Source organism: Dreissena polymorpha, chromosome 3 (genome assembly GCF_020536995.1).
Source record: "Dreissena polymorpha isolate Duluth1 chromosome 3, UMN_Dpol_1.0, whole genome shotgun sequence".
In the NCBI taxonomy this organism is placed as follows: Eukaryota; Metazoa; Mollusca; class Bivalvia; order Myida; family Dreissenidae; genus Dreissena; species Dreissena polymorpha.
In genome coordinates, this window is record NC_068357.1 from 143,178,047 (window position 1) to 143,322,225 (window position 144,179).

The window sequence follows — 144,179 nt, forward strand, 5'->3', positions numbered from 1 at the left end:
AAAATAAAATGAGTCGGGGGTATAAATAACAATAAAATCATGAAAAGTGAGCAGTCTACCAAAAAAACTAAAAAAAAATGTCTAAACCGATTTTTTTTTTGAAAATTTAAAATTAAGCTAATTTAACCTTATGTATACTTGCATTAACCTTTAAGTGTTTTAAATATCTTATTACGCTGTTGTAGAAGCTTTTTATAATAATAGTAAACATATTTTTACATATATGTATACGTAAAAGCACCTTTCGCATGTATTATACTATATTGCTTCATTAGAGACCATTAACCACGCCAGGTGTGTAGTGTATTATAGTGATCGTTAAACTTTTGTTGAATGTTAATCATATGTATGTTTATAACAAATATAGCATGCATTTGACTTAAATAAAAAAGAATTGAAAACTTTTTAAACTGTTTAATAGCTTTAAATAACAACCAACTTTGTAACTTTCATCCATGGGTGGAATATGCACACTAAAAAATACTATTTAATATACAACAGACTTGCTTTATATCATGATAATTTGTATCAATCATGAGAAAAAATGAGCCACATAACAGGACATTGGACCTTAGGGCGATTCCGACTATTTTGGCTCCAAAAGAGCAGTCTGAACAGGATCCAAACTGTTCAACATAATTGTCATCCAGTCAGTACTTCTAAAGATGTTAAGCGAACACTTTGGATCCTGATCAGACTGCGCTTGAATTGATCTTGATCCAACATTTGTGTAGTGAAAGTTCTAGCACATAAAATGTGAATATTTCATTTAAGAAACCGTGAGTTATAGACTTATAAAACATGTGCTGCATTTCATTTTATATTCAGAGAGAGTTATAGTGTTTATATATGTAAAGTGAACACAAGAGGCATGACTACAATATTTGGTGTGTAACATCGTTGTGTGGTTCTCTTTGAAGTTTGTTCAAATCATGCAGTAAATTTGCTCTCCCTAGGGGTTACTGTTTTGCTTATAAATATAAATAATATAATCATTCTCTGAAACCGCAAGGCCCTTTGGTTTGTTGCGTTGCATGCCAACCATATAGTGGTTCTTTGCTAAGTTTCCTCAAAGCATGTCTCCGTGCTCAAAACTGTTTGCGCTTCAGGGGTCAACTGATTTATATAGATTAATGTCTTTGATAATCCCTAACAATACAGACACCGCAAGGGTAAGGGGTTCAATATTTGGTGTGTAACATGTTAGGGTCTTCTTCTTCTAGGTGTGATCAAATCATACATTTGGAGTTGAAAATAACCCGTCCTTGTTTCACATGCTTAATATTTACTTATATAATAAAGAGTTAAACAACATTATTCTCTCAAAACGCATGGGTTAGGTGATAATTATTTTGTATGTGACATTGTATGGCGGTAATCTTCGTAGGTTTTGTATCATGTCCATTGACTTCACATTAACCCCAACAAAATATTGAGTTGAAAGACAGAATATACCTAGAAACCTAGATTTATTTCACTGAACATTTTCTTAAGTGAAAGCCGTATAAAGAATTACATAGCACATGTAGCAAGGATTTAAATTGTTCTAGTAGTAATTACTCTGCTGACTGTATATAACTTACTCGCAAGATTAATTATATATAGAACACAACTTTTGAACTATGTAATTGTATATTTTAAAATAGTATTTTATTTTAATAATTTCGTAAAAGACTCACAGTATTGTCAAAATAAAATGGTATAAACTTTTGCACATATTATTTTGTTCCTCTCTTATTCAAAGTTTAAGTTCAAATGAAAATTTCTATGGAATTTGTTGTCTGTATTATTTTAAGGAGAAACAGAAATAACATGTTTTGGATATATAATAAACAGAGAGAGCTGTATAAATGTGAAGATAATAATAACGCTTGGGACAAATACATAGAGCCGATTGAGCACATTTATCAACAGAGCATGAAGTGTGATAAATTTATTTGCATTCCTTGTAGTACAAATCTTGCAGTATGAAAACATTATTTACAGTTGACAGAACATCATATTTCGGCTAAATAATAACCAATTTTTGAAAATAAATAAATGTCAAGAAAAATAAATAAAACTTTCTTGTGACTTTGACAGACATACGAACATCGGGACCCAATGTTATTTTCTTCAGAAAATGTGTTGCATACTTTTTTTCAAAATAAAGAATATATATGGGTGGGTGGGGAATGGGATTATTGATGCAAGTACCTGTGGTTCAGTCCTAATGTTCATTATAAAGAAACGTAAAGTAGTACTTCTTGGACATTTTCGGGATGTTGATTTTTATCTATAAAAATATTAGAGGATACGCATTTTAATAAATACGCGTATTTATTAAACCTATCCAAAACTTTTTAACACACCGAAAGTTATCGATGGTGACACCTCTGCATCATCTGCAAAAACTCATTATTATTTTGAATTTCGTATCACATAATATGGGCATTATGTCAACAATGGTGATCTGAAGATTATCTTTTCTAATTGAAATTGTTTCTGCTCCGTTTTTAATTAATTTGATTTCAAAATATGCTACATTTGTCTCGTTGATGTCCGCCGATTTCAGAAATGAAAATCATTTGTTAAATACTCACCGATTGGCTAATAGCGTGCGGTATTGGCTGCAATAGCAAATGAAAATCGCTGACGCTTTACTAGTCGAATTGGCACAACGAAACAACCCGTATTATAAACAAATTTTGAACAACACTTTCGGCAATCTGCGCATTTTTTTTTATAGTTTTGGATAAAATACTAGGTATGAGGGTGAATTGTAAATAAAAAAAACGAAAGTGACTTTTATTATTATTTTTTGTATTTGTCGAAAAATAGGGTCGGTCGCTCCCGTAAAACAGATATTAAAAAAAATGCTGGCCTTATGAAGGGATGTATTTTTTTACCTTATATAAGCAATCCTCGTAGTTTCATATTTTTCAGGTTTTCAAATCGTCAAAAGATGAATATAATGGATATTTTAGAGCATGATAAATGTTCAGTATTACTATTTCCTTACAAATATCATAACTAAAACGAAAATTTGTGAATCTTATACAGCTTTTTTAATTTCGTCAATTTACCAAAACGTGAAAAGGCCCCTAAAGATAGCTTTCTTTTTTGTCAGGTTCTACGACACACTTCTAACCGTGGAATTTTAGTCCGCTAGTGTGTTTAATTGCACACCTTTATATTTTGGATCAGTTTTCAGACATTAATTTTTTTATAACATGAACAAAGACATATCTTTTAAAAGACAATCGGCGTTGTGGCTCTAAATATAAAAGTTTCGAACTGATCACAGGATTTCTAGAACCCCGTTGTATACACAACTACTTTACGCTGTGTATGTAATTAGTATTGCAAGTAGTGCGCTAGCTCATGCTCACTTAAATAAGCAAATACAATTAGATTTACACACATCGTTTTTTTTTCACCATGGTTTCAATGAATTGTCAAGTCCTTGTAATTAAATGGGCTTTTGTTTTGCGTTGGCATTGGTGCGAGAGAATGCGTTAAACAGGTTGTTTCCAGTCAATAACTTCAAATTACATAGACCAATCTTGATGCGACGACAATATTTCAAACTTGCATAGTGACCTTGCTAGGGATTGTAATAGGGGCATGTCGGGTAAAAGGTCAAGATTATTGTTACTCGTAGTTAAAAATAACAAGAGCTGACTCCATATAATGACATATGCCCCCGATAAACGCTTCGATAGAAGTTATGAGCATTTTTCGAAGCCTAAACGCGGACCCTAAGCTCAAGGTCAAGGTGAAAGGGGTCAAAATTTGTGTGCGTATGAAAAGGCCTTGTCCATACACACATGCATACCAAACATGAATGTTACATCTGAAGCGACATAGAAGTTATGAGCATTTTTCGAAACCTAAACGCAGAGTGTGACGGACAGACGGACAGTGCGATCACTATATGCCTTCCTTCGGAGGCATAAACATGACATACGCTCAACAATTTAACCTCTATCAGTTTAGATAGAGGTATTGCACTGAAATTGTGTTTGTTGGTAGCTTACACGAAGTCCTGGCTGGGGATGGCATTTTGGGCCTGTCAGGTTATGGTCAAAGTTACCTTTACTGACCACACAAAACCATAACACAAAAAGTGTCTCACTATTACGTGTATTTAATACATATGAGCTAAAAAAATCAACACATACAAATATCAATATATCGAATGTTATTACAAGTTTATCTTATCATACACAAATAATACTGATAAAGTTGTAAAACTGTAAGCAATAACACATATCGACGCATAACGCCTACATATTGTTTATCTAAATATAAATCGTGTGATTTTTGACGATGCTGTTAACAGCATCGTCTAAGGTATGATACCATAAAACAATTCTTCACAATGGCGACCTATGTAAAAGACAGAGCCAGTCCGATTGAGATAACTCAGTTTTTCTAATCGAAATACCTCGACCTCGTTGATTTTCATTGATAACATTCTCATAGCAGAGTTGTCGTTCGTGTTTCAACATTCAACAATGGCCGCCCCATGAGTGTCTCGTGTCAAAACTTTATTACAGCATAAATTGGCTTGTTTCGCTATTTAGAAGCTGTCATTTATGATATATGAGTTATTTATTCTCTAAATCTCCGCTATTGACAACAATGGATGGAATTCGAAAGATATATTCGATGTGAATGAATCACTTTCTACAACAATGGCTTTCCTTCAAAAGCTTAGTTCGCGAGGCTTCTCAGCATATTTTGTTTGAGGTACTTGCTCATATTCTCTATTTGTTTGTATACACATGTTCATCTATATCATAATCATATATTTTATAACAAATTCGTTTTTTAAATATATATGTGATCAAACAAATGATTTGTGCAAAAAGCAAAACCATTTAAAACCAGACATGGTATTCAAGTCATTCAAATTCATTGAATTATTTTGCTCAATTTTTCATCAAATAATTTTATGGTTGTAACTATGTACATAAATTTTCAATTAAAAAAAAAGATTTATTTTGTTGTTAGTATTAATGTGGTAAGTGTTATATGTATTTCCTTATAAATAGTATTTAAATGTTTTGCCTGCATATAATTTACTATCTATATTTTTTTCTTTTCAGGGAGGAGATGAAAGTATCTGAAAGCAGACTTGAAGTGATATCTTGATATAAAATGAACAGTTTACAGAAATAGAAAATGTTAAAAAGTGTCACGGAGTAATGTTCTTTTAACTCTTTTTAATGGACCAGCCTTGACAAACTTCATAACTGTTATGTGGAATTACATGATCGTTCAAGTATTGCAGTGAAAGAAAACAATAGCACGGCGTTGCGGGTGCAGACCGCTCATCTATTTTCTTTTTAAAGGTGAAGAGACTCTCATTTTCAATCACAAAAGAGGGAGGGGTGGAGTGAAGAGGGGTGTATAGTGTGGGGGTGTGGACATTTATTACATTATTTTCCAAAAATGCGAAAAAAATGCAAAAAAAAAAATCGGGGGGGGGGGGGGGGTGGGGGTGGGTGGGTGGGGGGTGATTCTTGGGTGCGATGGTTGGACGGTATTTCAAACATAAAATAATAAAAATAAATATTTGTGATTTTTAACCGTTTATAAAAAAAAGAAATTTGGGGGGGGGGGTGGGGTGGGGGGGGGGTGGGGGTATAGTGTGAGGGTGTGGTGGTCATTTGTGAGATGATCTTAAAAAAAATAGGGGGGGATTCGGGGGGGATTCGGGGGGGGGGAGGGGGGAGGGCACGGGGGATGGTTTGGGTGGAGTCTATTGTGGTATGTCAGGTAAGAGTAGTTTTGTCAAAGTATCAATAAAATCTAAACATAAATAAAGAAGTTATGGCAATTTTAGCAAAATTTAATAATTTGACCTTGAGAGTCAAGGTCATTCAAAGGTCAAGGTAAAATTCAACTTGCCAGGTACAGTAACCTCATGATAGCATGAAAGTATTTGAAGTTTGAAAGCAATAGCCTTGATACTTAAGAAGTAAAGTGGATCGAAACACAAAATTTAACCATATATTAAAAGTTACTAAGTCAAAAAAGGGCCATAATTCCGTAAAAATGACAACCAGAGTTATGCAACTTGTCCTTTTACTGTACCCTTATGATAGTTTGCGAGTGTTCCAAGTATGAAAGTAATATCTATGATACTTTAGGGGTAAAGTGGACCAAAACACAAAACTTAACCAAATTTTCAATTTTCCAAGTATAAAGGGCCCATAATTCCGTCCAAATGCCAGTCAGAGTTACATAAATTTGCCTGCACAGTCCCCTTATGATAGTTAATAAGTGTTGCAAGTATGAAAGCAATAGCTTTGATACTGTAGGAATAAAGTGGACCTAAACACAAAACTTAACCAAATTTTCAATTTTCTAAGTATAAAAAGGGCCCATAATTCTGTTAAAATGCCAATCAGAGTTACATTTCTTTGCCTGCACAGTCCCCTTATGATAGTTAGTAAGTGTTGCAAGTATGAAAGCAATAGTTTTGATACTTACGGAATAAAATGGACCTAAACACAAAACTTAACCAAAATTTTCAATTTTCTAAGTATAAAAAGGCACATAATTTTGTAAAAATGCACGCCAGAGTTATCTAACTTTGCCTGCACAGTCCCCTCATGATAGTAAGTAAGTGTACCAAGTTTGAATGCAATAGCATTGATACTTTCTGAGAAAAGTGGACCTAAACGCAAAACTTAACCAAAATTTTCAATTTTCTAAGTATAAAAAGGGCACATAATTCTGTCAAATTGCACGCCAGAGTTATCTAACTTTGCCTGCCCAGTCTTCTCATGATAGTAAGTAAATGTACCAAGTTTGAATGCAATAGCATTGATACTTTCTGAGAAAAGTGGACCTAAACGCAAAACTTAACCGGACGCCAACGCCGACGCCGACGCAGACGCCGACGCCAAGGTGATGACAATAGCTCATAATTTTTTTTCAAAAAATAGATGAGCTAAAAATCAAAGTAAAGATTGAATAAAAAAATAAAAATATCATCAAACATTTTGACAATTCAACAAATCGAACAACATTTCATGTTTATTACTTGGTGCAGTGGTAATAAGATCTTGCAGCCCCCTTTTATGACTGAGGCTTTTGAGTATTTTCATTAAGCATCTTTAAGTATTTTCAGATATTCAGGTTTCACATGAAATTTATTCATGTATTACCGGTAGTTCAATTTAACAAGAACCATAACCCTACACTTTCTTAAAGGGATCTTTTCACGCTTTGGTAAATTGACAAAATTGAAAAAAGTTGTTTCAGATTCGCAAATTTTCGTTTTAGTTATGATATTTGTGAGGAAACAGTAATACTAAACATTTACCATGGTCTAATATAGCCATTATATGCATCTTTTGACGATTTTAAAACCTAAAAATTATAAAGCGTTGCAACGCGAAACGATTGAATAATTTGGAGAGTTCAGTTTTTGTCGTTAAATTTTGTGAAACTACGAAGATTGCTTATATAACGTATAAAGTACGTCAAGTTAGTGTACTTGGCGGAATAGCTCAGTAGGCTAAAGCGTTTTTACTGCAGGACTCCAGGGGTCACTGGTTCGAAACCAGGGCCGGGCAATGTTCTTTCCCTTTTTTAAATTTTATTCTTGATTTTTTACTAGAGCTTTTACGATCCAATGTTTACATTTATCAATATAAAGCATTTAATGAATAAGTTAAAAAATGCCAAAATCTGTGAAAAGGCACCTTTAAATCAGAGTTGTTGTTTGTTTATGATGTAACTTTTCAGGACTCTATCTCAGATACTATAGAAGATTTCTACATGAAACTCCATGTTTTGTGAGGATTCTATCATACATTAAGGAATTTGCATCCACAAGGTGCCTGAACCACGTGACATTTTCGGCTATGTGTGGGACAATCGGATGTTATCATTGTTATCAACGTTTTTGTTGATCGAATTAAAAATATACCACACATAGCATTTCACTGCATGTGTTTTCAAGCACGCGGTTGCACTTTTTGGAAAAAATACTAAATTAATTTAGCGCAAACTTACCAAAGTTGTGTCTTTTGACAATGACCGGGCACTCGTCTTTGTTTTTTTTTTAAATGGTTTTGAAATAATGAAGAAATTATCAAAAACGTTACCTGAAGCGACGTTTTGTTTACATCCGATTGTCCCACATATAGCCGAAAAAGTCACGTGGTTCAGGCACCTTGATCCATATACAAATGTTTAATTGCGGGTGATACAAATTCAAAAACAATTCTTGTTTGTTATGAAACCACTGTTTTATTAACATGTTTGTTATGAAACCACTGTTTTATTAACATGCATTATCAGATTGCATATGTATCTCATCAATAACAGTAAAAACAAAGAAGCAAAAAACATAGATACATGTTTACTTTTATGTTAATACATACACTTTGTTTTGATTTTGCAAAAATAAATATAAAATGGTTTGTTAATATAGTACTTTGAGATAAAAAGCTTTCCATTAACACCAGAGTCCCTGTCTGTCACTGCGGTTGTAATATTTGACAGGCTGCATAACGACACCTTCCGTGATGTTTGATGGTGTTCATTTACTTCTTACAAAGCTTCGAACCTTATAGTCAGTAACAAATCGTTCGACTTATCCTTGTCAAGTCCGAAAACAACAAAAGAATAGCACATTTTATCTGGAGTGCAATACTTTTTTGTCGTTTATTACAAAAATTGTGTACAAATAACAAAGCAAAAATATGATTAATGATATTTAAAATTGTTCAATACTGAATAAGTGAATATGAAGTAAATATTATATTTTAACATAAAATATGTTTGTTAAAGAAGAAAATAGATAAAACTTCAACAGGTTGGTATATTTATACCTATGTTCAGTCAGGGACATATACAACAGATGTCCCTGGTTCAGTTCAAAATAAATTATTTTGAACAATGTACACTTAATTCAGTATTTCAACATGTAGTATTTGGTTAATTTTATATATTATCAGGTATACGTTCTAGAATCTTATAACCAGGTGTTCAGAAAAATTGCTGGATTTAGTACACACTTGCCTTGGACATTTATAACTTTCAGGCACACACAAAGTCTTGGTTAACAGGACCATCATGCTATTCGTCCATGACAATTGGCATATTTGAAGGATGCCCAAAATGGATTCTGAAACAAAACATTTGTGCATCAATCGTTGTCCTGAAATTTTAAACGAATAATGAAAATGTGTTATTTCACCCCCACCCACTACTGTACCACTGCAAAATCAAATTCGGCTGAAAATCCATCGAAAGACAATTACTTGAGTGCATATACACCAAATTCATCATAATTTAGGTAACATATCCTACATTATCTGACAAAAAATACATTTTGATACATACTGTATTCACCGAAGTTGATTATTTTCGTTATTGCGCAAGAATAATAAATGTTTACGTTTAACCGGAAGTCATCAGATGGTTATGCCGAAATGAATTATGGGTTACTGGAATAAAGCGAATGAGAGACTTTATAACACTCGTGTCAAAACTTTCTTACAGCTTAAATCGGCTTGTTTTGCTATTTAGTAATGCAATAATAAATGGAATTCGAAGGATATATTCGATGTGAATGAAGCACTTTCTGGATCTCGACAGCTTGACAAGGCAAAACTGGCATACTGATGATACTGGTATTTTTAGTTATCAATTTAAGTCACATTTTGCTTTATAAATTTTGTTCGAGTATTTTGCGACTTATTGAATGGCTATGATACCCGATATCAACATGTCATATGGGATTTGCATATCATCAAGCTGTCCTGAAATACAACATTGATAACAAACTCTTTACTCAAATTACTGGTTTGCATGAATTCTTTCTTCTTTCTATTTAAGTAGTTGATATCATTATAGTCCAAATAATAAGACGTAATATACCATTTAGTCCATGTATATCGACCTCATGTTTATAGATGATACTCGATGTTTATAGAGTAGATATCATGTTAAAGGGGCCTTTTCACAGATTTTGGCATGTTCTGAAGTTAGTTACTAATAGATAAATGTAAACATTGGATCTTAAAAGCTCCAGTTAAAAATCCAGAATAAAATTCTGAAAAAAGTAGCCCGCAGCAGGGCTCGAACCAGTGACCCCCTTAGTCCTGGAGTTAAAACGCATTAGCCTGCTCTACTATAATATTCTGCCAAGTATAAATGGTTGACGTATTTTATACCTAATATAAGCAATCTTCGTAGTTTCACAAAATTAAACGACAACAGAATTCTCCAAATTATTTAATCGTTTCGCGTTGCAACGCTTTATAATTTTAAATCCTTAAAAGATGCATATACTGGCTGTATTAGACCATGCCAAGTAAATGTTCAGTAATACTGTTTCCTCACATATAACATAACTAAAACGAAAATTTGCGAATCTGATACAACTTTTTTTCAATTTTGTCAATTTACCAAAACGTAAAACATATGTAATTGATGAAAAATAATTGCAAAAATAATATCTAGGGTATAATAAAGCATTTTTTATTTTATTTTAATAGGTTACTCTGAAAATTCTATTTTTCATGATTTTTTTTTTGAAACAAGGGATTATGAAATTTAAAAAATGTTATTGGATTTTTAGACCAAAACTATGATAATACTATAATGCACTTCACCAAAATATTTATGATTATATTGTTAATTCTTGAAAATGTATTTCCCCTATTCACAAAAAATAACACTTTTGATCAGAAAATTCATATATAATGATTGTTTACTTTTATTTTCAAGAAGCATAATGCTTCTTTTTATTTGTATTCAACCACAAGTTCTTGTCAGCCACTTAAGGGTTATATGTTGCCTTTCTTTTACTAAATGCAAAAATAATTCTACTCTTTGAGACATTTCATAAAATATTATGTCTTTACAACACCCAAAGGCTAATAAATTTTGATATCAAGTACTTCCATATTAACAGGACCATTCTAGGCGGGCAACCTAGCAACCTTGATTTGTTCATATCTTCCTATCAATCTGTTATACGTGTTATGAATCATTTGTTTGGAGAATATTTAATGTTTGTTATAACTTTTAAATAATTCAATGTTCAAAGTGATATTGGTATTGACCGATAAACCAACATACTGATTAAAAGGGAATGATTTATTAATTATTTGCATTTTATCTTACATGAGTAATATTTGCCTAAATCTTTTTCAAACTATAGAGAAATCTATATACAATTGATGACGTTTATAAAAAAAACACATTTATGAAATGGAACTTTAAATATTAAAATAAATAATAAGATAAATAAAGATCTCGACTTTATTCATTGGATGATTTCGGACTGTTTCATCCAATCAGAAAATAGATTTTAAACGTAATTTAGACCCATGTTAAGTGAAATAATTAAGTACCAGTTTTTATACACTGCCAAATTGTGACATAACGAGTTGCCTCCCTTGTTGGTTCATGCTACTGTATTATTATTCACCCCTTCGAAGAAGAGGGGGTATATTGTTTTGCACATGTCGGTCCGTATGTCCGTCCACCAGATGGTTTCCAGATGATAACTCAAGAATGCTTACACCGACGATCATGAAACTTCATAGGTACATTGATCATGACTCGCAAAAGACCCCTATTGATTTTCAGGTCACTAGGTCAAATGCTCAAGGTAACAGTGACCCGAAATAGTAAAATGGTTTCCGAATGATAACTCAAGAACGCTTATGCCTAGGATCATGAAACTACATAGGTACATTGATCATGACTCGCAGATGATCCCTATTGATTTTCAGGTCACTAGGTCAAAGGTCAACGTAACGGTGACCCAAAATAGTAAAATGGTCTCCGGATGATAACTCAAGAACACTTATGCCTAGGATCATTAAACTACATAGGTAAATTGATTATGACTCGCAGATGACCCCTATTGATTTTCAGGTCAAAGGTCAAGGTCACGGTGACCCGAAATAGTAAAATGGTTTCCGGATGATAACTCAAGAACGCTTATGCCTAAGATCATGACACTTCATAGGTACATTGATCATGACTTGCAGATGACCCTTATGGATTTTCAGGTCACTAGGTAAAAGGTCAAGGTCACGGTGACCCGAAATAGTAAAATGGTTTCCGGATGAAAACTCAAGAACGATTATGCCTAGGATCATGAAACTTCATAGATACATTGAACATGACTCGCAGATGACCCCTATTGATTTTCAGGTCACTAGATCAAAGGTCAAGGTCACAGTGACCCAAAATAGTTAATGGTTTCCGGATGATAACTCAAGAACGCTTACGCCTAGGATCATGAAACTTCATAGCTTCACTGATCATGACTCGCAGATGACCCCTATTGACTTTCAGGTCACTAGGTCAAAGGTCAAGGTCATGGAGACTTGACACAGTTAAATGGTTTCCGGATGATAACACAAGAAAGCTTATGCCTAGGATCATGAAACTTCATAGGTACATTGATCATGACTCACAGATGACCCCTATTGATTTTCAAGGTCACTAGGTCAAAGGTCAATGTCAAAGTGCCAAAAAACGTATTCACACAATTGCTGCCACTACAACTGACAGCCCATATGGGGGGGGGGGGGGGGGCATGCATGTTTTACAAACAGCCCTTGTTTCAAAAATGTTTTCATGTAATACACTTATTTTGATATTTACAAAATTGATGCATATGAATGATAGACTTTACTGAAATCATTTTAATGATACTGAAAACATGACATTGAATTAATACTGATAATAATTTAGTATATATATTTTTCTTGATACAATCATGTACATCTATATCAAATGAGATCATACTGTAACTTCAGTGATGAATTTCAGTGAATTGAATTAAATCCAAAATATAAGTAACTCCTATATCTCTCCCGCAGCCCGCATACCTAAACATCCTGCTGTGTGCCTATCCAGATCCAGATAAAAAAATATGATTCATAATTATGTATCATATTATTAAGAGGGGATGATTTTACCTCTGTTGTATCAATGTATTGTTTTACTTCTTTAATCAGTGTGTTTAAAGATAACTAAACATAGCTCCAGGGTCAGTGCTTCAGGCAATGAATATTTCATATCCTGATCTCTTTTTCTAATGGATATTTTAAAGGGATCTTTTCACGTTTTGGTAAATTGACAAAATAAAAAAAAATTGCTTCAGATTCGCAAATTTTCGTTTTAGGTATGATATTTGTGAGGAAACAGTAATACTGAACATTTACCATGGTCTAATATAGCCATTATATGCATCTTTTGACGATTTAAAAACCTGAAAATTATAAAGCGTTGAAACGCAAAGCGATTGAATAATTTGGAACGTTCTGTTGTTGTCGTTTTATTTTGTGAATTTACAAAGATTGCTTATATTAACTATAAAATACGTCTTTCATACATACTTGGCAGGATGGCCGATCGGTCTAATTGGTTTTTACTTCAGGACTCCGGGAATAACTGGTACGAGCCCTGCTGCGGGCTACTTTATTTATTTATTTTATTTTATTCTTGATGTTTTACTGGAGCTTTTTAGATCCAATGTTATCATTTATCAGTATAAAGCATTTAATGACAAACTTTAAAACATGCCAAAATCTGTTAAAAGGCCCCTTTAACTAGTTCCTACATTCAATACAGTCAAATATATGTTTAGTAGTATCTGTACACATTGGTAGGTTAAATTTGTACATCAAATATTATTTTTAGTGAACAAAGATATAATTCAAATGTTCATACTAGATTAATTTAGAACCTTAGTCATGTCACGTAGATCTAGAGTCCGTGGTCATGTGGTAATTAAACATTTTTAAATATAACCACTTTTATATGGAGCCCTGACCAGATCTCAAATGCATATCCCTTTTCTCTGTCACCCTGGTCATCTCCTATCAAAATGGCAAATTATATGCAGAAAAGTTTATTATACACAATGGTTGAATAAAGTACTTCAGAAAAAATGACATCCTTTTCACATGGAAATTTCACTTTACCAGTCATGGAAAACGAACCTGCACAAAACAGATCAAAAATACTTTTTATGCGTGGATCATCCCATATCTTGAACTCTATGTGCAAAAATACACGTATCTCAAGTCTTCATGAAATCAGGAAAAAAAAAAGTTTTTAAGTGCTAAATTGACCTGGCTATAGTAATCAGATTATTATAAGCTCAATTAGTCTATTTATATAATATGCTTTGTGTATTGTAAACATACACACAATATTGCAGGTACATGATAACAATAAATAATAACAAAGCCATCCATACTATAAAGGTCAATGGCAAAGCCTGTGAGAAAAATTTGAACACGTTGAGTGTAATCGCACAACGTGCATATGGTGAGCTTTTGTGATCGCTTTATGGCCGTCGTGAGCCGTCAACATTTGCCTTGTTAACTCTGTGGATGCGAGTTTATATTCCAATCGTCATAAAATTTGGCCAGAATATTAGTTTCATTGATGTCTTCGATCGGTTCGAAAATGGTTACAATTGGTTGAAAATAGAGCTGTAACGATTCGGTTCGATGAATTGAAAAACCGGTTCAACGCCGCCGATTCGATTTCGATACCAATACGGCCAATTTCGATTCGATTCACTGCAATCCCGATTGATCCGCATTTTAAACCTTACTTTTCAAAACCGTCGTCTTAACGTTCTTGTTATTTGTAATACGTATTGTGATTGGTCAATAGCCATATGGATCCAATGAATGCATAAATTTATAACATGCTGAACATTACATCAGCCGGTAAAATGGCTTCTTCAACCATGCCGAAAGACGCACCGTCAAAATTATAATTAAAAGTATTTCGAACATTTCGGGTTTTCGAAGTTTCTGATGCAAAGGCAACTTGCAAAACGTGTTTTGTTGACGTAAGTTACCATATGGTTTGTTTACTAAACTGTGTGCATTCTGTTAAGAAGTCAACTGGATGTTGTTTATATATTTACATTTTTGTTTGTTGTTGTTTTCTGTTATGTGCATTTTATGTTATTTCAGAATAAATCAACAGGAATTTGTGTTCAATAAATTTGTTACTCATAAAACAATGTTGCGTTTTAACTTTTCAAAAATTAAACACTTTAAATGCACAACATAATAAGTTAATAACAAATACCAAACATATTAATTCATGCTCTGGACAAACCAAACATGAAAAAGTTTGCAAAATAAGCAGCAAATAGTTTAATTTGAATCGAATCGAAAATAATCGAATCGGACCATTTGCTATCGAAATCTGATCGAATCGAATGATGGGTGAATCGTTACATCTGTAGTTAAAAACATGGCTGCTAGGGGGTGGGGCATTTTTCATTATATTGCTATAGTAAAACCTTGTTAACACTCGAGAGGCCACATTTATTTTCCGATCTTCATTAAATTTTGGTCACAATATTTGTCCCAATTATATCTTGTTATCTCAGGTGAACGACTCTGGGCCTTCCAGTCCCTCTTGTTTGTTCATCTTACAATTTGAAGAAAAGATATCATTGCACAGATGTCTTTTTCTTTTAGAATGTGTTATGCTGCATTTCTTATGTGGCTTGTTCGGGGAATATTGTTTAGCACACGTCGATCAGTCCGTCAGTCGGTCCGTCCACCAGATGGTTTCCGGATGATAACTCAAGAACGCTTAGGCCTAGGATCATGAAACTTCATAGGTACATTGATCATGACTGGCAGATGAACCCTATTGATTTTCAGGTCCTTAGGTAAAAGGGTAAGGTCACAGTGACTAGAATGCTAAGGCCTAGGATCATGAAACTACATAGGTACATTGATCATGACTGGCATATAACCCCTATTGATGTTCAGGTCATTAGGTCAAAGGTCAAAGTCACAGTGAGTCAAAACAGTTTAATGATTTCCGGATGATAACTCAAGAATGCTTACGTATAGGATCATGAAACTTCATAGGTACATTGATCATGACTGGCAGATTACCCCTATTAATTTTTAGGTCACTATGTCAAAGGTCAAGGTCAAAGTGACTCAAAACAGTAAAATGGTATCCGGATGATAACTCAAAAATAATACTTACGCCTAGGATCATGCAACTACATAGGTACATTGATCATGACTGGTATATAACCCTTATTTATTTTCAGATCACTTGGTCAAAGGTCAAGGCCACAGTGACTCATAACAGTAAAAAGGTTTCCTGATGATAACTCAATAATAGTTAGGCCTAGGATCATGAAACTTCATAGGTAAATTGACCATGACTGGCAGATGATCCCTATTGATTTTCAGGTCACTAGGTCAAAGATCAAGGTCACAAAAAATGTATTCACACAATGGCTACCACTACAACTGACAGCCCATATGGGGGCATGCATGTTTTACAAACAGCCCGTGTTTGTCTTATGTTGGTAAATGTTCATCTATGTCAATTCTAGGTTAAGTTTGAAAGTAGGTCATTTGTGATCCAAACTAGGTCAACAGACCAAATCATAAAAAAGTTTAGTGAACACTCCAGAGGTCACATTTTCTTCCAGATCTTCATGAAAATTGGACAGAAGGTTATCTCGATGAAATAAAGTTTCAGTTTGAAAGTTGGTATATTGTCAAAAAGTATGTCATTAGGTCAAATTATAGAAAACTTCCTTTACCTTTCTACAGGTCACATTATCTTCATGATTTTCATGAAAATTGCTTACAATGTCCATCTTAATCAAATCAAAAACTGAATTTGCAAGTTGGTCATGTGCAGGCTAAAGCTAGGTTACAACTTAGTCTAATCATACACAAGTTTTTCACACTATATAAGGAGTTTTGGGTGAGCGATACAGGGCTATCTTGTTTTAGAACAGCCTGTAGTAAGAAAGGGAAGGTATTGTATTTGTTTCAAAAGTAACATTTTACTGTTATTGGAAGTTACTTAGCAATTATATGATGTCATAGTTTAGGTTATTTTGCAAACTTGTTATGATGTGACAAGGTGAGCTTTTGTTACCACTCTTTGTCTGTTGTTTTTTATTCAAAGTTTATTGTGAACACATTAGATATCATTTTACAATGTTTAAATTTGGGTGTCACCTCTTTGCGAGATTCTTATGAAACGTAGTCACCTCTATGTTATTTTGGGTTTCATATTCTGTCAAAACTTAGGGCACTAGGTCAAATATAAGAAAAGGTCTGTTAATACTTTAGTGGTCACATTCTCTCGCTGATCCACTTGTAAATTGGTTAGAACATTATTTTAAATGATTTCAAAGCCAAGCTTGAAAGTAGCATATTCAAAGTTTAGGTCACAAGGTCTAGTCTCAGTGATTAACAGGTTACGTTCCAAAGAGGGTCATGTGCTTCCATGCATTTGGTCAATAACTAAAATCATAAAAATCTATGTTAACACTTACATTTTTTTACCTGATCTTCATGGCAGTTGATCAGAATGTTCAAATTAATAAAAGTAGGAACTCCGTTACAAGGCTCAACTAGATCGGATAGACGCAAATAGTTTGTTCATACTCACAACGCCATATTTTTTTCCAGATCTTCATGAAAATTTAGTTAACATCACTAGGAAACAATCAGTTTCAGGTGAGCCACATTGTGCTGTTAAAGCTATCTATGTATAGTATAGATTGTTTCAAAACCTTGTTTATCAATTAAAATAAATGAAAAAAATGGCTTTCTAAAAGTTGTAGTCTTGGATGACATATTCCTCAACTTATAATCTATGACAATATTTTGAGAAGAAAAACAAAATTTAACTATTATTATACCCCAACATACTGTGATTGGGGGCAAGCACAGGAATTCTCAATTATGTTCCTCGAAAAATTATGGGTTAGCATATTGTTGCTGTTTTATCCATTGGATGTCTGGACAATTACTCCCAAAAGAATTGTTAGTTCAAATATGAGACTTTTAGGTAAACAAATCTCATTGAAGGGAGTGCAGTGTCCAAGAACGAAAACTATTGCACCATAACCATTAACTGTTGACCTGCGGATAAATGACAAGCAATAACAATTACACAATTGCGGTGATGTAGATTAAATAAATGGATGCTTATTTATTTTATGCTTTCCGGTGATTTTGCAGAAATATCAGTGAAATAAACTGGTATTTCACTGTTTTAAACAGTGAAAAATAACAGTGAAAATATCGACATTGTTCGCTGTTTTTCTGGGAAAATCGATATTCCACCGAATCCAACAAATATCCTCTATATATCCATCCTTTTCAAAAGCATCGTCACACCAGTACTTTCAGTACTTTGATTCGTTCACGCAATCCAGTTTAAAATCGCCGGGACCCGGATGTTGTCTCCTATAAGAACAGAACTACCAGTCGCTGGGGGAGATGGTGAAGTGGTGATGGTCGAGATTAATGAGCTCGCGCTCGTTGCTGAACTTGCACGCCCTGAATGTTGCCCATGATGCCCCCAGTCCGTGTATTTTTTATCCAGCCCGTCACACCCAGCTTATTTGCTGCGTGTAACGCGTACTGAAATAGTGAAACACATGCGAGGACTAATAATTATTGTCAAATTTTAACTTTCTTATCAAATTACATAGTTCAGCTCGCAATTTACTTGTTCCTCTACGCATGCCCAATAAACACAACGAAGAGAGATTGTGGCGGGGAGGAAACTAACAGGGAGCAGTCGTATAGAACACGACGGTTCAAATTGTAAACGCTTTCCTATATCGCACGCGGCAAATCGTTTATTTTTAAATTGAAATACTTTTTGTAAAATATAAAATTAGTTTCACACAATAAATACCACTAATCCTCTTTGCTTGCATCAACATCCAAATCGTGCATTTAGAGGTCGCAGTGATGAAGTGGATATGGTGTCCGCCTAGCGATCGTGAGGGCACGGGTTCGATCCCCAATGTGGGAACGTTCTTTTGATTTCCCCCATAGACACCAAGTACTGGTTCTAGTCCCAGGAAGCGGACTCGAGAGCGTTTCAAACAAGCCGTAGGCTTTCTACGCAATCGAGCAAAAATTAATAGGTTTAAGCAAAACTAAATCGTGCATTAAATTAAATGTACAATGAGTACACAGAAGAAAGCGTTTCTATGTTATACTAGTATGATACCGAATATTGTCAATTTTTTTTTCAAAATCATTCGACAAATTTCAGATGTTGCAAATATGCACACTGACTACAATGCAAAAGATCAGATAATAAACATGTTGCTCGCCAACGCTTATGAATACCATCGCAAACATGTCATTAAACTGCTTGAGTGAAATATTTATATGAGTAATGTTCTGAGAAAACTGGGCATAATGCATGTGCGTGAAGTGTCGTCCCAGATTAGCCTGTGCAGTCCGCACAGGTTAATCAGGGACGACACTTTCCGCTTTATGACAGTTTTCGTTTAAATGAAGTCTCTTCTTAGCAAAAATTCAATTTAGTCGGAAAGTGTCGTCTCTGATTAGCCTGTGCGGACGGCACAGAATAATCAGGGACGACACTTTACGCACATGCATTACCGGTATTTCCAGTTGTTCTCAGAACGCAACTCATATAAACCGCGCTCTGGGATAACGCTGTCTAATGCATTTTCTTTTTTTTAGAAGATAATTTCTATTAACGAAAACTTCTATAAAAGCGGAAAGTTTCGTCCATGATTCGTTTGTGCGGACTGCGCACGCTCATCTGGGATGACACTTTACCCACATGCATTTAGCCCCGTTTTCACAGCGCGCGTGTCATATGTTTTTTCAATTAACTACACAAATAAATTGTACTTTATAGTATACACATTGTACTTTGTTGATGTTGACATTGACCCAGTTATGCCTAGCGTCTAGAAAAAAAGGACTTGTCAAACAGCGTAGACCCAGTTGAGACGCCGCATGATGCGGCGTCTCATCGGGGTCTGCGCTGTTTGCTTAAAGGAATTTATGTAAGAAATATTCTAAATATAGAAATAAATATACTAGACATCCCTAATTTTGGAAATAAATTGATCCAATTTAGAAGGGTGGGAGTGTTCACTTGACATAAATGGGTTAATACCAAAATATATTTTACCTTTCTGAAGAACACCCCTGAAATAAAATAAAACAGCGATAAACAAAGATATCTGTGTACCTTAAGTTTCTTAATGAGTATTCAATGGAAATCACGGTTAGATTGTGGTTTATTTCAACTAGATGCCGTGTCAGCAAGAATGGCATTCATATATTGCAATATTTTAAAATGGGTGTTACAATGACCTTTGAGGTTGGGACACATGTATTACGCGCAATATATTCTCTCTACAGCCGTGCCATGTAAGGCATGTCATTTTAGAAATGCTAATTGAATTGTGAAGCCCAAGACTGCAAAAGCTGTATTACGCACTTATTTTGAATATTGACATTGAAGTATGACCTTGACTATTGAGGTAGAGGCAAAGACCTTGCACGCAAGACGTCATTACCAAATGACACGCATCATGCGAAAATGGGTATTATGCCATATGAGGCCGACTTGCGCAGTCTGGCCAGGAGCTACCCTGTCCCCTATGAAGTCAAGAAAGGTTCCATGGTATCATTAACATGTTAATTTATTAGTTGTTTTCACATTTATCGTTATCCGCTCAAACGATCGTTATTTCCAAGACTTCATTCTTGATTATTGAACCACAGAATGTAATTTCATTGGTTCATTTGCTCGTCAAGAATATGTAAAAGAAATTTGGCCAGCCAGTTTCCGAACAGTATACTCTATTAAATACGGAATACGTACCACGGGTTCCACCGCCGCGACATTACCTGCCTTATATGCCAAAGCAGCAACATCAACCTATGTCTATATATATTTGCATACTTGGTTAAAAATGGTTTACTTGTTGATACGATTAAAATCAAATACCTTACCCTGAACGAGTCCAACTATTTCGAAATCGACCGATAGAAACATCGAATGATCCGTGTAGTTTGTAAAAGCCTTCATTTTTTGTTTACGTTTGTAACGTAATGTAACAAATCCTTCTTAATGAGGCAGACTAATTAATTACACATGCACGCTACTTGTTTGGCGTTAGCTTATAGGCTACATTGAAAGTAGTGTAGATCATATTGATCACTTCGCTATAGGAATTTGCGATATCGATCTCGATAACAAAAATCAATCAAACACGTAACAGCATATTGAACAATACATGCGGCTTAATACGCAAGAGCTTTTAAAACGATTCACTATTGTTCAAAGAACATACACGCACACGCGCGCCTTAACACACAAAAACGCACAACACACATACGCGCCCGCCGGCACACCCGCACACGCACACACACACACAGTTTCGTATATTTTAGAACTATAAGTACTTGTCTTAAATTGACGTCATACATCATCTTCAATACAAAACAACAAATGTTATCTTTCAACGAATCCACTGAGATCGAATTAAATCCAAATGCATTTCGGATTAAAATACGTGCACGGTAAAGCGAACGCTAAATTACGAGGGTTTAATTAATATAAAATACGTAACTATTTACTTACGTTACTTTTAAACTAAAACGCTGAAAAATATAGAGCTGTTGAGGAATCGGTATATCGTGCCTAACATTTCATCTACGGTATTGAAATAAAAAGTGATCATTAATGTTTGCGAGCAAGTAAATAGCGTACAGGTATCTACGCCTTACTAATGTTTATTATCATACCACCGCATTGATATCTGCCTGATATAACGTTGCCTGATATATTTTTTATATCATGGTCAACAGGAAGTTCTTATATCAGTCAATGTTCGGAGTTACGTGGGATTTGCAATAAAGTCAACAATTTCTATCAACAATAATCAGGTTCAACAAAACAAACAATTTGATACCAAGAACGCATATATTTTATTCTAGTTTAAAGTCATAAATCACAAAAACGTTTATTTTTTTTAAAATAACCACAGCCCGCACTACAAAGTTAAATGACGCCATCAATGGGCCAATAAGTCTAAAATATCGATATAGTCATAGCACTCGCAAGTGTTGCACAGAAAGTCAAGGCAAATGATAACTGTATGGTAATCTTCAACGTTTTAACAAACGAGTTAACACGCTTATGTAAATATTGACACCATCATCAAAATGTCAATTTCAATACACATCTCCAAAATGGCGTCTCCAAACTATTCGGTGAAGTGTGTTCTTCGATTAAATTTGTCGCTGCAGTCCATTCCTGAACTCCAATTCAAGACGTTTATAATTAAAGCGGGTGTACTCTTCTCATTCGTAGTGCAAACAACTTTTTTCTCTATACGATGTTTAAAATAAGCGATTATTCGTGTCGTCTTTTCGAACGCCGTTGCTACATTTATGTCAACGTGTAAAAGCCGGATCAGTAAAATCAGCGGGGATCAGTACATTTTAAATATAAAAAAATGGATTGTTTTACAGATTTTTAGAAACATGTGGTATGATAAACAGAAAAACAGGTTACTGTCCCATCGTTTTGTAATATATCAGGCTCGGCACGAATAAAATAATGGCTCGGCAAGCCTCGCCGTTATATTATTCTAAGCCTTGCCTGATATATTACAAAACGATGCGACAGTAACCTGTTATTCTCTATATATCTGGTTCTAACTCTGTATAATACTACTAGGTATATTCTTCCTGTTTTCTATACATGAAGCGTATTAAAAAAGGTACGTATATAGGGAAACTTAACGAGGGAACCAATTGACAAGCTTTACAAAACTTGAATCAGAACTGTTACTTGCAAGTGCATTTTTCGTTGTTTATCGCATTTGTTATTGTTATACAATGTACTAAAATACTACTAATAGTACTTTATGGACAAACTTAAATAAATATAGTAATAATACCGAAACAGCCAAATAAAATCGTCACGGGGATTCGAAAATGTACCATTGGGAGTAAAAGAGATCGAATTACCACTTGGCATTTAAGGATTTATAACTCATTATTTCAATTTATAAGTTTTCTTTGAATAAAAAACGCGCATCTTTCAAATTATCGATGAAAAGCATTAAACGCTTTATTTTTTTTTATTGAAATCGATTGATGTGTTGATGAAAGAAGAGACATGTTTAGCATTGCATTCGTCGTGAATGTAGTTTTACTTGTTTGAAAATTATAAAAGTACATATATATGTATATATATATATATATATATATATATATATTTATTTATAGGGAGAAAGGTGTGTGAACAACCAGATTTACAAACATTCAAACAGACATTCATATTCCCAGAAACTTCGGCGTGTGCGCACAGCTACGGTGCAGAACGAGACATACATACTAAGAAAGCCCCATCCCCAAAAATGGATGGTTCATTCACAGGTATATATCTCGCACTTACACCGCAACACATCTCGACGTGGGAACAATTTTTACTTACACAGAATGGACAATGTTACATACATAGACACTAATTTACAAACATAAAACCATAGTTGTATTAGGGCAAGATCCGATAAGGATTCTAAACTACCCTCACACTATGTTAGAGACACCGCGGAAATCCGCTGGATCAAGAAGATACAGTGAAATCATTAATATATTTGTGTATTAACAGGGAGATAATTATATTTCACAAACCGTCATTTCCTATTTCTGGGATCTATTAATAGATACTCGTTCACAGTCGATAATTTATATATAGGGAGAAATAAGCATTTAGGACACACGTTCCTCCCGTTCAATATCCTCGCGACTTTTCGCTATAATTCAATTAAAATTCCAATAGAAAGCTTTTATAGCTCTCTCTCATTCACTTGCCCATTCGCACCCTCGCTCATTTGTTAACAATCTACAGATATGATCAAGGATGTATTTAGCATAAAACTAGAAAACAACAAGGGCGAATAACATTTTACCAATTTAATATAACAAAAAATTGTCTACACGTAAATAAGTTTAAAAAATGAAATACATACATATATACAAGTAAAAAAGTTTAAACATATTTACATATAAACACATGTTTACATATAAACACATTGTTAAAAGCATCTTGTTTTTAGTATAAAATGGTTTCCATGGTTACCCATTATTTGAATGTTGGTATTTTATCCTCAAATAAACATTTTTCTGTTTTCAACATATGACATAACATTCGTCACATCAATCTTGATGAATAATTATGGGAAATGTTTACACAATTATTAGTATATGTGAAAATGCAAACAATTAAACAAATTAACTGAGTTGTTTTAATTATTGACATTCCAAAACCAATTAATGTAAACTGTAAGTACTTAATGTAAAATACTGTTATATAAAATCATTTCGCATACAAAGTACATTTCAATGCACAAAATCCACACACCCAGTCCACTGAAAGCTTTTATTAATTTGAAGCGAAAAACTGGTCGTTATGGTAACCATTTGTCTTTAACATTGTACAATATAAAAATGTGCCTTCAAATTTTATCCTGGTTCAACGTTGAAATTGTACCCCGTACTTACATTTATACATGAAAACTGGCAAAAACATCATTGCAAAGTCAATTTGCATGACTTTATATTGTTATATTTCATTTCATTTAAAATGCAATTAATACTGTTATCTCAATATGTAATCAAATTACATAGGTATATAAGTATGAACCGAATGAATAACTTATTCAAAGGTCGATACATCTGTAGTCGAGAAGACGCTGGACGACCTGTAAATAAATCTCAAATACACACACACATAACTTATGCATATAAAGAAGAGGTTCTAACAATATACTGGTTATTCAAGAATCTAACAAATTAGAAACAATAAAATGTATCACTATTGGATTATTTCCAAGGTGAACCTGGTTTTTAAATATTTTTTAATTAAATAGAGGATATTTGTTGGATTCGGTGGAATATTGATTTTAATTCACGAGTAATATTTAATAATATTTTCACGAGTGACGCAGCTAGAACTAGAACTCAACTAGGTATTAACTGTTTAACTTTCTTTTATTCGTAAATGCAATTATGCAAATATACTAATTCGCTAGACTAAGTAAAATACATGTTTCAGATGTCTGTGTCCTTCCCAAATGTCTTTAATGCATTAGACTTGCTTTGACCTGACTTGCGGTTATTTCTATAAATTATGTATGCCTGTTTCATAAAATTCAATTAAACATGGTTAAAGCGAAACAAAGGTGATAACTGGTTTGCACAATCTTACATCACGTAGCGGTAACAATACTGTTTAAAAAGTTAAGAGCCTTCTGGATTTAAACGCTTCTTTCGGCTAATACATTGCAACATATTTAGAAGTTGCCACATAGCCTTGTCAAGTAAATATGTTGCTGTCTTCTGTGTGAAATTAAAGTTTGCGACCTTCAATTATTATTACAAAGCATGTTTTTAACCAGCTATATCCGTAAGTATGATTCTAGCGTATGAACAGGAACGAAACCTCCATAGACGTAAATTCTTCTCATCGTATTGATGAAAAGAACTATAACATGTATATTCATTAGTTTTGTTATTAACATTGAATTATAATGCAGTTGAGTTAACGTTTACTAACAGTTATGTAATGTTGCAATTCACTGTGGCTAAGCGTCATTTGGACATGCCTATGACTTGGTTTGTAAATGCTTTCAGTGAACATAAATAAAGTTTCTGGAACTTTAAATTCCTAAATAGATTGCTATACAATCTTTGATTCTTTTGTAAAATTGGATTGCAAAAGCTTGAATACAATAATTATCTTCTTTTATTAAACAAGTTTCAAATGTTTCGGTAAGTTTTTTGTACCATCCATCACTTTAGCGTTTTGATTATTTACGATTGTAGTGATCATTGAATGGAGCTGAATGTAACTGTTTGTTCTTCTCCTATTGCCACTACTATTGCAGTCTTAAGCCAATGATACTATTGCAAAATAGTTGACAGTAAAGCGCTTCCAATACCTTCGAAATCTGAATAACCCGATGGAACATTTTTTTCCATCTAAATGGTAACTGGATTTTATAATATCATCAGCAAGTGTGATATTTATTCAAGCTCTCTTAATAAATTAACGAAATTTTGCACTTTGCTGATTGGGTGAGTTCTATTTGGTTAGATATGTCTAACTTGGAGTACATTATTTGAGTTTTTCATTAAAAAATAGTTCGATTGTCTATATGTTAATTAACGTTAATGTAAACTCACGTTCAGGTGACCTGATCAAAGGCACCGATCAAAGTATTAATTTCATAATTTAGTTCATGAAAGTTTGTCTAAAACTTCCTTTGAAGCAGTGCGTGTGTTGTCGCTGTGAAGTTCTTAACTAGACTTCCATATTATTAATTAACTTTATAATATTAGACGAGAATGTGTTCAATTTGTTCGCCCCATACAAATTGAGCCTCGCCAATAAAACTCGACTTATACGAGAAAAAGGCGGCCAATATTGAAAAACACGACCAATACGGAAAAAGGTCGACCAATACGAGATTCAGCCAATCAGAAACCAGGAAAAAATCGGCCTTGTATGAGAATCTAACATTTCGACAATTTTGGACGCCATTTGAAGTTGTATGCTTAGTTTTTGTTCAAAAGTTTAAATCTTTAAAAAGATTATATTGCAATGTACTTCAAGCACTCTGCCCCTAATATATTCAGCTCCCCTTTTCGACAAAAACAATAGTGCAGTGTCACCACAACAGTAAGGTTCAATATTTGAGCATATGTACAATCATTCTATACATAGATGGTGACGTCACTACGTTATTGTCACCTCTATACTTAGACGCATCACGCACCTCCATTTGGAGGCATTTATGACTACGACACAAAGAAGTCCGCGGATGAATGAAGAATTTGCTTTATAAGTAAACATTCATGTTATGATTTAAAAGTTAAGTATTATTTTGTTCAGTCTTACGGTCTTATGTTAGTATCAATTATAATTTTCGTTAGTTTTCAACAATTTCGCTCTTTATTCATTTTTTTTTAAACAGTACTTTCACTTTCGGTTGTATAACAACATGTATCCTTTATTGACGAAAGTTTGCAATGAAATAGCGTTTTCAAAACCGCTTAAAAAATTTCAGAGGGTGTGTCTGATGCATGTTTTGAAAAGACACAATGTCATAGCTATATTGCCGACTAGTATGGGAACAATTTGATATTTCAAGTGGCTCCATTTGCATTGCAAGAGAAGTTCAAATTGACTTGTTCAGTTTGTTAAATTTTGACAGCCTTATTATATATATTTGTTTATAAGTGCCTGATAGATTTCTTTCTTTAAATAATTGAAATCATTGAAAAATTTAGTAAAAGCACAGCATTGATGTTCTATGATGGTCATTTTTAGTGGAATAGTATGTTACAATAAAACAATTATAACTATTGTATTAATGAATTTAGATTAGGTGTCATTTTTAAATGGGGTAGTAATTCATTATATGAGATTAGCACATTATATAGTTGAAAAATAAATAACACTTTAATGACTTACAATAGTGAAAAAAAGTAGCATTGAATATGTTGCAGGTCATAAAATGTAAAACTGAAGTTCAAACTCAGAAGAAGCTTTACAAATATTTTACACTGACAATACTGTTGATTTTCCAAAAAAAATCCTTCCTATCTTCGTGCCCTAGTTTTTTGGGGAAAATTTAAATATTATTAATATCATTGAGTTAAATTATTAAAATATCAATATGTTTTGATTACATTAGCTAATTATAGTATTATATTATTAATAATGAAATACTTTGCAAGGAAAGTCCAATTCTGTTTTAATTAGTCTTAATTAGCTACTAGTAAAATTGAAAATATCAGTGACATCCAATAATTGGATTATATGCGTGTGAATGCACATGTTTTTTTGACAGTTACATAGTACCCTATTTAATTGTATAACAACAAATAACTATAGTTCCACAACCCAGCCCAAGTTTACACAAACTGAATTAAGTCATCAATTGTTCCTATTTAATTATATTAAAAACAACATGTGTAAGATTTTGAGAATATCCTGTGTATTCCTGTAGTATTCCTTTAGTACACCCAGGGTTGGCACGAATCGACCGCCCCAGGTTTTTACCGGCGGTTTTTACCGCTTAAAACCGCCCCAGTCAATACTCCCAAATTTGTCATTACTGGTCAATACTGGTCGATTGAACTTTACCCCCAATTTTGATTACTATTCCATGCTTAATTAACAATATTGATAATATAAATTAAACAGACATGTTGCCAATAATCTCTTAAGCTATTAATACCCACAATTTTATACATGTTCAATGCAAATAAGTCAAAGCTGGTCAACTGGATTTTTCTGGTTGATTGAATTTTATTTCAATTTTAATGAATCATGAATGCTCAGAAAATTATGTGCTTGATTCAACACAACCTGTCAATTACTGTGTATTAGTTGTTCCTCATGCCCCACTGTCCCCAGTCTTCTCACAGTCTTCTCACCTATACAGGTTAGGGCATCCAAAACTGATAATAGGGCCTTAAATGGCACCTTCTTGACACAACCCTTACTTGTCATGTATTCTTGCCTGGATTTCTTTAAGTACTTTTTAAACAAAATAGTGAAAAAATATTTTTACTTTCCATTGATATAAAAATAAAATAAAAACATAATTAGAAATAATTATTAAAAGAAAGTAGAGTAGACCCACAATTGGTAACAATATGTGTTGGCAAAATCAAGAACTTTGATTGCTTATTCATTTGAAGACCAATTGAACTTTAAAATATAAAAACCCTCTTAATACAGAAAGGAGACAAGTTAGAAGTAACTATTAAATTAATAGCAAGTTATCTCCTTTTGTGTGAGTGAAATGAAATAGCCCAGGGCCTTCAATCCATTTTAGGGGAAGCGGGTCGCTACCCATAGCAAGGGGAATTTTCGCGGCGTTGCCCTTTTGGCGGGATTTTTTACTTACTCTCTAATTATAACATTTGTACATGTTTGCACTATTTTCATTGCTTTTTTCATAATTTAGTATGTTTGACAAGATTAAATTAAAATAGAATTGAGATATAATAATCATGAGACACATCCATCTATAAAAAAAAAAAAAATTAGGGGGAATTTACCCCAAAAAAGGGAAAAAAGTACACTTTTCAGGGGGGGAATGCGGCCGAATTTCGGCTGTGGATTTGACAGATTGAGGGCCCTGTAGCCTAAGGGCAGATTTGCTTCATTGTCACTTTCAGAGACATAACTCTGCATGCATATTATTACCAATTAAGGCTTAGGGGCCAGATTTATGACCCTAGAAACCACACTAGTTCTGTTTGTCATTCTGCCTATCAAATAGATATATCAATAGATCAGTGAAATGATGAATTATGGTTGTTTTTAGGGAAGCCTCAAACAAATTTTACCAATTAAATAGATCTAATTAGAATTGTTTTTATAAGTACCTGAATTTTTTCTTTCATTTATTGAGATCCTTGAAAAATTGACTAAAAACACAGCTTTGATGTTCTATGATGGTCATTTAAAGTGGAATAGTTGTGATTTTTAATGAAGAATAATAACTATATCCAAGTTTTAACTGAAACACAAATTATTTTGACTAAATAAATATCATATGGCCATTGGGGATATTTATTTTGAGACAAGTAAATAAAATTGTTATGTAAAATTTAAATTATAATGTCCCAATACAGCTAGTATGAACATTTGACATTGATTTGTAGTACTCAGGTGTTACCTCTCAAAAATATTCTTTAAAAATTAAAGGAAACTCAACAATGAAAATATTTTCAAAACCAGGCAAATAATAGGAAAGTTATGTTTTCACTAATATTAAGTAACAACACACACCTACCATTGAACAATATATCAGGCACTTATGGTGCAATATACAAGCGTTAATTGGATTAGCAAGTGTATATAACAAGATAACAGCTATTGTATAAAGGGGTACTTATGGTGCAATATACAGGCCCATTAATCAGCATTGATGAGATTAGGTGACATCTTTGAAGGGGGATAGTCATTCATAAGATGAGATTAGCACATTATCATACAAAAACATTTTAATATAGTTTATCACTGTTTTAATTATTATTAATAAATTGCTTTGAATTTACCTTTTTTTAATTTATAAAGTTATTAATTTTTCCTTAAATTCCACAAATTCATTTAATAAAAACGGGTAATTGTGTTTTGTGTTTCTTATATCAATAAGTTTTTATTACATTTGCTAATAAATTATATTATTAATAATAAAATAATGTGCAAGGAAAGTTCAATTCTGTTTTAATTAGTCTAAATGAGTTAGTAAAAATAAAATATCAGTGACGTCCAATAATTTGATAATAAACATATGAATGCATGAAAAAAATGTTGACAGTTACAAAGTAAATATTTATTTATCATATTTAACTGTTACAAGCAAAACAGTTTCGAAATTAATTTAAATTTGATTTTAACATTTTTCTATTCACCAATTGACCATATTTATTTGGATAAAAAACAACAAACACTACAATTGCACAACCCTGCCAAGGTTCACTCAAACTGAAATAAGGTGTTAATTGTGTATTCAAAAAGGGTCTTGATTACACATTATTCTTGGTTGCATTTGTGTTGAGCAACATGTATAAGATACTCAGTAAGATTTTGAGGATATTCCATTTATTCCACTAGTACACCAACATGCACTTACTAATGATTTACATGCAATCATTACACAGTTAAACCCTCCAAAAAAAAATTCTAAGACCAAAAAACCATACAAGCTGCTTCATAGATATTAAAAGTTAATTAAAGACTTCATAAACAAAATAATAATTTTGATAATAAACAAAGATTATACTTCAACCGAACAATTATAAATTTATTGGGGGGGGGGAACATCTGCACTAAAACTAAAATGGGGGGGAAACGTCTGGGGAGGAAACGTCTTTGGGGGGAAACTTCTTGGGGAGGAAACGTCTTGGGGGGAAATGACCGGAAACCATTCCCAAAATGGTGAAAAAAAAGGCATATATATTAAATGGAAAACATTCAATATTATGTCAAGAAAAATACAGCTGTAAAAATCTCACCTGCTTGTCTTTGATGTTGCAATTAGCACATTCAGCATTTTCAGTATCTACTAAATAAATATATGAAAGTGCCAAATGTCCAAGATACCATGACGTCTTCCTCAAAATGTTAGATCCTTCGAACTCCATTTTATTTTATCCCTGACTAATCCTCTCACACATTAGGCCTAAATGTAAGATTCCTTGTAATGTTCACAGCGTTTATTTTAAATCGTTTACGTTCTCAAATTTCAGCAGGTATTTAATTATAAATATTTATTTATGATTTTGATTTATTTACTATTTCGAAGATACAGTCTTGTAGCATGTTTACTAAGGCAGTTTAGTTAGTCTAAGTTACGTGTTTAGTGATTCTTACAAACAATAGACTGACATGAAAAGTGGCTCCTTTTGAAGCACAAACTGCATCCAACTATATATTACAGCTGGCCCGGTTTGATGGGGCCTGTTTTTGATAATAATTAATTACCATTTTTCACTTCCGTGTTTATTATGTTTACCAACGCCATGATGGAAAAAAGTCCGTTTTCCACAATGCTTAGCGCGCATTCACACAGGTCAGTAAAGACCGGTGTGACACAATGTATGTACAATATCAACTTTGAATATATTCAAGCTACAATGAGCGCCGAAAGCAAAACTAATTCGAAATAATGTAGGATTTACACATTACAAATGCATTTCCTAATGGCAATAAGTAAGTTTTCAATCCTTATTGTCTTTCTGAGTTGTATTAAAAACAACGGTAGTGGATCTAGTGTGGCTGGAATGTTTTTCAGATAAATTTTGCATAATTACGCGACCTTTCAAATTGTGTTCCTGAACCATGTAATGTATTGAAAGCATCTTTCGTCATATACTTAGTTTAAATGCAATTGTCCATTTGCTTTATCAGTAATATCGCCTTCAACAAACAATATTAATGAAATAATAATTATTCTTCTGAAATTAAATGCATGGAAAATTTGTTTCCTTTTGCAACAATATTCAAATTTCGTTTTTAATTAACATGGTATCTCTTAAAAGGTATTTTGGCGTACATCACATTTTCAAAGCATTTTGCATGGAAATATAAACAGGGAAAAAGTTGTATAGAACAGAAATGTTGCTTTTTTTTCAAAACTTCATACTTCATTTAATAGCAAAAACCTGAAAAGGGTGATTTCAAAAATAATAAAGCCTAAATGATTTTTTTTTTTCTCAAATTTGAGATGTTAAGTTATGGCAACAGTTTTGTTTGTATTGCGTAGGGAAAGGGTTTATGTTTTATAAATGAGTAGGGCTGTTCTGTCAGTTGTAATCATATTTTCACAACAAAAGATGTTAACCAAATGTTTTGAAAATTGTGTTGATAAATGTACATGTTTTTTGCAGTAAATAAAATCATATTAAAACATGTTATCAATAACGTTTGTGTTTTGTCAACATGAAGTATGTTCTTAAGAAAAATTTAAATACAAAATCAGAAGTGTTCTTCAAAACGTTTTTGAAAAATTGAAATTTTCATGTTTTTTAACACATCTTTTTCAAAACTATACTCCTAAAAGTTTTTTCCTGGCCACAAAGCAGTGCATCTTAAAGTAAAAACTCAGAATTATCAAAATTTAGGATGGCCTTCAAATATATGTGCAGTTTCTTTTTTATTATATAAAAAATCTGCAGAAACTAGCTTTTGCCAAAACTGTATACATTTTTCAAACATTTGTACACTTGGGATACTTGCATGTATACAAGTAAAATAAGCAATTCATTCAACAAATACAAATACTTTTAAAGTTTTTATTACATTTGACTATAAAAAATAATTTTTCCCCTAATATTTTTATGTGCTAGAAGGTCCATTTGATGATTTAAGGTTGTCATTTAGAGATTTAAGGTTTTGTGTACTTGACAACTTTATTTTTCATTTATTCTAAGAAATACCCAAACAGTCAGTAATATGGAATACACATTAAATTGTCATTCCGTATTTTTATTATGACCGTATAAAGATAAAATTGAGAGAACTTGAATAGTTTGCTGAAAGGATTTAGCATGATTTTAGGCCAAATCGGTACACTTGGGACATTTTCAAAATGGATGAAAATCTGAAGAAAAATAGCATAACTTTTATATGTTATAATGAAATACATTATGAAGTATTTTTGTGGCCCTTAGTATGTTTATAACTGATGGGAAATCATTTGGCATAAGGAATCTCCATGCAGTTTGTCATAGATCTGTATTTCCCATAAAACCCTCATATTTTTCTCAAATTTTATATCATTTGACCTGGTTTTCAATATATTTCACATAGTTGTATATGTTTTACCTTGGTTTCATAATTTACCTTGTTCTATATAATAAAGATCTATTTGACATATCCCTCTATATGCTGGAGATCTATATGTTGGGCATTGTTCTCTATACAAATGGATATCAGACCTTGTTCTCTAAATATCGAATGATGTTCTCTACATATTAAACATTGTCCTCTATGGCATTGACCTTGATCTTTAAATATAAGAAATTATGCCTCTTTTATATGTTGGAATTTGATTTCTATATATTAGACATTGCTCTCTTTACTTGAAGTTGATCTAACATTGTGTTCTCTATATATCAATCGGACCTTGTTCACGAGAAATAATTTAGATTTATTGGACGCTTTTCTCTAAATATTGAATAATTGAACATTGTACTTTATACAAAATACGTGTTTATATTTTTCAGTATGTTTGACCTCGTTCTCTATAATATAATTCACTGTTCTATATTTAGACCTTTATATAATTTAATATATATATATATATATATATATATATATATATATATTTATATATTTATATATATATATATATATATATATATATATATATATATATATATATATATATATATATATATATATAACAAAGTCTTTTTTAGCCTTGTTGTATTTAAACAAAAACGCTACACCGACGGACATTTCATGGACGATTTCCAAATAATGCGACTCGAAAAACTCAGCGGGTCGGACGAGTACCGCAAAACCATGGAGCAATTGTGGAAGTCAAAACTAAGGACATACCGACCATATGGCATCAACGTGCAAAAATAAACGTTAATAAAAGGGCGCGTAAACAACGTTGACGCCGGAAATGCACGACGTCATTTCCGTTCATAATAAAACACATGAAAATAAAAAATTGCCGCTGATGAAGACCGTGAGGTCGAAAGCTTCGGCAAAAAACAAATACAGCGTTTTTGTTATATATATATATACCTATATTAATAATATATTAAACATTATATTCTCTATATATTGGATCTTGTTCTTTATAAATTAGACCTTGTTCTTTTTATACTTTATACATAACACCATGTCCTTACTGGACCTTCCTCTGTAACACACTATATCCTCTATATATTTTGGTAAGGTGTCATTACTAAAATGAAATAATAATAAGTGCTGTACCGTTGTTCACCGTAGGTTTATCGTAGGTTTTAACGTGGTTTGGAGTTCAGATGCGTAGGAATTGTACCATGGGGGTGACAGCCTGCGTGGTTTAATTATAAGTGTCTGAAAGACTTTGTCATCAATCATATTTGACATTTGACCACGTTCAACTTTTATTTTAGCTTTTTTCTTCAGTTTTGCTTTTGAATGCTTTCTTGAATCGAAATTTAATCATTTATTCTGCTATTATGTAAGTTTGTTTTCACTTTCTGGAGGTTTTTAAGAAAAACGTTCATTTTGTGTCCCAAGTGTACAACATTTAATAACCAACTTCAGGTTAACATTAAAGATTATTGGAGAAAGATTTTGTTTAGTTTAAACATATTTATTTTCCAACAATGCACTTTTGTTTACATATGATTACAACAATGTTTATAATACGTACATGTTCGAATAGGATAGGAACGAAAGACAAAGTCTTATAGAGTTCTTCTCCCTATGTTTAAAATTTACATTAATTTGAGAACAGGAAATGTTTTTTGTTAAAATCTTATGGTAAAGTCAAATATTCTTCCTAGGAAGTTCCTCGGATAATCATTAATATCCTTATATTTTCCTTCTGAACACAAAACATGGAGACATACCCATATAATAAGAGTATTTCACCCCCAGAGTGAAGAAACCACATTTTCTTGGAGATTACACCCTTCTGTGTACTTCTTTCCATAAAATTAGTGCCTTTGTGTGTTTTTTTTAAAAGATTACACCTGTCCATCAAACATGATACAAATTTCGTACACTTGGGTCAACACGATATTTGTCTTGAAAAAAAGTTCACAAGGTTTTGTCATCAAATTTTCACAACATCTTGTGATAAGCATTAATGGTTTGAAGGAAATGATTTAAAACCTTGACAATACTATGTTATGAAAATTTTTAAAGAACTTTCTTACAAGATGTACACTTGGGACAAATTCTGACCACATTAAGTATTCAGCGGTTCAAATGTTACATGAGCAAATAATTGTATAAATACCTGTACACATGTGAAGAATAAGCATGTGACAGGTTAATAGGACACTTTTTGCCTATAAATGTTGAAGCACTTTTTGATGCCACCTCTTAATATGTGAAGAGAGGTGAAAATTGTTGCAAACAATTGCCAAGAACATCATTGCTTTGAACACTTGCTACAAGAGATATCAACCTAAGCAAGAAGCAATGTTCTATTTTTCTGAAAGTATATACATTTTTCTATTCATTAAATGATGGCAATACCTAATATTTCTTTAAGTTTGATTGAAGTATAGAATTGAAAATTGCATTTTACTTAAAATGTCACGCAAAACCAGTACACTTGCGACAATTTTAAGGATGTTTTTTTAAGATATTATGTTAATAAAGCAAGTTATCGGGAAGATTTTTCACATTTAAGTTAATCACATGGAAACGCTTCTGTACGATAGAAATAGAACTCAAACATGCTTACTGGTAAGAAAATAAACGCATGTTTCATTTAGGCTTCATTATGTTTGAAATCACCCTAATTCGAAAGTGAAATTCAAGCTTTTCTTGCTGTATAATATTATAAAGTTAATTAATAAAATTGTCATTAATTAGTTTAATTCAAATTGGCTTTGTTATTGAGCTTCAGACAGCCGTATTGTCCTTCGGCCTGCGGCCTGAGGCCAATACGGCTGTCTTCAGCTCAATAACAAAGCCAATATGAATTCAACTAATAAACAACATTATATTATTAGTAGTCAGATTAGTTTATATGAAGTTAGTTTATCTGAAATTATTAGTTAAATTAAAATGGTAGCTGAAAGGGACACCTATATCCTGCGTTCAGTGCGCTAACCTCTTGGTTTTGCGCGGTCTTTATATACTACGGATATATGCGTCTTTGTCATTTGCGATACCATTTCATACATCATCAACATACACAAATGAATCACTCAGGAAACGCCTCGACGAATAATGATTTCGGAAATCGGATTGAAACAATGTACTCTGTATTATTTTTCCTTTGGATACTGATTGTTGCGTCGTCGACATTCGGCAATACGCTAATAATAGTAGTTGTTGCGAAGACCAAAACAACTACAACAAGTGTTTTGTTTGGAATACTTGCAGGCATAGATTTATTTGTGACAATCCGTTGACCATACCTTCAAATACTTCTATTGTGGAGCTCCGTTGTACGAGAATTTCTGTTTGGTATTCCGTACGTGATGATTCCGCTCGAGTTCATATGGCAAGCATCAATTAGCCTATCGATTTGTACTCAGGTTGTTATAACAATAGAGCGATTCTTAAGTATAACAATGCCTTTGAAGGTGAAGCAAGTTATTACTCTTCGCGTGGTTGTTATAGCAGAGGGCATAACAGCGTTAGCTGTTTTTGTTATTCAATATCTACGACACTTCATCGCACTCAAAGTCGTCAATGATCGGGGGATGCTGATGTTTCGTCCGATAAGCACTGCGTGGGAGACTATGTTTTTTTTTTCTGACTGGATTTGTTTTCTAACTATACCATATTTCATCATAATTGCAGCTAGTATAGTTATTTATGTAAAGCTTCGGACATCATTTGGCGGAAAACACGCAAAGTCCAGCAGGGTGCGTTCTGTGACAATGAATTTGTTGGTCGCCAATTTAACATTCCTTATAACCAACATCCCTTTTAGATTAATGAATCTTTTGCTTCATAAATATGGACATGGTTTTACGTTAGATTTGTTTGAGGAGATACTAATTATGGAAACATGTACGACTATTTCGAATCTTAATCACGCACTTAATTTTTACGTGTATATACTTAGTGGACGGAAATTCCGAGAAGACGTGAAGAAGCTGTTTTCAAGGATTAAATTACGTTAAACAGTATCATTTATTCACTCTACGTCATACGTAAATAAGCGTCCGGTCATTGGTATGTCCTTTTTATGAATTATTTTTATCAAATGCCTCAAATATGTTTCAGTGTGCTGTGATATTAAGAAATACTCGCTTATAAATATTCGGAACTTTTTTTTAAAACTTGTATCACAGCGGTCAAGTGAAAAACTTTCAGGACATTTAAACAGTAAGCAATATTTCTGATCCAAACTGTCATTTTTATCAGAACTAGAAACATTTTTATAACATTTTTAAAAATAATAATTACTATTTAAATAATGTATTTATTAATTCATATTAATCTATCACTCTAAGTCTATAGTCTGGCTTATTTTGACACGACTCAGCTTAATTTTTAGCGAGGCTGTTTTCGGAGAAAACCCGAGCTATTGTCATAGCCAGCTCGTCGTCCGCCGTCCGCCGAAGGCGTCGTGCTAAAACCTTAACATTGGTCATAACTTTTTAAATATTGAAGATAGCACCTTGATATTTGGCATGCATTAGTATCTCATGGAGCTGCACATTTTGAGAGGTAAAATTTCAAGGTGAACATCATCCTTCAAGGTCTAGGGTCGAAAAAACAAAGTCAAGGGAAGTAATAAGCTTTAAATGAACATAGTTATGTGACCTGCCCACGTATATGTTTTTGTTACATTAATCATAGCGGCGCAGTAGGCGGCATTGTGTTTCTGACAAAGACATTGTAGTAAAAGGTCAAGGTCAAGGTCATCCTTTACGGTCTATGGTAAAAAATACAGATTTAAGGGAAGTAATAAGCTTTAAAAAGGGAGAAAATTATTCAATATTAAACATAGCCACTTTATATATTTGGTATGCATGTGTATCTCATGGAGCTGCACATTTTGAGTGGTGAATCTACAGTCACAGTAGTGGCTTTTAACTATTTGCTACTAAAAATAGAGATTTGTTACAATTATTTTCAATGGAAGTAATTTATATAATTATAAATCTCATATTATATATTTCCTTACCAATAATTGAAATTCTTTTCACAGTAACTGTACAATTTTTTTATTTTGATTATTTATAACCCAAATGATTGATTTGTCAAAGTTTTTTTTTAATGATATAATTATAATTTCTTTGATGTTCATTACATACCTGTGGACTTTTGTCCATAGATATGTCCATGATTTTATGAAAAAGAAAAAGAAAAAAACTCTGGTTATGATCTCTTTTAAAGTCTCTATAACACTCAAAATCAACGAAAAGTTCATTAAGTATTTCGTAATATAAAGTTAACACCTTAACAATCAGTGTTCCTTTTAGCAATAGCCAAAATTTCAACGCTAGATGTGGTATGATTGCATAGATTTTTTGAAGATACAAAATGCTCGTTTTTATTTATTTGTGCCCACAAAATATTCCCGCGAATATATCTATTCATACGACACACGAACACCATTTTAGTGTTCATGTGTCGTATGAATAGATATGCAAAACAATGATTAAAACGAGCATTTTGAATCTACAAAAATCTATTTTACCAGACCACATCTGACGTTGAAATTTCGGCAATTGCCATAAGGAACACTGATTTTTAATTGGTTAAGTTTATTTAACGAACAATTGTACGAAATTTTCATTGATTTTGAATAGTAAAGTTACTTTAAACCACAGGCCTTGGTTGTCAGTGATGTCTGACATGGTCATAATTGACTGTGAGACCCTCCCCACCCCCACCCCCGGTTGTATTGGACACAATTCAAGGGAATTAATAACCATTAAATGGGGATGATTTCTATACCTGCCAAATGATAAATAGAAATTTTATTTCAATTCGGCGCAGTAGGGGGCATTGTGTTTCTGACAAACACCTCTCTTGTTGGGTCACTAGGTCAAAGGTCAAGGTCAATGTGACCTCTAAAATAATAAATTCTGACAAGCATTCGCAGCCGAGCGTGGCACCCGTGATGCGGTGCTCTTGTTATATGTATTATGAATGAAGTAATCAATATTAGACTTTATTTTGCCGCAGTTGATGGCGTTGAGTATTCCATTCAATACCCAGGCCATACTATCAAATAACATAGAGATATAATATAGACTTTTAGATTTAAATGAGGTACGACTGAATACTATTCGTATTTAAAAAGTACGTAGATGAGATTTTAATATACACTGTGTCAAACAAGTGTGAACCAGCAAAATACACTGTGTGTATTAAATGTAAACCAGCAATTTACACCATATGCAGTCTGTGCAAAACATCTATATATACGATCGCCGTGGCCTAGTGGATAGGGCGTCCGCCTCAGGATCGGGAGGTCGATGGTTCGAGCCCCATGGGGAGCGTTTTGACGAAGGATGGATGTTTGTCATGGGACTTGTTCCGATATGGCCGGCTCGTGAACCGCGAGCGATAAACATGAATGGTTACCGACTTCTATCCGCCTGGCGCCTGGCATAGTGATAGATTGGGAGGTACATGGTATACACGCAACCTGGCTGGCCCTTTCAATAGGGGTGACACTATCATAAAAAGACCTTTTATACGATGTTTTGTAAGTAAGTGTTAACCAGCAAATACAATGTATATTATTGTAACAAAACGGATTTTGTGTATCGTCTAGGATGATTTAAATCTAGCGAATAGTTGTTTATGTTAATTATGAATTCAACCAAAAAGCTCCGATTATGAAATCGATGATTTTCATAATCGAAGCTTTTTCGTTGAATTCATAATTTATATAAACATGTTATCGCTAGACCAATTTCATACTCGGAGCTTTTTTGTTGAATTCATAATTCATATAAACACTTCATCCCAGTAGATACACAAAACCCCTTCGAAAATCATATCGTTGTATCACGATTTAAAATTATTTTCGATTCTCGTTGGTCTCATTTCAAATTTCATGTTTTGTGTTATAAAATGTCCTAATATGATGCTCATCGAAGGCATAATCATAATTATATTTTTTTTAAATAATTGCTAAAAGATTATTATCATAAAATAAATAAAAAATAAATAAAAATATAAATAAATAATAAAATTAAAAAAAATCATCATTGTATCATGATTTAAGATATTTGTCTTTTGTCGTTTGTCTCATCTCAACTGTCATGGTTTGTATTTAATAATTTCCAAGTCATTGGTATCATCTCACCTATCATGTTTTGTATTTTATTATGTCCAAATATGATGCTCGTCAATGTTAAAAAAAACTCATCATTAAATTATTGTATCATTGTTTCAAGATTAGTATCATCAAAATCAAAAAATGAAATAAAAATACAAATAATTCGTAAAATAAAAAATCATCATTGTATCATGGTTTAAGATTAAATAAATGTATAAATGTATATAAAATAATTTAAAAAAATATATTAAAAAAATATAAAAAATTAAAATCATCATAGCATTGTATAATGTTTTGCATTTAATGATGTCTAAGTACGACGCTCATCGATGTCACAATCATCATCAAATTATTTTATAATTGTTTCAAGATAATTATCATCAAAATAATATTTTTAATAAAATTATATTTTTTTAATAAAATATATTTTAAAAATAATCATTTAATTGTATCATGATTTAACATTGTTATTTATTGTCGTTGGCCGCATCTGGAAATGTCCTAATTTAATGGTTATCATATGTCAAGATAATTGTCTGTGTAGCTCTCAAGCTATGCTATTGTGTATTTGGGAATGATGTTCAAGTATTGGGCAAGTATGATTGACTGTTTTATAGTTTTCATGTGGACTTATTTAAGATTTTTAAATCATAAAATATGAATATCTATTTTGATGAAAAAAAGATGTATGTTACATAAAGGGTTTTGTGTATCGACTAAGATAATTAAATCTAGCGATAAAGTGTTAATATAAAATATGATTCAACCAAACTACTTTGACTATGAAATTAACCGCTTTCATAACAATGTATTTTATATATTATGCATTAAGTGTTATATATTAAATCTGTTGATGATGTGTTGTGAATTCATCTAAAAAGCTTCGAATATGAAATTGACCGATTTCATAAAAACGTATTATATCTATCATGCATATACGTTATATTAAATATATTCATGGAGTGTGGGGACCACCAGACACTCATACATGCACACATAAATGTTGTCGATTGTATTTTTTTAACTTTTGACTTTTTACTAAAAACCGACTACTTTTGTGTAATAGCATAACGAGGATAAATAGAACAGAACAGAACAAATATTTTATTCACTTAAGCATATTACAGCTCATCGTGATCAATATAAAACATTCATACATGCGTGAAAAAAAATTGTAATAAAGATAATAATAAATTACTCGTGAGAGTGTTGTGTGTATATGTACACACTGAATTGAGTATTCATACCCAACTATATATAAACAAAAAACATGAAATTAACCGACAATATATTTATACAACTTTTGACTTCAAACAAAATGCCGACTATAATGTGTACTTTTATAATAAAAAAACAATAAACATATTTTTTATAAAAGTGACTGACAATCGATGTTTGTAGAGACAAAACTATAGGCATCCATTTTAATATAAAAAGCGGGATGTGTATTTAGAAAAACAGCTCAGCTCATTTTGAAAATTAGCTTGTAGGAGAACATTTAGACGTATTGAAACTGAAATTTGTTTTTTTATGAATTAGAAATTATAATATTTGGAAACTTTGTATAAAAAATCAATTACATCACGTTATTATTATTTTTTTAAGAATAAAAGTGGAATTAACTTTATGTGCTTAAATATTAAGAAAAATGTCAATTTATAATATTTGGAACTTATCTTTTAAACTTGTATCATAGAATGAAGCGGTGAAATGAAAAACTTACGTGGCATTTAAACAGTAAGCAATATGTCTTATCCAAACTCTATTTTTTTTATCAGAGCTAAAAAAAAATTACAACTTGATTTTGCTTCTTTTTAAAAAATATTTGCTTATTAATAAATGTATTCATTAATTAATATTAATTTAACACTCTAAAGCTATAGTCTGCCTATTTTGATACGACTCAGCTTAATTTGGATACGTATTATTCATGAAGTAATTAATATTTGACTTAATTTTGCAGCAGTTGATGGCTTTGAGTATTCCATTTAAAATCCAGGTCATTCTAGCTAATAACATAATTATATAATATAGTCTTTTAAATTTAAAGGACGTTCGACTGAATACTTTTCGTATTTACAAGGCAAATAGTTGAAATTTTAATATACACTGTATGAAACAGAGTAAGCTAGCAATATACACTGTATATAATAAATGAAAACCAGAAATTCGCACCGTGCGCAGTATTGCAAAACAGCCATAAGATGTTTTGTATGAATTTAATCAAAAAGCTCGGATTATGAAATTGATCGATTTAAATTGGATGGTTTAATTCATAATTATATAAACACTTGATCGCTAGATTTAAATATCCCAGTCAATATAAAAAAACGTTACAAATCATATCATTGTATCATGATTTAAAATTATTTTCAATTGTCGTTAGTTGCCTCCAACTTTCATGTTTTGTATTTTAAAATGTCCAAATATGATGCTCATCAATGTCAAAAATATCATCATAATTTTATTTATAATTGTCTGAAGATTATTATTTATAAAAAAAATTAATAAAGAATACAATAAAAAAATTCATCATGTTATCATTAATATTATATCATTGTCTATTGTCGTTGGTCTCATCTCAACTGTCATGTTTTGTATTTTATAATGTCAAAATATTATGTTCATAAGTGTCAAAAACATCATTATTTTATTACTTTATAATTGTTTCAAGATTATTATCATCAAACTAAAAAATAAAATAAAAATATAAAAAAAATCATAAAATAAAAATGTAATTATTGTATCATGATTTAAGATTAAAGATATGTGTCAATGTAGAAATAATTTGTAAAATAAAATATGAAAAAAGTCAAAAAAATCATCATAGTATTGTATCATGTTTTGTATTTTATAATGTCTAAATATGATGCACATCGAGGTCAAAACATCATCATATTATTTATAGTTGTTTCAAGATTACTATCGTCAAAATTATAACTTTTAATAAAAAGTATAAATAAATATAATTTATCCAATATATTTTTTTAAATCATCATTTAATTATATCTTGATTTAACATTATTGTTTATTGTCGTTGGTGGCATCTCGAAATGTCCAAATATTATGGTCATCAAGCGACACATTTGTTCATAATTGGAATGAGTGACTTTAAACTTCTACTAGGGCATATTTTTATAAACAAATCGCTGTTTCGATTTCAACCGTACCTTAATATATGTCATGTTAAAAAGTTTCGTGTAAGTTTATCAAAATTACGCATGTCATCACAAGATTAAATATTGAAACTGGCAGATGGGCTAGACTTACATCTATCCCGTTAGATCAAAGGAAGTGCAGTGTTTGTAATAAACTCGAAGATGAATTTCATTTCATTCTTGAATGGACGTTATATACGGAACAAAGATCAAAATATATTCATTTGTATAACAGGCAATGACCAAATATGTACAAATTTATCGAACTAATAACATCGCATAATGAACTTTTACAGAAACATTTGAGCTGTTACATTTATCATATATTTCAGATTCGATTGCAAAATACCTTTGAATCATCCATTATTATACATGTATTATGATGTATTTCGTACTTTACGAATTGTAATGCTTTGAATCATAGCTTTTATGTAAGACTTATCAAATGTACTCATAAATACTATTTTTATATAGTATACGACATGACTTTTGGACCAGGTATGTGTTAATTTCGTTGGTGGTCTGTATAAGATATATACAATGATATTAAATATTAATTAATATCCAACAGCGTCTTTACGATACATTTTGTTGTGTTTGTTTGTTGAGATATTTGAACCGATTTATAACATCCATTTAACAATGTTTATTGTTTCCAGAGCCTTTGGGTTGCCTATATTTACGTTTCGTATAGGTAGCCTGCAAGGGCTGACGTTTATGCTATTATTACATGCATGTGTTTTAATTGACTTATTTTAGAACATCTAACTGTCAACAAGTCTTTTATAAGCCTGTTATTATCACAAACTGTTCTACTACTTTAAATATATGATGTATATATACATGTACTAGTATCATAAGAATATTCATCATTAAACCAATTCTGTTTATCCGGGTTAGTACAAAGTATTTTTATAGTACGTTTAGCTAATGGAGACCTAATAGATGTAAATTACAGTATATTTGGTGTATTGCATTAATTTAAGTTAATTAGCCTCATACACTCTGACGAAATTAGGACATATTTAATTACATGGGTACTTTCGATAATTATTTACGTTCTAGTGTAATATATAATAATACATTTATGCATCGTTGTAACTAAACGTTTTTATTTCTTTGTATAACTTTATTTTGTATAATCATAAACTTTGTTTTTTGTAAACACTGTATGCTTGCTTTGTCCACTTGGGCTTTTTTAATCTATTCATGGAGTCTGGGAACCACCAGAAACTCCTACATTTACACATAAAAGTTATCGATTGTATTTACATAACTTTTGACTTTTTACTAAAAACCGACTATTTTAATGTAATAGCATAATAAGGATAAATAAATTATAGTATTGGTCATGAAATTTACCGACACTTTATTTATAAATTTTTTGACTTCAAACAAAATGCCGACTATAACGTGTACTTTTATAATAAGAAAACAATAAATAGATATATTTGTTTAATATAAAAGTGTCTGTCAATGTATGTTTGTAGAGACACAACTAAATGCACCCATTCCACTTTAATAAGCAGGATGATTCATAAGAACATTTCAGCTTATATTGAAAATAAGCTTGTAGCAGAACATTAAGACGCATTGCTGATTTCATAAAAATTAAACCCGACAGTTGTTGTTTTGGACTTTGAAATTATATTATTTGGAAACTGTGTATACAAATGCATAACATCAAATAATAAATATGATCTGAAAAATAAATAAATTGGAATTAACTTTATAAAAGACTTTGTGCTGAATTGTATTCTTTTGTCTTCGTTTTGAATTTTTGTGTCGTGGTTACGAGTTACGTTGAGTAAACGTCAACAATGCAGCGTTAGCCAGTACATGCAGAAACAAATACAAACCCATTATTATCACAACATCTGCGAAATATATCTGCGAAGACAACATAACTGTCGCTTTATTTCCGTTTATGTATAGTATTCTCATTGCATGCGTGATGTAGCCTGATTATTTTGTGCTTTAATTTCAATAATTACATTTTATCCCACTTTTACAGCGAATTCGGCTGATTAAAGCCCCGTTGATTAAATTTCTGCTATACGCCACGGCACGAAATGACGTCATAATTTCGACAAAATGACGTCAGAAATCCAGCGAAATTATCCAGTTAAACTAATTTTGTTTAAATAAAAAGGTTTTCTAAATAAAAAGTGGGATAAATAGAATAATCGCCAAGGCTCGTGCTTTTTGTTTTCTAAGCCTCGCATGATAAACCTGATCTATAATCAACTTTAGTCTCTATATAATACGTACACAATTATGATTCACCGAAACTAAAATCCATACGTCGTTTGAACAGTTGATTTATTTTTCCACAAATGCGCACGGGCGTACGACGTCACCGTTTTTACCGCTTTTTTGTTAATTACGGAAGGCTATTAACACCTTATTCATGATAAAAGCAAAAATTTTAGGAGAAATACTTTATTCATCAAACGAATATATATCAATTTTCACTGTTTTACTATACTATGCTTTTTTATCCTGAACAATAAAACTATTTTTAGCAAAGCTTAAGAGATACATTTACTTATATGTACGTACCTACTATATATATATATATATAATTGACATATGATGATCACTCTATACAATTAAAGCATGTCGTAAATACTAAAAGCATGCTTCAACAGTGATGTGTGTCTTCTAATTAGTTCAACTAACTAATATAGGGTGTGCATGTAATTCATTTTACTCAAGAGCACACACTCTTCAAATAAGGCAAAAACAATGTCTTCCATTTTTCACAAATATTGGTGTAAGTAATCATAGCATGACGTTTGCATATTGGGAACTTCTATGCATGGAATATTGAAGCAAAATTACGGTCGGTTTGCTTTTTTAAGATATGTTTCATTATTAACATTGATCCAATTGTATAAAGTACATATTTCATCAAGTTATGATAAAGCCATCACGACATAAAATTCCAAACAAAGCTACAATTAAGGATAGATAAACTAGATACCATTATAACAGCTGTAATCATGATTATAAAAATCCTTCGTTTTTCTTGTCTAAAAATTCTAAATTTTAAAACTAGTGTTATTAAAATATTATATTATATGACAATCTTCATTTTAAAACATATAAATGTTTTTTTTTAGAATTCTTATGTACATCCACGACATGCAATATGCATTTAGTATTCAAGATTTGTGGAAAACCTTGGCATAAAAATGTCTATTTATTTAGTCTCATATTCGAAAACTGTTTTTGACTTCTAAAAATGGTTTCAAGAGTAATAATACTTACTCATTGAGCCTATTCAAATTGTATCAACCGTTTTCTTTCTTTAGATATTTTTTAGATTAATGTTTTGTATTATTTATGTATTGTTAACGTATGTAACCCCAATAGATATATATCTGAGGACTATTCACTAAAGCTTCCTTGCCGAAACTTTTATATAACCCCACTTTCATGGGTATTCTTATAAATAAGCATGTCCTACCCCCAATCCTTCGTTCCATCACGACGTTCATTTGATGTTTTTCTTTATTTCATAAGAAACTCAAAACACATCGCTTATAAAGTGATGACACTATACAATATATTAGCCAACATCTCTATATTTTAATTAAGATAATTTCTTCTTTTAAGCAGAATAATAGATGTTGTTTTGCATGTAACCGAAATACATTTGGAAGAGGCCCGCGCGTGCCACAAACCCACTGCTGGGTTACTTGATAAAGTTTCATCCACCCATTGCCAGCATGTCTCCGAAGTCTCCGTCCATCGGTACCACAGATAAAACGTCATCTGCCAATAATAACGACCGGACCCAATCGTCCATCTTTTAGGGACACACGGGCAAAGCGACGTTTTGTGAAGGTGCCTTCATATACCTTGCTGATCCTATTAAACGCATCGTAATCTCCAACTCAAACCTCTCATTAAAACTACGAGCACTTCTTTTTAAAGGATACCAAAAAAGAAGACACATGTAAATGTATATAATAGTGACCTCTCTACGCAAAATATGCTGAAAATTAACTCCCTGTATGTTTGTGGCTTGAAAAACAAGATCCCATTTTCCGAATTTTATAAAACTTGTTAAAATGTTTGATAGTGTATATGTCCAAGAAACAAAGTTGACCAATATGATTTTTTTTCCTTACCCGATTATTCATTTTGTCAAAACCAAGACAAGAGAAATACAAATGAAAGTCAGGTGTTGTATTTTCTTTTTTTAAACGATCTGAAGAAAATATTTAATTTGACTACTCTAGAATCTAATTGTGGATAAATGCACTGGTAAAATATAGGTGCAGGGGTTGACTATTATGTTATTGATAACATTAATATTACTACAGAAAGAAACAACATTTCCATAATGATGACGAAGTATACTCGCTTGAAATAGAAGTAACCTTCAAATGTCTACAATATTATAAACTCTTTCCAACTGGCGATACTAATGGCAATACATTAATCTTGCCTGATAACACCATATCAGACGATTTTCTATTCAAACATTTTCATCTTACAGAAGATTCATTATCCCCCTGTAACTTTTTGGACTTATCTTCTACTATGTCCTTTCTTTCAAGCCCAAAACATTATATACTGCAGTACATCCCCGGTAAATACCGGGTACATCCATTGTCATCCAATTTGTAGATCTGATGTGTGCCAGCAGCCCTTGGGTATTTCAAAAATAAGCAAAACGTATGAAAACAATAATAACGTTTGTCAAGCGTTAATTATGATGTTCTACCTCTGGTATTATAAACCAACACCACATGACCTTTCACGACGATCACTGATATTTAATTATAATTTTACCAATTTAAGCTTCAATATATTGTCGCTGTATTGAATCTATACATATCTAATTATCTATAATAGTATCATATTGGTTAAATACTGTTTATCGCATTTTCGTTGTTCTGGTCACCAACTTATGATAAAAAAAAGGTCGTCATATCGGTATTGACAAGGAATATAGATTATATCCATTGTATCTACAAATGTATAAAGTATTGAAAATGAGTATCACTTTTTTATTTGCCTGTCCTTTTTTCATGGATAACTGGTTGGAATGTACCGTATCAAACATTTATTTGTGCTCAATACGTCTGACACTAGGCAACAAGCTATTTTTGCATTGGGTTGATATCTTGACGTTGCATATAAGTTACGGGCGAGATTACAGTAACTGAAGTCAGACTTGCTTACTGTGTATATTTTGTGCGATATTTTTTCATTTGTAAATGTTCTGCTAAATCAATTAAAACCACCCGCCTCCGATTTTTGTTCAAATACATTTAGCAAACGGCTTAATGTTTAATTATATATCTAAAAGCATTTTTCTTTTATTTCACTAAACACGTCTCACTATTACTTTTGTTAATAGTGTATACAATGTCACTAAATATGATTGCTACATATATGTTTGTATTCTGGGCCGGTAGCCTTTCAGTACTACAAATAAAGCTGTTGTGTTATTGTCATTTTGCGAGCAATGTCAAGTCAACGAATGAAATATTCATACATCAAATATTTCCCATTTTTACTTGTACCGATTTATGATTCTTCAAGAAATAATAATCATGCACTTACCATCGCAGGGCAAATCATGGTAAATTTCATTATTTAATCCAGTGCAGAATTGTAAACATGGTGCGAGCGTTCAAATCTTGCACACGAAACGCAATGCCAAATGTTCTCATTCAAAACAATCCAGTCACACTTTCAATGAAATTCTTCACTCAGAGGGGATAGTCACGTGAACAAACAGAAGGCGACCTTTCTGCCGAAATAGGTATTTTTCGCCGTTTTATACCCTGTATTTATTTTATTTATTGTTAAAATGGCGCTCACTTTCCAGCCATATCGGCAGGAAAGTTATAAGCGTTTGTATCGTATTAATATTCTCTCTTTGTCTCTACTTTACTCGCTGCGAAATTTCTTAGCGGGTCACAAAATTGCAGCTCCAATTGGTTCCAAAACTTGAAACTTATTTCAAGAAAAGTATGACAAAGACAGAAGCAAGCAAAGAAAATTGTGTAACATGAAATTGTACCTTGCTTATTGTTACTTCTGCAAATAATAAACAAACGACCAACAAGTGTGTCAATATATGAATTATACTTCAAATGTAATCGGTGCTTTGAAAAAAATGTACTCCAATTAATTATTACATTACAGGGCTATATCCAACCTTCTCGCAGAGATTTGACTGAAGCCAGCATATATGGATCAAATCCCTGCCTTCATTACCAACCACTTGATGATAGTCGAGCCGGTCGGTACAATACTTTTCCCGTTGTTATTTTTCGTTTTTTTTTAGTTGACGTAATTAAATTTTTATGATGAACCTAAACTTATTCGCTATAATCAAAATATAAAAGAAGACGATACTGCTTTTCATTAAATAATACTTAAACAAAAATAGAGCATATAGCTTCCACTTTGCGTGGCGATTGTGGTATATCTACGACTTATTGGCTATTTTAATTACGAAAACTCATTATCGATACTGAAGTTGATAAATGAGGATAATGATTGTTTTCATGTATGCATATTTGTCTTGTATAGTATCTCTATTCTCAAGTACACCTGTTTGTAGTAAGTTTTCAAAAAGAGCACTTCTTGTTTTTGATAATGGTTGTATCGCACACAAAATGTGTATATGAATTATTTTTTTTGAATATTTTTTCTTTCCAAAAATATGATATATTTATTTTATATACAAAGATACATATATACTGTTTTCATCAGATTCTCATTTATTTACTGCCAAACTTATCAATTAACACTATAAATGCTGAAATAGGCTTGTTGTTTAAGTGAGAAACAAAATTAACAACAATGTTGACCCATGATTATTATTCATAACAAATCGCCTAAATGTCAAAAAGTATCAAATTGCGTGTTTTATGGGTCACTAATGTTATATTAAAACTGAAACATATGCCTTCAGATATTAGTGTAATGATGGACTACAGTAGACTCTCTGTAAACCGGACGGTCTCGGGACCGGCCTAATCGTCCGGTTTTCAGAGAGTTCCGGTTTACCAAGAGTTTTCATATTGCCGAAATATACACGGTATTCATTGTGTACATAATCAGATAAAAATAAAACAAATCGTATACATTTACATGTACCATGTGATAACTGTACGCAGGTACTGATGATGTTAATTGCATTCTTAAAAAATGTGTTTTTAATCGATTAAAGGCAAATACTGATGGATGGATATTTAACAGTCATATTTCTAACAGTTTATCTGACAAACAAACAAACAACCATTTCAGCGTTAAAAACATGGCTATAAGATCTTTTAAAATACCCGAGAAGATCTCAAGAAAGTGATCGTCGCAACGGCATGCATTAATTTCTTAATTTAGTTGTTTATCATAGGCGATAATAAATAATTAATAAAACGATCGAGTCAATCACTTTTTGGTGTTACCGCACGTCTATTATAGACATTCACAGTTTGTTTACATTACTTAATCGGAATCCCATAGCGCGGTAATGACTTTACACCTTTATGGTTTGTTTAATCCGATTATCGATAATTGCGCGAGCAAAATGTGACACCGCACTCGGTTTGCCGACTAGGTATTGTTATTTTCACGCCTCGGGCATCTTGAGAATTTAGACCGTCCGGTATACTCAATGTATTTTACGTTGAAAATGACAAAATTTACGGAGATACCCGTCCGGTTTCCGGTTTTCAGAGAGTTCGGTTTATTCAACATTTTTTAATAAAGAAATAGAAGGAGAAAATACGGGACTGGCCCGACCGTCCGGAATCGGAAGAGTTCCGGTATTCCGAGAGTCCGGTATTGGCAGAGTCTACTGTATTTGATTAGTTTAAATTATGAAGATTTGTTATGGAAAAAGACATTACTACTTAAAAGGAGCAGTAGGAATGACAATCACAATTAAATAACAACCCATTGCTGTTAACTTAATGAATATCCAAATAACCGTCCATGTAAGAAGCAAGTTCACTTTTTGAGAAGCAAATGTACCCCGTCCATGAAATGCACAGACATTGCATTTTGGAATAACATGAATTCCCAGGTCACCAAGGGTTGCGCTTTTGGTTTTGCGTTTTATGGTAAGCCTTTGCTAATACCAGCAATGTTATATAATTTTCTAGTTTATAAGATCATATTGAGTACAACTGTTACTTCTACCTCCTTATTTTGTTTCTAATATACACTTCTAAAGCCTCGTCCAATGGGATCATTTGAAAATATGACAGGAAAGCACGACTGATAACAATGTTAACAAACTGTTGACAACAAACCGCACGCACGCCCCCAGGAACAACACATTTTCATAAATCTTTGAATCGATATTTTTTCTCTTTCGTATTGCGCAAGTCATCACTTATTAATTACAGGGATGCATACTTGTTTCATAACCTAATCATACACAGTTCACAAATAGCGAATAACAATATCCTATTAGCGCGTAAATGCTTACCGGTAATGAGCTATGTGATCGTGATGTCATTAGTTTGAAATAGATTAAAGGGACTCGTTCATAGTTGGGAGTATTGGCGATAAACATGGATTTGAAAAATAATGTTCACATTAAATTCGAACAAGCAAAAAAAATATGAATAAAAAATGTTCAAAATATTTGTTCACTTATCGATTACCATCAATCGAAAGCGATAACATATTAATTTATGTAATTTTCGTCTTTTATTTTGAAATTCGTGAACTGCTAACAGAGCGCTCAAACACGCCTTTAAACCCTTACGCCTGAATCGATAAGTGCTTAAGCGGTATGTTTTGCTTTCTGAAGTAAAAGATAAATAACATTGCATGTAACGTCTTTGTGGCTTTGGGCATTCAGGATACAGAAATGAACATAATTGCAGTTAAAAAAAAGACATCCGGATTTAACCGCAGCTTATACATAATAAACATTGTCGACTAATACATAACTTGGTTTAACACATGCCAAATTGGGGTTTTAATCATATCCTTATTGGCAGATGTATGTGAAAATTGGAATTTAAAAGGAAACGTTAAGTTTTTATAACATGAAACAAGTCAGATTATTGATATCATACACAATTACAATACGACAAAAACCTGTGTTATTTCATTTGATAACACTAAATACATCAAAGCTAATCAAACAACAGCATACTTTATGTCTGCAACGTTAATCTATCGTAAATCACAAGATCAATATTTTATTCAACGGGTACATTTAAGTATGCATGTACAAACGGGATTGGCTTCGGGCAGCGTCGACGCACGACTTAGACCACATGAGCTGCACGCAGCAAATCTCGCGTTCGCTCGTGAATGATCTGATATGGTCGCGGGAAATTCACATGGAATATATTGTCACGCAAAAACTTGAAACGAGTATAATTTATCTCGTTAAATTTATACTCCCAGACCACACCAAGCGTTGAACAGGTTCAGACGAAAGTTACCATACCGTCATAACTTATAATATTCAAAAGTCATACGTATTCATGGCAGTAGAAATTGCCAAGACAACTTACAATTGACAATTTCAGGGTAAGATGCAATTTAGAAACATTATTGCCTTTCACTAACTTTGAAATCTAAACTTCAGTAATAATGTTAACTTCCTTTTATTTCCATGCACTTTATTTGACAGTATGATAATAGTTAAAAAAATCAGTTGTATTTTTTTAAGTATGCCACAATCGTTCTCATAAATAGAAATGCAATAGTTAAATTAGGTAGGAACTGTGTTTCCAATATACAAAATTGAATATATAACTGTTATTTTAGCACTTTTGACACATTTGAAAAAAATAATCAACGGTATATTAAGAAGTGAATAGAAAACACGCTGAAATCTTCACATGTTTCAAAAGGGAAATCACATTTAGCAATCAGATGCAATTTAATGTATGAAGTCTGAACGAAAGATCAAGAAAAGGGCAGTAAAACTGTCGAAATTTACTTCAGTCTCCTATAAATGCATAGATACGTATGATAAGAGCAAAGGCATGCACGTGATCGCATGAATGATCGAGCTTGTTGACAGTGTCATCTTATATTAAGATTGTTGCAAGTTTTTCTCGTGATAAAACAAATATGCATAGGATTAAAAAAGTTTAGAACTATTACAATGTTTTGTCATGAGACATTTCAATCACGTGAAAGACTGTGAATAAGTCGCTTTTGATAAAATGCCATGAATTGATTATGTCTCAGACTGGTATTGAAACAACGACATATAATGCTTTGTATCTTAGTCTTTCTCATTTGTATAATAGTCTTAAAATAATACGTTGAATTGAACTATCATCTATGTATTTAAAAGGTAACCTCAAAATATAAGTCATGTGACTTTTACTCTTTCATCACCACCAAATGCAACATGCACATAAAACTGAGCCTTTATTTTGTTTACATCGACTACCGTATCCTCAATATTTCTTAAGGTAACAGACAGAGAAAAAAAAAGAATTTATAGACACTTTATTTATCACAGAGCTTTGATATTCACATATATTACAACGAATTATATATAACAAGTCTAAATATGTCTGATTTCTCATCGTCAGCTGAGCGATAAGAGAAGCGTCAACGGCGTCTTCAACGGCAGTACCCCTTTACAGACCACCGTCGCCATCGTCCCAGATGTCATCCAAGGCCGCGTAGATCGCATCGGTGATGGCTCTGTTTTCCGCGGTGTTCTTTTCTACACCGACGGCCCCTGATCGATGATTATTGTCCAGTTGAGCAAGGAGTGAGTCGACGTAATTCGCCTTGCGCTCAGCGTCTGATGTGTGATCCTCATAGTCGCTGTCCGAGTCCGTATCCGACCATACGCGCCCGTTAAATGCGAGTTCCTCAGGCGTGGGGGGTTCGGCGGCTACAAAACCGGAACTTGTACCCGGCTGAACGTTTTGCCAACCCGGGTCCTTTGTCCAGTCGTAGTCTGTTCTTGGTTCCAATGCGTCAACGGCTTCGTCGATACCGTTTCTACCGCTGGACGTCTTGGATCTTGCTATTGTTTTGCGGAAAACTCTTTTCCACCACTTCATTTTTTTCTCTGGTCCTTTAAATTCATTTACGTCTATTTCTTGGTGAATGGTTACTTCAGTCGTACTTGGAGCCTTAATTTCTGTCTGAACAAGGTCATTGTTTTGCAATAATGCTTCATCATCTTTTTGTAACACATTATTCGCCCGATCAGACACTTTACTCTCACTCCCGTTGAGTGATACAGCTTTTCGGAAAGGCATACTTTTCCGAAGCATATGTTTTAGCTTTTTACCAAAGCTCTTCTTTGCAGTGTTCTCCTTTTGGCTAAACTGTTTCGTTTTCTTCAACTTCTTTTCGTTTGTCTTGTCTGTTGTAATGTCCGTTTTCTTGGCAGTTTTTATGTCCGTTGTCTTCGACTTTTTCATTTTCTCAACTTTCTTCTGCTTTGGTTTTTGTGTCTCTGTATTATCTGTTTTTGTTTCATTGTCCGCACTGTCTATTTTCTCAGGTGGCGTAGTACAACTACGACTGTCGTTCGACAGCATGATACTTTCGTTTGGTTTAGGTTTTGTATTCTTGAGATAATACTGAATCCAGGCGTCGTATTGCTCCCGCTTTGGCTTTAAACAAATCGCCGACAAAGAATTGTATATATAACTGAAATCACTCGCCATTGGATTCTGCAGCTCAGGTCTGCAGTTGTTGGAGGTCGAACAATAACCGTCTTCCAAGTCTTCCACGACGATATCATTCTCGTTTAAACACACTTGCGTGGTGCGTCTGCATTTGCGCGTGTTCAACTGAGGGAAATTCATTCTCATCCATTTGAAAACGTTGTCTGGATGGCTTGTTGTTTCAGTAAACGCCGCTCGGCTCTCAGGATGTGACGCCAGGCCTTGAGTGGCTTCGATCATTTTCAGAAAAAGGACTCGATTTGATCCAACCTTTGTTGAATATCGCATTCGGAACCAAGTCAGAAGCTTCAACCACATGCTTGTGATGTCCTTATTGTCCTCGTCAAAATAGCGCTCATAATGGTTCAACAGCTGGTTTCTGACTGACTTTTCCATGTTCTCAAATTCTTTTAAAACAGCCTTTCTGTAACTGTCCCTCCACTTCCTCAATGCATTGAAGGCATGTTTCTTTCCCTCGTGCGCATTCTGTTTCTCCGATAAAAAAGGTTTGTCGATGTTATCCAAAATGTAATCGTCAACCAAATCCTGAACATCCTCAACTTGTTGTGACATACGTTTCAAAATGCCATAAATGTTGGGCAAGAAAGTCAAGCGGATTTGAGAAATTTCCGTCATACATTTTCTATTTAGCAGATCCATTCGCTTTAAAGCTGCAATATCGTTGTGATATTTATTAGAAATCGCTTCATACATACTTGATAACACGCTTTCTACATATTTATCAAACGCATTAAATATTTCCTCTTTCTTGTTCGTATAGCATTCTTTTAAATATTGTAGATCTGTGTACTTGGATTTCTCGAAAAATGTTGGACACACTGTTTCAATCTGTTTGTACAGTATTGTACTTCTAATTAAATTGTTTTCAAGTTCATATTTGACATTTGCTACTTTGGCTCTTAATCGACGTTCAATAGAGAGGTACATGTGATGAAACTTTATCAAATTCTTGTCATATTGTTTCACAATTCTGTTCAAATCCACGTGTTTTGTTTTCAAACAAAACTTTCGATCCTTTTCTTCGTTTTCCATGCACCGTTCTATCCTCTGTTTCAGTAAGCAGACCCGTCTAGACGTTTGCATTATGACTTGCTCAAATGCAATATCAATTTCATCATCTTTAAGAAGTAATTGTTTTTCTTTGCTAAGCATTTTCCGCTCAAAGCCAGCAAGTTTGCTGGTTTGTTCATGCGGCATATACCTTCTGTTAAAAAGATAACGATATTCGCGCATATGCAAAGTCTTGAATTGTGTCCTTACGCGCAAACCCGACATTTGTTTCATCATCCTTTTTCTTTCCGATACAAAATGTATCGTTGATGAATACTGTGTCAATGATGATTGGTTTGAATGTCCTTCAATGCGTTTTAACAACTGATCAGTTAAAACGTTCCGTTCGCGCAGCGATTTTTCGATCTTTTCTTGCAGTTCAAGCCATGCGTCTACTTTCCGATATACTTGATGTTTCATATTTCCCAACGCTTCCCCAATTCCACATGCACGTTTGGAACTTGTATAATTCGTAACGCATTCAACAGCTCCATCTTTAACTGTTGTCATGGTAGTTAACAGTTTATTGTCCGATTTACCTGTACTTTTAAAGCCACTTTTTGTTTTCTGTTCCCGTTTGAACGCACTCTCTTCCCTTTTATACTCTTTCATATCGTTTTTATGCATCCGCTGCAATGCCTGCAATTCTTTTTTCTGGGAAAGATGTATTACTGTTAGGAAATTTAATAATCTTATGTACTTTGGATCGTTCGGATTAAACACGTCTGTGGCAGCGTTTGTTGTTAAAAGATGATTGCACGATTTACCTGTACTTTCTGAGCCACTTGTTTTCTGTTCCTTTTTAAACATTTTCTCTTCCCATTTATACTCTTTCATATGCTGCTTGTGTATCCATTTCATGAACTGCAACTCTTGTTTCTGTACATGATGTTTTGTTGTAAAGAAATTTAATAATCTTTTGTACTCTGGGTCGTTTGGATTAAACACGTCTGTGGTGGCGTCTGTTGTTGAAGAATGCTTGCTCGATTTAACTCTACTATTTAAGCCATGTTTGGTTTCCTGATCCCTTTTAAACTCTTTCTCTTCCCTCTTATACTCTTTGATATGCTTTTTGTGCATCCATTGCATTAACTGCAATTCTTGTTTCTCGGAACGTTGTATTATTGTTAAGAAATTTAATAACCTTCTGTATCTTGGGTCATTTGGATTAAACACGTCTTTCGTGGTTTCTTTTATTAAACAATGCTTGTCCGATATATTTGTACTTATCAAGTCATTTGGGCATGCATTTAAGCCACTCTGGCACGTGTCTTTCTTCATTCTCAATCGATTAAGAAGTTTCGTTATTGTTGCTTTTGCGATTTTCGATTGCCTCAGCTCTTTGTTTTCCTCACTCTTTTGATGTTCTTGGAGAGTCGGGCTACTTTCGTTCTTCATTTGTTGTATGCATTCATTTTGAGAATCCTTCTTTGATTTTCCCTTGTCTGATATCCGTTTTTTGAATATTTTGTTTACTTTGTTTCTTCGTTTTTCAGTTGCCTTCCTGTTCCTTTTCATATTAGCAGTGATTTTCTTGGGCCTACGTTCAAGTATGGTTCCGACTTCTTTAAACATTTTCTTTACTTCCTTCTCTTCTAAACGATTCTTTTGAATAGCCTCTTTATTTTTTGCAATTTCCTTTACATGTTTAGAATATTCCTTCATAAATTTTTTCTCATCCCTTGTGTACTCTTTCATCTCTTTTTTATGTGCCCGTTTCATTGACAGCAATTCTTGTTTTTGGCATCGATGTATTATTGTTAAGAAATTTAATAATCTTTTGTATTGAGGGTCCTTAAGATTAAACCTGTCTTTCGGTGTTTCTGTAATCAAATTCTTGCCAGATTTATTTGTACTGTTAAGGCCTCTCTGGCATGCATTGAAGCCACTTTGGCATGCGTCTAATCCACTCTGGGAAGATGGATCTTTTTTTCTTTTCAATCGATTAAGGAGTTTTGTTATCGTTACATTTGCGCTTTTCGCCGCTTGTTTTTTCTCTCTTCTTAAAGCATTCTTTTGATATATTCTTTGAAGAGCCGGGCTTCCTTTGTTCTTCATTCGTTGGACAAATTTATTTTTAGAATCTTTATTTGATTTTTCATTGCTTGATTTATGCTCTTCAGACAGTTTGGTGTTGGATATCGTATTTGCCTTTTCGTTCTTTTTCTTTTTAAGAACATCAATGGACTTTAGCTTACTTTTAAGTATGTTGCAACCTTTGATAAGCTTTTCCATCTTGTTTGTTATCCTGTTTTTCATCTTGGTTTTCGCTTGTTTTAAAAGGTCCTTCAACAGGTTTTTCATTTTGGTAATAGCCTGTCTTCGTTTTGAATTTTTCTTTTTTAACATTTTCTGTTCCAATTCATAGGCGTTCTCTTCCCTTTTATACTCATGCATATGCTTTTTATGCATTCGTTTCATTGACTGCAATTCTTGTTTCTGTAAACGATGTAACATTATTAAGGAGTCTAATAATCTTTTGTACTCTGGGTCGTTTGGATTGAACTTATCTGTGGCGGCGTTTATTTGTTTAGTTCCTTCTCTTTGAGTACTTATATTCTCATATGTGGATTTTGCCTTGTATAGTAGGGTAGAGCTCTCTTTCGCTTGTCCCCAGTCTTTGTTCATAACAGTGTTAATTGCGTGGGCACTCTCTTGAGCTGTTCCCCAATATTCACTGCTTCCTTTCTTTATCAATGGAACACGGGTTGATCTCCTTTCAAGCGAGTGTGGCCCGTTTACTTCAGAACGTGGTTTCATGTATTTAACGTTTGGTCCAATATGACGCCAACTCGAAATGGGTCCGGGTATTTGCGTTGTGTATACACACTTAGGTTTCTCGTCCAAATCTGATAAAAGGCATTCATCTTTTTCCAAATCAATGTCATCGTCTTCATTTGGAGATGAGGTGCTATAGAACATTTCATTTTTTTCGTCATCGTCTTCATTTGGAGATGAGGTGCTATAGCACATTTCATTTTTTTCGTCACCAATCACTTCTCGTTTCGATGACAAAGGAACGGTCATGCACTTTTCCTTCGGCTTGTTTATGACAGTAGCTCCCGTCGATTGATCGCAAACAGGCGTATGCAACAGATTCATCCATTCTTTGAATCTTCTCTGTCTGGTTTCATCATCTCTGTATCTCATTTCTTTAGCAGCCTTTCGGTTATTTAGTTTCTTGTTCATGAGCTCTCGAGTGTTATCATCGCATCGGAAAATATCCATAAACAACTCAACGTTAGTTCTTGTTTTTAACCCCATACATTCGTCCAAAACAATGTGGGCTTCCTCATTTACAACGAATAGTTTTTCAAACTGCTTTTTAGTTTCAGTTTCTTCATTAACCAATGCCTTTTTAATTTTGCACGCAGTTTCAACGATCTCTAGTGTGCCATGTAACAATTCAATTGAGACTATTATGTTCCTTAATAATTGTCTCAAAAGTTCACCATCATCGCTAGGATGTTGTCTCGACTCTTCGTTTTGCAGTTGACTCTTCAATGATGAAACTACTGTGTATAACCCATAGGCCGAGCAGCCATCGATATGGTTTGTAATCCACAAATCATAATTGTTGCAATATCTGTTCACAAGGCGCCTAGCTCGCGTGAAGGCGGTGATTTGTCTCTGAACAACATTCAACATTCGTTGATACATTCCTTTATATAGAATCTCAAAGTTTTCCATCTGAAGAAAATCGTCTTTGGCGTTCTCAAACGCCTCTAGCAAATGACCCCGAAACACTCGAATATCTTCTGTCATTGCCAAGAGATCTGCAGTGAATGCTTTATTGTGGATTTTGTCACACTTGTCTTTTGCAATCGCATCGATGGCTTTCTTCTGATAAAGAACATGTTCGGGTTTGGGCTCAACATTGATAAAAAGTGTTCGGCCAACCTTTTCAGCCTTTAATTCTCTTTCGACAGTTGGGGCCCCATTCGCGAATGGTTTCACTTCAATCAGAGTTGGCTTTTTGCGCAACAGAATCGTTGTGTCGGTTGATGAGGCGTCTGCTTCCATTTTTGCTGCTTCCGGGTTTGAAGTTCTGTCAAGCTCTGCTGTCTCATTTCGCAACTTTGGAAGAGGTCGAGAAACAACACCGGTTGTCTGAGCTTTATTTGGTTGGATGGAGTTTGTTTTCAGCTCTTCAGTCGGTATTGGTATCGGTGGCAGAGGTCTTGGTACAAAGGTACTTTTCTTACTTTTAGCGATTTTCGTTGAATTTACCTTTGCCTCTTCGTTCTTGTTTTCTTTCTTTAGAGCTGTGAGAATGTCTATTTTCTCAAACTCATTTCCGATCGTTTCCCGTTTATGTGTGTCTGCTCTTAGAAGCGCAGCAGCTTTTGTGTTATCTGATTTCGTTTCCGCTTCCAGCTGCACAACTTCTGTCTTAATACTCTCTATTTTTCTTTCCATCTTGCTGTGCTGAAGCTCTTCTTCAACTTGTTGTAGCTTATTGAGCAAAGCCTCACGTGTTGTTTGCTGTCGTCTCTCTTTAAGATATTTACAAAGACGTACCACATACTGACTATGTTTATCTTTGACAACAAGGTCTTTCTCATGGTCCACCGAAAATGGACGAAATCTCGTGAACCAACTGAAAGCAAGATTGTGTTTCTGATCCGCTTCTCCAAGAGCGAGAGAAAACATGTATCGCGCATAATGACGCCATTCTTTTCTCAGTTGTGCCTCCTTCTGTTCAGGTGTTAGCAAGCTATGCACGTGTGTCACCGCAAGAGGGATACACCCTTCCTCGAATACGGCTGTTGGGGTCACGTTTCTGAGTTCGGACTTTGTGAGCTTCACTTTAAGCGTTCTGCCGTCGGGAAGGGTTTCGAGTCCGTATCGAAATGGAAATGGACGGCATGTCACGATACACTTCTTACTTTTGGGAACTAATATACCACCTACAATATTTTTCATAATACTGCGAATTATAGCTAGTTTACACTAAAACCAAAAACAAAAGTGTTAATACTACATCTTAATACATCTTAATATACACTTTTCTAAAGGGAACGTCATGCCAACAAATCACACCAAATAAAAAATGTAACCAAAGAACGAAATGCACGTTAGATTATTTAAATAAATTATAACTGTCTGTAGCAGAAATACTCCGATCTAGTTTCATGCTGTTCTTTCAATTGCAATAACCCATCGTTATTTAGAGGTACATTTTCGTTTTATTCTGTAAATAATATTGAAATCAATAGAGTATGCAATAACATGTGCACCATTATAAATTAAAAAAACTCATGCACTAAGTATTTTGATTTCCATTGAATTTCTCGCCTAATAATATTCAATTAACAGTCATATGACATTAAAAAAGGATAGTTTGTCAACGAAACAATGAAACTACACCAGTTAAAAAATATGCACGACCATAATTGTGCCTGGGACTCAAGTCCAGGTCCATCTTAGGTACCATTGGTGCATTAGGTGTGTATATATTGTAGCGAAATGGTATTATTACTGTTTAATATAATTACGACAATGTTTGCATACATGTATTATTGTTTAAAAAGGGACAAACATTTAGCATTAACATATGTATTCAAACGTTTATAACTTTAGACTTAATTTAAAGATAAATCCGCGGTTTCGTGAATAAAGAATCATATTCAGAGGCGTATTTAGGTGGGGGCTAGGGGGCTAAAGCCCCTCCAGCTGGCTGGCTAGATACGATTTAAAAAATGAGCCCCTTACAGTTTCAATCCTCTTGTGTATTTCCTGTCATCTGTCATATGCCCCTAATTAAGCCATAAACAGCTGTCGATTTGTGTGATTAGCCCCCAGGCATGTGTACAGACGATCTAACGTTCGCCAGCTAAACTGCACGCTTCATTGACTGTTAGTGATGAACTGCGCTGATGGAGATACATTCAACTAATGAAATTCATCGATACATTTAGCTATAGTTAAATGTTTACAAATGCCTGCCACATGGGACTTGTGAAAAACAATATTTCAATTTGTAGCAAGTAAAGAGTTTAGACAAACGCAACGGACATTCATAATTAATTTTTCGGTAAGTTTCTTTGATGAATTTAAATAGGTAAATGTTTACAAATGGCTTCCGCATTGGACTTGTGAAAAACAATATTTCAATTTGTAGAAATTAAAGAGTTAAGACGAATGCAATTTACAATCATCATTAATTGTTCGGTAAGTTTCTTTGATGAATTTAATTGGTATTAGCTCCCGAGAGTGATGATCCTTTTGAGTAACAAGTTATTGAAAGTGAAATTCAACAGCACACTTAATAAATGGCAATTAATTTGTTTGTTTTTTTTTACAAATTGGGCTAACTGCTTTGATGTTCATCCATAGTTGTTATGCCCCCGGTAGGGTGGCATATAGCAGTTGAACTGTCAGTCCGTCTGTCTGGCAGTCTGTGCTTCCGTCCGAAAACATTAACATTGGCCATAACTTTTGTAATATTGAAGATTGCAACTTGATATTTGGCGTGCATGTGTATCTCATGGAGCTGCACATTTTGAGTGGTGAAAGGTCAATGTCATCCTTCAAGGTCAAAGGTCAAAAAACTAAATCCAAGGGAAGTAACAAACCTTAAAGGGAGATAATTTCTATTTTATATCATTTGGCAGGTACAGATCATTTTCACATGGGAAGTTATATTTTTAAAGGGATATAATACAAAAAAATTATTCAAAGCGGCGCAGTAGGAGGCATTGTGTGATTCTCACAAACACATCTCTTGTTGAAATTAAAAAGGACTAAAAAATGAAGAATTACTTGGCTAGTATGAAACTAAATCATTTTCAAAATGAAACGCCAACAGGCAATAATTGAATCCATTAGGAACAAGAAACAAAAAACTAATGAACCAACTGAAAATTAGTCTGTTGCTTCTATCAGGTACTTTAAAAAAATGTGATTGTGTTCAAAGTGTACTTTTTAATTTAATGAAAAGAAAATTCATTGAAAACTTTGAAGTCATTACTTATCTTTGATTACTTTATCTATTTTCAGCTCTCCGGCACCTCCGGCACCCTCTTTAGTGGTTTGGGAGACATTTTATTTACCCCAGTGTGTCTGTCTGTCTGTGTGTGTGTAACACTTGATGTCTGAACTCAAGTTCTTTTTTGTTTTACATTTACTTTAATCATGCAAAATGCTGATTAGATAGCAGGAAATTGCATCATTTCAAGGTGCCATTTAAAAAAAAAAATTGTCGACGGTAGGGGGCACCCCTTCCGCATCTCCCCAGGCAGTTGAGCCCCCCCTCTGAAAAATTTCTGGATACGCCTCTGATATTAGAGGCCACTAACTACCAGGATAAAGAAAAAACTACATAAAGTAATGATCACCTAACTAATTGATCATGTGAATAACTTTCACATTTTAAAATCACTGAATTTATATAATCAATTATATCTTAGTATTTTGTTTCGGAAATAGGAACACATTTTTTGTGTTGAAAATTTAGCGTTAAATGTGATTGTTAAATATATAAAAAAAAATCATATAATATATTTAACATGTAATAAACCGTATGTACGCCATCTAATAAGTGCAATATCATACAAATAATAAAACTTTAAAAAAAACTTATTTTTTATTTGAATGCAAAAGCATGTAAGCAGACACGATTTTCATGCCTGTAACATGTTTTTAATTTCATTTACTGGTGCAAACTTCAACATTAATAAGTTCTTGAAAACAAGATGCATGTAGGCAGAATCTCGAGCCTTTGTTAATATGGCTTGTAAGTAGTTAACTATCTGCACGATGCACATGTTTTAAGTATGACCTTGACCTTTGATGAAGGATGACGGTTGGTATGCATGGAATGCAGTCTCCACATGGGGAACATTAGTGGTATATTATATTAAAATTGCATATTCAATGATGAAGTAACAGTCCGGACAAGTTGTTTTATGGTCACATTTTCCATTTGACCTTTAAGTGTTGCCTTGAACTTTAAGGTATTGAGACGGTTGTTAAACATGACGCGCAGTCTCCGAATGCTGTAATGTGTGGGCCTCTATGTAACAACAGCATTATTAATGATGACGTAACATCACTGACAAGCTGCAATTTGAAGAAATTCACCCGTTGATCGCTAAGTTTGACCATGACCTTTGTGTTAGGGAGACGGATTTTGCGCCCCACACAATGTATTCATATAGTGGTAATTTGCGGAAGTTATTTTAAATTGCAAGATGTGTGGTGGACATACAGTCTGGAAAAGCTGTTGTGTGAAATTGTTTGACCTTTTGCCTCTTTTTTTTTTTTGACTAGTGTGGCCTAGAACTCGGATGTGTTACAAGCGACGTTCTTTGATGGTAAACACGTGTATTAAGATATTTAAAATTACACGATGAATGAAAAAGTAACAGTTCGGATGCACGTACGCACGCACATACAATCGGACATTGTGACTGCTTTATCGAGCTTGAAAAAAATGTGACAGCAGCTAATGTTAAAAATGGACATGAAGAGCAATAGGAGTGACAAAAATTGGTTATGGGTGTCCGCTTAAGGGCTTTATTTAATTACGGACGAATGAAATGAAGAATTTATAATATCACGGTGAATGACGAATGTTCTTAGACCCGATGACAGTGATTGAGTATACACAAGAGATTGTTGGGGAAAGACGATGTTATGTCAGGGCAGCATTGAAGAATCATGGTGAAGATCGGATAAGTGCATACAATTTGATAGGCGATTGAACTAGTGAAGTAATGCAATAATAAATAAACCTCGTGGAGTAAATAAATAAATAAATAAAATTAAGGCGTATAAGTGAGGATGGTTTAGAAAAAGTTTCAATGCATGAGTACTCACCGAGCTTGAATCGGAACACCGGAATATCATCGACGATGTCTGCCATGAGATCTCTGTCAGGGTTCAAAAACTCAATCATCCTCTGACGGTTGAACTCAAACATCTGAAAAGTAGAGGTCCATCAGGTCAATTATAGAACATGTGTGTTATTGTATGTATATGATTGCAATGTATATACTACGTGTTATTTTATGTCATTTTACATACATGCCTTATTTCACAAACCATTTTTTTCCCTTTAAATTCGACAAATCCTTAGAATTTTATCTGGGAATAAACATAAAACATACATATTACATGTAATAAAAATCAAATCGAGATATCTCTTATAAGGCATTACGCTCTTTCAAACTCAACGTTCCCAATACGTAATTCAAAAAGGTAAAAAAACATGTTTTATTGTATGGAATTCATCGCTATGTGATTGGTTACTAGCATTTTATGGCAAATAAAATAAATGAAATAATTATATCATAAGCCATGTGTCGTTAGTTTCCTTCAGTGCAATTAGCGACATCGACATCTTTTTTACCATTTTCAGGCGAAAGTTAATACCGATATGGAGTTCGCTTAGAATATACTGAAAATCAATCAATAAAAATATTTACCGTGGTAATTGTCATCTCCGGAGGAGGCATGTAAAACCTCGAGGGCCGGATATCCGAGGCACCACAGATCAGTTCCAGATTCCGCTCACACAGCTCTTTGCGGAATTTTGCAATCTTAGACAAGTAAGATTTGTCTATATCTGCTTGATAAATTGTTGGCCGCTTTTCCCACATTTGGTGATTGATGTAATACGAAGTTTTTCGTTTGCCCAAACGGTTGTATTGGTCTTTTACGCGACCTGTGACCGTCTCCAGGTCGAAATGTTTGGAAGGCGGTGCGCGCAAGGCTGACATTTTTATAGCCAATTTGGAAACGCGCTCGTCTCTGTCTTCAGTAGACATTTTATGTGAATATTTCACAATGCATTTTAAGATTGTGATAGCTCGGTAAAAATCACTTTCTTTCGCTAGCGAATTCGCTTTAACAATGACGTTGTAGTGAACGTTGTTGCTATTATGTCACACGCATGCGCGAACGTTACATAACGTCACATGGAGAACGTCAAGTAGCCGTTCGCGATTTTAATTAGCATTCTTATATGTAAGTGTTTTGTGAAAAGACAAACTTTTAACCGTTTGAATTTTAGTCCACAACAAGATAGTATAAATATTTTCATGCACACATTTCTCACACGTTCAGTTTCGGAAATCGCGCAAAGCCAATGACGTCACTTTTAACATGACGTTGTCGCTATTGTTTGGCACGCGCCAACGACGTCAAATGACTTCATATGACGAACTTCAACTAGCCGTGCGCGATTTCAAATAGCTTTCTTTTTAGTAGTGTTTTTTATAAGACAAACTTCTAACCGTTTAAATTTTTGTCCGTCAACAAGATAGTATGAATATTATCATGCACATGTTTCCCACACGTTTAGTTTTGGAAATCGAGCGAAAACAATGACATCACTATTGACATGACGTCATGTGACGTTTGCAATTACACTAAATACGATATCGATATCGGTGGTATACTACTAGTATCCTTTATTTCATGCGGTACATACCGGCGAAAGTCGTGTCATTAGAATGGCAGAATAATTGACCCACGGAATTTAACACAAATTTACAGAATTGCGAATCGTGTTCAATTCTAGGAGACATCGGTATACAACTGTAGCAAGAAACAGCAACTGAATATCCATAAAAAAACACACACAAAGCAGTTGGACATATTATATATCGAAAGAAATGTGTCATAGTGACAAATAGGCCCCATATAGTAAAATGTAGCATTTTGTAATCGCATGTAGCAATATGTAGCATACTGTAACCGCATTTTGTAATATGTAACCTTTGATCAGTCATATACTGTAACTATGAAACTTTAAGTTCCTCTGCAGTTTTGAACCCATGTGCATTTTTGCACAAATTTTCTTAAGAACAACAATACAATGTTACATACAAAATATTAAATGTAGGGGCCTAGGGCAAAATATCAATGTTACCTTTTATTTACATTAACGGAGGCTGCTGGACCGTGCATTTTATTCTTAAAGAGTAACATACATAAAACACAAGACGTGCAACTGTGTCTGAATATTGAAATCAGACACAATTATCATCGACAACACATCAACATTTTAATATTGAGACTGAAAATATATCTACAAAATGTAACATAATCGCCGAGCTCTAACAGTATTAAACGGGTCATTTTACGGTCAGTTACACGCATGGCTTTGATCTAATTTACTTACGTCAGGTACAAGATCCGTATGTATATAAACTCTGAAACAATATTTTTGTTCAGATAATAAGAAGACTGACAAAAACTGAGTGACATCGTATATTTATTTTGTTATTACCCAAACAAACATGAGCGTTCTTAAGGGTCGACAATTTACAAGGTAGCAAAGGTCTTGCTAACATGTTCGCAGCACAGAAAAAAACATGCCGAAACAAATCGAACAAACAAAGCGGCAAAAAGGCATAAATAAATCCTCTCCGGAAAATTGTTGAAACACAATTACATTCGTTTACTCATATTGCATTCCATTAATGGAATAAGGACACATAATTTTCTTATCATAATGCATGCATATTGCTTGCATAGCCACCTAGAAAACATATGCAATTTCTTGAGAACAAATTCATGTAGGGTCATGCACAAGCGTTATATTACAATGCACAATTTACAAGAATGTACCTCAAATTGTATGTTTGTCAAAACATAACAAATCATTTGAGCCTTGTTCTGAGAAAACTGGGCTTAATGCATGTGGGTAAAGTGTCGTCCCAGATTAGCCTGTGTTGTCCCTGGGATGGCACTTTACGCACATGCATTTTGCCCAGTTTTCTTAGAACACCACTCATTTGATTATGTATCAGTTGGTTACAGGAAAGTACTGCATTTTCGGTCTAACTTGTAACCCACCATGCCCTCTACACCAGTCTCCAGATCTCATTGGGCGTTATTCGGTTTTCTCATCCATAGCTTAGTCATTACCATTAGGATTTTCATTGAGTGACCGAGATATATGTACCTCTGTATTTCAACTTTCAATAAGAAGACCTCCAGTCCTTTTCTTCAGCCATTGACATCAACAATTAAAACGACATTCCTCACATACTGTCCTAGAAATTTTATTTTCTGTTAAGCACTTTGGGGCTGACTTCTATGATTGTTTAAAAATTGTTTAAATTGGTTGAATCAAATCTATTTCCATGGTAAAAAACACTCTTTTAATTACAATATTGCGCCCAAATGGGCTTTATCAAGTTTTACAAATATGAATTCACTACATCTTTTTTACTGTCTTGTACATCAATAAAGTAAATGTTTTTCAACGTCAAAAATGACAGGAAATTACGTCATGACGTCATACATTACCATGTGACATACAATTGCGCCAAAATAAATAAATAACATATACCGATGACAATTTGTTTTATGGTTAAATCCATTCCAACAATGTGTCCTTACAATAGAAATGCCCAGCATTTTTGTTGTTACATCAAAATTAGACCACATATTTATTTGTACGAATATAACAACAGAACGTTAACTTACATTTTATGGTAAGCACAGAGTACATGATTTCTATCATAAACCATTTCATAAAAAGTTAAACAAAAACGTGGCTGTATATTGTTACGTACATATCTAAAGCACAACAGCACCTTTTCAATTGTACATCACACTCAATTCATACTCTGTCAAGAGTTCTTTCGTTTTCTTCATTGACATGGAAGTGCCCACACACATTCAGGGAACACAAAGCACTTCAGACATCCGCTTAGTATTACCAGTTCCCTAATGTTGAGTTTCATCTCAATCTCAAGAGTTCAAGAGTTTCATACTCAATCCCATCATTCCCATCTCAGGGTCTCACAAGTTAAACAGCTTATTAAAAATGTCAACTGTTTCTCTTTTTCAGTTTCATTCTTAATACCACCATTTTCATCCCAGGGTATCAAGAGTTAAGCAGCTGACTGTACGTGGGCCTCTGTGCGTGTTTTACCTGCTGCTGCTTCTGAATGGCGTCGTCGTACGACTTCACCTGGAGCCCGACGCGCGGTCCCGTGTGCCACTTGGCGCCTGCCGTGTCCAAGATGGCTGCCTGGATGGTAACCGCGTGCAGGCCTAGGACGGGAAAGCGGAGAATGAAGCTGAGCGTGAAGTAGTCGTTGTGAGGCTCCACTGCTTGCTCCAGGGTGTTACCTGTGGACTCTGTCAGCTGAAACATCAACAGTATTATGGATAATAGAAGTTTAATGATGGATCAAGACAATTAATGAATCAAGATACTTGGTATGAAATGACTTAAGATGAGCAAATAGAGAATACTAGGTAAATTATGAATCAAGATAAGCTAATGGATTAAATTTTTTACAAGTTTTAATCATAAACATAATACATAAAATTATAACCTAATATTAAATTAAAATAATAATTAAACATAAATAAAATCATTTATGATTTTATAATAAATTAATTAATATAAACTAAAATTCATTTGAATTGACAAACTATGTATTAAACAGGCTACCTTCTGATCTGAGTTTGTGAGAGTGCGGGAAATGATGTTGGAGACGACACTGACACTGATGGCCTTGACCTTCCTGAAGCGGCCTGGTCTGGCGCCGTGCTGAATGATGCCCTCCACCGTCAGGGCGAGGTACGTGTCATTCTGGACCAGCACTGGCTCTGTACCGGTCTGCTGGGGAGATATAGCCAGCTGAAAGACATGGAGAGATATAGCCAACTGAAAGACATGGGGGGATATAGCCAGCTGAAAGACATTGGGAGATATAACCAGCTGAAAGACATGGGGAGATAAAGCCAGCTAAAAGACATGGGGAGATATAGCCAGCTGAAAGACATGGAAAGATATAGCCAACTGAAAGAAATGAGGAGATATAGCCAGCTGAAAGACATGGAGAGATATAGCCAGCTGAAAGACATGAGGTGATATAGCCAGCTGAAAGCCATGGGGAGATATAGCCAGCTGAAAGACATGGGGAGATATAGCCAGCTAAAAGACATGGGGAAATATAGCCAGCTGAAAGACATGGGGAAATATAGCCAGCTGAAAGAAATGAGGAGATATAGCCAGCTAAAAGACATGGGGATATATAGCCAGCTGAAAGACATGGAGAGATATAGCCAGCTGAAAGACATGGGGAGATATAGCCAGCTGAAAGACATGGGGAGATATAGCCAGCTGAAAGACATGGAGAGATATAGCCAGCTGAAAGACATGGAGAGATATAGCCAGCTGAAAGACATGAGGAGATTTAGCCAGCTGAAAGACATGGGGAGATATAGCCAGCTGAAAGACATGGGGAGATATAGCCAGCTGAAAGACATGGAGAGATATAGCCAGCTGAAAGACATGGGGAGATATAGAGCTGAAAGACATGGGGAGATATAGCCAGCTGAAAGACATGGGGAGATATAGCCAGCTGAAAGACATGGAGAGATATAGCCAGCTGAAAGACACGGGGAGATATAGCCAGCTGAAAGACATGAGGAGATATAGCCAGCTGAAAGACATGGGGAGATATAGCCAGCTGAAAGACATGTGGAGATATAGCCAGCTGAAAGACATGGGGAGATATAGCCAGCTGAAAGACATGGGGTGATATAGCCAGCTGAAAGGCATGGGGGGAGATATAGCCAGCTGAAAGACGTGGGGAAATATAGCCAGCTGAAAGACATGGGGAGATATAGCCAGCTGAAAGACATGGGGATATATAGCCAGCTGAAAGACATGGGGAGATATAGCCAGTTGAAAGACATGGGGAGATATAGCCAGCTGAAAGACATGTGGAGATATAGCCAGCTGAAAGACATGGGGAGATATAGCCAGCTGAAAGACATGGGGTGATATAGCCAGCTGAAAGACATGGGGAGATATAGCCAGCTGAAAGACGTGGGGAAATATAGCCAGCTGAAAGACATGGGGAGATATAGCCAGCTGAAAGAAATGGGATATATAGCCAGCTAAAATACATGGGAAGATATAGTCAGATGAAAGACATGGGGAGATATAGCCAGCTGAAAGACATGGGGAGATATAGCCAGCTGAAAGACCTGGGGAGATAAAGCCAGCTGAAAGACATGGGGAGATATAGCAAGCTGAAAGACATGGGGAGATATAGCCAGTTTAAAGAAATGAGGCAATATAGCCAGCTGAAAGACATAGGGAGATACAGCCAGCTTAAAGAAATGAGGCAATATAGCCAGCTAAAAGACATGGGGAGATATAGCCAGCTGAAAAAAATGGAGAGATATAGCCAGCTAAAAGACGTATGATGACTTAGAGTAAAATTACAGCATGTTAAGATGGAGTACGAGTTTAGTTTTCAGTAAATTAGTGTATTTAATAATACCTTGCAAAGCTTACTAAAATTGTTTACCTTCTTTGAGGATTTATATACTACAATATCTTTCCTCACTATATGCATCTGAATGCCATCTTGATATTGCAATATTGTACCTTGAGGGCTGTTTGCTGCAGACTCTGGAAGAAGTACCTCGGGAAACAGCAGGGAGATGTAGCCAACTTGTGGGCAGAACTAGTTAAGAATGACATGTGCTGGAAATACAGGCGGCATCATATGTGAAAACAAGAGCACCGCATAACGGGTGCCACGCTCGGCTGCGAAAGCTTGTCAGAATTTTTTTTAATTTTTTTTAGAGGTCACAGTGACCTTTGACCTAGTGACCCAAAATGGGTGTTGCGTGTAGAACTCATCAAGGTGCATCTACATATGAAGTTTCAAAGTTGTAGGTGGAAGCACTTTGATTTTAGAGCAAATGTTAAGGTTTATGTTAAAGTTTTATATTAGAGGTCACAGTGACCTTGACCTTTGACCTAGTGACCCAAAAATGGGTGTGACGTGTATAACTCATCAAGGTGCATCTACATATGAAGTTTCAAAATTGTAGGTGGAAGCACTTTGATTTTAGAGCCTATGTCAGGGTTCGACATTAACTTTTTACAGCAAGACCGTCGGACAAGCTCCTCTTAAAATGTACTAGCCCGAACCTGCTGTCTACTAGACCATAAATGACATAGCAAATGAACATAATTGTGTCATGTAACTGTTTAATCAGGATTTATCAGTAAATAATCAGTGAACACCAGATTTTTTATGCATATAGTAAAACAATAAAATAACCCTTTTTTTTGCTTTTCTTCGTCAAATTCAAGCCATGGGAACTGACTCGATTTTCCATCTAGGATAAAATTGACCTGTTCGTGTTTCTTCATATTTACGTTTCGTGTCAGTTAAGCGTCGGATTCTTTTTTTAACTGATTTGTCGGACAAAAATCCGAACTTGAACACAGCCATTCTTAAAATTACATTATCTTGTCTGCTACGCAAAAATGTTTAAATTGACGATACTGATTTTCGATAGAAATCGTAAAATCATGCTTTACAGTTTTACGTCACTGCAGAAATTAATTAATATTCATGACAACTTGACCAATTGAAACAAGCAATTTCTGCAGGAAGCTCTCCTTTGCATTTAAAAATAGCGATGAATCATGTGAATGCTCCGTGTTTATTTAAATATACTAGTTTTGTTTTAATGTAAATAACGGATACAAGAGTAATTTTACACATTAAAAGTAAAGGTTTTCACAGCAGTTATTTATAGTTATATGAATCAGTATAGATTTTTTTTTATTTATGTACGACCAGTCGGACAAGCTAGCCCGCAGTTTTACTAGCCCGACCACCGATCTTACTAGACAATGTCTGTCGGACGTGCCTTAGTGTCGAACCCTGTATGTTAAAGTTTGATATTAGAGGTCACAGTGACCTTGACCTTTGACCTAGTGGCCCAAAAATGGGTGTGGCGTGTAGAACTCATCAAGGTGCATGTACATATGAAGTTTCAAAGTTGTAGGTGGAAGCACTTTGATTTTAGAGCCAATGTTAAGGTTTTAGCACGACGCCTACGGCGGACGAGCTGGCTATGACAATAGCTCGGGTTTTCTCCAAAAACAGCCTCGCTAATAAAGAGTTTAATGCATATGAATCAATTATTATCGAGACTGAGCCTGTGAAGTCCACAGCTGCTACCCAAAGACGACCCATTTTGTAAAATATCCATCCAAAACATAATTTTGCTACATTCTTATTCTTACTGGATCACACAAACACAAACTTTGAGTAAGTAATGATTTCTGATATTTGGTGTTCAAGTTACAGTGATTTACAAAATGACTTTAATCATGAAAATCATCAGTTAAACTTGTAAGGTCAAGTGTGGTCTTCACCTTGTATGTGATCACTTGTGTGCCTTCAGTGTTGATAAGGGATGTTAACTCTGCATTGATTGTGTTCAACAGCTGCTTGTATTTGTCACCAGTTACCTCCCCTAGACCTAGCACCATTTTATCAGCAGGCAAAGTTTGGCTGAAAACAAAGCATATCATTTTGAATAAATGACATATATAAACACAATTTAGCATGTAGTTTGAGTTGTATTTTATGTCATGATCAGTATTTCTAATGAAATTAAGACACACGTGGGAAATTTTGATGTTCAGAAAATACTTTGTGTCTATTAAATATGGAAAATGATTGATTTATACTTTACCTAGCCAAGAAATTCCATAACAGGTGCCGGAGTACAAATAATGTTTACAAGTATACTCAATGTTTTCTGAATAACACTTCCATAATAAATACTTTTGTCTAAACAAGAGAACACTGTGTCAATTACAATTTGAGCATCATGATTGGCAACATATTCAACTGACCTATCAAATCATTTTGGTCATGTTAACTTGTTACAAATGATTTTTTTTTCATGTTTATGTATAAGACCAGAATTAAAACGGAACGTGTATACTTTACCCGTCATTGCCTGTCTGCGCTATGGAGGTGATTGCCAATTTCATCAATTCACAGCTTGTCTGTAACCTGGCATTTAGTCAAGGATCTAGTATATGAAACTTAAGATTTCAGGCAAAAGACATACTTCATGGGTAAAGTGTATTCCAAATAAAGACAGCGATATTATATTCTTGCTGTATTCAGAGTCCAAGTATTGCTGTCCAGTCCAAGACCTCCAATCTGCCCTTAATGTCCTCCAATCTGCCCTTAATGTCCTCTATTATGCCCTTAATGTCCTCCAATCTGCCCTTTATGTCCTCTAATCTGCCCTAAATGTCCTCTAATATGCCCTTAATGTACTCCAATCTGCCCTTAATGTCCTCTAATCTGCCATGAATGTCCTCCAAGATGCCCTTAATGTCATCTAATCTGCCCTTAATGTCCTCCAATCTGCCCTTAATGTCCTCCAATCTGCTCTAAATGTCCTCTAATCTGCCCTTAATGTTCTCCAATCTGCCCTTAATGTCCTCTTATCTGCCCTTAATGTCCTCTAATCTGCCCTTTATGTCCTCCAATCTGCCCTTAATGTCCTCTTATATGCCCTTAATGTCCTCCAATCTGACCGTAATGTCCTCTAATCTGCCCTAAACGTCCTCCAATCTGTCCTTAATTTCCTCTAATATGCCCTCAATGTCCTCCAATCTGCCCTTAATGTCCTCTACTCTGCCATTAATCTCCTCCAATCTGCCCTAAATGTCCTCTAATATGCCCTTAATGTCCCTCAATCTGCCATTAATGTCCCCCAATCTGCCCTTAATGTCCTCTAATCTGCCCTAAATGTACTCTAATCTGCCCTTAATGTCCTCCAATCTGCCCTTAATGTCCTCCAATCTGCCCTTAATGTCCTCCAATCTGCCCTTAATGTCCTCCAATCTGCCCTTAATGTCCTTTAATCTGCCCTTAATGTCCTACAATCTGCCCTTAATGTCCTCTAATATGCCCTAAATCTCCTCGAATCTGCCCTTAATGTCCTCTAATCTGCCCTTAATGTCCTCCAATCTGCCTTTAATGTCCTCCAATCTGCCCTTAATGTCCTCCAATCTGCCCTTAATGTCCTCTAATATGCCCTGAATGTCCTCTAATATGCCCCGAATGTCCTCTTATCTGCCCTTAATGTCCTCCAATCTGCCCTTAATGTCCTCCAATCTGCCCTTAATGTCCACCAATCTGCCCTTAATGTCCTCCAATCTGCCCTTAATGTCCTCCAACCTGCCCTTAATGTCCTCCAATCTGCCCTTAATGTCCTCTCATCTGCCATTAATGTCCTCCAATCTGCTCTTAATGTCCTCCAATCTGTCTTTAATCTCCTCCAATCTGCATTTATTTCCACTGGTTGTCATTAAAGGGGCCTTTTCACAGATTTTGGCATGTTTTGAAGATTGTCATTAAATGCTTTATATTGATAAATGTAAACATTGGATCTAAAAAGCTCCAGTAAAAAATCAAGCATGAAATTAAGAAGTAGACCGCATCAGAACTCAAACCAGTGACTCGGAGTAAAAACCAATTAGACCACTCAGCCATCCTGCCATGTATATATGAAGACATATTTTATACTTAATATAAGCAAATTTGTAGTTTCACAAAATCAAACGACAACAACAGAACTCTCCAAATTATTCAATCGTTTCGCGTTGCAACGCTTTATAATTTTCAGGTTTTTAAATCGTCAAAAGATGCATATAATGGCTTTATTAGACCATGGTAAATGTTTAGTATTACTGTTTCCTCACAAATATCATAACTAAAATGAAAATTTGCGAATCTGAAACAACTTTTTTCAATTTTGTCAATTTACCAAAACGTGAAAAAATCCCTTTAAAATCTACACAAGTGCTATACCCAGGTGCACAAATTGACATGCTCGATAAATAAATGCTGATATGTTTCAATAAAGTTTCTTCATTACAGTATTAAACTGTTTGAGTTACAATAACCATTAACCATACAACAGACTGAGTGTTCCAAGCCTGGCATTTATATGCCCCCTGTTGTCAAGGATACAGCTGCAGATGTATGAGAGAGTCAGGGTCAGCATCAAAGGACTGCTGATACAAAGTGGCCAGCATCTCACTGAGGCGAGAGTACTCTGCCCCTGTCTTGCCCAGCTGAAACATCCCACACAGAGTAGGAACATCTGTCATCATGTTCACTAACACAGAGTGGGCACATCTGTTAGAGCTGCGCTCTGGGAAAACGGGGCTTAATGCATGTTGGTAAAGTGTCATCCAAGACAAGCACATTCTGCTTTTAAGTAATTTTTTGTTTACATAAGGTCTTTTCTAAACAAAAATCCAGTTAAGGCGAAAAGTGTCGTCCTAGTCAGTGCTGAGTACAGCTAATCTAGGACAACACTTTACGCACATGCATTAAGCCTAGTATTCCAAGAACAAGGCTCTGCCATAATGTTCACTAACTAAATCTTAGCTAAATCTCATGGAAGACAAACTGCTTCATTAAGCAAGCAACATGTTAAATATAAAACAACATTTGACACGCTATCAAAAATGAAGTTTTATAGACATTCTTTTTCATTATTTCTTCTATTGAATGCTTTGAGCTTTAAAACAACTTTCAAAAGGTTATGACAGAAGAACGCACAGACAGACAGACATACGGAAGGTCAATAACTCTCCGTAAAATCAATAGACCGCAAGTGCCTGACAACAAGGCCAGGTCAAACCTACAGGGATGCTACATATCAAGTTTAATAATATTCAGATCATTTAAGTCTGAGATCTCGTGTGAAAACTAAAAGTGACATGATAATAATCAAGAGCAATAGCACCCTGAAAAATCATTTGACCCGAATACATGTAGACTGACTATGATATGCAAGTCCACCTTATGAGGATGCTGTATACAAAGTTTCATACCAGTCGAATTATTAGTGTCAGATATCTCGTGTGAAAATTTAAAGTGTGATGGATTAAAAGATAGGGAAAGAAATCGAGGAAAATGAAAAAAATTATCAGGGACACTTGTTTCAGATCCATGCCAATTCATCAAAATAAGAATTCAGATGGACGGACAATGCGGTTACTATATGCTACACTCTCTCAGCATAAATAAAAACTCACATAAACTCAAATCACCTGTGATACAATGTGTTCATATTTGGTGATCTCTAGCCCCTTGGCCTGTGCTTTATGTGTTGCTATTGCTGGTGGAGGGCATGTCTTGAAGGTGTTGCACGTCCTTAACAGTTGGGTGTGGGATTCCAGCAGACTGGCTCTCAGCTGAATGTACTCACACTGGAACTGCAGGGGAAAGCTGAGAACCACCGCAGCCTAAACAGGAAAATGCCAGCTGAGATGTTGCACACATTTTCAAAATTGAATATCTGCAACTAAGTAATTTGCTAAATTAAGCATTTAATATGGGTAGAACATAAACAATAATTGTTCAAGCCTTTAGGAATTTCTTAGTTCTCAAACTGCATTGTCCATTATTACAATGAGGACCAAAGTCATGAGTAACCATCTTGCCTTTATAGAGGTCAGTCCTTTATGTTCATGGCCCCGAACCTATATAATAACTCCTATCAGTTCAACAAATTGCTGAAGCTTCCTATGACTTCTACAGTAGACTCTGTAAACCAGACGGTCTGGGGACAGACCTGATCGTCCGGTTTTCAGAGAGTTCCGGTTTACTAAGAGTAGACATATTGCCGAAATATGAACAAACCATATACATGTACCATGTGATAACTGTACTCATGTAATGTTCATGTTTAAAGTATTCTTCAACATAGTGTTTTATTCGATCTAAAGCAATAAACATTTCATACCGACTTGTTTTGAGTAATCCCAAAGTGAGCGTGGTGCTTTATACATGTACTTACATGTACATGCGTACGTGATATTTGTCATATAGGTGAGTGAGTCTTGTTCGAGTTCGCTTTAAATAGCTCTGAATTAATAAAGTTGTTTTCATAACAAATAGGAAGCGCCAAACGTCAAAGACAATTTTGACGAACTACGACACAAATACGATTGTTGTGGACATGCGATTTATTATTCAAGACATAACACATTTCACAAAACATACACCCACACACACGAAAAAAAAACAGCGTCATATTTTCAAGACATTCATAATCTCAGCAAGTCATGTCAAAACCTACACATGCGCGAAGTTCACGATTTCTTGAAAAAGTCCGAGATCACTCTCTGCTTCAGTGCACATTTCTGAAGAAGATTACAAGAAAGTGATTGTCGCAACGGCATGCATTAATTTTGTAATTAAATTGTTTATCATAAGCTTAATAACACGATCACGTCAATCACTTTTTGGTGTTACTGCACGTCTATAATAGACATGCACAGTTTGTTTTACATTATTTAATCGAACTTTAATAGCGCGGTAATGACCTTGATGGTTTGTTTAATCTGATTATCGATAATTGCGCGAGCAGAATGTGTGACACCACAGGCGCCGTGCTGACTAGGTATTGTAATTTACATGCCTCGGGCGTCTTGAGAATTTGGACCGTCCGGTGTACTCAATGTATTTTACGTTGAGAATGACAAAATTCAAGGAGATATCTGTTCGGTTTCCGGTTTTGACAGAGTTCGGTTTATTCAACATTTTTCAATAAAGAAATAGAAGGGGAAAATACCGGACTAGCCCGACCGTTCGGATTCGGGAGATTTCCGGTATTCGGAGAGTCCGGTATTGGCAGAGTCTACTGTATAAGCCGTGTCATAGGTGTTATTCCAAATGCAGCCAGTGTAGCTACAGACCAGTCTAAGCAATTGTGTAGTCTGGTGAGGAGCTATACTACCAAATGCTTAGTCACACATGGTTTGGTAGTCTTTGTTACAGACAGGGTACCTCCTGATCAGACTGCACAGTTGCACAGGCTGGTCTGGAGCTATGCTGGCCACATATGGCTTCCGCCCAATTTTCACATGACATGGCTAATATGTCATGCCAACCTTGGTGACATCAATGAAACTAACTTGCCTTAAGAGAGGTCAGACCCCTATGGTACCAGGCCAAAGCTTCTTGTATGACTCCTATAGGGGTGCCAGGTTTCTGCAGCTCACTTTCAGCCTTGCAGATATCTCGAAGTCCATTCAGCCAGAAATGGAAATGCTCTGAGGCCACCTGTGAAATAATGGAGAACATATATGGACACGGATTATTAACACATGTTTTATCATATCATCACAGCCCCATTTACAAACATACACAAGAGATGTCTGTGTCAGAAACACAATGCCCCCTTTTGCCCCGCTTTGAAATAAAATTTCAATATATCATTTGGCAGGTATAGAAATTATCTCCCTTTTAAAGCTTATTACTTCCCTTGGATTGTATTTTTTGACTTTTGACCTTGAATGATGACCTTGACCTTTCACCACTCAAAATGTGCAGCTCCATGAGATACACATGCATGCCAAAAATATCAAGTTGCCATCTTCAATATTCAAAAAGTCAGAGCTCCAGATAAGGTTTTGTGAAATTCTTAACGTTACTACCAGATTTTCAAAAATATTTCTTAACTCTCAAATTTTATTCTTAACGTTACTACTAAGTTTTGGAAAATAATTCTTATTTTTTCTAAATGACCTAAAAATAAATAATAATGGTTATTTTCATGCAAAAAATCAAAATAAACATACTAGCAACTTAATTTAAACTAGTTCAACAGTGTCTATTCAGTATTATACAATTTTATTTTTCAAATACCTTCATATGCCCAAACTGTGCTTAGATTGCATGCCTTCGATGAATTTTTACATATTTCAAAATTAAAACGCTTGGCCACGTGAATTGTCCCTTCCACTCATTCAATGTTTTTATTTTTAAGTTTGGACCCGTCGTGTCGCGTTTTTTTTAGCTTTTCCGACTGTTCCGGCAACTGAACATACAACATCGTATAAGATCTTTTCTATAATGTCTTTCTTAACATTCAACTTCGGCTCACTTTGCGTACAATTTGTTAAAAGCGTGTTTTTGCAGCTTTGCAGTATTTAAGAACGCTTTCTGGGCGCCGCCATTGTTTTTGGATAGATAAGACTGTACACGCCGCTTTTATTGGAAAAAATGCGCTTGTTAAACAAACCCGATAACAATTTTATATAAGCACCGAAAAGATCTTTAATAAGCGAAAAGAACTCAATAAAAATCGATACGAACCGATGTAAAAATAATATTAGTAACTTGATTTTGTAATTCTTAATGGTACGACAAGATTTTAAAATAAATACTAATGGACTTGAAAATAATTCATAATTACGAAAATAAGACCCTTATCTGGAGTTCTGAAAAGTTATGACCAAACTTAAACGAATGGTAAAGTTTTAGGAAAGAAAAATACAATTATATTTGACCTTTGCCTTGAAGGATGACCTTGACTTTTCACCACTCAAAATGTGCAGCTCCATGAGATACATATGCATGCTAAATATGAAGTTGCTATCTTCAATACATGTATTGCAAAAGTTATTAATTTTTTACCAAGGTTAAAGTTTTGGGACAGAATGACAGACAGACAGGCAAAAAACAATATACCCCCGATCATTAGATCTGGGGGCATACAAAAATATACTTATTTAGTGTTAATTAAAGGTAACTATATTTGCCCGACACAAAAACACAAAGCATTTGACAAGGCTCCTAGTTCAGGTTTTCAAAACCTTGCTTAATAAACAACATCCCTTTAGTCTAGTAGATGTCAAACCCTGATTTTTGTGTTGACCTGGATTAATAGCATGCATTAAATGTTTTCAAACAAGAGAAAAATCAAAATTAAAAGCTATAGTGTGGATCTTCCAAAAAGTTGCAGAGCTAATCAATTATGTCTTTACCTCAAGTGCAAGAGATGACAATATTTTGTGGGCTACTCCACTCTGCCCATATCTCATTCCAGCGCGAGACAGTTTGTACCCCAGCCAAGGGTCTGCCTCAAAGAAGCAGGCAGTGATCGTGTCCTCAATGTGCACAGGCAATGGCTTCCCTTCTGCCACTTGGAAAAGCACTGTGCAGAGGTACACCTACAACAGAAATAGACATGCAAATAAGTTAGAATTTATTCTATAGCTATGGATAGGAAGCTTAAGGTGTTTTCTTTACGTGCTTGACATGTCATCCTTGCTCTACATGCCAATTTCATTCTAAAATTACAGCCCACAGTTAGATCCAGATAATTTTATATGTTTTTGCTATTATTTTTAACAATTAAAGACATATATTTTGATTGTATCAGCAAACAAAATGTTTTAAATTGTAGGATAAATAGAATACTATGTTATTGTCCTTGTCGGATTGTGTGCTTGAATTTATCCTACACGTCTCCAAAAGGCCTAGATGGCAGCTTTGCAAGCCTCGCCATGTATATCTTTCTTCAACTTGTCAGATAAATTTAAGTACACAATGATACTAACATAGTATTATATATATTAGTGACTTTAGATGCAAAATAATAAATGTTTATTTTCTTGTATTTTTTGCATATTGGACCTTGGGTAATGTGTTCATAGTTTACAAAACTGCAGGCATTATATTCTGTGTTTTAAACAGAATGTTCATATTTACACACAATATATCCTACATTTTACAAAACATACAATTTACATGCAGATACACATTGCAGGACAACTATTAAAACTTCTGGTTTATAAAGAATTTGACCTCAATAAAGGCCTCATAACATGTTGTAGTGTGTACCTGCATCTGGTGGGTGTGTCTGTGGGAGGGGCCTTCAAGCAATGGAAGTATCTGGGGGACCACAGACTGGGGCATCATGGTCTGGTGCAGGGAACCAATGGCTGCAAGACTCTCACTAAGGATAGAGTTCACAGGCTCTGAAAGTATGCATAGTAAAGACAGATAAAAATGGGCCATGCTCTGTGAAAATGGGGTTTAATGCTAGTGTGTAAAGTGTTGTCCCTGATTAGCCTGTGCAGTCTGCATAGGCTATTGCCTAATCAGGGATGACACTTTCTGAAAAAACTTGATTTTTGCAAAGAAGCAACTTTCTTGAAACGAAAAATATCATTTGAGCGGAAAGTGTTGTTCCTGATTAGCCTGTGATGACTGCACAGGCTAATCTGGAAAGACACTTTATGCACACGCATTAAACCCCTTTTCCACAAATAAAATGTATTATGTTAAGATCATTCTTTTGACGTTTCATAAAGACATAATTAAATTAGTAAGGTAATAAATGTATAGTAGTCACTAATGAGTGTAGACAAAGAATAATTGCTAGTGTGTTTTTTTTTAAAAGGTGGTCTACAGATTGGACATTAAAATGGTACAGCCAAAGATTGTTATTTTGAAGTTGCTCAGCTCGAAGTTATGAGAACGTCAATCGTTTCCTGTATGTATGTAAAATATATGTGTTAATCTAAAAGTTAAACTTTAACTACTGGTATCTGTAATTCTGACGTAGCAGTCTGTTCTTACTAATGCCTTCACACTCATCGATTTCTGTTTCAGTTTCAATACTGATGCCACTGGCAGTATAAACAAAGTTAAGATCTCAGCGAATAACACATTCTATACATTTTAAGACCTATTTTGTTAAATCCATTGTTTAAAATATGTATTTTATTAAATATCTAATAACAAGTTTTCAGGTTATGATTTATTTTTTATGACAATTGATAAAAAGTATATTTAGACTATTCAATTAAAAAGTAAATATTTGGATTCGTCTAACTACGGATTTATCAAAGTATTTTGCAAACTATCAGCAACTTTCAGATAGCTTAATAAAGCTGTACTATGCGCACACAATGGATACCATATGAACATGAACATTTTGAATTATCCAATGTCTTTCAATACAAGAACCACAAGTTCATATCTTGAACTCTGTAAATATTAATCTGTTATACAATACAAATGAAAGCCCCAAGGGATTGATTTATCTGTCTGTTTATGCATCATGACAGCTGTCCAAGAAACAATAAACCATTACAAAGAAAAGTTCATTATTATAAGATATGTGAGCAGCGTCATGCGAAAATGGGTGTCATGCTACGATATATAAGGCCATTGTAGCTTCAGAGAAGCCTGCGCATTCCCACGGTCTGATCAGGAACTATGCTGACTGTAAGTCCTCTGAACCTTGCATGACTTTATAGAGGACATGGTAGCTCCCAAACAAAAAACACAATTATGCATGCTGGTCTGTAGCTACGCTAGTGGCATATGACATAAGACTCATTCTTGCACGAAGCAGCTCATATGACAAAGTAAACCAAACCTTGGACATCTGGTAACAAGTCAGCAATGCAAGTGGCAAAAGAATCGGCAGTCTTTGGATGGGATTTCACCATATCTACTGCACACTTCAAACAAAGCTGAAACCAAGTGAAAATCCATTACTGGTATTAATTGAATAACAAATCACTTTTATTTAAAGTTACACATGGATAATTATTATGGAATGTAAAGTTTATTTTGACATGCACCCCCTTGAATATGACCATGGGCTGAGAAATTTTAAACATAAATAAAAAGATGCATTCATTTTTCATTTATAATATTTCTTTTTGTAATTGACAGTAAGAAATACTAAGAGGAAAACTTATCTTGTAATAGTCTAGTTAAACATTATTATTTTAGCTTGATTGAATCAAAAGCCTTAGGCTTACTAAGGCACTTTATTGTACCTTTCCTTTGTAGAACCAATCCTTATGTCCCACAAGATGATCTTGAGGAGGATATCAGAGTTCCGACAAAACCTGTTAGCTCCTGATCATAAAGGTGGAAACAATACCACTTTGCCACTGTCATTTATATTTTTATAGTGGTTATAAACAAACATTTTGCTGATTTGCTCCCACATGAAAATGCTTATCCTAAGTGACAAAATTTATAATACTCCAAAGTTACATAAAATAATTTCCTCTCTTATAAGACTTCAAGCGGATACCTTGAGATTCTTGGTGTCGCTGGCCTCGGAGGCCATGATGAGAATCTGTGTCTGTATGGCAGTCACTGCTCCCTCGACGAGGTTCTGACCAGACCAGTACTCTAGGGTCTCTATGGAAACAGGATATAATGGGCAGTTTTAACAATATGTTTAAGAGCCCCGCTATGTGAAAAAGGTGCTCCATGCATGTGCGTTAAGTGTGGTCTCAGATTATTTGTGTGCAGTTGGCAAAGGCTAATCAAGGATGACACTTTCCACATAAGCTGGAATTTGGCTAAGAAGGGACTTCTTTTAATGAAATATACCATTACAGTGATAAGTTACGCCCCTGATTCTGGGACGGCTCTTTACAAACATGCATTAAGCCCTGTTTTCCCATAGCGAGGCGCTCTCCATTAACATTAAAAACTGATTGTTTCTTTCGTGACATTGATAATGTTCAGTACTTTGTTAAATACTAATAATTATCCCCACGCTTTTTGAAAGCGTGGGGATATTGTGGTTATCTCTGCTGTCCATCTGTCCGTCTGTTCCTCCTGGCAACTATCTCCTCCTACACTATTAGAACTAGAACCTTGAAACTTACACACATGGTAGCTATGAGCATATGTGCGACCCTGCACTATTTGGAATTTTGATCTGACCCCTGGGTCAAAAGTTATGGGGGTTGGGGTGGGGCCGGGTCAGAGATTTTCACTCATTTCTTTAGGTTATTTTACATTAACTTCTTTATTTCTACACTGATTTACTTCAAATTGATACTGAACCTCTCTTATGACAATACAGTCAATCTCAACTATGCATGGCCCCATTACCAACCCTGGGGCGCCCCGCCCACATAGACCACACCCACCCAAAATTGCCTTTTACTATAATTTCTTCATTTCTACACCAATTCACTTCAAATTGATACTGAACCTCTCTTATGAGAATACGGTTAATCTCAACTATGCATGGCCCCATTACCAACCCTGAGGCGCCCCCGCCCACAAGACCACACCTACCCAAAATTGCCTTTTACTATAATTTCTTCATTTCTACACGGATTCACTTAAAATTGATACTGAACCTCTCTTATGACAATACGGTCAATCTCAACTATGCATGGCCCAATTACCAATCTTGGGGCGCCCCGCCCACATAGACCACACCCACTGAAAAATTGCCTTTTATTATAATTTCTTCATTTCTACACTAATTCACTTCAAATTGATACTGAACCTCTTTTATGACAATACGGTCAATCTCAACTATGAATGGCCCCTTTACCAACCCTGGGGCGCCCCGCCCACATAGGCCACACCCACCCAAAATTGCCTTTTACTATAACTTCTTCATTTCTACAACGATTCACTTCTAATTGATACTGAACTACTCTTTTGACAATACGGTAAATCTCAACTATAAATGGCCCCATTACCAACCCTGGGGCGCCCTGACCACATAGATCACACCCACCCAAAATTGCCTTTTACTATAACTTCTTCATTTCTCCACCAATTCACTTCTAATTGATATTGAACTTCTCTTATGACAATATGGTCAATCTCAACTATGCATAGCCCCATTACCAACCCTGGGGCGCCCCTGGGTCAAACATGCAGCGTGGGGATATGCGTCGGCCTCTCACGCGCCATTTCTAGTTAAAGCTTTCATTTGTATGGTCTATCTAGACCTTACGCCTTCAAATTTGTACTTTAACAGAGGCTTTATTGAGACTTTAACTTATTTCAAGTTAATAGAACACATATCTTTTAACTCAGAATTTTGGTTGTTTTATATTTTACTTGGATTTAATGTTTCAGACTCTGAAAAATACCATAAATATTATAAACAAAAGGCAGAACAGCATACTGAAAACTAGTTTTTTGTTTACTTCAGTAGATAATCAATTGTTTCATCCAGTTATTGTGGTAGAAAAATATATTTATTCACTGATAACTTGTGAATTAAAATCGATAATGTACCAAAACCTACACATATTGTCCATGTAAGCCTTTCTTGAGAGAATGTTTAGCATAAATAATATGTAATTTATTATAAAACAACACTAACCGTCTGTTCTCAAAACTCACTTGATTTGCAGTAGGCAATGACTATGTGTGTGTAGAACTCAATCACTCTCGCAGCCAGAGCGTAACTGGGTGAAGCGTAACAATGGTTGCAAACTGACAGAAACACGTCGTGGAAATCTGAAATTGCATGCAGTGGATTGATGGAAAATTCCTTTCTAATTTGCTTTAAGCAATTCCACCTGTGTGCAAGGTGGGATGAAAAACTAAGCTTGCATGTTGCACAATCTCCATTTGGAAGTTCTTCATCTTAAGAAAGGGTTACAATTTTTGTGTTTCTTCACCTATCTGGTCCATCAAGGAAATAATTACACATTTAATGGTAAAACACAAATTTGAAAGTTTGGTCAAGAAAAAGTGAAGTCACCATTGCGACCATCTTGAGAATTGCAGACAACAGACTGATTATTCACAACGCAGGAAAGGTCCCCTATACCAATAGCTTACCAAAATCAAATACTTGTAAAAAGAAATAGTAAACAACGTACATTCATTTCTTTAAAATTTGATTTCTAACCTCACATCCAGCAACTTTGAAATTATTGCAGTTAAATTGTTATAATAGCATTCACATAATGCTAAGTTTAGAGCTAGCTCCCACCTACCCGACTTAGTGAAGATCAGGTTGAAGGTGACAGACTTGGACAGCTGGGCAAGGATATTCATGCTGAGCAGCTTGGATGAGTGGCTGTCCCTCTTAAGGAAGTACTCACAGAGGCGCTGTCAAGTATTCAGTATACAATACTATATGGATTGTTCTGTTGAAAACTTAACCCTTTGCATGCTGGGAAATTTGTCGTCTGCTAAAATGTCGTCTGCTGAATTTCTCAAATTAGCATTTTCTTCGATTTTTTTTGCAAAGAATACTGTCTGAATAGCAAACAGTTTGGATCCAAACTGTTTGCAAAGGCCTTCAAAATTCGGTTCCAGCACTGAAAGAGTTAAACAATACTCAGTAAGCAGGGATCATATTTTTTTCGGTTTTGTCGGTCCTAGACCGATTGGGGTCATGAAAGACCGATTGAAAATCCCAAACAGTCGGTCCGATTATGTTTGCTATTAAAATTCCCATGTCATGAAATCGATTACACAGTGTACATGCTAACACACCCTAATGACATTCTTATCTCGATTAGGTGTGATAAACCATTCGCTATAGTCTATTGCACGTCAGACCAAGAATAAAAAACTTGTGAACAGCGGATTAAAGACGCATCCGAAAAGACGAGTCTGATTGCACGTGCTGTAACTAAACAAAACATGCCGATACATTTTCTACCAGCGTAATAATCCGGTAATATAATTATGAATGAAAGTCGCGGATCTGATCGACAGAACAGCCGAAAGTTATTTTGATGGGCGGAACTTCACATAAAATAGAACACAAGAAAAATAATATACATTGAATAAATCTTTAGTAAAACCGTGTAAGAATCGAAAAAATTCGTGTACTTTATACTTTGTCGTTGAATAACTCACAACCCCAAAATTAGATGCATGGTTTCAAATGCTTCGCTCTCGTGATTAAATCCCTAAGCATCTAAACTATCAGCCGTGCCGTGGGTTATTGACAACAAATTATTTATTAAATATTTAGTTGTTGTTGTCAGTAGCCAACCTACGCACAGACATTTGCTTGGTTCAGTGCATGTTTGTAAGCTATTATCGAGTCGGCAACAATTTAAAACATCGGTATAGACTTACACAGATTAATAATATTGACAACGATGAAAAAAGTCTGATAAAACAGCACACGAAACAACAATGAAATACCAAATGATAAAACCAGTTGAGAAAACTCGTTCCGTTAAAAAAAAATGCCTAAGGGAATTTTGCTTGTACATGTATTATACCACCTTCATGAATGGCAAAATCAATGGTATATATATATTTTAACATAATTTGTCATGATTTCGGATATACATTTTCGGATACTTTTCCCCATTTACATCCGGACCGATTGATGTTGCGGGAAAATATGATCCCTGTCAGTAAGCATGAGCAACTCAATATTCCCACTTAACTTTCTTAAGTATCTTCTTTTATATGAGCCTTGTTCTTGGAAAACTGGGCTTATTGCATGTGTGTTAATTCATGTCCCAGATTAGCCTGTGCAGTCAGCACTGGCTTATTGGGGACAATACTTTCTGCCTTAACTATATTTGCATTCAGAAGAGACTGCCTTTTAAACAATAAATTCCAGAAATGCAGAAATAGTTCTCCCTTAGACATTAATTCTTGTACATATTTGGGTGTTCTTCACCCACCAATTCAAATGTTCTGCATAAGTCTTATGTCCAAAGAATTAGCAATGCCAGACTTAAGTAGGGCAACCAGTCTTGAAATGTCGGTGTGTAAAATCCCTTGATTCGCATTTTATACTGACCATGATATGATTATACGTCCACAGGTGAGGGGTCTTCAATGCAAGCGTGTGCAGTTCCTGCAGACACACGATGCCTACATGACTGCGAGGGTCGGTGCAAACGTGTTCCAATAGCAGATCTATCTGTAAGGCCATGAACAATTTAAATAACAAAACAAGGTTTAAAGAAACTACATTTTTCAGACCCCACATCTATCATAAGATAAATTAAGCACTTGTTTTTCATTTCCTATGTACTAGTATCTTTCATTTAACAATTTATTCCAGCAACAGTATCTTTTACTTCCCTTTTATTTGAGGAACAATATCTATCACTTGCCAAAGTATTTAAGGAATGATATCTTTCACTTGCCTATTTATTATAGGAACGCAATCTTTCACTTGCCAATGTATTTAAGGAACTATATCTTTCACTTGCCTTTTAATTTCAGGAACATATTGGACATTGATGTGTATTCATTGTGAAATACAAATTCAGTCAAAAATCGAAATGTAAACAATTGATTATTAGCTCAGTTGAATTATCCGAAGGGATATTAAAAAATTATAACTCTCTGATTATACTCCTTTAATTGACGTTTCGGCATAATGCCTTTATCAAAACATTGGAAATTATATGTTAACTACATTTTTACGTCTTTTGACTGCACAATTTAAATAACAAAGAAAAATGTTTTTAAACGTCAAATGACGTTGTACATGATGACGTCATAAATGGCGTTATATAAAATGGTGCCAAAAAAATGTAAAAATTCGCCAAAAATGAAATGACGTTAAACACTTACATATTGTATCTTAATCCTATGTTAAATGTGTGCTTTATATATTTAATAAATTGATATTTTACAATAAAATAATCATCATCATATGTAATTATAATCTACCTTAACTTATTATCATAAATTAAATAGGGTAAACTTATTTAATGACTCATATTATTTCAATCCATATCTATGTATAATATTCTAATGATATTTGATTAAATAATCATATATACTTGCTATTCTATATATCATATACACATTATGGACAAGATAAATTGCATAAAGTACTATTATTTTTACATTCATTTATGTTGATGATTAATATAAAATGTTTTTCACATATATTTTTCACAAGATAGTTTCCCGTAGCAGGACATCAAGTTGATTTTTTGTATTTAGTCCATTTGGTGATTGCGTTTGAAACTTCTTTATAAATTCCAATTCTTTAATAAGTCTGTAATAATGGGAACTGTCTCTTATTTGTGTTAACACTGATACACCCATATCCTGCACTCTGTGTATATGATATATAGAATAGCAAGTATATATGATTATTTAATCAAATATCATTAGAATATTATACATAGATATGGATTGAAATAATATGAGTCATTAAATAAGTTTACCCTATTTAATTTATGATAATAAGTTAAGGTAGATTATAATTACATATGATGATGATTATTTTATTGTAAAATATCAATTTATTAAATATATAAAGCACACATTTAACATAGGATTAAGATACAATATGTAAGTGTTTAACGTCATTTCATTTTTGGCGAATTTTTACATTTTTTTGGCGCCATTTTATATAACGCCATTTATGACGTCATCATGTACAACGTCATTTGACGTTTAAAAACATTTTTCTTTGTTATTTAAATTGTGCAGTCAAAAGACGTAAAAATGTAGTTAACATATAATTTCCAATGTTTTGATAAAAACATTATGCCGAAACGTCAATTAAAGGAGTATAATCAGACAATTGATTATTGTTATCACTTTCACTGGGTCTGTTAGTATTTTAAACAGGTAAAGATTGCAATGTGTTTATCATTATAATTGGAGTAATTTAGACATATAACTATCAAAATATAAATAAATCGAATGCATCCAAAATTTGTCATAAAATGATCTTAGATAAGATAGGGCCCAGTACCTGTGCTGGTATATCAATGAGGGAGAGAGCGGGCCCAGTACCTGTGCTGGCATATCAATGAGGGAGAGAGCGGGACCAGTACCTGTGCTGGTATATCAATGAGGGAGAGAGCGGGCCCAGTACCTGTGCTGGTATATCAATGAGGGAGAGAGAGGCCAGGTGGGACATCACACTCAGTGTCTGAACCTTGAACTTCTCTGCCGGGTAGCTGTCAAGTAACTTCAGGCACACGTTGCGAGCCTGAAATGGGTGTGCACGATGTCAGCATGCACTTAGTAACTGGGATTTGACAGCATTGCAAGCATTACAGGAGTCGTCTACCAGTGGAAAACCTTAGCAATTAAAGATTTGCATATTCTTCAAATTGCAATTGTTTTTTAATATTAATGTCCACTTGTCACAATCACATTCAATCATAGCCATTTTCTGTTATAAGTTATTCAACAAGAGATGTTTTTGAAACAAAATCTCCCATACTGCACTTTGAAGCTGCACAGCAGCTTTTTCAGATAAAATTGTTTAGTCCAAGGCCCTTAACTTTGTCAAAAAATCAAAAGAACAGATCGAAACTCCAACTTGATCTATGAGTCATGTAGATGGACTTACCTAGGATAAGTAAGGTCAATATATGCCAGCGTTTAGATTTTCCCCCCAGAAAACTGTTATTCTAGAGGATATTTTTAAGTCACTTTACTTTAGCCAAACAAAATCAATTGAACATGAAACTTGAACTTGATCTGTAAGTCATGATAGTAGACTCAAACACCAAACTCAGGTCAATATCTTAAAACGTTTAAGAAGAAAGTCTGGTAAACTGTTATTCTGGAGATAGTGTCTACGTCCTAGGCCTGTGATTTTGCCAACAATCAATTGAACATAACAAAACTCGAACTTGATCAGTGTTGACTCACATCCCAAAAATATGGTAATATCTGAAAGGGTTTAGAAAAAAACCTAGACACATAATGCCGAACAGACAGACAGACAGATGGACAGACAGACTGATGGACAGTGCGACTGCTATATGCTCTCCTACAAGATGAAAAAAATTGACCAAACATTTGACCTTTGGTGAAAGTTACAAATTAAACTGGCATTGCACTCTATGTGTAAAATGACTTCAATGATAATGTTTTTTAGCTTTTTCGGCGTAAGCTGTATTAAGCCAGCTTTTCACCCTGAATGGACCTTTGCAAGTGTCCAATAATATTCAAATAAAATTTCCCGCGGCTAGGTACGAATGAATACACTTCATTTATTCCATTGGCTGATTTGAGTATAACACCAGAACATTGGAAACATATCCGCGTCTTTGTAACACTGTTTTACTGCATGAAACAATTTTATCTCTAAGGAAAAGGCTCAATAGATAGAACAGTTTTACAATCAATTTTCGACATAAATACAGTTTGTGCGTTCACTTTTTATTTTCAGAGAATTACCAGCGCAAAAGCGTTTATACTGAAAGCTATATTCTCATATTTAGTACTTACTTGCATTGCATTTCAACCCACGAGGGTCAGTGTGTGAAAGTCAGAGTTTATATACAGTTCATCACCGGAGTTCGCAGAAGGGGTTGCGATCATTTCATTGAAGGAAAAAATTGGAATCTATGCTATTTTTGTCTGATGGAGTAAATAGTTCGTTTAGTTGCTTTGTCGATATATCAATATTTTAGGCACAGCTGTTGCCTTGGTCGTGTACAGTTGGCGTAAACAAGCCGTCGTTTCAGCAGCAGAATTGTTACCTAACTTTAATGCATCGCATTCCAATCCACAAGGTATCAAGGTCAGTTTGCGGTCAGTTGCAGAAATCTTTATATAAACGCCGTCTCATAAACTTTGTGCACTTGAAGTCTGTTTTGATCAGAAAGATACTAAATAAAGATATTCGGCGATATTATTGTGGTATGTCAATCATCGATTTTTAATATGTTTTCAACATTTGCATGATAAGGACCAATTTTGATAAAATTTATTAGAAATATTTATCCATTTAGACCAGTTTATTAAGCATGAGCACAATAATTCACTATACTATAATTATGCAATTAAATAAGATTCGAGTATTGCCGGCTGACCTATATGCACTCGTTTATTTTCATGTTTCTTGTGTTTTTCTATTCTGTAAATATAGATATCTGAGTAATAATATCACTTAAAGCAAAATAAGCCACGAAATCTGGCGCAACACCCCGTAATTGATTTGCTTGTGATGTAGCTAAGAACTGCGCAGAAAAAAGGCATCCGCTACTTTTTATCTCATAGAGATAACTTTTGATCGTTCATAAACATCGACCACAATCAACGCCGTATATCTTTATTAAAGATATTTCTTGTTAAATTATTGTATGATTCATATTTCCACGGATATATGAACTTTGCCCATACAACCACCCACCTTCGTTGCCATGGAAACATCATGGTGCATGAACTGTAGGACGGGAATAAGGGACAGCTTCAGATCCACAGGCGTCGCCACGCTATGGATCATCTCCGATATCTTGTCACAGATGTTCGCCGCAAACACCCTGAATTGTTAAAATGTACACTGGTGTAAACAAGAATATCAGTGAAACTGATGGATGCTCCCAGATGATGTTCTTTGTCAATCTATGTGTTAATAAACACCTAAAAACAAGAGGGCCATGGTGGCCCTGTATCGCTCCACTGTTTTTATGCGTAAAAAGCGTGCAATACGCATGGGTTGATATGTACTCAAGCATGTGACTTTCTCTTTCTATCCCTCGTCCCACTGGGCGCTTAAAGTTGGGAGGGTTAGCATTTTTTATATATGGAAAACGTTACTACGGTGTTAACTAAACAGACTAAAAAGTCCGGGAATTGTCGCACAGATCCTTTGCTTATAACATAGGTACATTTATCTCTCCAAAAGATATTGTCGTTTTTTCTATTTCACATATTTTTAGATGCTGAAGATCAAATCTATGCATGTTCTACAAGATTAATCCTTCATTCAATCATGAATCTTTCCAAAATTCCAAAAAGTGTTTGTAGGTTTCAAAGTTTCTGTTACTTATATAGTTCATGACATATGCAAAATACCTAATGACGTAGATCATCTGAACTTTACTTCATTCTTCAGGCATTAGTGAGTGTAGCAGGATTGTTAACATGGTGAAGAAATAGTTTATTGTACAAAGAAGATATTTGCCTGAGGAAACATAAAGTTACAAGTTTTTCAGGTTCATGAGGTGCCGAAAGGCAATAGGAATGATAACTTTGTGGAGGTTGTTTGTTAAACAAAGTTAATGTTTACGAGACAAAAAAATTGAATTATAATTCATCAAGATGTTGCGATCATGGCAACGCTACTTGCATATGGCGTGAGGTTTAAAGAGATATCATGACAAACAATTAGCTTGACCTAACTTTCCTTTACTTTTTCCATCTGACATTAGACCTGTCATGTTTGTTTTTAAAATAAATACTAGGATTGCCATATATTGAAATAAGGTATCTGACCTATTCTCTGATAGGTTGCTAGTAATAGACTTAGTGGCAGTCATGTTATAAACAAGGGGATTGTTCACGGCATTGGTAGAATATACTTTTAATAGATACATCTTGTTTAAGTTGGATTCTCCTTACTTTTTTGCTACTGAATATTAAAATCACTTAATTACATTGTAACAATTTGTTGTCAAGTTTATCTTGAACAAATATTTTTTGCAATCTGTTTATAAATCATAAAATGATGTCATTCAATTTTTTTTTTGATAAATAGGGCCTATAATAAAACAAGAATTTGGAAAATGTTAATATAAAAGAATAATACTAACCATTTGGTGAAAACAAACAAAACAATACATTTTTTTATATAAAATGTTATATACAAACAAGGTTAATGGACTAAATATAAACAACCACACTTGAGTGTTCTTCTTGTGTTAATGATGTATTAAACTGAGTTAAATTAATATATATAATTTGTTTACCTTTCAATATCTTGCATTTCACATCTTCAGTTCAATGCTATTTCAATTAACTAAACAGTGTGACAAACATAATAAAGCAGAATATGCATACAAATCTGATTATACACAGATCCACTAACATATAAATCGAATCATGTTTGTCTATTTCCATTTTCGAAAGATCCTCTTCTAAATTGTTTTACTTCGCGAGTGGACTGAACTCCCAATTTGCAAACAGAAACACTGGTTTTTGTGAAACAAATTCACTGTGCACATTTCTAAACATAATATGTGTTTCTTGTATCTAAAACGTAGTCTTTTTCGTTGACAAACACATTTCATTTTTCCTATGTAACTATTTGATGTCAGTCGCTAATTTGATTGATATTTGTCATTTCAATAATCTTAATTTTCGCTTCACAACGGCGCCATTTGGATACGAAATACCAAACACATTTTATAAAACCGATTTTAATTGGAAGATTGGAAAACGACAGCCAATTATATCACTCGTTTTAACAAGAGGGCCATGATGGCCCTGTATCGCTCCACTGCTGAAAAAAGGCTGAAACAAATATTCTCTGCATGTGCAAATACTTAAATATAGGCCCTATTTAAGCACATGTACACTTTTGTGACCCCCTGGGCTTGGTCAAATTTAACCCCAGGGGCATTATTTGAGCAAACTTTGTAGAGGACTACTATATCTCACTACATGTACATACAAAATATGGTAGCCCTAGGTCCTAGAGTTAAGGACAAGAATATTTTTAAAGTTTTCACAAAATAAGCAAGATATAAGCGTATATAATGTTCAATTTTGTGACCCGCGGGTCAGGGTCAAATTTGACCCAAACGGCATAATTTAAACAAACTTGTTAGAGGACTATAAGATGTTACTGCATACCAAATTTGGAAACCATAGTTGGAATTGTTTTCGACAGATTTTAAAGATTTCACAAAATAGGTAATTATTCAATTTTGTGACCCCCCAGGGCAGGGTCAAAGTTGACCCCAGAGGCATTATTTGAACAAATTTGGTAGAGGTTTATTTGATGTCACTACATACCAAATTTGGTAGTCCTAGGCCCAACAGTTATGGATAAAAATATTTTTAAAGTCTTACAAAATAGCCACACTGTTGAAGGCACAGACCCGGGAAGGGTCAAATTTGACCCAAGGGGCATAATTTGAACAAACTTGGTAGAGAACTATTAGATGTCACTACATACCAAATTTGGTAGCCCTATGCCTTATGGTTAAGGACACGAAGATTTTGAAAGTTTTCACAAAATAGGCACTATATAAGCATATAATCATTCATGTAGCCCCCAAGGCAGGGTAAAATTTGACTCCTGGGGCATAATTTGAACAAACTAAGTGGAGGACTATACAATGATGTCACTACATACCAAATTGTGTAGCCCTAGGCCTAATGGTTATGGACAAGATTTTTTTTTAAGTTTTCACAAAATAGGCATTATATAAGCATATGTTCAATTTTGTGACCCCCGGGGCAAAGTCAAATTTGACCCCAGGGATAACATTTGAACAAATTTGGTAGAGGACTATAAGATGTCACTACATACCAAATTTGATAGCCCTTGGCAGGATGGTAATGGACAAGAAGATTTTTGAAGTTTTCAAAAAATAGGCCTAATGTAAGCATATGTTCAATTTTGTGATACCCCGGGGCAGGGTCAAATTTGACCCCAGGGGCATAATTTGAAAAAACTTGGTAGAGAACTATAAGATTTCACTACATACCAAATTTGGTAGCCCTAGGCCCAATGTTTATGGACAAGAAACTTTTTAAAGTTTTCACAAAATAGGCCTTATATAATAGTATGTTCAATTTTGTGACCCCCATGGCAGGGTCAAATTTACCCCAGGGGCATAATTTGAACAAACTTAATAGAGGACTATAAGATGTCACTACATACCAAATTTGGTAGCCCTAGACCCAATGGTTATGGATGAGAAGATTTAAAGTTTTCACAAAATAAGCCCTTTATAAGCATTCAATTTTGTGATCCCCGGGGCAATTTTAAATTTGACCCCAGGGGCATAATTTGAACAAACTAAGAAGAGAACTATTACATGTCACTACATACCACATTTGGTAGCCCTATGCCATACAGTTATGGACAAGAAGCTTTTTAAAGTTTTCACACAATAGGCCTTATATAAGCATATGTTCAATTTTGTGACCCTCGGGCAGGGTCAAACTTGGCCCCATAGCATAATTTGAACAAACTTGGTAGAGGACTATAAGATGTCACTACATACCAAATTTGGCAGCCCTAGGCCCAATGTTTATATACAAGAAGTTTTTAAAAAATTAGACCTTTATAAGCAAATTTTCAATTTTGTGACCCCCGGGACACAGGACCATGACATAAGCCCCGTTGGCCTCTGGCCAGTGGAGCTAAAAATGCTTAGGCAGAATCTACCAGTGTAAAATGCAGAGAGATTTCGCGGGCTGCGGATATAATAAGCATATGTTCATATGGACAAGAAGATTTTTAAAGTTTGCACAAAATAGGCTTTATATAAGCATTTGTTCAATTTTGTGACCCCGGGGCAGGGTCAAATTTGACCCCAGGGGCATAATTTGAAGAAATTTGGTAAAGCACTATTAGATGTCTCTACATACCCAATTTGATTACCCTTGGCCCAGTGGTTATGAACAGAAAGATTTTGAAAGTTTTCACAAAATAGGCCTTATATAAGCAAATTTTCAATTTTGTGACCCCCGGGGCGGGTTCAAATTTAACCCCAGGGGCATAATTTGAACAAATTTGAAAGAGGTTCACCCAAGGAACATTCCTGAGAAATTTCATCAGAATTGGCCCAGTACTTTAGGAGAAAAAGATGTTTAAAGAAAAAGTTAACGCAAGGACGGACGCACGCACGAGGGACACAGGACCATGACATAAGCCCCGCTGGCCTCTGGCCAGTGGAGCTAAAAATCTATTATTAGCCTCGGTGACCTTGATCTGGACCTCAAACCTCATCAAAAGGTAGAGGTCCATGAAAGGTACCTAAAAGCCAAATATGTAAGAGAACGGTAAAATATTGAAGGCGCTATGAGAAACTTTAACAAAATTGTGATGGAAAAATCTATAATTAGCCTTGGTGACCTTGACCTTGACCCCAGTGACCTCAAGCCTCATCAAAAGGTAGAGGTCCATGAAAGGTACCTACCGGTACATGCCAAATATGTAAGAGAACAGAAAAATATTGAAGGTGCTATGAGAAACTGTAACAAAATTGTGACGGAAAAATAAATTATTTGCCTCGGTGACCTTGACCTGGACCCCAGTGACCTCAATTTCAAACCTCATCAAAAGGTAGAGGTCCATGAAAGGTACCTACATGCCAAATATGTAAGAGAACGGTAAAATATTGAAGGCGCTATGAGAAACTGTAACAAAATTGTTACGGAAATATATATTATTAGCCTTGGTGACCTTGACCTTAACCCAAGTGACCTCAAACCTCATCAAAAGGTTGAGGTTCATGCAAGGTACCAACATGCCAAATATGTAAGAGATCGGTAAAATATTGAAGGAGCTATGAGAAACTGTGACAAAAGTGTGACGGAAGGAAGGAAGGAAGGAAGTACGGAAGTAAGGAACTTCAAACTGGCAACTATATGCTCCCTGAAAATTTTCCGGGAGCATAAAAATATCAATTTATCAAGCAAGGCAGTATTTATACAGATGGCTGCTTACAAAATAACAACACTGTTGAAGGCACAGAAATATTAACCAGACATTTTTGTCAAACTTATGATATTTTTGCTTTCACATTGTTAATTACATTTTGTTAATTAGTCAACTGTAATATTATGGACCATAAAAAAACTAAACCTTAAATAAATCTTTACAACAGTGCGTTCATTTATAAATTCATTTTTAATTCAAGCATAATAAATTAAAAGGCGTAATCCACTACAGAATAGTTATATACAAGCATATAATGACAATAACACTACCTGTATAAGGTACATTTTGTAGTCAAAAATATTTTATTGTTAAATAAGTTTTTCCTATAATAATTTTAATATGGACAAAAAGGTACTGTTAAGCTTTTAAAAACACAACTCAAAGACCTGGTTATACATTCATGCACAAATGCATCATTTTCAAAGCACCTCAAGAAAGTAAAACACCAAAATTGTTCACCTAAACCCTTCATCTTTAAATTAGCAAAGTTAAGGACAATTGTAAGGGTTAAAATCAGCATAATCTGGAAGAAATGACAGCCCTTGTGTACTACCTTGATTGTTCAGAGAATTTTTGTGCTGCATATATGGCAGCCTGAACCTCGACAGCATCATGGGAGTCCAGACTGACAGTGATGCTGTGATGGATGTTCTTGCGCTCTGATATGATCAAGGAAATGTTGGCCAATACCCTGAAATCATCATGTAAACAGACACACTACCATATAATCAGGGAAAAATAAACATTGACGTGAAGCAATCATCCAATCAAAGAAATGATGCCTAATACCCTAAAACAGACATGTATGGTGTGTTCTTGTGAGAGACATACTCATTCGTGTGCTGTGATCTTTTTCAATATTTTCAATAAACCTGAAATATTCAGGACATCTTTACATTTTTGTAACTATTTTTATGAATTTTAATCAGGAGTAAATTTTAATATTCATAAATTAAGATATGTAATAGGTATATCATACATTTTGTCAATATAATTTTTATGAATCAAAATTGATGATTATGTGGTACGTATACACTATCTCATGTTGTCATTTTTGTTTAAATTTTAAATTTATAACTGCTATTGATAATTCTACAGTTTTTGGCAGCCACGGCATTATCAACAATTCAAACCCAAAAATCGAAAAAAAATAAAAAATCTTTGTTGGAAACATTTAGAAAATCTTTCAGAAAACATCCAATAAGACCCAAGCACTGGTTTTTCCAAAGAAATGGATCAGATATTATGTCCATAAGGCTTTCAATGCAATTCAGCAACAATAACTCTATCAAGTCTATACTGAACAGCTACCTGAGAGTTACGGCCCTTGCCACAGGGTCATTGCTGTGATAAACGGAGAATATCCTCCTCATGAACTCGTCCACATTGAGTATCTTGTCGAGGTGTTTCTCACTTTCATGTGTCACACGAAGAATGCACCAACGGATAAAGTTGTTACTGAAAAAATAATCAATTCAGTCCATACTACAGAGAAGATGAATCAGTCACATTGATGGACCTAGCAACGTTTTCTACCAGACGGGGAGTGATGGCCATATTATTAAGGAATTTGATACTTTGAATGATTCTTGGTCTCAGAAAAATAAGACAATTCAGATTTTGAATCACTATTTTGCATATTTTTCTTATTCTTCTTTATCAGGCATCTTTAAAAGCACAGAAAATGATACTCTTAAAAGTTATATCACTCACTTATTTATTAACATTTTTTTCTAGAGCAAGAGATGTGTTTGTCAGAAACACAATGCACCCTAATGCGCCGCTTTTTTTGTTGACCTTTGACCTTGAAGGATGACCTTGACCTTTCACCACTCAAAATGTGCAGCTCCATGAGATACACATGCATGTCAAATATCAAGTTGCTATGTTCAATATATCAAAAGTTACTGCAAAACTTTACTGTAAGGTTAAAGTTTTGGGACAGAATGACAGACATCCAGAACGAAAGAAAGACAGACAGGCCAAAAACAATATACCCCCGATCTATCGATCCGGGGGCATAAAAAGCACCATTTACAAAATATCAAGCATCAGAAACAAAACCTCAAAAATAATTGCTACAAAGAATTCTTTGAATTTTAAAACTTCATATTTTCAAGAGGTCATATTGAATCTTGGTTTTTAAATCCCAGTGGCAATCAAAGTAATATTACAAAGTACAATCCTACTTAAACTGGCGTCAACAAAACTTTAACTGCACAACAGAAACCTACCCTGCTCTGAAAACATCTGCTAGTCTGAGAAATGCAGAGTTGATAAGGATGGGAAATGGGTATTTCTCAAACAGTCCTGGAAATCGAACCACTGCTTCACACTGAACTCCAACCTTCATTGACCTCAATCCTGCATCATAAGGGTAATAATTTTTAAGTAAACACAGTTTTCAATAAAATGTACAGATTTTCTTTCTAACAAGATAAACTTCTAGTCGCCATGGCGTAATGGCTAGGTGTCCGTCTAGCGATCGGGAGGTCACAGGTTCAATGGCCAATCGGGGTGCGTTCTCTAGATTTTCCCCAAAGACACCAAGCACTGGTTTTAGGCCCAGGAAACAGACTAGAGTGCGTTTCTATAAGCCTGAGGCTTTCGATGAAATCCAGCTAAAATAAATAGGTTTAAACTAAAGATAAAGTTAATTATAAAGCATTTGATTGAATTCCATACAAAGGCTTCATTTAAACTAATATAAAGCCCACATTTAGAATTTCCGCAGGTTGATGCAGTGCAAACTTCCTATATTTTTTTAGAAGTAGGCTTCATACATGTACTTCATTAATACTTCATGGATGAGGCAATTAATGTCAATATTATCTGTGTTGCATGCTTTTCAGCAGAAAAATAATTTGCACAAAATCAATGGGCTTTCAATACTAAGTAGTGCAAGGGAAACAGATAATTTGTTTATTTGAGAGAGAACACCTATATTATTTCTACACATGCACAATTTGGTTAACAGTATTGATATTTTTCGTATGAAAAGAACATTATTAAAGAGTTTTAATAATAAAATAAAACAAGAAATGTGTTTGTCGGAAACACTATGTCCCCTTCTGCGCCGCTTTGAATTTTTTAATAAAATATTACCTTTGACCTTGAAGGATGACCTTGACCTTTCAACATTCAAAATGTGTGGCTCCATGAGATACATATGCATGCCAAATATCAAGTTGGTATCTTCAATATTGCCAAAGTATTTGTAAAATGAGCGATTTTAGCCACATATACTTGACCTCTGACCTTGAAGGATGACCTTGACCTTTCACCACTCAAAATGTGCAGCTCCATGAGCTACACATGCATGCCAAATATCAAGTTCATATCTTCAATATTGCCAAAGTATTCATAAAATAAGCGATTTTGGCCACATATATTTGACCTCTGACCTTGAAGGATGACCTTGACCTTTCACCACTCAAAATGTGCGGCTCCATGAGATGCACATGCATGCCAAATATCAAGTTGCTATCTTCAATCTTGCAAAAGTATTCAAAAAAAATGAGTGATTTTGGCCACATATATTTGACCTCTGACCTTATAGGATGACCTTGACCTTTCACCACTCAAAATGTGCAGCTCCAAGTTGCTATCTTGAATATTGAAAAAGTTATTGCAAATGTTAAAGTTGGAGCAAACAGACCAACAGACAGGGCAAAAACAATATGTCCCGCACTATAGTGGGTGGGGGACATAAAAAATATTTTAAAAATAACATAAGTATTGTAATTATTAGTTTTAGAGTGCTGAATCTTGGCTAATGCATATTGCCTTTACTGCCTTTGGAATTTTTTCTAAATTAATGAAGACAATAATTTGCATTTGTTGACGACTGACATTTCTTGAGGATATTGTTTTGTATTCATAAGTGAGAATGTTGGTGCCACGACCTTCCAAATATGTCAATTTATTAATTCACCTGGATTTTAATTCAGGTTTACTGATGCAAGACTTCTTTGTAGGAAATGTAAATTTGCAGTCAATGAACAAGAACGATGTTGAATTTAATAATCCTTAGTAATTTTACCAAACTGTCTATAAAATAATTAATCAGTCTTTGAAATTAGCTTTGAAAAGTTAAATGCCAGTCGGGCCAGTTACTTAAAAATTTTAACATGCCCAGCATATTTTTTACATGCCCGAACTTTTAAAAAAAGAATATAACAACTGGCTGCAGAGTGACATGGGCAATGTTTGACACGAGAACCACTGCTCCCTTGTCATTGACATAGGACTCTCCTATGTCCAATCCCTTTGCCTTTTCAAGTTTGCAAATGTCAACAAAGTCCCTAAAAGACTTATTTGGCAATATAATGAGCTGTTCTAAATTTGAAAGCTAATTTTTCATAGTCAGCTTCCTTCAACTGAATGAGACACCTGGCAGCCTTGGACTTGGACACATCTTGAGTAGACCTGGAATTTTTGACAATACTACGCTCATGTAGTTTGGTTTTTTCATGCACTTTAATTATACCTCCACAAACAAAGTTTAAGGAGGTATATAGGAATGAGCTTGTCTGTCGGTCCGTATTAACTTAAGTGTCCGCTCTCTAATTCAAGTTGTTTTCATCCGATCTTCACCAAACTAAGTCAGATGTATCTAGATGATGTCTAGGTCAACTTCGAATATGGGTCATGCTGGGTCAAAAACTAGGTCACAGGGTCACTTAGTGCGTTTAAAATATTGAGCATGTTGTCTGCTCTCTACTGTTTTCATCAGAGCTTCACCAAACTTGGTCAGAAGTTGTATCTAGATGATGTATAGGTCAAGTTTGAACATGGGCCATGCCGGTTAAAAAACTAGGTCATGGGGTCACTTAGTGCGTTTTAAACATTGAGCATGGTGTCCGCTGTTTTTTGTGAAGACAACATGCAAAATATTCTGTGTCAATGCGGCATTTGGGGGTATTCGTCACGCCTGTGACAAAGCTCTAGTTGTTTCAAGTTTAAGAACACTTGAACCTTCAACAAAACTGCACAACTTTTCTTTGGGTGTCACTGCTATGTCTGTACACCAACTACAGAACATGCCATTTTTGTACTGGAGCCACGGTCGATCGTTACACCAGTGCTCTTAAAAATAGCGTTTGCTGGTGTCCTCGTACCATTTCTTGGCTTCCCTTTTCTCTAAATCACTGTCAATTCTCCGTTTTTGAAGTGATTAACTGGGCTAGCCCCTTAGATACTGCTTAGCCTCTATGTCAACAATGACATTTGTTGACATTGACGAAAACGGAAGCGCATGACTTGATTGAAATAATCGATTCAAAGGGCATCTACTTGATTAATTTCTAGAGAAACCGTCGATAAGAACCAAATGTTACCGAAATGCATCGTTCAAAAACAATAACGATGACGTGCGCAAGCAGGTGCGTGTTGTTAAACCAATCAAATTTCATTGCTTTACAACTTCCAGCAAGTTGTTTGTTCGCAAAATTGAAAAAAAGATTTGCAAATACCAAGAACTACTTATGATTTTTTTTATAAACTGTCAATTGGCTTCAATAATATACATGCCTGACGGACGACAAACGTGAATTTTTGTATGTGCCCGGCAGTAAATTTTCTCGCCACGTTCAATCGGACGTGTGCTAATTTCTAAGACTGATTAATGTTTTAAAAAAATAATGTTACTTCAATTGATTTAGAACTTAAATCAATTGTGATATTTTAATCAATATAAACTAATAATTGTGCAAAAATACGGTACTTTAAAACTTTTCTTTTTTCGTCATTTGTGGTTGACGGCAGTGCTTTCCACAGGCAATTTAAAGGTCCCTCAGCGGGGCGCTTAAATTTCAAAATCAGAGTCCGCGGGGCGCCTGAAATTTTCCGATCAGTGTATTCTGACAGTTATTGCATCTTAAGATCAAAGCAATATGAACTTCACTGCAAATTTTGGAAGCCGATTTTCGATCCTTTGTCTCTTTACCCAGCTAAAGCCCGCCTAAAGGCGGAGCGTTGCTATATAAGAAAATCAATATTGGTCAATGGGAGCGCACGCTTTGTATGAGCGACAGCAGTAGGCAGGCAATACCTGCAGTTAAATCATGCAGACGACTCGTGACGTACATGTAATTGCCACAGAAATCTTTGTCAGTTACTTAGAAGACTGATGATGGCAAATGGCTGTAATTCTTGTGGACAACGTGAATTTCTTGCATAATTCCATAAAAATATTTATTCGACTTGTAAAGTGTTTAAACAAATTATCGTTGAATTCATTATGCAACTGTTAATATTTGTTGAAATCTCAAATGAAAATAATTAAATTTGTAATCCGAAACCCATTCCCGTAAGTCGATGTTAACGCGTTTTTAATCCGAAACACACTTCCGAATGTAAATGTTACCGCAACGTTAAAATATTCTTGCTTGAAATTAGCAGTGCAAATTTATTTTGTGTCGAATCTTTTTCTTAATTTAAAATAGCGCGCAAATTATGCAGCATGTACAACGTTGCGGCATTTGCATAGAAAGCGTGCGTGTATTCACTATTGAGCGTTTTAACAAGCACACAACACGTCAGGGGATTGACGCATGTTCAGAGGCAATATTTCATCAAAGCTATAAATAGTCACTTTAAATTTATTTGATTCTATAGAAAAACGGCAAGGTTTGTGTTAAAGAAATAATTGAGAGCTTTTATCGTAAATATTAACCAGAAAGTGATTTATACAAACGGAATAAACGGGATTATCGGGTAATAAATAGACACTTGAAAAGTAGTAAGTATACAGTAATAGAGTCAGGTTGAAATTGATGTATTGGGGAATCGTTCAAGTCGCGATTTTACAACCTATGCGGGAAAGTTTTAAAACAATTAAACAATATATGTACTTTTAAATGACTGAGGGATTATCTTCAAGAGACATAGCGCACCAAATGACGTCTTTTGACGCTGTTTTTCTTTGAGTTATAACGCACCACAGAACGTCAAATGACACGTTAAATTAAAAAAAAAATCAACGTCAGCAGGGGACACCCCTCTTCAACCACCCCTATCTGCCCCGGGGCGCCTGACAAAAATCCCGATGTAAGCACTGGTTGACGGTCCCTTTAAATTACATTTGTCTTTATATAAGGGTTATCTTTCTGTTGATTGGTCTATGTTATGAAATTGCTTAACTTTTTCTGTACAAAAACTTGGTCTTAGAAGAATACATAAAATGTTGTTGGCACAGCCTAAGTTGAAGTCTTTCCAAATCCATTCATTTTTAATAACCTTGTTTTACCAAAGTAGGAACAACAATATGCAATTTCATCACTATTAACACAAACGGTCAAGTTTCAATCAATGGCAGTTAGAACTTGAAAATATTCCCAACAAAAAAATAAGCATAGTTTGCATAGGGAGGTACTTGAAATCCCCACTGGGCCTGGAACCACAGGCACTCTGTATTAGCTGTTAGCCCTCCCTCCATGCTGCTTATAAAAGTTAACTCTACCAATTGTATTTTGGAATGTTTGTTTAAGTAACATGATGTGTGGTAAAATCTATTGATTTCTGGTAATTTTCAAAGTCATGTTCTTCTTCTTCTGGTACAGCACTCCTTCTAATTTAGAATCTAAATAGAAGATTTTGTGCCGGCGCCTATTGGTTACACACAGTAAGTGAAAAATCAATTTTTACCACACACTTTTTGTTTTGTGTATAACAAAATGGACAATTTTGTGTGTACGGAAAGGGTAACAGCTAGAGGGATAGCAGGCAATGCCGAATGCTTGTACCAGGTACGAAACATAACGGTACGAAACAAACTAAATTAGTCCATGTTGTTTGCACTCTACTTAAAATACATGCAATAATTAGTACCTCTGTCCAGATCAGATAATGCTGAATTTGCATCTTGTTCTTGGTCAAAGGGTGAAACGTCGTGTTTAAATGACTTTGTATGTGATTTGTGAAACGTCGAGACGGGCGCTGCCATCTTGACATCTGTATCAATGATATGAGTATAAAGAAGCGTTTGGTAACTTCATCTTGCAAAGGTCACATGACTTAAACATGGCGGACGACGCAAAAACATTTGCAGCATTGTTTAATGGCTTGACGAAGCGGTTATACTTTGATGAAAAAGATATAACAGACGAGTTTTTAAAAAATGAAATCTTCCCACAATTAAGCGACGAAGACTTCGCCGCACTAGTGACAAAATGCTCATCATTAATAAAGGTATTCAGTATATTCAATAACCCTCCCACAAAGGCCACATTATGATCATCCATAAATTGCCACTATATTTTAAGTAGAAAACAAAATGTCTTAGTATTCACTTTGGCATATATGTAAAGCCATTGATATAATACAGAGAAATCTTATCATTGCTACAGGAACAATAGTTCTGGCTACCATAACTTTAAATGTCGCTTTTTATGATTTTTGACTGGCGCGACTTTATACAGGTCTGTCAATACTATGTAAACTGTACGCTGAAGTTTCTTTAGCTACAGGAACAAAAATGTATTTTGTAAAGCCAACAGTTGGTCCATATAAACGGACTCCCAGAACCTTTGATAATTTTTGCTATGGCGGCTCTGGGAGTCCATATGCACTCCTGCATACACATGAGTGCAGTTTATTCTTCACTAAACAGAGTTACAGACGTCGTTCAAGAAAAATTGAGGAAAATAATGAATAAACTTCATAACCATGTTAAATTTACCTGAATGGAAACCTACCGATGTTATCCTTTGCATGCGTCCGATAAAAACACGAAGATGTTTCAACACACTTTTCTCGCTGACATTGTTATGTTTAAATTTGAAACGGTGTATTCTGTATCGAATACCACATCGTTATTAACTTTTTGGCTCCAACACATAATGCGACATACAAAATAATTAAATATTGGTGTAATGCGACCTGACCTATATTGGGTCAATTTTCCAATATGGCGGATACAGCGTACAAAACAAAATCTTTGTCAATGCAAATCAATTATTTCTTGCTTTAATGGTACCATTTGGAAGAGTTTGTGGTTTAGATAGTTAAATTTTAATAAGCTCTTGCAGTTTCAGTGTTCATTAACCTTTGAATTGTTGATAACATTTTGCATCGCTGGACAAGAGAGAGCGCATTGCAACTCTCAGCCTAAGCTGAGAGTTGAATTATTGCAACTAAGCCTACAGTGTGTCCTTTGTTTGAAAACGGGACTGTTCCGTCAAAAGAATTTACAGACGTTTCGCACCCAAGTATTTTCGCATCCTTGTTATTTCGCCCACATGACATTTCCGCCCTCGTCGTTTTGCCCACAATTTTAATTTGAATAAGAGGATATTTATCACGTCAATGATCAGGGCCCTCAATCTGTCAAATCCACGGCCGAAATTCGGCCGATTACCCCCCCCCCCCCTGAAAAGTATACTTTTTTCCCCTTTTTTGGGGAAAAAATCCCCCTAAAAAAAAATAAAAAAATCAATTTTTTATTTTATTTTATATATAGATAGATGTCTCATGATTATTATATCTCAATACTAATTTAATTTAATCTTGTCAAACATACTAAATTATGAAATAAGCAATGAATATAGTGCAAACATGTACACATGTAATAATTAGATAGTAAGTAAAAAAATCCCCCCAAAAGGGAAAATGCCGCGAAAATTCCCCCTGGTATGGGTAGCGACCCGCTTCCCCTAAAATGGATTGAGGGCCCTGATGGTTTAACTTATAGTCTAGTGTAGAAACAAAAAAAATAAATAATAATTTTCTGATCTATTTAATTGTTTATTTGATTTATCACTTCATTATTAATAATTATTAATAACCCTAGAAACAAAAACAGCATTTTATAAAATGATTTCTACTATTTAGCGAATAACAATAGAAGTACGCTTACAATTATTAAAAAAATATATAACCCTTAAAAACCTAAAAAACTTAAACTAGAAATTGTGATGTTTTCATGAAAAAAAAGCACGTAAATATAATTGAACCGCCTCTCCATGACGATCTTTATCTGATAGTAAAAATAACATTACGCAACAACATCGGAATGAAAATGTTCTATAAGATGAGATTCCCGCATTGAGTGGCATGTTTATGACACTTGTTCAGACTGTTAATCAATTCCCATTGAGGGAGAACTTGAAAAGAAAACTGAATAGTTTATTTATTGACAATTGAAGGCGTGTGTCATTAATTGATTGTTGTGCAAGCACCACTTTGTGCGTTAGCTGTCAAGTTAATAATTGGAATTTAACGCAGTTAATATGTTTAATTATGTCTTATGACTTAAACAATTATAATATGTCATCTCTTTTTTATTATTATTTCCATGCTTTCCAAAGTCATCTTTAATTGAATTTTATAAATTGTTTAATACTAATAAAATATCCCGCATTTATGAAACAAAATGCTTAATTTCAATGCATATTTTTATTAAATGTGAAATTGCACTACATGAATATGTTGTAGTTTTTTATGGGTAAATAAACTAAACACTGTTTAAAAAACATCAAGAGTTACGAAGTTCTATAATCATTAAAACCATATCCGATTAGTGATACTCTATTCCATCACCCCTAAAGGAGTTTATTTTGTTTTTACCAAATTGTTGCATTGCACTGAGATTGTTCTAAAACTACTCACTTTATTAACTTTTTACCATTTGTACCAGGAAAAACAGCAAAGCACAAATATAAATTGAATGAGTCGTAATTATTATACATTACAATATAGCAACACTGTTATTTTTTTAATAACTCAGGAACGCCAAATGTTTTCACATTTCGTTTTCTACAAATGGTAAGCAATATAGCTGCCATAACGAACACCTGTTTTATCACAATTACATTATGAGGGAATAAAATACATTGCTAATTTAAGACTCATGCTATTTAAATTTACGGTCAATTGCCTCAAATATATATATATATATGTATACCGGCTTTATGACCTGCTAATAAAAGATACTTGTATCGAATTAATTGGATTGTGATTATCAAGTCAATTTTTATTATGATTATATAATTATCACCAATTAAACTGTTTGTGTAAAAAAATAATATTTTTACATAAGCATTACAGTGTACATAATACAATATTTATTACACATATTCATCTATTATGTTACCTTGAATTACAATATTTTCAAACCACATCATGTAACAAAAGACAAACATCAATTGTAGTGCATTTTAATTACACATTTTATTCAAATCCCATCAGTGAACAAAATACACAATAATGATATGTGACAAAACATTGTTCCGCTAATTGGGGGACGAAACAACAAGGTGCGAAACAATGAGGGTGGAACCACCTTGAGCGCGAGACATCCGAGTACCCGTCAAAAGTAGGTTGCTGTGACATAGTGGTTATGGTGTCCGCATAGCTATCTGGAGGTCATGGGTTCAAACCCCATTGTGTGACAGTTCTTCAGATCTCCTTAAAGACACCAAGTGCTAGTTCTACCGAGTCCCATGACTCCTTGAATAGTCAAATTGCGTCGATGGTCCAGAGGAGCCCTGCAATTTATGGGAATAATAAGAAGAAAGATACACCCAGAAAATGCCTGCCAGCTGTATAACTGTCAAACATAGATGAAAGGTCAAATAATTTGATGGCAAAGAAGTCAGTTATCACACCAAAGATATGTAACAAAAAACAAGCAAATTATTTCTATCATACATTATAAAATGGCTTGTAATGGCAATCATAAAATTATTTTATATGAAATAATTACATCTTTATATCTTAAGCTTAAAAAGGGAAAGTTGATTTCCCACAAAAAAAATGTACACTTAATTTGGGGTATTTTTTTTCTGATTTCATATCAAGTTTCCATACTTTTTGCTACATTCAATATTTTTTTGCAAATTTGACATACTTTGAAAGAAGCATATGTTTCTAAAAGATTTTAAAGATTTCTTTGCTAAAACATAAATTTTTGTGGATAGTCATTTGCAAACATTATGAACAAAAAGTAAACACAACATATGTAGTGTCTCACCTACCTGTTTAAGCCTACCTAAGCTCTAAGTTCTCAAGCTGAGCTATTGTGATCAACTTTGAGATGGTGACCACTCTAAAGGCCACATTTTCCATCCAATTTTGATGAAACTTTGTCAGAATATTTTTTTCTGGAATATATCTTTACTGATTTAATCTGGGTCATGTGTGTCAAAAACACAGGTCACCATGTCAAATCTAAGAAAAATAATATAACCTCTAGAACCTCTCTCTTTTTATGACTAAATTTTGATGAAACCTGCTCAAAATTTTAATTTGAACAATATCCAAGCAGATAATCTCTGTCAAGTGTTTTTAAAACTAGGTCACAAGGTCAAATCTAAGAAAAACCCTATTACCACTGTATAGGCCACATTTATGACTCAATCTTAAAAAAGTTTTATGTTGACATTTTTTATGTTAAGAGTGAATCTAGTCATGAGAATCACCAGGTCAAAGCTTGGAAAAATCTAGTTACCAATCTAGATGCCAATATTATGACTTAATCTTGATGATACTTGGTCCGTTTTTTATCAGTATCAAGGCTGAATTCTAATCTGTGTCACATGCATTAAAAGATAGGTCACTAGGTCGAATCTTAGAAAAAATAACCATTTCCACTATAGACAAAAAATTAACTTATGTAACATGTGAGGCAAATCTTATAAATGTGGAATATAGTAGTGATGCTGTTACTCCCATTTGATCGCAGTGTTATTTATCATAGCTTAATTTAATTGTGTGTATTTATATGTTATTTGTATTTAATGTTCGATTGTTTTATGTCCCCTTTTGAAGAAGGTGGCATAAAGCAGCCCCACCGCCTTTCTGTCAGTTTGTACATGTATGCAAAAATTCCTGATTCAGCCATAATGGTGCCATTATGTTTAAATTTTAAAATAACTTTGCACTACTATCCATAATTATAAGAAGACATGTAGCATTTAGCACCTGTTTGGTTAAAGGTCAGATTTTGTAATGAAGCAGCTTGTTAAGACTAAATTTTTCATTTTTATTGCTATTTTTAGATTTTAAGCTTACCACACATGACAACCATGAGGCATTTGGTGTGTAACAGCCATTTCACTATCTCAAAGGTCAAGGCCTCATTTTGAGGTCAAAAGTCTAATTTGGCCATGAAACAGCTTGACAATTCCTGTTTTATCCATAACTTTGTGATATATTAATGGCTTTTAAAATATTTTGGCACATACAGGGGTATTTCAATTGTCATAAGGACACTCAGTATCTTACCTCAAAGGTCAAGGTCACACTTCAGAGATAAATAAATAAAACAGCTTATTTGGACTGTGAATTCCTTATTCCTCATTTTAACTTAACAATTACAATAACCATTAGAACACTGCATTTTGTGTGTAAAACTTTTCTCACTACATCAGTGGTCAGGGTCACTTTTAGAGATCAAAGATCGAATTCGAATAAAACGGCTTGACCAGGTTGTAACGTTTTAATATTCTTCTTTCAATTTAAAGACAATTTACAACAAATGGCAACCTTAGAAGAGTGCGTGTCTGATGTATTACCTCAAAGCAATGTCCCACTTATAGGCCATAAGTTAAATTTGGTCATGAACAGGTCGTGTTTGACATAAGCGAAGCTTTGAGACAAAAGTTGATTGTGCAGGCATCTGTGGCCTATGGACACCTGTCTTATTCATTTAGGTCTATCCAAGTGTTCTTTAATAAGTTTGTAACTTCTATCAGGTCAAGTCTCCAGCAATAGGTGTCTGCAAACTCTAAAGGGCAATCATCTGTTCAAAATTTTAGTGAAAACAAGCAATTTATTGTTTGTGTCCTTATCTGACATTATAGTTGATGACAAGTTTATGTGAATAACTTACAATGTTGTGAGATTTTGATGTTTACAGAGCTTGGTGTCAGCAGACATGGACTACAACCAGTGTGAAGCGTTCCTCACATCACAATTAAAAAAACCTGAAGGAGCAATAACTGAAAACCAAGCCAATGCAATCAGGAAGTTCTGGAAAAATCAGAAAAACAAAATTCATGAAGCAGTAATAAACAAATCATCATGGGGTCACTCATTGAAGCATGTGTCATGGAGAATTGACATTAAGTCCCAAGCCAGGCATATAGAAGATATTAACACACCTACTGCCATAATGGAACTTAAAATTGGACCAAATGCAACTGGTAGTCAGGTACAATTATTATACATTCTATTCATATGTTTCAAACACTCACTGAAATAACATATAAATAAATTTAGCCATGAAATAAAAGCCTTGGCAGTAGAATGTATAACAAACCTTTTAAACATTATGTGAAATAATTATTGTAATAATGAATGCTTTTATCAAATAAAGATATAACTTTTCCTAAAAGAAGTCCTATATCAATAAACACTTTATCAAACATTTGATAAATTACAATTTTAATATTTGTGATGTTTTATTTTTCAGGAGTCAGACGTTGTTCGGTTTGAAATGGATGAAAATAGGCTGTCAGAAGTTTTAAAGACCATGCAGGACATTGAACTTGAGGTCAACAGATATTGTGAACAGTGAACAGTATATCTTATATGTGTACATGAGGTCAACAGATATAATGAACGTTGAACACTATATCCTTTATGTGTATATGAGGTCAACAGATATTGTGAACATTGAACAGTATAGCCTTTATGTTTACATTAGGTCAACAATATTTACATATATTGTGAATAGTGAACAGTATAGCCTATATGTGAACAACAAATATGGTCAACAAATATTGTGAACAGTGAATAGCGTAGCTTATATGTACATTATGATACATGTTTACACTCATCAACTTTATTCATATGCCTAGTGTTTGTGGCCAAAATCAATATAACTAAATCTTATAAAAAAAGTTCTATTATCATATATATGAATTTTTGAAAAGTGTTCACTAATTTTCAATTTAACTACTATATATCTATTAAAATGTTTTTATATTCTCTATTTAGAATATACTATTAAAACAATATAAACTTATGATGTTCTAGACAATTGCCTCTGCTCAAATGAGTTTGTTTTATGATTTGTCAATACCAGTACTCCAAACTGTCAGTATTTTGTTAAAGAAAAGTCATTAAACAAAAAGAATATTTAACAAGATATACAAGAATACATACAGATTTATATATAAAATGTATGTGTTTTTTTTTTTAAATCTTTTTTTAAAAACTATTTAGATGTTTCAATAAAGCGGACCAATACTACGAATACACATGCTAAAATTTATTACTGAACCAGCTTTCCATACTTTTATTTTCATTCAACTGATATGGCAGTTAATGACCTCGATGTATCATTTTCGGCTCGGGTACTACTTAAATGTACCCCTGTTACTCTTAAATATACTCACGGAGCGTATATTAACAGGAGTTGAATCGAGTATTTGACCTTTACTGTAATAAATTCAATTTTTATGCAAAAACTTATTCGATTTTATTGGTTAATACGTTATCGTAATTGTTGCTTATTAATTCCTCTTGCAAAAAAATTATAACTTTTAGTATATTTCCGTTGTTATAAATGGATTTATAGCGCGTTAAACACAAAAAATAAACAGTTTATGTTTTACCCCCGCGCGTTTAACCGTGATTCATCTAGAGTCGGTGGTATATTTAAATGTACCCCGGATACGGTAAATATAGCTCGATTGGTCATTGTCGGCTCGGGTACTACTTACATGTACCCCGGGTACTCTTAAGTATACTAACATGCACCCCGGGTACGGTAAATATACTTAAACGTACGCGGGAATTTGAACGCTAAATCGGTCGTTGTCGGCTATTTTTGTTAAATTAATTTTGTTAACATTAGTGTCTTTTTGCTGTTAAATGGCCTTTATATCATCGAAACTCATACTCAAAAAGCATGGTGATGTAGTGTTTTTTTTAAAGAGAAGTTCATTTAAGATAAACAATATCGTTTTACAGTATCGTTAGAATTTATAACGACATCAGATTTTGGGCGGGCAAACAAATCGGGTACAGTCTAATATAGCCCGGGTATGTTTAAGTATATTTACCGTACCCGGGGTACATGTAAGTATACTTAAGAGTACCCGGGGTACATGTAAGTAGTACCCGAGCCTACAATGACCAATCGAGCGTAAATATACTAAAACGTACCCGAGAATTCTAACGCTAAATCGGTCGTTGTCGGCTTTTTTTCTTCAAATACTTATGGTCATATTTTTGTCAAAATTGTGTACAATAACCTCTATATTATCGAAATTTATACTACAAGAAGAATGTTGAGGCAGTTTCTTTTTCGAAGTGAATTCTGTTTCGTATTCCGTGGTGCGTTTAACGACATCGGATTTTTGACTGGGATAACACTCAGATACAGTATAATTTGGCGGGAACGTGTTCGTATTTTTTCCGTACCCGTGGTACATTTAAGTATACTTAAGAGTACCCGTGGTACATTTAAGTAGTACCCGAGCCGACAATGACCAATCGAGCATTAGTTACCAACCTTAATTACAGCTGATTCTTTATCAGATCAACGGAAGAAAAACGGAAAAATCCAATACTATTTTACTAAGTGATCAATAAAACCATAAGTTCATTGTGTAAAGCCAAAAAAATTTTTACAGAAAAATGTTTTATTTTAATATGCATATTTATTCCTTTTCATTATTGTTTCATAATTATAAGAAAACGCAGATCATTGGGTAAATTCGTGACAATTGGATATAATGTATCCATTTTTGCTAAAACTCAACAGAAACAACAAAACTGTTTGGTTTGATCATTTTCGGTATTATTGTGTGTGAGATATGTTTTAATAAAATTTCGCATTTTGACTGTACTAAATTCTCCGGGGAAGACATACTGGACTATCGATAAACGTCGATAACAGAATTGCTTTTAAGATGAGGAAACAAAAACGTCCGAAATAATATTGTGTCATGATAAGACTGAAATCGTTTCATTATCTAACGACAAATGTTTTCCGTACTCGTCAGTCGGTATGGAAATCGTTCTTGAAAGACTGAAAGGCTACCGAAATTTGCAAGTTTGATATAAATAACACAGTTTGACTTCAATTTGCTATTGAAAAGTATTGTGCTTAGATGTATAAGAAACATTGATATATTTATAGACCTGCGTCATGCGAAAATGGATCTAATGTCATATGCGGCTAGCGTCGCTATGGTCCAGCCTGCGCATCTCGCAGTATGTCAGGAGATACCTAATGAGACCACGCAATCTTGCGTGATTTATAGCGGACAGCGCAGCTCCTGACCAGACTGCGCAGGCAGGGCTATAGTTACGCTAGCCAACGCGCCATAGACCCATTTTCGCATGACGCGGCCCGAAAAGTATGATTTGAATTTGTCGAAAGAAAACTACATATATTTGAATACAATATATTTCGATGGTGAAAAAATAAACTGATAATAAGCAATGTGAGGGCCCATATTATGTGATCTCCCGCAGTGTACTTTTTATTTACGAACATTTACGTGTGGTTTGAATACACGTGCAATTAATAACACACATTTCACGCGGTGAATATGCGACAAACAAGTGACATAAAACCACAACAACAATTTAAACCTTTATGTTTAATTATTTAAAACGTAATTTTCTAGCTTTATTTAAAAGTCATGATATTTTATTTTAGCGTTTCCGATCGACAAAATCGCCAATGGCGACTAAATTTGTCAGCTGGCGATTTACGTTGAAAATGTAAACGAAAAGGGCCATTGTAAAAAAATCAAGGTTACTCTATAAATGTTATAGTATTCATTAGTATAAAAGAGCTCGGTCAACAGCTTGAGCGTGCACATCGCGACAGGGCGAGAGTCGCCGAAGATTTTCTAGAAGACCCCGAAGAATCACAAAGCGCAGTGGTAATTGTTCGTAGGTGGAAAGTCGTTTCATTACATTGTCTGAGGAGGGTCTGATATGAGATTTTTTGCGGGCGGCTCTGTTAATCAAGCGAGTACCGTCATTCTTCGACCCGGACGTCCTCTTCTGCTTACTTTGCTGACTCCCAGAACTTCTGGATCGGAAGGATCGCCAAGAGGAATGGTATGGGGGTGTCCGTAGGTGGATAGTGGTTTCACTACATCGCCGGAAGAGGGACGGGAGCAGCGGCGGTGGCAGCGTAGAGGACGGGCGGGCGCACCTTGGGCATAGATAAAGGCCAGGATTTTGAGAGTTGGCCCTATGAAGATAGTGGAAGTTTCCCAGGACGGCGGTACCCAGTACGCTCTAGGGTTCGGATTGACGGCTTGTGGCTTCTGAAGAGGCCATACAAGCGGCAGCGCACACGAGGAGCGTGAAGAATGTCTTTTTTATTGTCAGCACTCCCTTTGCGAAGTAACCTTGTCCTTTTAAGGGCAACCAAACATGAATTGTCGTTAAACTGTCTACCAGTGCACATTAAGGTCTCATTTGCCACCGTGCACTGGTCTATTTTGATCAAAATTATTTCGTAAATTAAAATTTTACAAGCCACATTACAGTCATGTGTGCTAACAAAGATGCGTCACGGGAAATTCTCAGGTTGCTTTCTAGTCGCCAAACTGTAATTTTCGCCGTCCAATCTGTTCTTATAATACTTAAGAGGGCGGGTTTACTGGACTATTACATTTGATTGACGTCGGTCAATCAAGTAACCGTTTACCGCAGATTGTTTAACAAATATTTACAGTTTTACAATTTACGTAATATAAAACGGTAATTAATATAGTACATCAAAGACAATGTCGGGCATCATCCTCACACCTTTTAACTATAAACAATAATTACGTATGAACAGTTAAAAGCAAATGGTGAGCAATTGAATCCTTATGGCGAGTAAATTGTGAAAAAAAACAACCGTTAAAGAATCTACGCGGTAACAATTAAATTTCAGTGCATGTAAATTTCGTTCTTCTATAGCCATGTGTTAATATTTGCTGATTGTTCTTATTAAGTCCCTTCGTAAGCATAAGAAACGTTTTTTTTATAAGAGTGCGAAATTGTTGCTGCTGTCTGTCAAGTTCTTCTCATAAAAAGCGTGCACGCGTGTTGCAACAGACTAAGTGCTAGCTGTAACTAAATATAGACGTGAAATTCAGTACATTAAAGCAAAGACCTATAGATAACATTGTTATCTAGGTCTTTGATTAAAGCGGGTATATACGATTTTGTCAAATATTTATGAATTTATATAAACTGTGTAAAAAACTTATTATATATATATTTCAATATAAATTAAAATAAAAGTTAAGAAGAACATGTGTCGAAAAATGCGAAATAAGCCAGATATTTAATTCTGAAATTGAAAACGGCTGTACAGCCGAATTCGCCAGCATGTATACCATACATGTACGATGTGCATCTAAACTTACGAGGGGTGTTCCAGAAGTTAGTGGATTTTCGCTATAACTTTCATTTGGTAACATAAATGGACAAACAAATAGCATGTTAAGAATATTTCGTCCTTTCCAAATCTTCTCTCCAAACATCATGGAAATACATAAAACAATAAATATATATCAGAGATTTAAACATGTGCACAATGCGCACACCGACGCACGTGTAACGTTTCTGTTCAACGTCAATGACGTTATGAAGTTAACAACTGTCAAATCTTTTCCACATAATCACCTCCAACGCGAATGCACTTTATGTGTCAGGAAATCCACTTGTCAAAAGTGTCTCTATACCAGTCAGCGTCAAAAGACGACACGATTCGCTTTGCTGCAACTGTAAGTTCCTGTTTACTTGCAAAGCGAATACCGCGCAACTGTGATTTAACTTCCGGGAAGACGCGGAAGTCCATAGGGGCCAAATCCGGGCTGTAAGGAGGACTTAGACGCTGTAACGTGAAATTTGCCGTATATTCCGTTTATCAACGACATTTAAACCAAATTTAAATTCGCGTAACGCTCATACTTATAATAAAATACACGCGTGCGCCGCATGTCGTTACTGAGGTCTCTATGGCAACGCATTTCAAACGCGCTTTATGGAATTCATGCATTTTTAGCTTATATATAAAGTCCGTGATATTTGGTTTGTATAATATGTAAATTTCATTGACTTTTACCAGCAAACTAATAAGTTATAGCGAAAATCCACAAATTTCTGGAACACCCCTCGTAGTTTAACGGTTTATAATACAAAGACGAATGCTTCAGTTATTGTAGGAAAATATGTACGTCACTATCGGCTCGGGGCGCTAATTTGTCTTTGCTGCATTTTATGAAATTCGGCTTTAATTTATAATTTTTCTTGCCTATTTTGTGTTATTGTAACATATTTTATCAATATATTACAATTAAACACATATAAAAAATCGTATATACCCGCTTTAATCGGAATAAATGCACACGATGAGAAAGTATCGTCTAATTGAAACTACTGGTCATGTATATTTGTTTCTTATATGAATATAATTGTTGAAACAAATGATGACATCACTTTCCCCACGAGCCAAATATTTCCCGCTATATTTGTGACATTTTAACACAAAAGTTTACAGTGATGTGGTTCTTACATTTGCAAAATATTGAGAGTAGGGATGGTTTTCATGTTGATTTTTCTAAATAAAAACAAAATATGTGCGTTAAGATCATGAAAATGATTTTACATAGGTGGCCGATTTTTTACGTACAGGCCGGAATTACGTACATGACCAGTATAGAAAAATACGTTATTTCACGAATTTATATTGCAGTAGATGGTACGTTCAAAAAATATTTGTGACGGGTGGGAGAGTAGAGGAGTTACACGTTAATGTCAGTACATGAAAATGACTAAACATAAAAAGGAAATACATTAAATAAAGTATTTAATTCCAGGAGAACATTATTAAAAAATAAAATGTGGTTTGATTGAGAATTTAATACAATGCTAGTTGATACCAAATGCATTTATTATTAGAATTATTTTCATTCTTTGTTAGACTCGCATACTTTTCCTTAGCGCCAATTAACTTAAATATACGTTGAATTTCTTTTTGAGCTCATCAATTTTTTGAAAAAAAAATTATGAGCTATTGTCATCACCTTGGCGTCGGCGTTGGCGTCGGCGTCGGCGTTGGCGTCGGCGTCCGGTTAAGTTTTGCGTTTAGGACCACTTTTCTCAGAAAGTATCAATGCTATTGCATTCAAACTTGGTACACTTACTTACTATCATGAGGGGACTGGGCAGGCAAAGATAGATAACTCTGGCGTGCATTTTGACTGAATTATGTGCCCTTTTTATACTTAGAAAATTGAAAATTTTGGTTAAGTTTTGCGTTTAGGTCCACTTTTTTCAGAAAGTATCAATGCTATTGCATTCAAAATTGGTACACTTACTTACTATCATGAGGGGACTGGGCAGGCAAAGTTAGATAACTCTGGCGGGCATTTTGACAGAATTATGTGCCCTTTTTATACTTAGAAAATTGAAAATTTGGGTAAAGTTTTGTGTTTCAGGTCCATTTTATTCCATAAGTGTCAAAGCTATTGCTTTCATACTTGCAACACTTACTAACAATCATAAGGGGACTGGGCAGGCAAAGTTATGTAACTCTGACTGGCATTTTGACAGAATTATGTGCCCTTTTTATACTTAGAAAATTGAAAATTTGGTTAAGTTTTGTGTTTAGGTCCACTTTATTCCTACAGTATCAAAGCTATTGCTTTCATACTTGCAGCACTTATTAACTATCATAAGGGGACTGTGCAGGCAAAGTTATGAAAGTCTGACTGGCATTTGGACGGAATTATGGGCTCTTTATACTCAGAAAATTGAAAATTTGGTTAAGTTTTGTGTTTTGGTCCACTTTACCCCTAAAGTATCATATATATTGCTTTCATACTTGGAACACTCGCAAACTATCACAAGGGTACAGTAAAAGGACAAGTTGCATAACTCTGGATGTCATTTTTACGGAATTATGGCCCTTTTTTGACTTAGTAACTTTGAATATATGGTTAAATTTTGTGTTTCGATCCACTTTACTTCTTAAGTATCAAGGCTATTGCTTTCAAATTTCAAATACTTTCATGCTATCATGAGGTTACTGTACCTGGCAAGTTGAATTTTACCTTGACCTTTGAATGACCTTGACTCGCAAGGTCAAATTATTAAATTTTGCTAAAATTGCCATAACTTCTTTATTAATGATTAGATTTGATTGATACTTTGACAAAACTACTCTTACCTGACATACCACAATAGACTCCACCCAAACCATTCCCCCTGCTCCCCCCCCCCCTCCCCCCACCCCATCCCACACCCCTTTTATTATTTTTTTTAAGATCATCTCACAAATGACCACCACACCCTCACACTATACCCTCCCCCCCCCCATTTTTTTTTAAACGGTTAAAAAAACACAACTTTTTATTTTTATTATTTTATGTTTGAAATACCGTCCAACCATCGCACCCAAGAATCCCCCCCCCCCGAATCCCCCCTAATTTTTTTATTTCATTATTTTTTTTTTAAAGATCATCTCACAAATTACCACCACACCCTCACACTATACCCCCCCCCCCACCTCACCTCCCCCCATTTTTTTTGAAAAGGTTAAAAAACACAAATATTTATTTTTATTATTTTATGTTTGAAATACCGTCCAACCATCGCACCCAAGAATCCCCACCCCCACCCCCCCACTCCCCCCCCCGATTTTTTTGAATGCATTTTTTTCGCATTTTTTGAAGATAATGTAATAAATGTCCACACCCCACACTATACAACCCTCTTCACTCCATCCCTCCCTCCTTTGTGATTGAAAATGAGAGTCCCTTCACCTGTAACAAGAAAATAGATGGGCGGTGCTCTTGTTTCATCATTGTAATCATAAGTGGAGATTGTATGAATCCTGTATCAAAGTATGAGAGATTGCATGCATATCAATTGCATTTTCCTCCTTGATGTTTTTTGTTGTTGTTAACAATATCACCACTGTAGACTTTTTAAAGTATTAGATTGATGTTTGCATTTTTCGTGGCCGTTCGATTGGCCTACTTTCAAAAGTCGAACTTCATGTCCCCTGACTGTAAGTAATATGAAATACGTTCAAAAAGCGAACAACTGCAGTGCCTTCATTAGCCATTGGGAAACAGTCTTTTTTTTTTACTTTTTGCAATTTGGGAACATCCTGTATGAGGCTGTATTTTTGAGAAAAAAATCACTGAATCGATATTTTAGTTACTTTTTAGTTTTTATTGTGTGCTACGTTAAATTATATTATGTCTTTTGTATTGATTTTGGGCTTAATTTAAGTTAAACCCGTTGTCTCAGATTAAGTGAGGACGCCACTTTGTTTGTTTGAAGTCGCGCGATGGGATTGTGTTCAGATATGAAAATCGGCTCTGGACCAATGTATGTCCATATTTTCCCGCCGGATACGAATAACGGACTTTTGATGATGTTTGGTAACCGGGCGGACGGCTTCGTTTATTATTTTTTAATCGCAGAATTTTATGTTTTAAAATATATATTCGAATGTACTGTTTTTTATGATATTTGTTAACCTGGCGAACGGCTTCGATTATTGTTTTTATTGCAGAGGTTTTACCCAATGTTACTGTACAGTAGAGTGTAACCTAAACGTTATTGATGGTGAACCCGCTAAAATCGCGATATTCTTTTGCAACACTCTGGATCAGCAGACGATTTATTTCATAAATCAATCTCTGGGTTAATAGTCGCCATCTTTCGAACTACTTTCAAAAGTACAACAACAACAATAACAGTAGAAGACAATTTAATTGCGAAAAGTTGAAAAAATGAGTACATTTGTCACGGTTGATGAGTGGAATAGTGTTATTTTCAACTGTGTATGAAGCATGTGAACTGGTAGTGGAATAACCGAATTGTTGGTGGAAATGGAATTTAGAAATATATCTAGTAATTCATCATCGTGTAGAATTATCATCAGCATTATTTCTGTGGAACCTTGCACTATTCAAAATACAAGTGTTTCATAGATATGGTGCTTTTGACATAGTTCACTAACCATCAAGACTAAAATGATTCATGCACACAGGTAAAGTAAATAATTGAATTTGTGCAGAATGTTTATTTTTTACAAATTATTATTTAATTTGACCAATTTATTTTAGATTGATTGCACTGAAACTCAAAGTCTAAAGCTTAGTAAGACACTTAAGCCAGTTTTCTGAGAAGAAACAATACTTGTTCAGAGTATAGCAGGCTCATGCGGCCTCTGGTTTATTTATTTGGCCTCGGCCTTTATCCTGGGTCGCTTTGATTTCAGGTGTTTAGCCCCCATATCAACAAGGCTCTTGACCCTATATGTAGTTATTTATATTGTTTAAAGATTTTGAGAACCCTCACTCGGTGCCAGTGGGGATAAAACAGGGACCTTCTTATAGCTAGAAGAATGCATCAAATATGCCAGCAACACTTTATAATCAATAACTTTATAATTGATGATTCTGTTCTTATAACTACATTACTAATTTACCAAAACAATGTGAAACACATTTTTATGCCCCCAAAGGAGGGCATATAGTGATCGCACTGTCCGTCTGTCTATCCGTCACACTTTGCATTTAGGTTTTGAAAAATGCTCATAACTTCTATGTCGCTTCAGATGTAACATTCATATTTGGTATGCATGTGTATATGGACAAGGCCTTCCCATACACACACAAATTTTGACCCCTTTGACCTTGAACTTAGGGTCGGCGTTTAGGTTTTGAAAAATGCTCATAACTTCTATGAAAGCGGTTATCGGGGGCATATGTCATCCTACGGAGACAGCTCTTGTTTTTGCTACTGTCCTCTGCACAAACCATGATATATCTGCATATATGCATCCAACCAAATCAGTAAAACTATTTGGCACTTTTCAGTAAACTTATTGCATGTTAACTTTTCAACAATATATATATATATACATGTATATATAATTATATATAACAGATCTTGAAAAAAACACACATCAAACTTCAAATTGTATTACTAAATTATAGGCTTTAATTGGTATTGTGACATTGACACCACTCATGCATGATACTATACAATTATACAACTATGGAACACATTATTTATGAGAAATTCCAATACATCAACATATCGTCTCAGATTTAAGGCAGATAATCTAGTGCTTTTTTGCTGCCATTTTTACTATTACACATATTTTCATTTTATGTTATGATGCATTGATTTTGTTTCTAAATTAACCAAGCAATCATGTTAAACTTTTGAAGAAAGGTGTTGTCTGATAAATATAGAAAATATAATCACTACAAAGTGAACAAAATTCAGTTGAATACTGTGACCAACAAAGATTTGCCAAAGAGCAATTCAGATCATGATTTAAATTAAATACAAGTAATATGAAAGTCTGCCTATTGGATCCCAGTTAAGACTTATTTGTCAAATCTGCACATTAATTTTCCCTTAGCCATGTAGAATTGGGGACTAAATACCATCAAGTCATGTAAAAAGGAGCAGGGTATAGCACGCTGCTATTGATCTCTTGAGCTTTCACATGAATTTTACGGGCAATTTTTATACAACAAATGATATTATATAGTGTAATGATAAAGCATTATGAGCACAAATTATACCTCTTACTAGTGGTGCAAAAATCATTTAAGTGTCACATTTCAAAAGAAAATTTATATAAAAAGGTATTATTAATTGTTAAAACGTTATAAAAGGTTATTTCAATTCACTAAAGCATTTAATTACAAGAACAAGTGCATTTTATGTCCATTACAATACATGTAACAGTATTGGCATTGTATTTATCTGCATTTGATGTGCATTTAATACACTTAAAAATGCAGACAAGACACACTTCTAACAGAAACAAATGTATTTTTTTCTGCATTTTTCCAGCATTAATACTCTTCAAGTGTATTTTTTATCATCCCAAATACACTTTACAAGGAAAAAGGTATGTTAAAATGCATTTTTAGTTTGTTTTAAGTATATTTTCAAATGCATTAAGACACTCTTTTCTTTTGCAAAAAATGATGAACAAAAACTTGAAAATATTTAATATACTAAAGTGTAGTAATTATTAAAGTTTTGTATGAGCATCAAAAACAGTGTCAAATTCATACCAGTGCCTATTTAGTAGCAGTAGGCCTTATATGGTTTACTTGTGGTAGAAATAATGCATTTTGTATAATACAACATACATAAATTAAAAAATATAGCTGCCCATACAGTTCAATACAATGTTCAATTAACTACACTGTGCAAAGTTGAAATATGACATCAAGCTTGGAATAATCTTTTCAATAATGAATAATATGCTGTTTTAATTTATAAGTGAAATAAACACTTGCATATAAAAACTGATTTTACATCAAAACTAAATGTTTAATTTGATTTTTAGCTCCACTGGCCAAAGGTCCTGTGTCCATCGTGCATCCATGCATAAACTTTTCCTTTAAACATCTTCTCCTAAACTACTGGTCCAATTCTGATGAAATTTCTTAGGAATGTTCCTGGGGTGAACCTCTTTCAAATTTGTTCAAATTATGCCCCTGTGTCAAATTTGACTCTGCCCTGGGGGTCACAAAATTGAAAATTTGCTTAAATAAGGCCTATTTTGTGAAAACTTTCAAAATCTCCCGTCCATAACCATTGGGCCTAGGGCTATCAAATTTGGTATGTAGACACATCTAATAGTCCTCTACCAAATTTGTTCAAATTATACCCCTGGGGTCAAATTTGACCCTGCCCCGGGGGTCACAAAATTGAACATATGCTTATATAGGGTATATTTTGTGAAAACTTTACAAATCTTCTCGTCCATAACCATTGGGCCTAGGGCTACCAAATTTGGTATGTAGTGGCATCTTATAATCCTCTACCAAGTTTGTTCAAATTATGCCCCTGGGGTCAAGTTTGACCCTGCCCCGAGGGTCACAAAATTGAACATATGCTTATATAAGGCCTATTTTGTGAAAACTTCAAAATAATTCTTGTCCATAACAATCCGGCGTAGGGCTATCAAATTTGGTATATAGTGACATCTAATAGTCCTCTACCAAATTTGTTCAAATTTAATCCCTTGGGTCAAATTTGACCCTGCCCCGGGGGTCACAAAATTGAACATATGCTTATATAATGCCTATTTTGTGATAACTTAAAAAAAAATCTTGTCCATAACCATTAGGCCTAGGGCTACACAATTTAGTATGTAGTGACATTGTATAGTCCTCTACTTAGTATGTTCAAATTATGCCCCAGGGGTCAAATTTGACCCTGCCCCGGGGGCCACAAAATCAATTATATGCTTATATAGTGCCTATTTTGTGAATATTTAAAAACTCTTCTTGTCCTTAACCATAAGGCATAGGGCTACCAAATTTGGTATGTAGTGACATGTTATAGTTCTCTACCAAGTTTGTTCAAATTATGCCCCTTGGGTCAAATTTGACCCTGCACGGGGTCACAAAACTGAACATACACTTATATGGGGCCTATTTTGTGAAAACTTTAAAAATCTTGTTGTCCATAACCATTGGGCCTAGGGCTACCAAATTTGGTATGTAGTGACATCTAATAAACCTCTACCAAATTTGTTCAAATAATGCCTCTTGGGTCAACTTTGACCCTGCCCCAGGGGGTCACAAAATTGAATAAACGCTTTTAAAGCGCCTATTTTGTGAAATCTTTAAAAATCTTCTTGTCGAAAACCATTTGGACTATGGCTACCAAATTTGGTATGCAGTAACATCTTATAGTCCTCTACCAAGTTTGTTCAAATTATGCCCTTTGGGTCAAATTTGATCCTGACCTGCATGTCACAAAATTGAACATTATATACGCTTATATCTTGCTTATTTTGTGAAAACTTTAAAAATATTCTTGTCCTTAACTCTAGGACCTAGGGCTACCACATTTTGTATGTAGTGAGATATAGTAGTCCTCTACAAAATTTGCTCAAATTATGCCCCTGGGGTTAAATTTGACCCAGCCCAGAAGGTCACAAAAGTGTACATGTGCTTAAATAGGGCCTATATTTAAGTATTTGCACATGCAGAGAAATTTGTTTCAGCCTTTTTTCAGCAGTGGAGCGATACAGGGCCATCATGGCCCTCTTGTTTAAATACTCAAAAAATGAAACCGGTTTCATGCTTGCATGAACACAGTTTATAAATGCTGTCAGAATTATAAAATATGCAATTACTATAAATACAAATGCCAGGGAAAAGTGCTTTTTGTACTAAAAAATTCGAATGAAAATTACAATAATACATTCTGAATACTTTAGTATGTAATTAACAGTTTTGTCTGAGAAAATCACTAAATTTTATATATTTATTCAAATTCACATAAATCATTTTTCAAAAACACATAATTACTTCAAATCCTTCCACACAATACTGAAAAAAATGCACAGTTTCTGATTGTTATTGATTCTTTATTAATTTATACATGTACCATTTTTTAATCTTGATGCATCCTCAATTGTATAATGCACATCTTAATCTGTTTTAACAATTATAATATAAAGATTAAGGCTGACTCAGTAAAATAATAATCCATGATTTCTGCAGTACTTGCAGACAAACTAGGAATACTGCTGTGATATTATCTATCTATCTAATAGGATATAAATTTGGCTTCAATAGAAAAAAAATCAAAGCATACACATGTATAAAATGTGTATGTATATATTAGTTAAACTTAAATTGATTGGCCATCGATAAAAAGATATTATAATATATGTATATATATATATATATATATATATATATATATATATATATATATATATATATATATATATATATCCTTGTAAAACTAAAAATTAAATATGTATGTTTCTATTACATCATTTAGGACTTTTATTTTCAGACAAAGTAGAGTGAAGCTTAAAACAGTATCCAATTGTAACAGTCAATTTTGAGAAAATCAACCTTATAATTATTTTCTGTGTTGGCCAATGTCATAATTGGTATAAAATGTATATTGAACTGGAAGTTTTCTTTATTTTAAATGATAACATTTGCTTGGTCAGCCATAATTGTCACAATCAAGTGGTCTATTTACACTGTAGTTTTCTCACTGACTATGGGTTTGTTCCGAGAATGAGCCACACAAAGTATCGTTGGGGAGATGAGTTGTCAATTTTATGTTTATCAGTCTTTCATAATCCAGTAAACCTGTAAAAAGGGAATTTGTAACTAATAATCACACAATATACACAATTAAAATTGTATGCATTTAGATTTATTTAGTACTGCACATTAATCATTTTCTAAAAATATGTAGCAACATTACATTATATAATGCTGCAATACTAAAGTAATTTACTAATTAAAGGTCGCTGATGTGTAATGGATGTGGTGTCCACCTAATGATCTGGAGGTCACTGGTTTGATCCCCAGTGTGTGAGCATTCTTAAGAAATCTCCAAGAGACACCCAAGTACTGGTTCTAGGCCCAGGAAACGAACTCAAGAACATTTCACATACATGTACGTAGTTAGTACTTTAAATTTAATCGAACTAAAAATGGGTTAAAACTAACAACTGAAACCCTTATTAAAACATTTTATTTTGAATCAAGCAAATGTGCAAATTCATTAAAAACAATGAGTAAAATTTAAAAATTCTACTTTAAAGTAATCATGATAATTGAGATCATTTTCAGAATATTTAATGATGATAATGATACAATTATATATTCCCTAAATGATAAAAATAAAACATGTCATGTTAATTTATGAAAAAAAACGTTTTAATTTTATCAATATCATGTTAATTACAACTAGATACAGGCAATTAGATCAGAAACGTGCATTAATTATATTAATGAACAACCCAGACATTTGACATTTGTAGTGATTTATGGTCACTATTTGATTAACGTTCTATACATGACCTGTCATAAAAGGTATTTTTTTAGCCAGTACTACAATCGGCAATGATAGTCTGTATTGCATACATATTTCAACGTCTATTATCGATTCGCTTCCTCAAACTGAACAAATATTTAATGTTTACATCGCGAAACGTAATGCATCCAGTTTCACTTTCGGTTTGGTTGGTTTTGTAAACACCGTAATTTTATCTTAAAAATTGGATGATAGGGTGATTAAATAAAAATGGAAAAGTAAATCACTTGGATAATAGGTCAAAATGCAACACAAATGAACGTTAATAGTGCTATTTATATCAAAGTTTCGGTAAAAAGTTTGGCGCTAGTTCAACGCGCATCGTATACAGCCTCATAACAATAGACTGACAACCTTTTGGGTAGTAAAGTAGTAATACAAGGCAATATGGCGACCGTTAGCCACGAGGCCTATCTTACGGAGGAATCCGAGATAGCCGATGTATCACGATTGCTTTTGCAATTCATTGTTAAATGCATACAAACAATAGTTCATTTTCACGTCACATACATTTCCCTGATAATGCTGCTTTGCATTAAATGAGATTGCGAAAAGGGAAGTTTTAGACAAAAAAGCAAAAATAAACATCAAACAGACTTCTGACACGGAAAATAACGAAGAGTCCCGATTTATATAGTCTCAACTATGATTGGCTTACTGCTGTCGTTAACGAAGCCGAACGAACGCGTTGGCGAGTCGGAGACGATCACGCGATCCTAGGTGAATGAAGTATAGAGTTCAATTTGTCAAAGTGATTGTTTCTCGGTATCCACGTTGGATTTAAAAGATGGAAAATATTCAAAATTTATGGGAGTATTTCAAAGGTTACCAACATGTCGCTGATTTCCAAAGATTTTGCGGTGTTGAAATCCAAGAAGTCGAACAATTGGAAGAGCAAGAGCCAGTCCACAATGTCAATGGAACTAATGGTGACACTAACTACGAAGTTTCCAAAAGAAAACCAAATTCACAAAAAAATGGAACAAATGGTTTCAAAAACGGTGTACATAATCCTAATGCTCACGAAAAGAAGCTAGCGTACAGAATTAAGAACATGCCATTCTACCTTTTAATGAGGTTCGGTGCCGGTATGGGTGGGGAACCTTTCTACATGATTTTTTTCCCATTTATGGCCTGGAACGTGGATGGGAGACTGTGCAGACAGTTGTTGTTAGTATGGTATCCGTTGATGTATGTCGGCCAGCTGTTGAAAGACATCATCAAATGGCCACGACCTGGTCCCCCGGCTGTCAGACTCGAAGGAAAACGATATGAACAAGAATACGGGATGCCTTCAACGCACACCATCGTCGGTACTTGTGTGCCGTTGTCTCTTTTGATACTGACATCCAGATATTATGAGGTATACATGATTTTCCATGTCAAATCAGACTCTATGATATCTCTGAAGAACCTGTTAGACTCTAACATTGCTTCGTTAGTTTGGGATCATCATCTTAAAGGGGCCTTTTCACAGATTTTGGCATTTTTTAACTTATTCATTAAATGCTTTATATCGATAAATGTAAACATTGGATCGTAAAAGCTCCAGTAAAAAATCAAGAATAAAATTAAAAAAAGGAAAAGAACATTGCCCGGACCAGGTTTCGAACCAGTGACCCCTGGAGTCCTGCCAGAGTCCTGAAGTAAAAACGCTTTAGCCTACTGAGCTATTCCGCCGAGTACACATACATGATGTATTTTATACCTTATATAAGCAATCTTCGTAGTTTCACAAAATTTAACGACAAAAACAGAACTATCCAAATTATTCAATCGTTTCGCGTTGCAACGCTTTATAATTTTTAGGTTTTAAAATCGTCTAAAGATGCATATAATGGCTATATTAGACCATGGTAAATGTTCAGTATTACTGTTTCCTCACAAATATCATAACTAAAACGAAAATTTGCGAATCTGAAACAACTTTTTTCAATTTTGTCAATTTACCAAAGCGTGAAAAGATCCCTTTAACCGTCATTTGGTCTATCCTGTCATACAAACAGCATTCACATCCTGTGACCCTTTCATACATCTTCTCATATATAATAATGTCAACATGTAGGTCAGACAATCCCACATTTTTTATTTTTGTGAGAGTTGACGAGTCTGTTACATTATAATGTATGTGTATACATTTATACTGTATGATACAGGCTAATGAATCTTGATTTGTTGAAACAAAAAACACAAATGCTACAAAAATAGGGTTTAAACATAATATCTTATGTTATGTGAAATGCAGAATTTTATAGTTGCTGCTTTTCCATCCTTCCTAAATCATTTGCATGTTCCTCGACATGGAATCTTATTTGGGCGTTTGATTTTTTTTCCTAAATTTGTTTGCAACTTTGCATCCTATTCAATGTTTAATTGCGCCTTAGACTGTCACTCATTGTTTATGGATGAAATCACAGACACTTGTGATTTGAACTTGTATGCAACCTTCACATTGTTGTCAGGTTGTTTGGATCCAAACATTTTGCATTGAGTAATGGTCCTTTGGTTATCAATGTCATTCAATTTTTTATTTCTGCGCAAGATTTTAGAAACAAAGAATCCAAATTCGATCTCTGGGTGTATGCTGGTGGACGGTTTTAATGTTTATAGTTCAACCTTTTTGAGAGACTTTGAGTCTTATTGATATTTTAACAAAATTTTGTTTCTGCATGATATCTTGGACACTAATGATCTAAATTTGAAAAGCTTTTTATAAAGACATTCACATATTGTCACATCATTAAGCCCCAATGCCAGGTGTATGCCATTGTTCAGTCTTTTGATTTTTCTAAGATTTATTTGCTAATGCTGGATTTCATACTTCCAATTAACCATTGACAAAGTGTATCATGTAGTAGCACCCATCAGTTTTACTGATATTCTGGTTTATTCAGAATGAAGTTTTAAAACCTTTTTTTACAGTACATCAAATTATGCATTCAATGAATTTCTAGCAGGACATATCCTCACTTCAGTGGAAATGGGGCAAGGGCCATCTCAGCTGGGATTTTTATTTTATGTGATTGGGAATTGAACATTTAAAACATTTTTTACATTTCATTGAAATAATGAAATTAAAAACAAAAATATCCAGACAGCTGCTTTACTAACTAAATAACTATACTACCGGTAGTTTTGATGCATCATTATCGAAATAAACACATAGCAAATAGTTATTTTACTGAAATTAAAGCATGTTAAAATCTAGATAAAGGGTTGTTTTATTGACCGTTCACAGTCCACAGTAAGTCACTGATAGTTGTTTAACAAGCCTTCATTTGATTATGATAATTGTTCATTTGTAAGACAAAGAAAATCTACCAAGTCTATGACATTTTATGAAATGTAAACTCTACACAAGACCTGTTCAAAATGTACCAGTACAGGTCTTGCAGACTTGGGCTATTTTTGAAAAGATTATGTAGTTATGCATATTTTCATCAGCCTAATTTATAATAATATTTTTATAAAAGAGGGCAAACCTGAAATTTCATAAGGACATTTATATCACTTGTTTCTTAGTTTTAATTTATAAATAATTTAATATATATAATTACTGGAATGGTTTTAATTCTTGTATGTTATCTGTTCTGTTTACAGTATTCATTTCTGATGGGACTGCTATGCGCCATTATTTGGACAGGACTTGTAGTGTGCAGTCGTGTATACCTCGGAATGCACACAGTTTTGGTAAGTTATTTAGCATATGTAGCTTTAACATTTCTACAAATACTTCTGTTTTGTACTATAAGCATTATTCCTATTTTAGCCATTAATTACAACAACCCAGGTTTTTTTCTCCACTTTTTGGGAAGATAGCCCATGGCTTTGGAATTGGGAATTTTATCGGCATTTTCATGAAATTGGGAAAATGAATTCATCTGTCTTTTTATTCCAAACAAAAATTCCTGAACAAGGAAGAATTTTGAACGGTAATATTTAAAAAATCATTAACTACTTATGAAATTGTGAAGATATATGTCTAATGTCTGTAGTTATTAATTTGAAATAAGTAAACCACATTCAAGCATAAATTCATCATTCCTTTGGTGAAGGTATGAATGTGTAATGAAATTTGATAACTCAAAGGGTAAACGCTAAATGAACAGACACCTGCATGCTGTGGATATCTTGCTAGAATGTAATGTTTAAGATTTATCATCTAACTTGTACATTATAGAAAATGTTTTAAAGTCATAGCCATGATCAAGTTTTGCATTAAAATTCTAGCAAGTGTTATGATAGAATTTAAAGCACTTTGTGTACTTAAGCTATCAGGTGGAAAAAATACAAAATGCAGATTGCTCAAGTTTAAATTTTTTATAAGAAAACAATTTTGAGTTAAATCTACTTGGACAATTCTGTTTACCAGGTAGATTTGCAGGCACCCTGCCATGTGCTATTAACACAGAACATACAAATGTAATGTCACAATAGGGTTAATAATTTTTTTTTGATTTGCACCAGAGGTGGTGAGCTATGATATTAATTAGTGAAATTATCATTTTGAATGATAAATAATCATATTATAACGAACAATCAACTTTTCTGGAAAAAAAATCACTATCAAATATATAGAAATGTATTTATCTTGTTATATTTCTAGAAATGCTGGGTCAAATTTAAGAAAAAAACGATACACAACTCGCATAACCTACTTGACACCGGTCAGACAGAATTAAAGAATGAAATCTTCAGTTGTAAAGACACACCTTCGCATTGGACCAATGAAATCACTAGTGTGTTATAACTGTTGGTTATTTGAAATGTATGTAAACAAAGGTTTCAAACGGCGCTGGACAGTTAGTTTTGATGCATAATGCAACGGCAAGCACGGTAAGAATGTTTTTTCATGCGTTTTATTGAATTATAGTATCGAGGTCCGTGAACTTTGCAGGGAGAGTGCCCTTTACTCCGTGAAGATTTCATTCATTTAACCTGTCTGATCGATGTTAAGTAGGTCATGCGAGTTGTGTAGCGTGTTATTTCATGAAAGTTGACCCAGCATTAATTGTAAAAATATTGCAAGACATGTACATTTCCAGAAAGGAAATTCATTTCTGCGTTGAATAAGACCGAGATTGTGAAAATCGCTGCACAATTGATGAAGTTATGGATGTTCAAAGCGATGCACCACGTTTTCGGGTGATTTTGAGTTGGATACCTTCACGGCCGTTGATCACGCGCGCCACCTCTTTTTTGAGATGCATTAATAAATGAGCCAATGCAACTTCCGAGGTGGCGCTCAGGCCTGGATGTTTTGAAATTCAACAGATAATTTTACAGTGTGATTAGGTGTAATATGTTTTTCAACACATTTCGCAATATTTAAAAAAGATCGGCCAATGTAGTACGATTCAGGGATTATAAATTCATCTAAAAATGTACAGAAACATACATACAACCCATTTGGAAACGTGAGGACCTTTATAAGTTGTTGCATGGTAGAATTCGTAAAGGCAAATCAATGTTTTTTGCCTGTGTTACGAGCAATTTCCCTGCCAATTAAATTGCTTACGGTATTACATAAAACGATTGCTTTGAACCTGTACAAGTTAATGCGTGCACAAAAACATCGGCTTCTAGCCGATCTAATAGATAAATTTGCATTTTTTAAAAAGAGACAGAAAAAGACATTGTTTGGCGTTGATGGTGGGAAAAACATCATAAATGAGCCTAATTAAGATTCGTTGACCTTGGCCTTCTAATAAATTAAGCATTTGGATTAACAGCCACAAATCATAGTTACAAGTAGAAGTGTTATCTTATACTTATTTCGTGAATTATCATACTGAATACAAATATTGATGTCGATGAATTTTTTTGATAATGTTGAATATAAAGTTATTTGTTTGATTGAGTATTACAAATTTTTGGTATACATCGTACAAATTATATGTTTAATGCATGTTGGTGACTTATTTATTTAAAAAACTACATCTTATTGATAATAGATTGTGTTTATGTTCTGTAAAGATTTGGGCCTTCGTATGTACGTTTAAAAATACATTAAATATAACAAATAACAGTATCTTTCAAATCTACCTCATGTGATAATGTCATCGCGATACGACTGATAATTGATACATCCAGCATTGGCACCACCCCCTAAGCATTGGTTCCATCTCTTTTGGAAAAATGCAAAATTATCTACTACCTCGGCAAGATGCCAATATTTTTGTGCATGCAGCATCTATTGTATGTTGTACGCAATCGTTTGATGGGGTAACGATTTAATTGGGTGGACAGGTTCATGTCACACAGGAAAAACTCATCGGAATGCTTTTTAAAACTACACCATGCCACAACTTATAAAAGTTTTCACGTTTTAAAATGGGTTGAGAATGTACATGTCTGTACATTTTTGGACGAATCAATCTTCGCTGAATCGCACTACATTGCCCGATTAAAAAGATAATGCGAATAATGTTGAAAAAAAACCACAATAAAACCTAATCATCCTGTAAAATTGTCCATGAAATTTCAAAACATCCGGGCCTGAGGGCCACCTCGGTAGTTGCATTGGCTCATTTATTAATGCATCGCAAAAAGAGGTGGCGCGCGTGATTAACGGCCGTGACCTTGTTATATATATATTTGATAGTGAAATATATTTTTCAGAAAATTTGATTTTTCGTTATAATATGATTATTTATCAATCAAAATGAAATTTCACTTAATAATATCATAGCAACACGCTTACAACCTGTGATGTGCACATTCAAAATTGAGACAAATATTATTTAAGTCTAGTGCGTGTAAGGACATGTGTCTGTGAAATTTGAAAGTTATTCACTGTATAAAACAGTGCTCCAGCTAGGCCTAAATTGAAGGGTGCATCGCCCTGCCCTCCTGAACCGCCGCCCTGCCCTCCCGAAGCTCCGCCCTGCCCTACTTAGGACCCCCCCTGACCTTAAAAAAAAATATTTTTTTTTTTTTACATATGATGCTTAATAATCTCTTATTACAATACATTGATTTTTATATATCTGTTCCTCATTGTAGACATTATATTTGAATTGTTGACTAATAATGGGAATAATATATTCTAACAATTATTAATAACATATAACTTAACATGCAAGAGGAAGCATTCCAGAAATGCCCGCGCGCTAGAAAGTGCCCTTTTGACAAAATACTGCGTGTCCAAAGTGCCCTTTTGACAGAAAATCCCCCTGCCCTTTTCAAATCCTAGCTGGAGCACTGATAAGAAGTAAAAATGTATTATCAATTTTGGGTGGCACACAGTAATAAAATAAGTTTTGTGAGCTCTTTCTTTTGAATCACCACTCCCAATAATAATAAAGAACAACTATATTTAATTACTGTAAGTCGAGATTTACAAGTATATTACTATAATTCTGTTATACAAATGGATTGCATTTAGTTACAAGTTAACCTTTTTATACGCCCGTTTGTAAAAACAGGACGTTATAGTTTCACCCTTGGCAGCAGGTCGGCTTCCACAGCAGTGTCTGCTCTCTAATTCAAATAGTTTTCATCCGATCTTCACCAAACTTGGTCAGAAGTTGTGTCTAGACAATATCTAGGTGAAGTTCGAATATGGGTCATGCCGGGTCAAAAACTAGGTCACGGGGTGACTTAGTGCATTTCAAGGAATATGCATGGTGTCCGCTCTCTAATTGAAGTGGTTTTCACCCGATCTTCACCAAATTTGGTCAGAAGTTGTGTCTAGATGATATGTAGGTCAAGTTCAAATACGGGTCATGCTGGGTCAAAAACTAGGTCACGAGGTTACTTAGTGCATTTCAAGCATTTAGCATGGTGTCAGCTCTCTAATTGAAGTAGTTTTCATCTGATCTTCACCTTATTTGGTCAGAAGTTTTGTCTAGATGATATGTAGGTCAAGTTTGAATATGGGTCATGTTGGGTCTAAAACGAGGTCACGAGGTCACATAGTGCATTTCAAGCATTTAGCATGGTGTCCGCTCTCTGATTGAAGTAGTTTTCATCTGATCTTCACCAAATTTAGTCAGATGTTACATCTAAATGATATCTAGGTCAAGTTCAAATATAGGTCATGCCGGGTCAATAACTAGGTCTTGAGGTCACTTAGTGCATTTCAAGCATTGAGCATGGTGTCCAAAACATTCGAACGGGCGTATCTTGTGACAGTTTGGCACTCTTGTTTCATTCTCAAAATCAACAAGATTTATAGTCTATTGTTAGTTTGTGGTTATATATGGCGATATAATGCCTGTTTATTGTTACAGTACTGGCGACATTTCGTTAATCCCATTGCAACATAATATGATTATTTATTTTTGTGACTTATTATGTACATGTAAAATGCGTTAAATATTGGTGTAAATTGATAAGTATGACAGAGGATCGATATCCTAGAAACTGTTATATTATGTTAAAGCGGCATGACGAAATCGGAAGAACTAATTGGGTGACATCTGTAAAAAATATTTTGTACCGTTATGGATTTGGTTTTGTTTGGATAAGTCAAGAGATAGGAAATGTGGAATTATTCTTAATGTCATTTAAACAAAGATTGATTGATTGTAATACACAGAACTGGCTTGAAGCTCTTGGAAATTCACCAAGATGCGATACTTACAAACAGTTCAAATCTATGTTAAACCCAGAAAAGTATTTGTTTATCGATATACCATTTTATGTTCGAAAGTCAGTTGCTAGATTCCGTTGTTCAAGCCATAAATTAGCTATTGAAACTGGTCGACATTTAGGAATTTCAAGAGAAAACCGATTATGTACATATTGTTCAGTCGTTTTAATAATATGTGTATTGAAGATGAGTTTCATGTATTTTTTAAATGTCCAAAATTCAACCAAGAAAGGCAAATGTATATCTTTTCATGGTACAATGGTGAACAAAATTTCTTAAATTTTTGCAATCTTATGCAAATCTCTGATGAAAGTAAACTTAAAAGCATAGCCTTTTTTGTAACTGAAATAATGAAAAAGAAAGATGTAGATCAAAATTGATGTTCAAACTTGATGTATCACAACTCAAAAAATAACATGCTGTTACTTATGTATGCTGTATTTTGGGCCGGTGGCCTTTATTTACAAAATAAACTTTTGTCTTGTCTTGTCTTGTCTTGTAACTAAAGCCTCTACTTTGGGGGTGATTTGTTTTGTGTATGAAGTGGTGTATCTGCTTTTCAAGACCTAGAAGTTATTCTATTAGATTATGATCCATTTATTCTGTACTTACAAAATATTCTTTGTACTGTGTTTTACAGAGCTGTGTTTAACCATTTCATATCATTCTCAGTCTGGGTTGGAGATTTACATGATCTTATAAAGTTTACATCAATGGTAGCGAGCTGTATTTGTTCACTCATTTTGGTGTGTATGCACTGCCTCTATAATTGTTTAAATGAAGTTCTGGTTAAATGATGTTACAAGGTTAACTTCAAAAGTAAAGGTCATGTATTTAATTGTATGCCATTCAATCAGTGGATTGTATTACTTATATAGGATTTATTGATTGCATTTGTAGTTACCTGAGTCTGCCATGCACTGTTTTGAAATATGTATTGTCAACTCTTTGCTCTTTACCACTCAACTATTTTTAGCTCACCTGAGCACAAAGTGCTCATGGTGAGCTTTTGTGATCGCCTTTTGTCTGTCGTCCATAGTCCGTTGTGCGTTGTGCGACGTCAATATTAGCCTTGTTCACACTCTAGAGGCCACATTTATTGTCCAATTTTCCTGAAATTAGGTCAAAAGATTGGTTTCAAAGATATCTTGAATGAGTTCGAAAATGGTTACGTTTCCTTGAAAAACATGGCTGCCAAGGGGCGGGGCATTTTTCCTCATATGGCTATATATGGCTATAGTAAAATCTTGTTAACACTCTAGAGGCCACATTTATTGTCTGATCTTCATGAAACTTGGTCAGAAGATTTATCCCAATAATATCTTGGACGAGTTCGAAAATGATGCCAGTTGGTTGAAAAACATGGCCGCCAGGGTGGGGCATGTTTCCTTATATGGCTATAGTAAAACCTTGTTAACACTCTAGAGGCCACATTTATTTTCCGATCTTCATGAAACTTGCTCAGAAGATTTGTCCCACTGATATCTTTGATGGGTTCAAAAATGGTAACCTTTGCTTGAAAAACATGGCTGCCAAGGGGCGGGGCATTTTTCCTTATATGGCAATATATGGCTATAGTAAAATCTTGTTAACACTCTAGAGGCCACATTTATTGTCCAATCTTTATGAAACTTGGTCAGAAGATTCATCCCAATAATATCTTGGACGAGTTCAAAAATGATGCCGGTTGGTTGAAAAACATGACCGCCAGGGGGCGGGGCATTTTCCCTTATATAACTATAGTCAAACCTTGTTAACACTCTAGAGGCCACATTTATTGTCCAATCTTGATGAAATTTGGTCAGAAGATTTGTCTAAATGATATCTTGGATGAGTTCAAAAATGGTTACGTTTGCTTGAATAACATGGCCGCCAAGGGGCAGGGCATTTTTCCTTATATGGCTATAATAAAGGCTATAGTAAAATCTTGTTAACACTCTAGAGGCCACATTTATAGTATGATCTTCATGAAACTCGGTCAGAAGAATTATCTTAATAATATCTTGGACGAGTTCAAAAATGATGCCGGTTGGTTGAAAAACATGCCCACCACAGGAGCGGGGCTATTTTCCGTATATGGCTATAGTAAAATCTTATTAACACTCTAGAGGTCACATTTATTTTCTGATCATCATGAAACTTGGTCAGAAGATTTGTCCCAATGATATTTTGGATGAGTTTGAAAATGGTTTTGGTTGCTTTAAAAACATGGCCACCAGGGGCGGGGCATTTTTCTTATATGGCTATATATGGCTATAGTAAAACCTTGTTAACACTCTAGAGGCCACATTTATTGTCCAATCTTCATGAAATTTGGTCAGAAGATTGTTCTCAATGATTTCTTGGATGAGTTCGAAAATAATTATGTTTGCTTGAAAAAAATGGCTTCCAAGGGGCGGGGCATTTTTCCTTATATGGCAATAGTAAAATCTTGTTAACACTCTAGAGGCCACATTTACTGTCCGATCTTCATGAAACTTGGTCAGAAGATTCATCCCGATAATATCTTGGACGAGTTCAAAAATGATGCCGGTTGGTTGAAAAACATGGCTGCTAGGGGGCAGGGCATTTTTCCTTATATGGCTTTAGTAAAACTTTGTTAACACTCTAGAAGCCACATTTATTTTCGGATCTTCGTGAACTTGGTCAGAAGATTTGTCCCAATAATATCCTGTTATCTCAGGTGAGCGACTTTTGGCCTTTCAGGCCCTCTTGTTTTTATTACATTGTTAATCTTGATGAAACTTGACTAGATTATTTTTATGCCCCCCCTGGATCGAAAGATTGGGGGTATATTGTTTTTGGCCTGTCTGTCAATTTGTTTGTGTCCATGTGTCCCAAAATGATATTTGGCATGCCTGTGTATAACATGGAGCTGCACATTTTGAGTGGTGAAAGGTCAAGGTCATCTTTCAAGGTTAAAGGTCCAAAAAAAATCAAAGCAGCGCTTTAGGGAGCATTGTGTTTCTGACAAACACATCTCTTGGTCTTTATACAATCTAGTCCAAGTTCAAAAGTTTTGTTTATACCGTAACCCCCACAAACGAAGTATAGGAGTGAGCTTGTCTGTCGGTCGGTCTGTCTGTCGGTCCGTATAATGTGTCCGCTTTCTAATTAGTCCCCGACCGGTTTCACCTGAGGGGACTTATGGGTTTGTCTCCGTCTGTCCGTCCGTCTGTCAGACTTTTCTGGATCCTGCGACAACTTTTTAAATATTTTTTCATGAAACTTGGAACATGGATAGATTGCAATATGGACATTATGCACATCATTAAATTTCGTTCCTACGTCAAAAATTCTGGTTGCTAAGGCAACAAATAGACTAGAAATACTGCTGAAAATGGTGGTTTTTATGGATCCTGCGATAACTTTTAAAGTTCTTAATATTTTTTCATGAAACTTGAAACATGGATAGATGGCAATATGGACATTATGCACGTCATTTCATTTCGTTCCGACATAAAAAATTCTGGTTGCTATGGCAACAAATAGACTAGACATACTGCTGAAAATGGTAGTTTTCTGGATCCTGCGATAACTTTTAAAGTTCTTAATATTTTTATGCCCCCCTTCGAAGAAGAGGGGGTATATTGCTTTGCACATGTCGGTCGGTCCGTCCACCAGGTGGTTTCTGGATGATAACTCAAGAATGCTTGGGGCTAGGACCATGAAACTTCATAGGTAGATTGATCATGACTCGCCGATGACCCCTATTGATTTTGAGGTCACTAGGCCAAAGGTCAAGGTCACGGTGACCCAAAATAGTAAAATGGCAGATGACCCCTATTGATTTTCAGGTCACTAGGTCAAAGGTCAAGGTCACAGTGACAAAAAACATATTCACACAATGGCTGTCACTACAACAGAGAGCCCATATGGGGGGCATGCATGTTTTACAAACAGCCCTTGTTTCATATAACTTGAAACATGGATGGATTGCAATATGGACATTATGCACTTCATTTCATTTCTTTCCGACGTCAAAAATTTTGGTTGCTATGGCAACAAATAGACTAGAAATACTGCTGAAAATGGTGGTTTTCTGGATCCTGCAATAACTTTTAAAGTTATTAATATTTTTTCATGAAACTTGAAACATGGATAGATGGCAATATGGACATTATGCACGTCATTTCATTTTGTTCCAAAATAAAAAAATTTGGTTGCTATGGCAACAAATATATATTAAAAAAAATCTGGAATTTCTGACAATGGTGGAGCCAGCAGGGGACTTACATTGCTTGACAATAGTCCTGTTCAAGTTGTTTTCATCCAATCTTCACCAAACTTGGTCAGATGTTGTATCTAGATGATGTCTAGTTCAAGTTCGAATATGGGTCATGCCGGGTCAAAAACTAGGTCACGGGGTCACTTAGTGTGTTTTAAACATTGAGCATGGTGTCCGCTCTCTAATTAAAGTAGTTTTCGTTCGAGCTTCACCAAACTTAGTCAGAAGTTGTATCTAGATGATGTCTAGGCCAAGTTCGAACATGGGTCATGGCAGGTAAAAAAACTAGGTCATGGGGTCACTTAGTGCGTTTAAAACATTGAGCATGGTGTCCGCTATATAATTAAAGTGCGTTTTAAACATTGAGCATGGTGTCCGCTCTATAATTAAAGTACTTTTCATCCAAGCTTCACCAAACTTGGCCAGAAGTTGTATCTAGATGATGTCTAGGCCAAGTTCCAACATGGGTCATTGCAGGTCAAAAACTAGGTCACGGGTCACTAAGTGCGTTTTAAACATTGAGCATGGTGTCCGCTCTCTTATTCAAGTAGTTTTCATCCGATCTTCACCAAACTTGGTCAGAAGTTGTATCTAGATGATGTCTAGATCAAGTTTGAATATGGGTTATGCCGGATCAAAAACTAGGTCATTGGGTCATTTAGTGCGTTTTAAATATTCAGCATGTTGTCTGTTCTCTAATTCAAGTAGTTTTCATTCAATATCTTTTCCAATCTTGGTCAGAAGTTTCATGATCTCTACGCCAAGTTTGAATATGGGCCATGCTGAGCCAAAAACTAGGTCATGGGGTCACTTAGTGCATTATTTAACAGTCAGCATGATGTCCGCTCTCTAATTCAAGTAGTTTTCATCCGATCTTCACCATACTTGGTCAGAAGTTGTTTCTAGATGATATGTAGGTCAAGTTCGAACATGGGCCTTGCTGGGTCAAAAACTAGGTCATTGGGTCTCATAGTGCGTTTTAAACATTGAGCATTTTGTAGGGTGTTTTTTGTGAAGACAACATGCAAAATATTCTGTGTCAAAGCGGCATGTGGGGGTATTCGTCATGTCTGTGACAAAGCTCTAGTTTAATTAAGAAACAAGGTCTTATCTCAGAAAAACCTTTTCACCAGTACAAATCTTGTTTTTAGCTCTACTGGCCGAAGGCATGAAGAGCTTATGTCGTGGCGTGGTTTCCGTCGTGCGTGCGATAGACTTTTTCTTGTTTACGCGATTAAGTCCACAGTTTTCATCCGATTCTTTTCAAACTTGTTCAGTGTCTTTATATTAATGAGGACTCAAACCCTATCGAAAATGGGTTACATCAGAGTAAAAAATCCAGAATTATCTCCCCTTCAATTTGAGAAAATTGTGAAATAAGGCTTGTTTACACAATTAAGTCCACAGTTTTCATAAGATTCTTTACAAACTTGTTCAGTGTCTTTATATTAATGAGGACTCGAACCCTATCGAAAATGGGTTACATCAGAGTAAAAAGTCCAGAATTATCTCCCCTTGAATTTGAGGAAATTGTGAAATAAGGCTTGTTTACGCAATAAAGTCCACAGTTTTCATCCAATCATTTCCCAACTTGCACAGTGTCTTTATCTGAATGATGAGTCAAACCCTATTGAAAATAAGCAATATCGGAGTTATGAGTCCAGAATTATCTCCCATTGAATTTGAGAAAAAATGAAAATCTTTAACATTTTGCCATAACTTGTGCAATATTGAATATAGCAACTTTATATTTGGCATGCATGTGTATCTCATGGAGCTGCACATTTTGAGTGGTGAAAGGTCAAGGTCATCCTTCTAGGTCAAAGGTAAAAAAAAATCAAAGCGGCGCAGAAGGGGACATAGTGTTTCCGACAAACACATTTCTTGTTTGTTTACATATAAAGTTCTATCCTTTTGAAACTTCAATGGATGTTTTATATCATCAAGGGCCAGAACCCCATTGAAAGTGAAGAAAATTTGTCCAACTTATTGTTGAAAAGGAGCCATTTGAAGTTTAAATTTTACGTTTCTTCTTGTTTATGCGATGAATTTCCCATTTTGGTCTGTTTATTAAAAACTTACTCAGATTGTTCATACTATCAAGGGCTTGAGCCCTATTGATTCCAGCAAGTAGAGCGATTCAGGCCCTCATTGGCCTCTTGTTTACTTAATCTTGATGTACATGTAATATGGCTAGAATGTATCTTTACAATAACTAAGCCTAGTTTATATCTTGGTAAAGTGTATCCCAAAACTTAGTACCGGTAAGCAAGTCAAATCTTTGATAGTGTGTCATCAACAAAAACTATGTCATCAATATGTACATGTACGACTTTGAAAACCTTTGAAGCCACATTTTATGCTAAACCTTTTTCATAATTTTAATATATACAAAATCTTTTCAACCTTTTAATCTGGGTTATGTTTGTCTAATAACTGGGTCACGTGGTTAAATTGAAACAAAAAAACTTGCTCACACATAATTTATTTTATTAATAATAAGATCATGTTTCATTGTAAAAACATGAAAACTGACTACACAAAAAGTGGGCATTATGCTAAGAAAATTGACACAACACTAGCCTGAAAAAATAATTTTTATGCCCCCCTTCGAAGAAGAGGGGGTATTTTTTTTTTGCACATGTCGGTAGGTCGGTCCGTCCGTCCACCAGATGGTTTCCGGATGATAACTCAAGAACGCTTAGGCCTAGGATCATGAAACTTCATAGGAACATTGCTCATGACTGACAGATGACCCCAGACTGACAGATGACCCCAATTGATTTCGAAGTCACTAGGTCAAAGGTCAAGGTCACAGTGACTCGAAACAGTAAAACGGTTTCCAGGTGATAACTCGACAACGCTTACGCCTAGGATCATGATACTTCATAGGTACATTGATCATGACTCGCAGATGACCCCTATTGATTTTCAGGTCACTAGGTCAAAGGTCAAGGTCACAGTGACTCGAAACAGAAAAATGGTTTCTGGATGATAACTCAAGAATGCTTATGCCTAGGATCATAAATCTTCATAGGAACATTGATCATGACTGGCAGATAACTCTATCAATTTTCAGGTCACTAGTTCAAAGGTCAAGGTCACAATGACTCTAAACAGTAAAATGGTTTCCTGATGATTACTCAAGAACGCTTAGGCCTAGGATCATGAAATTTCATAGGTACATTGATCATGACTGGCAGATGATCCCTATTGGTTTTCAGGTCACTAGGTCAAAGGTCAAGGTCACAGTGACAAAAAACGTATGCACACAATGGCTGCCACTACAACTGACAGCCCATATGGGGGGCATGCATGTTTTACAAACAGCCCTTGTCTATAAATATAATATGTCGAATGTAAGATAGTTAACCATTCCCTTTAATACAGTTATCGATATTTATTGATTTATCAGTAAATTTATAATTTATAAAGTTTCTATGGCAACTTTGTATCGAAAGCTCATTCAATAGTCTCTGTAATTCATGACTTGTACTTAAATCGTAAATGTTTCATATTATTATATAAAAGCAAAAATTGTGCCTGCTTGTTTTCACTCACAAATAATTGACCATTGATTTTGATT

At 34.5% G+C, this 144,179-nt stretch overlaps 4 protein-coding genes and 1 long non-coding RNA gene across 6 annotated transcripts in view; 2 read left to right on the forward strand and 3 right to left on the reverse strand.

The window, feature by feature from the left end:
* Nucleotides 1-17,990: 17,990 nt before the first annotated feature.
* Nucleotides 17,991-20,972, reverse strand: LOC127871781 (uncharacterized). Its single transcript, XR_008045548.1, has 3 exons — nucleotides 20,805-20,972; nucleotides 19,975-19,991; nucleotides 17,991-18,428 (listed from the first exon to the last, which is right to left on the reverse strand). It is a non-coding gene; the product is annotated as an uncharacterized LOC127871781 (long non-coding RNA).
* A 32,965-nt stretch (nucleotides 20,973-53,937) lies between these two features.
* On the reverse strand, nucleotides 53,938-66,076 carry LOC127871780 (uncharacterized). Of its 2 annotated transcripts, none has more exons than XM_052414977.1 (3): nucleotides 65,639-66,069; nucleotides 65,031-65,133; nucleotides 53,938-61,117 (listed from the first exon to the last, which is right to left on the reverse strand). In XM_052414977.1, exons 1-3 carry the CDS (start codon nucleotides 65,978-65,980, stop codon nucleotides 54,087-54,089), a joined length of 7,476 nt encoding a protein of 2,491 aa, XP_052270937.1. In that variant the 5' UTR covers nucleotides 65,981-66,069; the 3' UTR covers nucleotides 53,938-54,086. The 2 variants fall into 2 exon arrangements, with proteins under 2 accessions (XP_052270937.1, XP_052270938.1); XM_052414978.1 differs by lacking the exon at nucleotides 53,938-61,117 and adding an exon at nucleotides 63,390-63,507 and having other exon boundaries at nucleotides 65,639-66,076.
* A 1,338-nt stretch (nucleotides 66,077-67,414) lies between these two features.
* Nucleotides 67,415-105,942, reverse strand: LOC127871783 (integrator complex subunit 7-like). Its single transcript, XM_052414980.1, has 21 exons — nucleotides 105,777-105,942; nucleotides 100,181-100,310; nucleotides 99,258-99,404; nucleotides 98,500-98,637; nucleotides 92,679-92,808; nucleotides 90,402-90,518; nucleotides 88,353-88,475; nucleotides 86,572-86,686; nucleotides 85,970-86,086; nucleotides 83,895-84,004; nucleotides 83,223-83,319; nucleotides 81,677-81,813; nucleotides 80,818-81,003; nucleotides 78,968-79,111; nucleotides 77,095-77,289; nucleotides 76,004-76,107; nucleotides 73,961-74,026; nucleotides 73,378-73,516; nucleotides 71,584-71,682; nucleotides 69,631-69,819; nucleotides 67,415-69,318 (listed from the first exon to the last, which is right to left on the reverse strand). The coding sequence occupies exons 1-21, from the start codon at nucleotides 105,889-105,891 to the stop codon at nucleotides 69,055-69,057; spliced, it is 2,862 nt and encodes a 953-aa protein (XP_052270940.1). The 5' UTR covers nucleotides 105,892-105,942; the 3' UTR covers nucleotides 67,415-69,054.
* Nucleotides 105,931-112,914, forward strand: LOC127871788 (COMM domain-containing protein 1-like). The gene is made up of 3 exons (XM_052414987.1): nucleotides 105,931-106,136; nucleotides 111,805-112,098; nucleotides 112,360-112,914. Exons 1-3 carry the CDS (start codon nucleotides 105,969-105,971, stop codon nucleotides 112,462-112,464), a joined length of 567 nt encoding a protein of 188 aa, XP_052270947.1. The 5' UTR covers nucleotides 105,931-105,968; the 3' UTR covers nucleotides 112,465-112,914.
* A 15,323-nt stretch (nucleotides 112,915-128,237) lies between these two features.
* The window catches only part of LOC127871786 (sphingosine-1-phosphate phosphatase 2-like), an 18,308-nt gene continuing 2,366 nt past the window's right edge, over nucleotides 128,238-144,179 (forward strand). The window contains exons 1-2 of the mRNA XM_052414982.1: nucleotides 128,238-129,132; nucleotides 131,370-131,459. Coding sequence (XP_052270942.1) covers nucleotides 128,557-129,132; nucleotides 131,370-131,459 — 666 coding nt within the window. The 5' untranslated portion in view covers nucleotides 128,238-128,556. The remainder of the gene's footprint in view (nucleotides 129,133-131,369; nucleotides 131,460-144,179) is intronic.

Excerpts from the sequence above, each read along its gene's own strand:
- LOC127871780 (XM_052414977.1), bottom strand. The coding sequence starts at position 65,980 with ATGTCTACTGAAGACAGAGACGAGCGCGTTTCCAAATTGGCTATAAAA. Across the intron at positions 65,134-65,638 it reads CGGAGATGACAATTACCACG|ATGTTTGAGTTCAACCGTCA; the intron begins GTAAATATTTTT and ends TCTACTTTTCAG. Across the intron at positions 61,118-65,030 it reads GGTGTTCCGATTCAAGCTCG|GTGGTATATTAGTTCCCAAA; the intron begins GTGAGTACTCAT and ends AAAATATTGTAG.
- LOC127871783 (XM_052414980.1), bottom strand. The coding sequence starts at position 105,891 with ATGGCAGCGCCCGTCTCGACGTTTCACAAATCACATACAAAGTCATTT. Across the intron at positions 83,320-83,894 it reads GCGACACCAAGAATCTCAAG|CTTTGTTTGAAGTGTGCAGT; the intron begins GTATCCGCTTGA and ends ACTTGGTTTCAG. Across the intron at positions 81,004-81,676 it reads GACACACCCACCAGATGCAG|GTGTACCTCTGCACAGTGCT; the intron begins GTACACACTACA and ends TTTCTGTTGTAG.
- LOC127871788 (XM_052414987.1), top strand. The coding sequence starts at position 105,969 with ATGGCGGACGACGCAAAAACATTTGCAGCATTGTTTAATGGCTTGACG. Across the intron at positions 106,137-111,804 it reads AATGCTCATCATTAATAAAG|AGCTTGGTGTCAGCAGACAT; the intron begins GTATTCAGTATA and ends TGATGTTTACAG. Across the intron at positions 112,099-112,359 it reads CAAATGCAACTGGTAGTCAG|GAGTCAGACGTTGTTCGGTT; the intron begins GTACAATTATTA and ends TTTATTTTTCAG.